This window comes from Saccostrea cucullata, unplaced genomic scaffold (assembly GCF_032062105.1).
Source record: "Saccostrea cucullata isolate Sc308-1 unplaced genomic scaffold, CSIRO_AGI_Scuc_v1 ctg109, whole genome shotgun sequence".
Taxonomy (NCBI): domain Eukaryota; kingdom Metazoa; phylum Mollusca; class Bivalvia; order Ostreida; family Ostreidae; genus Saccostrea; species Saccostrea cuccullata.
The window spans coordinates 233,725-377,903 of NW_026931028.1; the positions used below are offsets into that span (position 1 = coordinate 233,725).

General features: G+C 33.0%; 7 protein-coding genes across 32 annotated transcripts in view; 3 read left to right on the plus strand and 4 right to left on the minus strand.

Annotated features, from left to right (window-relative positions):
• Window positions 1-6,343, minus strand: part of LOC134231087 (lymphocyte cytosolic protein 2-like) — a 44,632-nt gene extending 38,289 nt beyond the window's left edge. For 19 of the 23 annotated variants that reach the window (XM_062712991.1, XM_062712995.1, XM_062713006.1 and 16 more), the window contains exons 1-2: window positions 6,175-6,342; window positions 2,445-2,507 (exon numbers count right to left, since the gene is read on the minus strand). In XM_062712991.1, the coding sequence (XP_062568975.1) occupies window positions 2,445-2,507; window positions 6,175-6,252 (141 nt within the window). In that variant the 5' untranslated portion in view covers window positions 6,253-6,342. Of the gene's footprint in view, window positions 1-2,444; window positions 2,508-6,174 lie in introns of all 23 variants that reach the window. The other 4 variants (XM_062712992.1, XM_062713009.1, XM_062712990.1 and 1 more) reach the window with 2 other exon arrangements.
• Window positions 6,344-6,575: 232 nt separating this feature from the next.
• LOC134231090 (protein MAK16 homolog) lies at window positions 6,576-13,190 on the plus strand. 2 transcript variants are annotated; one of them, XM_062713013.1, is made up of 10 exons: window positions 6,576-6,683; window positions 7,005-7,051; window positions 7,643-7,752; window positions 8,086-8,218; window positions 8,316-8,399; window positions 8,641-8,695; window positions 8,871-8,945; window positions 9,317-9,439; window positions 10,442-10,507; window positions 12,486-13,190. In XM_062713013.1, the coding sequence occupies exons 1-10, from the start codon at window positions 6,669-6,671 to the stop codon at window positions 12,678-12,680; spliced, it is 903 nt and encodes a 300-aa protein (XP_062568997.1). In that variant the 5' UTR covers window positions 6,576-6,668; the 3' UTR covers window positions 12,681-13,190. The 2 variants fall into 2 exon arrangements, with proteins under 2 accessions (XP_062568997.1, XP_062568998.1); XM_062713014.1 differs by having other exon boundaries at window positions 10,445-10,507.
• A 4,125-nt stretch (window positions 13,191-17,315) lies between these two features.
• Window positions 17,316-25,144, plus strand: LOC134231075 (ventral anterior homeobox 1-like). Its single transcript, XM_062712975.1, has 3 exons — window positions 17,316-17,445; window positions 23,445-23,632; window positions 24,947-25,144. The coding sequence occupies exons 1-3, from the start codon at window positions 17,316-17,318 to the stop codon at window positions 25,142-25,144; spliced, it is 516 nt and encodes a 171-aa protein (XP_062568959.1).
• Window positions 25,145-37,317: 12,173 nt separating this feature from the next.
• Window positions 37,318-43,317, minus strand: LOC134231079 (uncharacterized). Its single transcript, XM_062712980.1, has 7 exons — window positions 43,205-43,317; window positions 42,979-43,117; window positions 40,089-40,167; window positions 39,615-39,794; window positions 38,610-38,695; window positions 37,645-37,723; window positions 37,318-37,535 (listed from the first exon to the last, which is right to left on the minus strand). The coding sequence occupies exons 1-7, from the start codon at window positions 43,315-43,317 to the stop codon at window positions 37,318-37,320; spliced, it is 894 nt and encodes a 297-aa protein (XP_062568964.1).
• An 8,194-nt stretch (window positions 43,318-51,511) lies between these two features.
• Window positions 51,512-60,870, minus strand: LOC134231076 (uncharacterized). The gene is made up of 14 exons (XM_062712977.1): window positions 60,767-60,870; window positions 60,436-60,561; window positions 59,018-59,123; window positions 58,570-58,660; window positions 57,880-58,025; window positions 57,258-57,396; window positions 56,610-56,795; window positions 56,180-56,380; window positions 55,446-55,535; window positions 54,971-55,078; window positions 54,186-54,302; window positions 53,752-53,865; window positions 52,497-52,595; window positions 51,512-52,109 (listed from the first exon to the last, which is right to left on the minus strand). The coding sequence occupies exons 1-14, from the start codon at window positions 60,777-60,779 to the stop codon at window positions 51,897-51,899; spliced, it is 1,749 nt and encodes a 582-aa protein (XP_062568961.1). The 5' UTR covers window positions 60,780-60,870; the 3' UTR covers window positions 51,512-51,896.
• A 13,242-nt stretch (window positions 60,871-74,112) lies between these two features.
• LOC134231091 (sodium/hydrogen exchanger 2-like) lies at window positions 74,113-103,739 on the plus strand. 3 transcript variants are annotated; one of them, XM_062713015.1, is made up of 24 exons: window positions 74,113-74,242; window positions 78,542-78,777; window positions 79,060-79,105; window positions 79,424-79,468; window positions 80,171-80,242; window positions 80,956-81,037; window positions 81,649-81,676; window positions 82,268-82,380; window positions 82,512-82,587; window positions 82,813-82,895; window positions 83,368-83,479; window positions 85,303-85,384; window positions 85,601-85,696; window positions 86,045-86,163; window positions 88,717-88,799; window positions 89,349-89,477; window positions 91,008-91,100; window positions 91,278-91,343; window positions 91,599-91,708; window positions 93,944-94,006; window positions 96,568-96,653; window positions 97,077-97,127; window positions 99,846-99,955; window positions 100,329-103,739. In XM_062713015.1, the coding sequence occupies exons 2-24, from the start codon at window positions 78,552-78,554 to the stop codon at window positions 100,809-100,811; spliced, it is 2,454 nt and encodes an 817-aa protein (XP_062568999.1). In that variant the 5' UTR covers window positions 74,113-74,242; window positions 78,542-78,551; the 3' UTR covers window positions 100,812-103,739. The 3 variants fall into 3 exon arrangements, with proteins under 3 accessions (XP_062568999.1, XP_062569000.1, XP_062569001.1); XM_062713016.1 differs by having other exon boundaries at window positions 97,077-97,121; XM_062713017.1 differs by lacking the exon at window positions 97,077-97,127.
• A 7,621-nt stretch (window positions 103,740-111,360) lies between these two features.
• Window positions 111,361-122,690, minus strand: LOC134231080 (uncharacterized). Its single transcript, XM_062712981.1, has 6 exons — window positions 122,602-122,690; window positions 116,229-117,550; window positions 115,584-115,649; window positions 115,268-115,381; window positions 112,321-112,439; window positions 111,361-112,226 (listed from the first exon to the last, which is right to left on the minus strand). Exons 1-6 carry the CDS (start codon window positions 122,688-122,690, stop codon window positions 112,026-112,028), a joined length of 1,911 nt encoding a protein of 636 aa, XP_062568965.1. The 3' UTR covers window positions 111,361-112,025.
• Window positions 122,691-144,179: the final 21,489 nt, after the last annotated feature.

Below are 144,179 nucleotides of genomic sequence, written 5' to 3' on the forward strand. Positions count from 1 at the left end.
CTTACTGAATTTTAATTTTATCTGAATGAACTCATGTCATTCTTTTGTGGGGGTAGCTGTATGTATAAGACTGTATAACTTCCTTCTCTAAAGATAACATTCCCCTCTTCTTTCATAGTAGGGAAATTTAAGTAATAGTAAATTACACTTGGTAAATTTCACTTCTGCATACTTCATTCTTTTCAATTTGAATACAATTAACATACCATTTTTGTTTGTTTTCTACCCCACTTTAGAATACGTAAGTTTGTGGAAGTTGTGGAATTTTGATATTTTGATGTCTTGGGTTATTTTCATAGTATTGGCAGATTTATGTTACTTTAATCTATATTAATCATGATTACAAGAAATGAACATAAAAATGAAAATATAAAGAACCCAGTTATCAAATTTGTCTCATTTAATGCTTCCTCTAACATGTTTAATGTTAAAACCCCAAACGAATGTAAACTTTATAGATTTTTAATAAATTCTAAATTTCTATTTTGCTTTTGAAAAAAGAACATAAGCTAGTAGTTTGACTTCAAATTTTTCTAAAATTAAGAAGTTGTATAAAGAAACACTTTACATAATGCTTAGCCTTAGTATCTGGAAAATGAACATTTAGCTTGAAGTTACTTATGACTTAAAATAGGAAAAATAATACCCTAAAAATTGGGGGGGGGGATCATCTCAGAAAGGAGGCAAGTAATGTACTGTATGAGACACTGTGACATTTCCTCATCTTTAACCCCACATGACTTTATAATGGTGTTACCTCATTCTGCTTCCTTTATGATATGTTATATACCTCATAGCAAACTCCTGAATAGCATGGCTTGTTATAACTTGATTCATAAATGTATGATGGTGCAGTGAATTTTAATTCTTTGAACATGACTTTATATGTCATTGTGTTCTTCACTTTTTTCTCTTTCAATATTTACAGTTACAGTGTAAAGTTTAGACAGTAAACTAATATTTTTTTACTACATTTAGATTTGAAAAAAAAAAAAACTAGATGTTTGTATTCTAGATTTATATCTCTGCCTCCCCCTGAATGCAATTCATTTGAGACATACCAATGATACCATGCATATTGAAAAAAAAAATTTCTTCAGTTATCAGCTGATATTATGTAATTGATGTATTCCATACAGTTGTCCTTTTTCTGTGTACATAGACATTATAAAAAAGGTTGTCTGACTCCCACACTATTCAGCAAAGGTTTTGGTACACTTTTATTATTTAGTAGTAGGAGTTGAGGTACCACTAAGGGTTGAGAACCTATTGAAGGTATTCTCTAATGAGAAGTCAATGTTGAAGTAGAGTATTACACACTTCTCAATAAAGAATACTATGGAAGGATTACAGATGGACATATGGACAGAAACCTTCATCATCAAATACCCTCTTCAACTTTTCAAGTGGGGGATATAACCAGAAGTCTCTGTCGAGACTGTAGCTCTACTGGTTTGTACTTATCAAAAACCATTGCTCTATTTTATGTATCTTTGTGTAGTCTACTTGTGTGCCAACTTATTTTGAAATCAAACTAAAACTGTAGAAGGAGTAGCGTTCTAAAAGAATTTCACAGAAAATTCTATTTTTAGTAACCACGGTAACACAGTTCATCGAAATCAAAAACCGATGCACTATTCTATGTATCTTAGTGTAGTCTACTTGTGTGCCAAGATAAATTGAAATCAGACCAAAACTGTAGAATAAGTAGCGTTTTAAAGGAATTTCACAGAAAATTCTATTTTAAGTAACCATGGCAACACTGTTCATCGAAATCAAAAACCGATGCACTATTCTATGTATCTTAGTGTAGTCTACATGTGTGCCATGTTATATTGAAATCAGACCAAAACTGTAGAAAGAGTAGCATTTTTCAGGAATTTCACAGAAAATTCTATTTTTAGTAACCATGGCAACACCGTTCATCGAAATCAAAAACCGATGCACTATTCTTTGTATCTTAGTGTAGTCTACTTGTGTGCCAAGTTATATTGAAATCAGACCAAAACTGTAGAAGGAGTAGCGTTTTTAAGGAATTTCACAGAAAATTCTATTTTTAGTCACCATGGCAACACCGTTCATAGAAATTAAAAACCGATGCACTATTCTATGTATCTTAGTGTAGTCTACTTGTGTGCCAAGTAATACTGAAATCAGACTAAAATTGTAGGAGGAGTAGCGTTTTGAAAAATTGTTTACAGACAGACGGACAGACAGACAGACAGACAGACAGACGGACGGACGCCGGACGCATTACTATCGCATAAGCTCTTCTGGTCTCTGACCAGTAGAGCTAAAAATTGTATATTTTCCTGATCAACAAAAAATATCTATTAATATTGTCTAAAAGTATCATAATTTAATATTTATAATTTACAAAAATGAATTGTAATTTTGACAATGTAAATACCTGGATGAACATCAGAAATATAATTAGAACTTACTGCAAATCTTCCACCATCAATGCCATGTTCTCGAAACTGGGAGACAAAATTCCCAAACTTATTCTGAAACATCACAGAAAAAAAATGTTAAAAATTGATTTCCTTATCATATGTCAAGAAGATACATGTATTAAAAGAACAACTCTGGAATAATATTCAGAAAATTTGAGCATCCTAAAATAAAATACTGTTAAACAGAATAAATTTTTGTTGAACTCATAGCTATAATGCTCTTAATGATTTAACATATAGGTTAACTTTCCTCTATCTTTTAAGATATAATTTTTTGGCTTCTTTATTCAGAATACTGATCTCAATATTTTTAAATACCTTCTTTTCCTACCTTGCATATCGTCCAATTAAGATATTTTTAATAACTGAAAATTAACTAAAATATACATACAGTTACTGAGCCACATTGAAAATAATTTAACATCTAATGATGTTTGTTCATACTGTAGTTCTTTCAAATTACTGAATTGTCTAAATCTCCCAACCAATCCCTCTCATGATAAGAGTTGAAAATGCATCAGTCTGCCTCATTTAACTATTTTAATATTGTGTTCAGCGAAATAAGTATATATGCTATTTTTTTTATCCTCCAATTTCAGCAGTCTACTGTCTAAATCTTCATGTTTTGACATTGATTAATTCCTTTCTACTAGAATTTACAGTTTTATAATACCCTACTAGGGCTCACAACATTATGTGTCCATGCAGGGGATAACTCCGAACTTCTTCGCTTTGTGTGAAATGCCCATGTGGTGCAGTGGTTAGAGCGTCTGCTCTAGAGTTGCGAAGTAAGGAATTGATCGTAACATCATGAAAAAGATTCCTGCTCAATGGTCATGATGCCGAGTATTGGAAAAAATTGCACTAGCTGCTCTCCACTCGCAAGTGGTGGCATCTCCATACAAGTGAAAATTCTCAAGAGGGACATTAAACAATATACAATAAATCAATCAGTGAACTTTTAAGTAAAATGAGAATTCTATTTACAGTGAATCAAACCATGTTATAGTGTGCAGTGTGTATGAACCATTAATTTATCCAAAGGGGTGGGGAATGTACCATAATTATCAGGGTAAAAATGATACTGCCTTGATCATGCATGTTGATAACATTTATGAACTTCCACAGTTTCTGTTATAATCCAAGTACAGTAAAACTCGTTTAGTACGAACACGGATATTGCGAATACACGGATGTAGCGAAGTCATTTTGGATCCCCAACCATATGAATTAAATGAATTTCATATACGGTTATAACGAACGATATAGCGAAGTAATTTCATAGGTCCCAGCGACTTCGTTATAACCGAGTTTTGCTGTACAGTTGAACTTCGGAATCTCGAACTCCAATATCTCGAATACCATGGATGTGTCAAAGTGATGTGGAAGCCCCATTACCACATTTCCTGTAAGTATTTTACCGTTGATATCTCGAATCATCGGATATCTCAAAGTTTTTTCTCAGTCCCATCAGGTTCGAGATAACGAAGTTTGACTGTATTGTTAAAACTCACTAAATTGTTTCAGGCAGAATCAAACTCCTCCGAAAGATTTTGTTTGAGACTATTACAGCATTAGCTAAGCTTTAATAGGACATACATGTACATTTTAAAACATATCTACTGTTTTCACCATCTTTTTTGTTGTTTTATTTCATTTCAGCAATTAAAACATCTCTTTATATTTTGAAGTGTAAATGCTTTTGAGTACTTTAACCTCTTCTTCATTTTCACTATACAGTATGCATCATTAAATGCATATTACAGATCAACTCAGTGTTCGAAATTCAGAATTATTTTCTGTGGGTCCAAAGGACCCACTGGTAAAAGGTCTACACAAGTCCTTCCAAGGCAACATAGGCCCAAAAATAATACAATCTACCATAAAATATTTTGGGAAAAAAACTTTAATTGACAATCTTGGTAAGTTTATCGATTCCTTACCAATAAAAAAAGATCATGTTATTTAACTAAAAAATTTGTTAATATTACTGTAAACATACTTTATGTTTCCTGTAACATTCGCCCCAAAACAGGGTCTGTCTGTGTGTGTGTTTTTTTTTTTTTTTTTGCCTTATGTACGATCTCACATATTGAAGCATTATAAAGTTTCCATTTGAAACATTAATTTTCACTTTCCCTAAATACCTAAATCAAGAGGACCAAACATCCCAGGACTGAAGTAACCAGGTGGGATATTTACAGTAGGCACCTAACATGGCTGTACATGCGATAGTAGTCTCGTTTAGGTTACAGACTACTAATTTTACCCCTATTCCATTGACCACTCAAGTAGTTCCAGTTTAAAAATAGAGGTTTTTTCTTAAAAATTCTTTGGGGTGTTTATGGAGTAGAAAGCGGTTATTTTTGGGCATAAATGGAAAGGAGAGGGTCTGAAAAAAATTATAAAAATGATAATAATGGGAAATTTTGCTTTTAAGTGCGTAGTAGGAAGGGTGTAAAGAGGCCCATATTTACCCTTTCCTCGAAGAGAAAGTGAAAAAAGCAGGGTAGGGGTTATTTGCGATGCCATAAAAGGACTTGCAGACTATGAATGTTCCTGAGAACTTGGTAAAATTTTGGACTTGAAATGGTCTTACTCTGTGCCAAGTTTCAGGTAAGTTGAGCCAGTGTAATTTTTTAAAATATTTTTTATGTTATAAAGGAATGTATAGCAAAATAATTGGTAGTCTGTGTCCTTTACCCCCGACTCTCGCTCTCGAGACTTGGGCCGAGCGAGAGTCTGGTCTGATTCCTACTTAATTTTTGTAATTTCAAATCGAGGCTTACCGAGAAATCGGTATGGATTTTCATTGGCTGACACATTCTCTTCGAATCTAAGATCTGTATTCTTTAAAAAGTCAGAGGCTGCGCCTTTACTTTTACCTGGTTTTATAATAAAATACCTCTGTCTGCTTTACAAGGAACAAAAAACGCACATATATTTGTTTAAAGAGTAAATTCTCATATGTATTTTCATTGGAATCGCCATCTTGTTAGCCGGTTTAGCGACCTCTACTGGTTACAAAAATTAAATAGGAATCAGACCAGACTCTCGCTCGGCCCAAGTCTCGAGAGCGAGAGTCTGGGGTAAACGAGACTAATGCGATAGAAAACGAAGCTAAATAAATTGGGGGAGGAAATGCTTCATGATATTAAAATGATCATTCCTCTTCATATTTTAAAAGTGAAGGTTGACAAGTAGGATGACATATTCATATTTCAACTAACGCTACAATTAGCATTCTTTATAAGAATTGCATCAGCTGATTGAAACCGGCACAGATATAGTAGCAATTTGAATGTGTCGGTCGGGTTATAGGAAAGAAACATGTTTTTTTTAGGCCTTCTTTCTTGGCAAATCATTATCGGCCCAAAATCATTTCAAGGACCCATTTAGTCATACTATACATGAGTCCTTCCGTTTGTACGTCGGCGCAGGACCGACGGACCGACGCTAATTTCGAACACTGGATCAACTTGACAATTTATATTTAAATGAACTGTATAGATCTATGAGCTACACCTCTCAGCCAGTCTTTCATCTGTATTAATATCTGTGAAATTATAAATCTAACTTTGAATGAAAAGTACTGACTCTTTAGGGTTTAGGGTTCCTTTGATAATCTTAAAATAGTACGTGATTCAGCTTATTCATGTAGTAGCATGATGCTTTTGCTCTGGGACTTGCAGACGATTCTTCGTGTATAACTTCTTACCTCCATAAGCCATGTGCACACATCATTGACAGTCCATCTCGCAAGCTGGCTATAATCAGGTAGCGGAGTTTTAGACATTATTTCAGTTCTGCGTCTATTCAAACAAGAAGAAAGTTTGTTGGTTAAGAACTTCCTTGTTGATTCTTTTCTTGTATATGATTACCCGGATACCCTCGGATTTATTCAGTGAAAAATGATTATTGATGGAAAATCATCAAGGTACTCCGAACATTCATTTTAGCGATTTGTAATTTATTTAGAAAACCGAAAAGAATTGAATTCTCTTCTGCAAGAAAAATAATAAATTTAAGAATTTAAGCTTTAAAATTAAAATATTCTAAATAGGTTTTTAAAAGAAAATTGTATGATTTTGATCGTCAAGATATGATATAGCATTCACTTTTCGGGATTGTTTAATTTTAACTTATACGATTCACTTCCGGTTTTCTTTCACGTGTAGAGGAAATTCAGAAATAGAAAACTAAATCAAAAATATGCAACACGATGATGTGAGTACTCGTTCAACGATTCATCGATATAAAGTTTAATTATTTCGTTTTGAAAACATCCTACATTTTTAGTTGATTTTCATTTATCACATACATATAGTTTGAAAAGGTTTTGGTAAGATCAAGATGTATAAACATGCACTGTTTATTACTTTTTAGTTCGAATTTTCTCAAAATTCGTATCAAATACTAAATTCGTACCAAATATCAGCCGAAATGCGTAAATTACATTGCACTTAATATTCATACTAATTTTTTGCATTAAAAAAAACACCATTTTACTTCAATAATTTACTGAATTTTGTATATTTTGCATTGCAGGTCATTTGGAGTATTATCAATAGTACATTCTGTTCTTTTAAAGTGAGGTTTGTACCTTTTTCACTTGAAATAATTTCATTAAATTTAATATTGAAGTTCAATTTTCAAACTTACACATATTTGATATTCAATATAGGCCCTATAAATTCAAATTTTGTTTGAGGTGTTTAAGGAACAAATTAAAGTTCTGAATACAACAAGAACTATATGGACTGTCTTGCTAGAAACTTTTATCTATGTTTACCTCAGTTTACTTGTTATTTTGTTTTTTTAAATCTCTTGAGTGAATCAGGTATTAAAGTTTTTCTCCATTTGCATAAGTATTAAGTATGATTAACAGAGTTCTTGAAAACTTTCATCACCAAGCAGGATGATAGGTCCTTCTTGAAGAAAATTTTTGCAGGACTCCCAAAATAAACAGCAGTTGATGAACTGCATCAAATGAATTATTCAATGACAATTTAATTTATTGTTTTAATTATCATTAATATAACCTTAATGAAGACATCAAGAACTGAAAACTTTAAGAAATCTGTTATTAAAAATTTTCTCAAGAATTAAGATGCAGGTTACTTCCAATCTAATATTTACTGTAGATAATTTTTCATAAAATTGTTGTTTTTGTTTATTAATTTTAGAACAAAATCCCAGAAATTCTGTAGGAATGAGTACAACTTAACAGGATTATGTAACAGAGCATCATGTCCACTCGCTAACAGTCAATATGCCACTGTCAGAGAAGAAAAGGGTAAAGTATTTTATGTATTGGAATATTATTCACTAAATTATTTAAACTTGATGCAGAAGTTGAGCAATTAAGATTCAGAATGCTGAGTAAAATTGATTTAAAAAGAATTTTACTCTCAATACATAAAATTAACCATAAAATTAACAAAACGTAAAATTTTCAAATGAATGAAATAAAATGTTTGTAGGCCAGGTTTACCCTTGAAGTTGTTTCCTCAGTCTCATATGATATAGAATTTTTTATGTGTAGATAAAGTTTAAGTGAACTTTTTATAGAATTAAAGAAAAGATTTGCATTGGTAGATTTAAATGAAGTGTCATTACTTTATTTTAGGTGTGTGTTACCTCTATATGAAGACAGTTGAACGAGCTGCATTTCCCAACAGAATGTGGGAAAAAGTGAAGTTGTCTAGAAATTATGAGAAAGCTCTGAAACAGATAGATGAACAGCTTATCTACTGGCCAAAGTAAGACAGGATTTCTGAGAATTTTCTTGTAGTAATAAAAAAATTATTGTTGCTTTGATTAAGCTCAAAATCATTACATGTATTTTTATCAATCAAGATTCATCAAGCACAAATGCAAACAGAGATTCACAAAAATAACACAGTATCTAATCCGAATCAGGAGACTGGTGCTCAAAAGAAGGTAATTATAAGTTTTTATTGAATGGTGAAGAATTAAAATATTTAGCATTATAAGATGCTGTATGACACACCACAATATGTAAATGTCTGTGATCTAACTGATCTCTCAACTGCACATTGATTAAAATACATAAGTAATATTCCTTTTTTTATCAAAGAAAAATTTAGAAACATCATGAACATGTGGACAAACCTGTGTGCTTCTCTTTCATCCAATTTTCCTTTTAATTTTTTTTTTTAAGGAAAAAGTTGGTTCCTCTAAGCAGAAAAATTGAAAAACGAGAAAGACGAAAAGAGGTATTTCTTTGTCCTGTGTGATTTTTATGTTAGATTATTATCATAAGAGGGGAAGATCTATTTTAAAAAGGGAACAGAGGCTTTAAGTGGTCTTACAGATAACTTAATTTGTAAATGAATTGAGTGAAACTTCAATTGTAAGTTTTTTTTCTGAATGACTTAATTTTACCTGTAGGAAAAAGCCCTGATAGCAGCTAAAATAGACACAGCTATAGAGAAAGAGTTACTGGAAAGACTCAAGTCAGGAACGGTAAGTCTGTTGTGCACTGGTTGTGTTCATACTTAAAGAATTACCTTCCTTTAAGACATTACTTTATTATTGTTCCAAAGAAAATGTCACTTTATGTTGTTGATAAAGATCTATTTGGAGAAATATTTATTCTGTGTTTTATGAAAATTTATTAAGAGCTTCATAGAAAGTAAAATATGGAAACTACCATTTAATTAATGCTTGACACAATGTAATGATTAAGAAAAAATGTAATCTTGTGGGTGATTGAATGAACATTAGAGTACTGGTATTTTAAATTGAAGAGAACTGATCTTATATCTTCAGTAATTCTTAAATGCTATTTTAAAAGTTTCTTTGGATGAGTAAACTGATGTTTTGTTCTCAAACAGTACGGAGAGATCTATAATTTCCCTTCCCATGCATTTGACAAAGTGATGGATGAGGAGGTTGAAGAAGAATCGGAGTCCGAGAAGGAAGGAGAAGAGGAGGAAGAGGAAGAAGAAGAGGATGAGGTCTGTCTTCACTCTCTGATCTAGTTCTCTGCCTTTTACTGTGAATGAGTATTTTGTCTATCTTCACATTCTGATTTAATTCTCTGCCTGTGACTCAGCATGATTACTTCAAAAAGTAATCGATTAATAATTGATTGATCCAAAGTCAAGTTTTACTTTGAGTATTTCTGTCTTTGTTTTCTGTAATTCTCTGCCTTTTATTTCTTCTGTACTGAAAACTTCTCAAATTCTACCAGGTCTCTGGTTTTACACTGCTTGTTTTACACAAAAATCTTAATATAACCCTTTGAACTGATTCAGGGATTCTTATTCAATTTGCATCCTGTACAAGAAGTATTTGGTTCTGCTTTCATCCATATATGAAATGCATCTTAATTACTGTAAACAGTAAAACTTGGTTATTAAGGGTTTACTTATAATGAAATCTTTCTGATAAGAAACTTTTTATGGATCCCAAATAGGACCATTCAATACGTTTCAGATATATTAAAGAATCTCATTTACAAGGCAGGAAATGTTGACATCCAATTGAGATCCTTATAACTAAGTTTTACTGTACATAGGAGCTGGTCTATGGTCAAGGAAAATTGTGAAATGAAGTGAAATTTTATTTTTGTTCCATGAATATGTTTGATATGTACAGGGTTATTTTCGCCCCGTGTTATCTTTGCACTTTCACGCTTGCAGACAATTTTGTCCTGCTTTAAATTAACCCAGTCATAGTTTTGTTTAAGAAATTAACCGTATTCTTTAAATCTGCCCTGCTTTGAATTAACTCAAATGAGGGCCGGCTGAAAGGGGTGAAAATAAAATGGAGTCGAAATTTTTCTGTAAACATTATTGCTTTTTAAATGTATTTAAAAAGTAAGGATATTGATAATATAGTCTTTTTCTACATACATATGTACTTTAGAAGCAGTATCTGTATAGCAGTATAATGTTGAGATGATGTAAAGCAGCAGGATTAGTAGCAACTGATGATTTCTTTATTATCTTTATCAGGAGGAAGCAGAAGTAGAGTATGTAGCGGAGGAGGACTTTGAGGAAAGCGATTTATCGGATTTAGAGGTACGATTTATATAGCATTCAAATCTGTCATCATCTGATAATAGAATTAGATTTATAGCATTAAAATCCATCTCATCTGAGTTCCAAAGGAATGCTGTAAACCAACTTTTTCATGTGCACGAAATTTTCGCAAGGTTCACATGAGCCTCGTCATCGCAAATATTTCTTTCCTTGAAACAGTCCTTAATGTCTCTGTGTCAATTTGAACAACCTTCAATGTATAGGAAGCTGACATTCTTTTTAACAAGTTATAATTGTATTCCTGCAAAAAGATCTTTACTAAAGAATTAAATCATAACAATATCTCTTCCTTTGAAATTGTATAAACTTGCTAAAAGATGAAATTAAACACTGAAAGTATTAATTATGGATGACAGATATACGTATAGGGATGTGCGATTTTATCGATATACCGGTATATCGCGATTTTTTGTTGCGTGATATGTATCGTGATACGAGACCTAAATACCGGTCTTTTGGTACATATTATAAAATCCAGAAATTATTCATTTATTGTCCCCCGCTTTCGCGAAAGCGAGGGGATATTAAATCTCATTCGTCTGTCCGTCAGTCCGTCAGTCTGTCCGTCACAAAAACTTTAACCTTGCCCATAACTTTTGATTTAGTGGCGCTTTGACTTTCATATTTCACATGTGTATTCCTTTTGATAAGACCTTTCTTTGGGTACCATCAAATTTGACCTTTTGACCTTGACCTTGGGAGTTTGACCCACTTTTACACAAAAATTCCAAACTTTTACTTTGGCCATAACTTTTGAATGGTAGATACTAGGGCTTTCATATTTAACATATATATTCTTTGTGATAAAACCTTTCATTGGATACCAACAACTTTGACCTTTTGACCTTGACCTTGAAGATTTCCATACTTATGAAAAAAACTATCCTTGACCATTACTTTTGAACGGTAAGCTTTCATACTTCACATATGTAATCCTTGTGAAAAGACATTTCATTGGATACCAAGAACTTTGACCCTTTGACCTTGACCTTGGAGTTTGACCTACTTTTCAAAAACTTTGACATTGGTCACAACTTTGGATTGATTGATTGATTGATTGTATACTGTTTAACGTCTCTCTCCAGAATATTTCACTGATATGGAGACGTCACCATTGGCGGTGAAGGGCTGCAAATTTAGGCCTATGCTCGGCACTTATGGTCTTTGAGCACAACTTTGGAACAGTAGATACTAGGACTTTGATATTTAACATATGTATTCTTTGTGGCAAGAGCTGTTATTGGATATCAACAACCTTGACCTTTTGACCTTGATCTTGGAGATTTTTTGTACTTATGAAAAACCTTTAACCTTGACCATAACTTTTGAATGGTAAGGGCTAGGGCTTTCATTCTTCACATATGTAATCCTTGTGAGAAGACATTTCATTGGATACCAAGAACTTTAACCCTTTAACCTTGACCTTTGAGTTTTCTGATGATTTCTAAATGAATGACATATGATAGGGTGTTCATATTACACAATATATCATAATAAAAATGACATCTCACCCACAATGACACCGAAAGCGCCAAGCGGGGGACCACAATTCCTTGAATTTGCTTGTTTGTTCAATCTTTCAAATAACAATTACAGAAAGTGTAAAAAAATGTTGTAAAAAGTGAAAAGAACGGCATCTTACCGTCCAAACATAATTGATTTTATATACATATAGATTTCAAGAAAGTAAAATTTTGTTTTTCTAGCATATTCTTTAGAAAAATAGTGACTTTTGATATAAAATCATTGTAAAAACTGCTTTTAAAAATATCATGATATTATCGTGATATTGTGGGGAAAAATCGTGATATATCGCGATGCGAAATTTTTGGCGATACCCATCCCTATATACGTACATGTACATTTTGTTTTGTTTGGAACCAAAAGTAGATTTTCATAAAGCTTACAAATAGTCAACAACAACCAAATGCACAGTTGCTGATAATTTTTGTTTCAGGACATGGATAGACTTCATGGTGAGGATAGTGATGAAGAAAGTGAAAGTGGTTCAGAAAGTAGCTCAGAGGAGGAGGAAGTGAAAAAAGGAAAGGGAAAGAAACTGAAGGCCAAGAGGAAGAGACCCAGAGTGGAAATAGAATATGAACAGGAAGTGGATCAACCATCAACCTCCAAAATCAAAACAAAGACTTGATAAAAGAAAGATGAGGAACAAGGATTTTTTTTTTTTAAATAACTTTACTTTCTTTCTGCTCCATGGAACGATGGGAATTATTCATTCAGCTATCTGTGTGTGAAACTCCAAATCTTATAAACAGAGTATAATTTATCTTCATTCTATGATTTCCCATGAAATATATGGAATTTTTTAAAAAGTGAAAAAATCTCATTACTTTCTTCTCTGTATATTTTTTTCCTTGGAAAACCTTTTCAGTGTTTTTTTTTTTTATTTGTTTAGCAGATTTCTAAATCATTTATGAAAATGATGGGATCAGAGTGTGAAAATCTTTTCATAACCCGTATCAATTTTTAAGAAGAAAACTCATACATGACATAAGAAAGCTAAAGCAAAGTTTGTGTATTTCAGCTACCTATACAACAGTTTCCTCATGTTTTGGAACTGACTTTAATGAAATGTGTCTACTTGTTCTTTGTTATTACAAGGATTCATTTTAAATATTGAAATTAAAATTGTAGAATATAACATGATTTTTGTCATTTCGTGAAGAAAATTTGAATACAAGAGTTTGAAAACATATAGCAGATTGTGTCCAGATTTTCATGCTATAGGCTACAAAGAGAGAGTTATGCATTTGAATGCAATGCAGAACCTCTCTAAATTCAATGAATGCAATTTTGTCAATAGAAAATGCTTTCACTTTAAATTAATGGCATTATTTTCCTCCATTATAGAACAGTTGCTTCTGGCCCTGATACAGAGAGAACAAAACACGCTCTTTGTGTTGAATACCTCCAGATGAGCAGGGGCCAAGACGTGCAGTTATTATTTATGTGCTAAAAATCGAGAGTAGTTAATAAAGTTAGTGTACCTAAACTCAATTGTATTTGCCTAGTATTCAGTGAATGTCGTGTTAATTTGCTATTTAGGGAATGCCATATGCATCGGATAAGAGTGCGACCCTATTACACTTTCCGCAAACTCAGAAAATTGGTGGTTCACTCATCACTACTAACTTAGCCAATTTGTACCGCATTGATATTAAATGACATCTGATTGGATCCCAAACAAAAAGAAGATGAGCTCTCGAATTTCCCCCCGCTGGGTTTCTGGAGAGAGGGGTTGGCGAGGGGGAACAGATATAAAATGTGAGGACGCTCATCGCATCTGTCGGCTCGCGGCCATTTCCTGTGTAGGATCAACTGTGCGATTGTAAAACAGCGCGGGTGGCCGACCAAAGTGACAGAGACAATTTCGCAAAAAGAGAAATCAAAATATGTTTTTATTGACAAATCTATTCCTAATTAGATTTTTCCCCATGCACTCAACTTATATTTTTACTCCCTCTGTGCCCAGGCGCCTTAATAGACGAACAAGTCTCCCAGAGAAATAAATCGTTTGTTTGCTAAAGATTTTTGGATATGATAACCTATAGACATGGGATTACCACGTTGAAAAGAAAAATTAATTGCTCATATGCAGAACCTATTGATATGTCATTTTAAAAAGTTAGATACTGAAACTTGATACTTATTCTTTGTCGCCCTGAAAACAGCGATTGATCTGACTATCGCGAAATATTCTATGTATGTGTGTCCTATTTCCCTGGAGTTTTACATGGATTATAATGTAAAAACACAGTTAATTCCCTAAAACCAAAAAAAAAAATGCTTCGTAATGTTAATTTACAGTCACAGAGGTAATGCAACCTCCACTACAATTCATTCTATTTTATGAAGAAAAAAATATCTGAATTTAATGAATGATGTTTAATATACACTGTACGCTCAACGGGTCATAGCCTTCATTTACACTGTACAATTCTCTTACTTTTAATAAATTGCCAAAGGGTACTAACGGTCTTCAAAGGACACTTACGATCAAAATATCAAACAGTCATTTGTCATATTGTAATTTTTGAATTTACCGGCTGGTAGTAAATACAAAATTTACAATATGACAACTATTATAATTCTTGTACATATTATTATCCGGTAAATTCAAAAATTACAATATGACGCATTTTCAAAATAGGGACTAACTCTTAATTTTCATTGAAAAAAAATCAAATTTTCGACTTTACATGCAACAATTTACTGCAAAAACGGAAATAAGAATGTTAAATTTCACAGAACTTATTTAAAAACGTTTGTTATCGCAGAAAAATGGAGAAGTATATAATGGCAGTAGATCGAATCTATGAAATAATATTCCAAGTCGGAAAATGCTCTCTCTCTCTCTCTCTCTCTCTCAAAGAATTGTGTTCTTATCAACCAGCAAAAAGTATTTGTTTGCTTGCACGTTTTACCCACTTTGAGCCTTTCTTCTGTCGGTGTGTAGGGGTTTAGCAATAAACCACTTCAGCAGCCACAAATCGCGTCTCAACGACACACAGCCAGTTCAAGTGTGCTCAGGAGGTACTCATATACTAAAAGGCGAACAAACAGAACCATAACGGTCTTCAACAAATTTAATATTGTCTCGACGAAAAAATATTACATTTTTAGTCTTAAGATTGAATTTTTTGGATAAAAATTTATTGAATCAAAACTTCCTGATCTATAAACTTTGATTTTTCTTCTTTTTGGTGACAAAACAAAAAAGATGTATTATTAATTACATGTATATGATAAATAAAACAACGATTTTTATAGCTGATGTAATAAAATAACTCATTACATCAGTGCATGGAAGGTACAATAAATAAATTGCTTTTCTTTTTCAAATTAATTAATTATCTATTTTCATCCATGTGGACGTCAACATTGCACACCTGTCAAACTATTGTGACTGAACTTTCTTATTCCCCCTCCCCCCTTTAACACCTCAAACAATAGTCCTCGCCTAATCTACTTGACCTGTCACATGCAGGGGGCTTAATCTTTAATACCCGACCCCTCCCACAAAATCTCACCTTCCCTTTATTAAAAAAAGGAGAGAAAAAGCACGATTTTTTTCTCTCTCATTAGTAGTACACGAGCAGCTGAAATACTTAAGTACAATTAGAAGAAAGGTTAGGTGAAAAAATAAGATAGAGAAGATAGATGTTTTTAAAAGTCGTGGACGAAGTCAAAATATTATTAATAAAGGAAGTATTGTGGAAAATAATAAATGAGTTGGTAGGTATTGAATTAAGATTTTCAAAAACTAAGTAAAAATAAAGTACTTTGTTGCATAAAATATACATTTATGTAATTAGTAAAAATTGACTAAGTATTCGTAAAATAAAATCATTTTCTGCATTGAGAAAGAAAGCTGAAATATGCAGGAAAGATGTTTCCCTTTCCCCCTCAAGTCAAAATACTTTCTCTCCAATAAATATTTTCTAATTTTTTTTATTTTGAATCAGTCGTCAACTTCTCTTTTTTGGGTAGCAATATACCTTATCATCTGCAAATGCCAATGGGTTTATATCTCTCAGTTGATTCGATACGCAAGAACATGTTCTACATATGAACAAAATCTAAAACGAAGCGAGCTATTGATGCACAAGTTGATGAAACAAAGATATCAATACTTACGTCTCCTTTGAGATTATCATTTTGCAGATCATTTTTGCAAGTTTTATGGTCGATAAAATGACCTTCTCAGCAAATACAAACCATCGTTAAGTCAAGCGTTTTTTTTTTAAATTTTAATTGTTAACCTAAAGTCATTATCTATAACTGACTTTTCTACGGATTCCCCCTTTTCCGATCATGACAAGGAACCCAGGGCGGATGTGATAGGTCGGGAGAGGATGCTCACTCCTCCATGGAACCTGATCCTTTGGAGGTCGATATTTGCCATTCTTCCCATTTGCATTGTTTAAAAGGACTTTCAACTTGAATAATGTTAGTTATTTCTCTACTAAATACAATGCTATGACCAACTGCAATAGGTTTTTCCCATATGCCCTCCCCTATTATTAATTTTCATTTAAGTAATTTGTTTTCTAGCGAATACTAATTATCAAAAATAAACGTAAACTCTTATATGTACAGTATTATATGAATGTATGTTTTGTGCTTTAAGTAGTTATGAATTACAAAGCTGGCAAACATTTTGAATTTAGCTTAATTTAAGTAGTACTTGAAAATTGTATGCATACATCGGTGTTTTTATAACATGCAATTCAAAATAATATCATATATACAAAATATTAAGTACAGTGTACTTATTTTTCTTAAACATGACTTTATACCAGCTTTCATATTGGAATGAAAAAGAGTAAATTTAGAGAATAAAATTCTGCAGTGCGCTTTAATATAGTTAGACAAGAAAATTTTAATTTAAGAGTAATAAACACGAATGTATACTCCGCTTGTTTCGTTTAATCTTAATAAATTTTCTCTTTTACAGAAATAGTTGATCTAATATTAGAATAAAATATCTAAATAGAGATTATTGAGTACTTCACACAACTCGCGTGCTCGACAACTGAGAAAAAAAGGGGGCGTGTCGGAGCTAAACGACTTGTCATGTGATTTAAATGAAAAGAATCTGGGAGTTTCATCGTTATAAACTTTAAACACATTAAGTTTATAATATCAATGTTCAACAACTTCTGAAAGATTTCCATTGCAAAATATTGTTTTTTAAAAATGCTTTGTACATCACTAAATTGATATTTGTGTGACTGTTATATTCTACCCAGTAAAGCATTTAGTTATGGAGTGCAGCAGAGTACCAAATCTGAACTCATACAATTACATAAGAGAAGGAAGCCGCATAGAAGCAAATACAACTGGCAACAGTCCTTCAAAATATCCAGAATACTGTCAAACAATCAAAGTCCAAGGTAAGCAAAACAAGGCTTTATTTTATTTATTTATTCTATCATTATTCATTTTAATTTTATTTATTTATTTATTATTTTTTTATTATTATTATCATTACTTTTTATTTATTTATTTATTTATTTTTTTTTTTTTTTGGCATGTCTAAGTGTCAGAAAAAAGTCTAATTAAGATGACATACTGATATGTCAAATATTTGATCTGCAGTCATATGAATTATTATTTCGATGAAATCATTTTGTAAATAAATAAATGAATTTTCAGCTTGTAAGATAAAATGAATGTTAGAGTGATTGTAGAAAATAGATGGATTTTTCTTCCTTTTAACTTTTATACCTTAAGAAAAATAATACAAAAATGAATATTTGTTTCTTTTGAATTTCTGATAACAATGAGATTTTTTTTTCAAAATTATTTTAGATGCTAAATTATTTTGAGTTTTTCAGTAATGATATAACACCGATGATACAATGATTTTTTTTTTAAATCTCTTATTTTAATGTGTTGAAAATGTTCTTTATTACCCTCGAATAAATTTAATTTAAAATATCCCTGAATATAATAGAGCATCTAAAATTTTGACACTGAAATAAAACAAATATTTGTTGGATAAGATCATATTTTGAACTACTTTAATACACGATGAACTAACTGGAGTATATTTTCCTGTTTAAAAAAGTTATTTAATATCTCTTTTCAGGAAACATTAGCACGTAAGGGAAAAATATTCATTCTGGTCAGTAATAATTAATCATAAAACACATATATCTAGAAAAATGATCGATTCTTGAAGAGCGATATAGACCTTATTACTTTTTTATGAGAAAATTAGATCTGTAGGAAGCGTATTGACATATTTTGGTTTCTTTTTTTAAAATTAACTACTGCTCTAAAAGAGTTTCAACTCCACCGTTTTTATCCCGCTGGGCTATATTTCTTGGGATTTAATGTTATTGTGTTCACTACTTTTCTCAAAATGTCATTTCTTTTGGAGGTGGAACCCCTAGCGGCTGGATAGCTTGTTAAATGAACCCGTTCTATTCGTTTTCACTTAAATTGAAAACCAATTAAATTGGTGTGAGAAAATATTTACACTTATTTTTTTTAAGTAAATGACTGTTACATGGTTTCCACTAAATTATAGAAAAGTCGGTGGAATTTAATTGCACGTAGTTGTAAAATCCGAATGTTATCATTTAAATCCTGCTAGCTTTTAATAAATATAAGCTAAATTTTTTGCTTTGTGAATAATTTAAATTCGATTTCATAAAGTTAGGTACATTGTATTTTATAAATTTTACTTCCATGGTACTTAGAATTATATACGAAAATTGAGGGTCTAGTGTTGTTTTGCTCCAGGACAATTCGACGAGCGTCGAAAAACACATTTCATGGAATAGAAATGCTAATGCATACTGAAATTCTATACCAATTAAAGAGGACATTTTCACACGAAACCAGGGTTGATGAACAGTATATCTTTTTATTTTCGCAGATACCCAACTGTTCAGGTATGACACAAATTAAACCCGTTAATCATATTTCAAGGAGAGAAAGAAGACAGTTTATTAAATAAATTTTTAGCTTAAAAATATTGACAAAAATAAACAATTGCATCTACAGGTACTTTATTTTTAGAATTTTTGTTTCATTTCTACATTTAAAAAAATCTTTGTACTATTACAAATGCATTCATCAAATGAATAATTAATGCCTTTTTTAATCCATCTTTGGAGAGAGAGAGAGAGAGAGAGAGAGAGAGAGGAATGTAAGAACTTAAACACAGTATGTATACAGGAACCTATATACCGACATATTTAGTATACAGGTCCCTGACTTATACACTAGTTTTTCTATTTGAAACGATATATTTTACTCTTTAAAGAAAATGAAAGATTTTTTGCAGAAAATCGTCAACCATCTCAAGGAGAGGTCTTGAAATCCAAGCAGAAAAAAATAGTTTTAGAAAAAAAAAACACTTTAATACCCAGTATTATATATATACGTACGTGTCCGACGTGAAACAAACATTATTCACATCAGTAAAAAGTACGTATTCCTATAGTAATATTTATAAACACGTATTTTATGTCAATCTTTTCACATTATCTATGACTTTTCTAATGAATTCAAAAAAATACACAAAGTTGCTGTTTTATTTTGTTTTAAAATCTCCAAGAAATACTGTCTTTTCAGAAAAATCACTTATTTAAGTATTCTAAAAGGCCCAGTATCTTCCAATGGGTACCAATAATTAATTCTGGGAGGGAAAAATAATGTATACCAATAAACTTTTTTTTTTGCGGTGAATCTAAGATGTTTACAATAAGTAATATTTATGTTAATACATGTAATTAATTATATTAATTATATATCAATGCTCTGAAAATCATACATTGTAAAGTATTCAAAAATACAATGAATAATTAATAATTCTTATCCATGAAGTGATTAAAAACGTTTAAACATTAATTCATTACATGTATATTTCCTCAACAAGAATCATAATTTCCCTCTTACGCAGTAAGCCGTATGTAGACAACGAGTCAAGAAATGGGGAAAAAACATAAATGAAAAAAAGAAAAGAAAAAAAGAAGAAGTTAAATTTAAGGAAAGAAGCGACGTATTAATATCTTGAAAATAAAATAAAGCCAGGGCACATACATAAAATGAAATAATTTTACATGTATAATATAACTGAATAGTGTTTGATCCTAAACTGCCACATTGGAAAAATAATTCATATATTTTAAGAGTCTTAATTATTTGCTTTTCGCCAAGGCTTTTTAGTTAAAGTCAATGATTAAAACAGAAATGGAAATCACAGAAATATTAAAGAAGCTTATCAAATACTTAGATAAGTTTAATAAGGATAAATTAATCATTAAAACATAAATTTTACACGTAAACCAACTTGTACATAAATCACATCGAATGGTATTTTTAACCCCTTTAACAATAGTTATGTCTACATCGATATCATATTCGCACCAAATATTACTCATTCCCTTTGAATCTTTTAAATAGTCTTCTTGAAAAGGCCAGGGAAGTCCAATTTTTGATTCCTCGACACCAGAACATCGGCTGGGATCTGTGATTATGGACATTTCAAATCAGGGGCTTTTAAACCTGCACGTTATGCTGAAGAAAATGCAGCTAAAACAATCCGTCTTTTCCTTAAACTTCAATATGCCAATAAAGGAATTGACGCGGTTACTATAAGTAATATTCTTAATCACAAAAGGGCCCAGTCTTGTATTCCACCATATTTCAAGTTAAAGACTACACTTTGTATTTCCTACAAATATAGATCAACCATTGCTTCCAAACTTTTCAATTACAAAAAAACTTTACATAACCTGCATATCGAATATCTGAAACATAATACTCCATCGTGTTCATGTTCTTCTTCGCCTTATAACTATAGTCCTGCTGGACACGTTATTACATGTGCCGTTAATATAGTTATTAATGAGGACCTTAGAATCACCTTTTTTAAAAGGTCCTAAATATAAGGAACCCAGATCCTTAAACTGGCGCCAGAATTTCATAAATATTATGGATTCTGTCGAAGATTACGCCAAACGATGGGCCAGATATGAAAAAGAAGAAGTTGACACTTTGTCAGAATGGATTAAATGTATCAGATCCATACTTCTGCATTCAATAACCCACAAGTGAAAAAAGAATTAGATTACATGATCAGTACGTACTGGTCCCTGCTGACAAAGAAGGTAACAAAATTGTCTTCGTTTGTAAGGCTCATTATAAAAAATGTATTTTAGAAGAACTTGGATTTAATTCTACAAGTGGTAATCCAACTTATACCCATAGTTCCCTTTCTAAGGAAGAAATTCTCCAAAATCATTGATTGACAATATCTATGTGGTTTTTGGACACCAGGTCTTCCAACAATCTATTGGAATCCCATGGGTACCAATTGCGCCCCGTTATTAGCAGACCTATTTCTGTATTCATATGAAGTAGAATTTGTGCTAAATCTTGTGCATGAAAAGAAATAAAACACTTACTGTGGCCTTTAAATCGATATTTAGATATATCGCCCACGTATTGTCAATTAACAATGGTGATTTCCATTCCTATGTCGATACGATATATCCTATTGAGTTTGAGATAAAAGATACTACAGAGTCGGACACATCTGTTTCATACTTGGATATTTTACTTGAAAATGAATGGTAATCTAACAATCAAGCTCTATGATAAACCTGAAGACTTTAACTTTTCTATCGTCAACTTCCCTTACTTATGCAGCAATATACCTTCACTTGAATACGGAATTTTTTTTATATCTCAGTTGATTCGATACGCAAGAGCATGCTTTACGTATGAACAATTTCTAAAACGAGGTAAAGTACTGACAAACAATTTGATTAGTAAGAAGCTCAGCAGCCTCGTTTAAAGTCATCGTTTCGTAAGTTCTGTATGGTCGATGTAATGACCATGTCAGCAAATACAATTTATCATTGAGTGAAATGCTGACTGACGTTTTTCATACCAATTGTTAGTCCATTATTTATACACGGAATTGACGACGAATTTTCCGTTATTTCCCGATTATGACGAGGAGCATACGGTGGGTGTGACCGGTGGGCAAGGGATGCTCACTCCTATGTAGCACATGATCACAACTCTGATGTTGTAGAGGTCCGTGTTTGCTATGCTCCTGTTTTGTATTGTTTTATGGACGTCTGAGCTCGATTACTGTTCATTATCTCCATATATTTCATACAAGTCCATGCATAAGTACATTCAAAGAATACAATTCAGGAACAGAGCAAACATGGATCTGAAAACATCAGAGATGGGATCAGGTGTCAAGCAGGAATGAGCATCCCGATGTGTGCTCTAAATTTGCAGAGAGAGAGAGAGAGAGAGAGAGAGGATTCCCTATCTTGATAGGGTAAGGGGTGATAAGACGCATGCATACTAAGCTGAAAGAAATAAATTTTATATAAATAATATGGATCAAATTATGTTTGAAAATGTTTGAAAAATGATCACTCAGAACCTTCAAATAGCGATTGTAAAATTATAGGATTCACATCTTACAGTATTTTGACAATGAAATGTTCTTATAATAGAGTTTCCAACAGACGAAGGAATAAATATTGATAAATAAATTTTCCAATTATCTTCAAATTTTAACTTGTCTTGAGTCAAATCTGCAAAGTAATTATATGATAATTCCAGAACAAAAGAAGAATCAATTTTTCAATCAGAAACGTTTAGCCGTAGTACCACCCATTACGTGCAAAGTATTAACAGAAATAATAAGTGCATAGTTAGGAGAATCAATATATAATTAGATTTTAGAGTTCATGTTTCAGAGACACAATTTCCTAATATAATGCGGCTTTCCATCTCTCGTGAAGGAAATAAACGTCCGTGAATAAAACTTTGAGAACCTAATACGCTTGAAAGAGATACAAACGCTTTTTGAATGAAAACTATTAATTGTTCGTTGTAGATATCATCTTTGATAACTGTAGTTGATGGAATGCAATTTCCTTGGGTGGTATTTGAACTTAGAAGTTTAGAAAAGGAGAGAGGGAAACCGGTGCAGTTCATTTCTGATGATATTTGTTATGAAAAGCGAATCTAATTGGCAGTGATTTGTTGAATAATTGGAGTCAAATAGATTTCAGCGTCGATTTCATATCCTGCAGGAAAATTTGAAAGGTGTTATATACTTAAAATATTAATTATAAAATTCTGTAAACTGAAGCACAACTCCAACATAGCAAGTTTAAATAAATATAAGCTTATCAGTGGTCTCATCTTATGGAACAACAACTGATATTTATAGAAATAATGACAAAAAATATCATTGTCTAAACGTTCAAGAATTTTTAAACAGAACAAATTAGTGAAAAGCACGCCTTTCTCTTGTGATTCATGATAATGTTTAATTGATAATTTTAAATAGTAAGAGATATCAATATAAAAACTGAATGTTAACTTTTTTCTTTTTTAACAGATTCTCATGGTGGCGTGAAAGAACTAGTTTTCCCCAAGGCCTTGGATTTGGATCGTCCAAAGCGGGCCAGAACAACTTTTTCCCCTGAGCAACTGTTTCAGCTAGAGAAAGAATTTCAGAGAAACCAATACTTGGTTGGAAAGGAAAGAACACAACTTGCCAAACAGCTCAAGTTGTCAGAGACTCAGGTATACTTCAAATTTATCATTTTATCATTTGAGAAAATGAGAACAAATATTAAGGACAAAAATTGACACAAATTTGTTATTATGTGGTGATATAAATTTGCCTGTAGAAACAAACACATATATTTTTGCTGCTGTGCATAAATTTATTTACGAATCTTGTAGATTTTAAATTGTTATATTTCTGAACAAATATTTCACATGTATCTCTTTTGTATTTATATCTCAATGTACTACATGTATTTTAATTGCATGACATATAGTTATATTTAAGGAGAGGAACTCGTAAGTTGAAAGAACTTGTTTCCAATCCTTTTGTTTATACAATAAGATATGTTCAAAACAAGGATGGTGTTTACACAGGTTTCAGAGGACAGAAAGGAAATTTTATAAAGTATAGTATGTTAAATCAAAAATTGTTCTAAATGGATAAAATAAAAAAAATTAAATCAACATCAATTTTAAGATTTGATATTCTACTATTTAAAGAAAATATAAGGAAAAAAAGACTTAGTTTAAAAAAATCTCTGTCAAAACCGTTTTGTAAATATATTACATGTGTTTTTAAACATAATTTTGTAAATTTTATGTGTATTAAAGCTCATGAACTATTTCGAATGCTATTAAATTATCATGTTATCATGTTGTAAATTTTAAATTTTGCATTTACCTCCCCCTAGTAAATTCAAAATTTACAACATGATAAAAAAAAAAAAAAAAAAAAGAAATTCAAAAATATGAAGAAAAAAACATTCCACGCCACATATGTCAATAATTTGATCATTGTCCTCATATCATATTTATGTCATTAGAATAAGGGCAACAAATAATTTAGAGTTTATGCCATTCAGATTTTTAGTCATATTCGATTAAAAAAGAATAGAAATATTAGAGAGGAAATTCGGACTGTGATAAGTTTATGGACCAAAATTCAATTCAGTCCCTTTTTTGAATAAGGCAACGTTGTTCCGTTCCTTTAATATTTCATTATTTGAAGATTTTTGCTGTTTATAATATTTTGTGAGTAAAAAAAACTGGCCATACACTTGTGAAAAATTGAGGTATTTTCCAAGAAATACTCAGGGGCAACTAGTATGAAAAGTAGGGTATTGACCTAGCTATTTGAAAATGAAATTTAACACAAGAATCATAGATGTACGTGTACAATGTGCAGTAGGTAGTTTTCGTTCTTATCAGTTGAATTTGTTATCATCTGAGTAAAGGTATACCTTAATTATATTACTTTTACTGAATTTGAACATGTTTCAATCATATTAAACAAATGTAAATTGAATAAGTATGTAATTTTACTTTCAGGTAAAAGTATGGTTTCAGAACAGGCGGACCAAGTATAAAAGGGACAGATCACGTGACAGTGAAACAGCTGATTCAAAATCTGAAAGTTTAGCAGCATGCAATATTTTAAGACTGTTACAAAATCAAGTTCCGAGGCCTAATTGCACGAGTTACCTTCCACCATATCCCTACTCATTTTCTGGATATAGTGCCTCGTGAAAGTCAATTCATTTGACTTGTCACTGAGATCTATTAAATATATTTGACATTTCACTCAATTTAAGTACTCTGAGATTCAAATCAGATTCAAGATACTAATGTCATTTGAGACATATTTTATATCAAATAAAATCTGCAACATTTGGAAAAGACTTGAAAATGCATGAAAATACTTAGATAAGTTATTTTTAAAAAATATTAGAATAAAATAATTTTGGTACGAACATGTGATGTAGAGTTAGTAAATATTTGTATGAAAGACATTGTGGCATGTGAGGGTAGTTTGATATAAACTTTGAATGTACAAGGGTTGTTCAGAAAGACTACTGTTATATCTTTTCTATTTAACTTCATATGAATTATGATAGAAGTATTTTTAAAGTAAATTCAAAATGATTAATATTATATTAAAATTTTAAAATTATCGTGATTTATTTCAAACCTATACATAATTAAAGCTGCAAAAATCGGATCGCAGAGCAGTTAGTACCGGTAAAGGTCTTGTAAAGTAGGCTTTCCCCCTTAAAATCCCCCCCCCCTCCCGGAAAACTGGCTCTAGAGTAGACTGAATTTCCCCCCGAAAAACTGGCTCTAGAGTAGGATTTCCCCTACACTAGAGTCAATTTTACGGGGGAAATCCTACTGTGTTATAGTTATAGAGTGCGATTTCCCCCAGAGTCAAATTTCCCAAAATGAAATATAATCCTCTACTTAATTTTTTAAGGAGGAATAGTTGGCACATTGCTACAAGTGTCCCTTGTTCAAAATGGTGACCGAATGTATTGCACATACGTATACGAAAAATGAACATGAAAGTTTTAAATCCGATAATTCTTTGCTACTGTCAATCCATTTTTCTAAAATAAAATAAATTGATGAAACTGAAGAGGACTTTTTCCCCTGCGTAATTCCATCTGTCTGTCTTTCCTGTCCTTCTGTCTGTGTGTCCCAACGCAAAATGGTTTTCCGCACTTTTTTTTTCTAAATGCTTGAAGACATTGAGCTGATTTTCGGTGTTGGAGTATATCTTGATGAGTTCAAGTTTGCATTTCGTTTCGCTTCACTTTTTAAAGGAATTACAACCTTTTCAATTTTTAACGGTTTTCTCAACGATTGAAGATATTGAGCTAATTTTGATAGGTGAATTTCAAGTTTGCATATTGTTCCACTTCAATTAATTTTTACAGAATAATGGCATTTTCAATTTTTAACTAGATTTCACATGCCGGTAGGGGACAAGTATTGCTCATGCAATACTCTCAGAATGCTTGTTATACATGTATTGTACTATGTAACTACAACATGTCAAATATGAAAATCCATAAGGATAAATAAAACAAACAAACATTTTCCATTCAAATTTCAATGCCTCTCACAATTTAGAAGTGATAATGTATTTCTTAATGTTTGGCCAAACAAATATGAAATAATTTGCGAAAAGTTCAAATATTCATTACATCAACTTTTCATTTCAACACGTTTCTTAAAAATTTAATAAAATATATGAATATGAATACTGGTAATTTTCATTTTAAAGACAGAAAAAATGTAGAGTTCAAGGTATTATGAATGTTCATGGATTTTCATGAGAACTAAAATAATTGACAAAAATGATTGACAGAACACTCATTACTCTCATAATACAACTTTCGCATACAGATGCAATTGTTGAACAAGCCCCTAGTATAACTAATATTTCATAACATGCTTTCACCAACTATCTGAAAAAATAAATCATAAAATAAACACTGCATCATCATTGACAGCATTGTTTTTCTAACTGATTACTTATGTTCCATCATAATTTAAATTAAACAGTTATATTGATCATACTGTGCTTTAAATAATCTCGTTTTTCACAACACAACTTTGTTCGACCGAATTTTCTCCAACATCAAACTTTAAACAAGTTGTTAGAAACTTCGTGATCTTCGTAAAAAACGTTTTATATTTTTATTAACAACTAAAAAATTATATCGCTTGTCTGTACTGTACCGTATTATTCCTGGATCGAAACGCTATACATTTTAATTTTGGTGCAGTTAAAATGTCAAAATTTTCCCTTACTCGTTCGTAAATGATAGAGCACAGACTGCATGGTTGTAAAGTATCTGTGACATAATCCACATTCGTAATTTGTAGTCTTAATTCTCCTATGCGTCTTCACAGCTCAGAATATTCAGTCTGAGGGCGAGAGATTGTTATTATCATGTCATATGTCCTCCGTTAATGGGGGCCACCATACTTGCTATGCATACGAAACTAACATACAATACATGTACAATTGATGACGTAAAAAATTCGAATTCTTCATTGATAAAACTTACATTGATATAAAAAATTGTATTTTCAGTGAAAAATTATTCAGATAGTGTTTGTTATTTTTTTAAAACAGAAATCTTGGAAATTCGAAACTAACGTATTTCTGAGCTCTATCGATTTTTGAATAGGCGCAAACTTGAAAACGCGCGAGACGTTGGAAGTGGAAATTTGTAGAGTGGGAGGATCGGTATTTGTGATCTATAATTTGCATAGCCACTGATCTTTGTCAACTTTTAAAGAAATAACAGAATATGAAGAAGGAAGAATATATTCAGAGGATCAATCTACTTCATAACTGGTGAGTGACAAAAAATGGAGGCAATCACTGAGTCAGATAGAGTGGGATGATCGGTATTTGTGATCTATAATTTGCATAGTCACTGATCTTTGTCAACTTTTAAAGAAATAACAGAATATGAAGAAGGAAGAATATATTCAGAGGATCAATCTACTTCATAACTGGTGAGTGACAAAAAATGGAGGCAATCACTGAGTCAGAAATCTGTATGTAAATGTTACTGTCTATATTTGTAAAATAAATTATGTCTTTTTTTAATGAAAGTTTTGTAAAACTTTGCTTTGAGTTGGGATCCAACCATATAACATACATTAATTATAGCCTGAGACTCAAAACATTCATAGGCATGATTGATCTACAAAATGGCTGTCCAAGAAAATAGGCGTATTAATTCCACTCAGAATGTTTTAATTTGGAAGTGCCTCTGATGCAAAATTACGAAACTAAATGCAAGAAAATACAAAAAAGTCTTAAGTTTTACAATCATTGGTATTTTCAGAAAATCTTTCTTCTTAATCTTGAAGGAAAAAGAGAAGCAGTTCACAAATGTTGATGAGCAGAAGACAAGAAACTCCGGCTGCAAAAAAAAAAAAAAAAAAAAATCTGAGCTCTTGAAAAAGAAAGAAAGAAAGAAATGAAAATATGAATGATATTCAATCAAAGGATCCAAATGATGGAATTCTGGAAATTCCACCTGGAGAGACAATAAGGATTTTTGGATTTTTGAATTGGCCATCTCTGCTCGAACTGCTTGAAAGCCCTTAAAGCTGTTGCCCTGGTGCTGAGCAAACTTTTCTCCTGGACTGGAATTAAAGACTGTTCAATTTCTGGCATTAAAACACACTTTGAAACATGCTGAGGAATAACCCCCTTCTCCTCTTGACCAAGTAAGGTTAAACATTCTGCAAAGAGTTGCGTTTGAATTGAAATTTTTCATACTTTTATCATTTACTATGGTTTAACATGTCAGAATTGTCTATTCTAAGTTTTTTAACAAAGATTTTGTTGCCATGGTTGGAAAACAAACAAAAATTCTGTGAAATCTTTTAAGATGCTGTATTATAAAACATGTACTGTTACTGTTTGTAGCATGACTTCATGCATTTTCATGAATAAACATGAATAATAATATTACATTTTTTTGTTTACAAATAAGCAAGAATATTCATGAATGCTAATGGTTCATGAATTTTATTCATTCATGAACATTCCTGAAAAAATTCATCAAATTATTCATGAACAGTTCATGAAGATCCAATGAACTTATTATTGGACATTCTTGAAATGATGCATCTTCATGAATATGACTCTTCATGAATATTCATGAATATTCATCATTTTTCTTTCATGAATAAAAACTCATGATTTGAAAATGTCCAATAATAAGTTCATAGGATCTTCATGAACATTTCATGAATAAAATTCATGAAAAATTGAAGGAAATTCATGAATTATTCATAACAGTACGACATTTAACTCTGGACATGACATAGTCCAGCATTTTTACTACCATTTCTAATAAGGATATCCAAAATATTTTTATATCACTTGGTGGGATTTCTTAGCAGTATTCCTGGGTCTCATGTTGAACTCACAAACATCTCCACTTCGAAAGATATGAAGTCCTAAAACTCAGAATCCCATGGGAGAATGGTGGGATTTTCAGTCCCACCAACTATCCCACTATTCTCCCATGGGAGAAAAAATGTCAGATGGGATATTTTCTCCTGTAGGATTTTTTCTCCCACATATTTGTTCAAATGGGATAAATCCCATGGATATTGACAATGAATTATCTTCACCAATACATTTTATAGAAGGAATGTATTCTATATATTATGATGAGGTATGTGTCATTGTCATAATTTATGGGATATATTCCATGTTTCACAATGTATGGGAGATATTGTTTGATTGTCAATATCCGTGGGATTTATCCCATTTGAAAAAAATTGTGGGAGAAAAACGAGACCAATCTATAATTTCTTAATGTTTTAGAACGTTTATTATTGTTATCATTTACAACCAAAATAATTCCAAAAATTTTTAACTAATCCAGACATCCATTTTTCTTTCTTTCACATTTTTAGAATATTTTTACATTTCTTTCGAAAACTATATATTTTGGTTGAAATTCCATGATTTTAAATATATATGCTAAGAACATTCTTACAACATAAGTAAAAAAAAAACACTCTTTACTTTTTAAAAATCAGTTTGTCATTTATCTTCTTTTTTCAAAAAGATATTGCGATTGTGGTTTATATTAACTCTATAACAAGGGGGAAATCTTACTCTGAGAAAGAAAGAGGGGGGAATTTGGCTCTAGTGTGAGATTTCCCCTCGGGGGAATCCTACTCTAGAGTACAATTCCTGGGAGGAAAGCTGGCTTTGGGGGAAATCATACTCTACAACAGTAATTCACAAGCAATGCACTAAATAATCATGATAACGTCTGTAGTCATACCGGTATTCTCTGTTAAATGAAGCAAAAACGGAAAAAAAATTCTTACACTTATAAATTAAAAACTGTTATATTGATTCATATTGACTCTATAACAAGGGGAAAATCCTACTCTGAGAAAGAAAGAGGGGGGAATTTGGCTCTAGTGTGAGATTTCCCCTCGGGGGAATCCTACTCTAGAGTACAATTCCTGGGAGGAAAGCTGGCTTTGGGGGAAATCATACTCTACAACAGTAATTCACAAGCAACGCACTAAATAATCATGATAACGTCTGTAGTCATACCGGTATTCTCTGTTAAATGAAGCAAAAACGAAAAAAAAATTCTTACACTTATAAATTAAAAACTGTTATATTGATTCATATTGACTCTATAACAAGGGGAAAATCCTACTCTGAGAAAGAAAGAGGGGGGAATTTGGCTCTAGTGTGAGATTTCCCCTCGGGGGAATCCTACTCTAGAGTACAATTCCTGGGAGGAAAGCTGGCTATGGGGGAAATCATACTCTACAACAGTAATTCACAAGCAACGCACTAAATATTCATGATAACGTCTGTAGTCATACCGGTATTCTCTGTTAAATGAAGCAAAAACGAAAAAAAAATTCTTACACTTATAAATTGAAAACTGTTATATTGATTCATATTCCAAATTATGGCTTAATATTTTCAAGATTTTGCTTCGTTTAAAAGAAATCGATTTGAGAAGAAAGATATAGTCCTCATTGAAAACGACAAAAATTATGTTGAACGTCACGGAGCAGAAGATAACCATGCAATTTTGTGATATACTCTGAATAAACTCTAAAATTAAATGTTACAGGAATTTAAAAAATATGTCACAAGCAAGTCCTGCATGTATATATAAATGGTACAGGCGGTATTTGAGCGACAGAGACTCTGTATCGGATGAGGAATCTGTGGAGAAACGGTTTATCTAGCAAAATCTTCGTCATGGAAAGACATAGGCGCTTCAGAGTTGCTGATCTTGTGAAAGCACAGTAAAATGGTGAAACATATGGAGATAACGAAGAGTATTCAAGAGCAAAAATCCATAAAACAATACAAAAAAGGAGCAGAGCAAACTTAGGAAAAGAAATTAAAACATTGACCAATTAAAATACACAACGAGAACAATTGTTAGAAAAATAAATGTCAAGTGCTAGAAAAGGGTTTTTTTAATAAGTGGTTATTCGACTACTAGTACATGTATACTGTGTAAAATGTATAGGGATAGAAATTTTAAGAAAATTTTGACGCTATGTTTTTGATGTTACATTTACGTTAAGGTGAAACACCTTTTCTTTTTTTGAATTCTAAACACTGGTGTTCATCAACAACGATAGCATTAGATTCAAATGGAAAATAATTTAAAGCATGAAGCGTTGCTTACTTTTTCAGAAATGAATGATATTTCTAATCATGATTTAAAGAAAATTTGATATTGTAAATAGAAAGATCAATTATTTTTATCTCACAATAAAATTAGAAATATGATGTATATATGAAAACAATATTTATCCTCATACCTCTCTAATTCTTATAAGAAAACATGCTAAAATCAGAATATGAAATTGTTTGCTGTGCTTGTAAAATAGTACGTATCCATCAACAAGAGTTATCCTGCCATTAATCGCCCTTTAAAATATTTTTAGTGAAACAAAATATTTATTAAATGTTTATAAACAATTCTGCATCTAAAATTATAAATGTTTTAGGTAAACTATTATAAATAATTAATGACAATATTGGCAATAGAAACTAGAAATCAACATCTATACAATAGAATAGGTTCGATTGAGTCGACTATTAAATGGTCCTTATAAATGAAATCTGTAAAATCTGACACGATAATTCCTTAAAATTCATGGAAAAGTGTCATCAGAAAGTTATCTCTCTTATCACAGGATATTACACCTTAAGTATGCTCCATTGTTACAGAGCATATTGATTTTAAAATATAGTAAATTGATTTCTATGAAATCGAAAGGAATGAAACTTCACATATCAACAATAAAAATATTTTTACACATGATATTGGGCTTATTTTAAAATTTAAAGTAGTAAAACGAAGATTGACATCGTCCAAGAACTTTTCGAACAACCTTCGTAAAATCTGTTGAAAAGGATAGCAGTCAAGTTGATATGAGAGAGAAAAAAAAATCTATCAAATCATTGACACCTACTAGTATACCCTAAGGTTATTTGACCAAGGTATCCGATTGAAACTGACTTCATTAAGTTTTACCATATTAAACACATTAATTTGTCAAATTCATTAAAAAACTTGTTTCGCTTATAGTCATAAAAATATATATAGACACTATAAAATGCAGTGACTAAAATACTGTATCAGTTTTTGTATACCTGTATATTGTAAATGTTGAAAGTCTGCAAATTATTTGTATAATTCTCTCTGTATTATATATTATCCTTTTGATTTTAATACCTGAAAAATACCTGAGATATATCTTATAATTATAGGCACAATGTAAAACTCAGCAAATAAATCATTCAAACATGAATTGATGAAGTAAAATACTAGTAAATGGATGTGAATATGAATTATTTTTGATTAGTGTCTTTTGTGACATATTTCATTTTATCAAATAAAATCTGAATAAAATAAAATATGTCACAGAGACACCATTAAACAGTGTTGAAATACTTATTAAAAAAAAATACGAACATAATGAAACTGCACCTTTCAGTCACTGAATGGTCACTGAAATGTCTGGAAAGTCACTGGATGGTCACTGAAATGTATGAAAATGTTACAGGATGGCAGAGTTTCTTCCTGTGAATCAAACTTATATGCAAGATAATGCAAAAAACCTACTAGTAGCAAATTCTGAAATTATATCATATTAGATCTAAGTTTAGATCTAGACTAGAAGAAGTATCAAAGGGTGCTCAATTTTATATTGCAAAATAGTATAAATATTTTTGTACCATGTACATTGTATGATATAATTTACTTCTATTAAAAAAATGATTGAATTGAAAACATAAAAAAGGATCTAAAGTTCGATACAAATAGACAAAATGCACGAAAAATATCATCTCAGTTTAATAATTTCTATTTAAAAATACTCTAAATGAAACATATAGAGATAACGAACAGTGTTCAAGATCAAAAGTCCATAAAACAATACAAAACAGGAGCAGAACAAATACGGACCTCCAAAACATCAGAGGTGGGATCAGGTTCAATAGAAGAGTGAGCACCCGCCGTGTGGTCCTTGTCATGATCGGGAAATAACGGAAAAACCCGTCGTCAATACAGTGTATAAATAATGGACTAACAATTAGTATGAAAAACGTCAGTCAGCATATGACTCAATGATAAATTGTATTTGCTAACAAGATCATATAGTATCGACCATAGAACTTGCAATGTATGAAATGATGACTTTCAACGAGACTGCTTATATTCTTGTTTCATCAACTTTTTTGTCAAAAATTTACCTCGTTTTAGAAATTACTGTAGATTGGCAAATAATCACGATGGTTTTAATTTCGCTATGTTCGCGATTTATCATTTTTCCGTTTAGTTTCTTAAACCACTTAAAAGCTTATAGGAAATTTTGAATTAATTTCTTGCAGCGTGAAATTAAAACCATCGCAATTGGTACTTTTTGAGATATCGTGAAATTTTAACACCGTGGAATTAAAAACGATTTACAGTATTCATACGCAGAGCATGCTCTTGCATATCGCCTCAACTGAGATACATAAACTCCGTAAGCAGGCGATGAAGGTAAAATGATGCATGAGTAAGGGAAGTTGACAATAGAAAAGTTAATGTAATCACATTTATCATAGAGCTTGATTGTTAGATTACCATTAATTTCTTTTTCAAGTAAAATATCTAAGTATGAAACAGATGTGTCAGACTCACCAGAATATATCATATCGACATAGGAATGAAAATTACAATTGTTATAATAATAATAACAATTATGATAATAATAATAAAGCCTTTATTTATCCAGGATGACATACTTTAGCAACAATGCTAGTTTTCAATATGGTCCTGAAATATAACATACATACACACAGGTATTAGTAAAACATAGTTTAAAAGAAATAGAGTACATATAAGATTTTTAAAAAATGAATTATAAGATAAAAAAAAAATACTAAACAAGATTAAGATGCATGGTGATATTCTCTAAGATAGTTTCTCTTAAAACAAACAACACTTGTTGAATTCCTTATGTTTTCACACAATGTATTCCATGCATTGCTACCTGAAACAATGAAAGATCTCTTATAATACTCAGTTTTTGCCCTGGGTACATACAATAACTTTGAATTGGAATTTCTTGTTTGTCTTTGGCTAACGTCTGATACATAATTAAAAACGTTCAAATAATCAGGCATCAATCCACGTAATACTTTATAAACTAAAATGGTTTTTCTAAAGATAAAGTAATCTGATAGAGGCATCCAACTGAGTTTTGTAAATATGACAGAAGATGGCGTTTGAAAATTTCTGATGTTCAAATTGACTCCAGCAGCACGTTTTTGTAAAATTAATAGCTTTTTCACATTTTCAACATTTTTTGGATTACTCCATATAGTACAACAGTATGTAAAATGAGGGAAAATCATGGTATTAAAAATCTTCAACAATGCATCATTTGACATAAAATATCTTATTCTTCTTAAAATACCAATTCTCTTAGAGATCTTGCATACAAGTGCTTCAATGTGACTTTTCCAGGACAAAGTTTCATCAATAATAATACCAAGTGATTTTGACTCTTGAACACATTCTATGACATGGTTATTTACGACTAAATTTAGTTTTCGACATTTTGATAATCTTTGTGACGTTTCAACAAGCATACATTGAGTTTTAGACAAATTTATACTTAATTTTTTTTTTGCTCAATCCAACATATACATGTACTCCGTTGCAGATCTTCACACATCTTTGACTCTATGTTTTCTACTGACTTATCAGTTACATCTTGTGAGGTATCATATCTGCATACATATTTACATAAGAGTGTTTCAGTGCTTGTGGATAGTCATTTATGTAATGTTATGTTAATCGAAAATACGTCGTCGATATATCTAAATGTCGAGTTGAAGGCCACGGCAAATGTTTTCTTCTTTTCACGCATAAGATTTTGCACAAATTCTGCTTCATATGAATACAAAAAAAGGTCTGCTAATAAAAGGGCGTAATATGGTACCCACTGGAATTCCAATAGAAGACGAGGTCTCCAAAACAACATAGATATTGTCAATCAGAAACTCGAGCATCTTTTTGATGTCGACTTCAGAGAACTTGTGTGTACAATCAGAATGTTTTTAAAACAAAATAATTTTGCAAATGGGAAATAACAGAAAATCTGTGGATAACTCAATGAGTAAATAATGGCCTAACAATTAGAATGAAAGAAATCAGACAGTATTTAACGTAATGATAAATTGTATTTGCTGACAAGGTCATTGTATCGACCATACACAGGACTTGCGAAATGATGACTTTAAACGATATTTCAGATATTCTTGTTTCAGCAATTTGGCTGTCAAATTTACCTCGTTTTAGATATTGTTCATACGTAGAGCATGCTCTTGCGTACTAAGTCAACTAAGAGATATAAATCCTGTATGCAGGTGAGAAGGTATATGGCTGCATTAGTAAGGGAAGTGGACGATTGAAAATTTAAAATCACCACGTTAAGGTAGGTTGCGGGTTTAAAAATTTGCGCCTTGTCGTAAAACAAGAGGCTAAGTTGATAATGATTCTTAACAGTTTTAAATAGTCATTCTTAATAAAAACAATATAAAAGCAATACTTCGAAGTTTTCCGTACCTTAGATTAATTGAAATATATTAATCAAAACAATAGCAAAATTCTAAGATAAGATCTCATAATCACACTTTACCACTGTTTAAATTGTTTCCGATCCTGCATCGCTCTGCTGGAGCTTTAGTGAAATAAGTATCATGACATATTATTTCAAAGATTTCCTACCTGGGAAACCTAAGGGGAGACTACAGATTAAACATTTCTGTTTAAAGTTGTACAATATTGTGATGAGGAAGAAAAATATGGTATTCTAAATCTCATTCACTTAATTATATATAAGACATATAAGCAAATATACTTTGAATACTTCATCTAGCCAGAAACCGGAGAAGAATCCGACCTTGATACTGTAGATTGGTAAATAATCATGATGGTTTTAATTTCGCTAAGCCAATGTTCGCGATTTATCATTTTTCCGCGAAATTAAACCCATCGTAAATGTTATTATCAGTTTTTAAACGTTTAAATGCTTATACGAAAATTTAAATTAATTTCTTGCAACGTGAAATTAAAAAACCATCGCAATTGGTACTTTTTGAGATATCGTGAAATTTTAACACCGTGGTATTAAAACAACTTACAGTATTACAGAACATGCTTTTACTTTCAGTCTTCTCTGCCCATGAACAACTGTTTTCCTTTGCTGCTTTTTTCAATTAAAATGGAAACGGAATGGTAAAATTCATTTACTTTGTCATTAGTCCTTTGCAAAATTAATTTGCTTATAACATTCTGATTGTACTCTGATGTCGATATTTATAAAAAATGCTTGAGTTTCTGATTGACAGGATACTAGTATATGTAGTCTTCGGAGACCACGTTTTCCAACAAACTATTGGATTTTCATGGGCACTAGTTGTGCTCCTTTCAAAGCCGACCTTAGTTTATGATTGACATTATATTTGTTTTTGTTTTTTTTGCGATCTCGTCTTCCGACAATTTGTCAGATTTCCATGTATACCGTGCAATCACGCTCCGTTGTTAAAAGATCCATATGAAACAGAATTTATTCACAAATTTCGAGAACATTTAGATACCGGGTATATTGATGACGTCTTATCATTCAAATTTTACTTCCAGCCATATGTCGACTTGATATATCCCAGTGAACTGGAAGTGAGGATACCACAGTCTGACACATTTGTTTCATATTTGATATTTTATTCCCGTGTAATTTTCATTATTCCTAGTAGACAATTATTCAATTGGCCGCATTGTAAATAGGCGTCTTCATTACGTACAAGGAAATGCTGATAATGTCTAGTAATCTGCTTCACACAGAACAGTCAACTTTGTGTCTTTATATTCATCGTCCCATCCGTTTTTCTGGATTCTGATGTCCCACTGATTGAGCAAGGCATTGTCAGGTTGTCCTGGAATCCACGGTGCAAATCCAATTCTAAAACCCGGCGACCAGTAAAAGGCTCGGTAAGGCCAGGGTGCGTACTGAGCATATCCCGATATCCAATAGCTACCACCTAAAACAAAGAAATAGAAAACAAAATGAACCCAGACAAAGTTCCCAATCTGTTGAAATTCTTTTAATTGATTACTGAATTTTTTTAATACAGCTCAAAAAATTCCTACTGATATGCGGCTGTAAGGTGTACCATTCTTTCGAGGTTTCAATGCGGGAAAGATACATTCCTCTGTTTGTACAAAGAGCCTGAAAGAAGCAGAAAAATGGTCTTTAATTACCCCAAACTGTCGCTCCAATCCCGGATTTACAAGTGGCCACTGATAAATTTACTTGTTTAACGGGAGGCCCATGGACCACAATGCTCACCCGAGTAACTATCATAATGGCCTATCTGTACTTCATCAGCAGGTTCTTTCTTTGATCATAAATTATGGGTCCATTCTACATCAAATGGGTTAAGGTTTGAACAAATTTCAATCTTACTACCTCAGGATGCCTCTACATTAAAAATACTAGTATAGTTATGCTGTTGCATTTGCCGTTCTTGAGAAGACTTTTATCTAATATATAACATGTATATTCCTGTTAGTTTGTAATTGTGTAACGTCAATCCACTGTTGTGGCCTTGCACTCTCCCCAAGGATCATCATTTTAACAAAAATCTACACTTCCCGAGGATGTTTTCTATGTAAAAATTTGATCCAATGTTGTGCATCCCTTCTCCAAGGGTCCTGATTTGAACAATCTTGAATCTACAGTACTAGTATGTGATTGAGCTTTCACCTATGTTTCATGTTAACTGGTATAGAGGTTCTTGAGATAAAGATTTTTAAAAGATGCCACCAAATTTTCAAGAATTCAAAATTATCTCCCCTTGAAAGAGAACGAGGGACTGTCTGTGAACAGAATTAAATACATTTTACCCAAAGATGATTTTTGGCAAGTTTGGTTGAAGCAGAAGTTCCAGTAAAAGTAACAGAAAAGTGAAACATTATATACAGGCAATTAATTATGACAGATAACAGACAGATAAGAAAGACAGATGAAAAAAGTTTTGAGATTTTGACTCAGGTCAGCTGAAAACTATACACATACCCTAGAGAGAGAGAGAGAGAGAGAGAGAGATCCTCACGTTTGCATTTGTGCGCGTTGCTTTGACAGTTGTAAAGAAATAACACCAAGTCCCTATCCGCCTGTTTCCATGGACAATACAAATATCTGAAATTAAAACTGGGCAATACAAATATCTGTAATTAAAACTGCACATACTGAATGGACATTTACGCCCTAATTACTTTGTTTCTAATGTTTTAAGAAATGTCATATGATATGATACAGAGAGGTCAGAAAATTAATCCAATTTCCAAATTTCTTCAGTTTTATTCTGATTTTCTTCATTTTCATTTTCAACGTTTGTATCAGAAAACACAGAGCATTAGCTCGCTTTTTACCCACTTCATACATATCATGTACTACTATTAGATGTATCTTTCGTATACAAACAATTACATTTGTACATGCAAGCAAGTGCTTTCTCTTTGCCAAAGTGAAAAGTAACGAAATCCATCGAAAATGAGAAAAAATAATTTCCAACTATCATGATTTTTTTTTCAAATAAGTGGCCAATTTCGGCCGTTACCATAGATGTCCGTAAGAATCTGACAGCTAGTTGCCCTACAAAAATCATTTTGTAAATAATCAGTAGTTTTTCTTAGATACGTGCTTTCTCTTTCATTTTTAAGGTACAGTGGGGCCTTTTGCCATGTTCTAAATTTTGTATTTACTCCCATCCAGTAAATTCAAAATTTACAACATGGCACTTGGTTTTTACAAGCCGCCTCTCCCCAAAAAATATTTTAAGATTCAATTTTACAAAAATTCAAAATGGAGCATATGTGCTAGCTACTAGTATTTCATAGACAGATAGTTTTAACATATTCGTTCATCTCCTAATTTTATTTATACCTACACTCGATAAATAATCTTGTTAATATTGATTAAAAACATCAATATGGTGCATATTAAAGATATTTCCACATATAGTTAAGTAATTTCTCACAGCGATAAGAAAAATCGTAAATCTAATATATAACCACCTGTAATTAATTGATAACACAGATATTATGTCCAGTTTTACCTATGCACTGAAAGATTACTTCTGACCATTTTCCATTATCCTGGCATGTGGTATAGGATTCCCAGAACCCTATATATCCCACGGAACACGTATAGTTGTGGGTGTGTCCAATAGGGAAGGGGCCCTCGGGAGGGGTTCCCTCGGAGTTTAATACAACAGGAGGAGAGTTACACTTCTTGTCTATAATTCATGAATTTGAGATGTTAGGAGATCTATATGTTTAGTACACATTTTAAAAATTCCAAATGTTTCAAAATTATTTTCAGGATTATACTGGTAAAGACTTCACAGATGAAAAATTTTAATTGTCATTGACTTCGTCTAGTATACTTCTATATATATTATCAAAAATAAATTTTCCAAAAATAAAATTAATCAATCTAATGCAATATTTTCTGGCAAAAGTCCTCTATTTAAAAAAAAATGTTATACATCCAATTTTAGTCGTTTTAGCAGTATTATCAATATACCTACCAAATATTGGTACACAGATCCCACCTAGGCACATAGACATGTTTTCGCAGGAGTGGTGAAAACAACCATCATTTACGATCTATAAAGAGAAGACTGGGTTTATAAAATACGATCTTTGGTGACATACGCCAGTAGAAAACTATAGGAGAGGGAGAAATCTTTACGTCGTTATTGAAAAAGAATGCTTGGAAGTCGTCTGAGGAATCAAGACTTCATCAGTGTCTGTGTATGGAAAAGACTTTGTGCCAGAAACTGGTCATTCTTTTAAACACTTTGAACATTATATTCACCCCGAATTTTTTGTAAAAAGCTCCGCTGACAGGTAACAATATTATTGCTATTAGGTCATTCCAGACAGAACTGCATATATCCAATATCACGTGCCTGAAATTCCCCTCTTCATACTTTTATTATTCATTAAATTTTTATTATGTATCTCTCTCTCCGAATGCAGGGATTTAATATATGGTGCTCGATTCCTTTCAATTTTTACGCGCCCGGATCGATAGATCCGAGGCGTATATTGTTTTTGTCCTGTCTGCCTGTTTGTACGGAAGCCCATTTAGGACCTATCAAAAAATATTTTTGAATTCGTTATAACGAATTTTAGAATTCGTTATTACGAATTTAATTTGTTATAACAGATTCATTGAATTCGTTTTAACGAATTTAATTTGTTATAACAGATTCATTGAATTCGTTATAACGAATTTAATCTGTTATTACAAATCTATTGAATTCATTATAACGAATTTAATCTGTTATTACAGATTTGTTGAATTCGTTATAACGAATTTTATCTGTTATTACAGATTTCTTGAATTCGTTATAACCAAATTCTTGAATTGGTTATAACGAATTCAACAAATCTGTATTAACAGATTAAATTCGTTAAAACGAATTCAAGAAATCCGTAATAACAAATTAAATTCGTTATAACGAATTCAATGAATCTGTAATAACAAATTAAATTCGTTATAATGAATTCAATGAATCTGTTATAACAAATTAAATTCGTTATAATGAATTCAATGAATCTGTTATAACAAATTAAATTCGTTATAACAAATTCTAAAAATCTGTTATAACAAATTAAATTCGTTATAACGAATTCTAAAATTCGTTATAACGAATTCAAAAATATTTTTTGATAGGTCCTAAATGGGCTTCCGTATGTTTGTCTGTTTGTCTGCAAATTTTAACCTTCGCCATAACTTTTGAACCATGAAAGATAGACTGAGACTTAATATTTGGTATGCATACTTCACTAATGAAGCTCTTTCAAGTGACACCAAGGTTAATGACTTTGTGACCTTGATTGTGACCTACGAGGGGTGATCAAAAAGTTCGCAAACTATCTCTATATCTACGAAACCACAATTCAGATTAGGATGAAATTCGGTATACACATAGCCATACGCAAGGTCTATAAATAGCATATGCTGAATAAAGTTTCTCTCCTTGTTTGTGACGTCACAATGTGAAAATGACGTCACTATTTAGGTCACTTGTGACGAAAAATGGTTGTCTCAGTCGAACTCGTTCACTAAACGACTGTACAATTTATTGTAATATCTTAGAAATCCCTCTAAAGTATCATATAATAATTTGTACACAGTTTATTGAGATAAATGAGTTCCTATAAATTCAATTAATGATTGGATTAATCGTTTTAGTGAAGGAAGGCTGATGGTTAAAAATGATACAAGTTTGTCATCTTGCCCAGTGAAAGCAAGTTTGAAAAGATATGTATTAATTTTTTTAATTAAGCAATTTACTATCAAAGACCTCCAATTAGCACTTTGAAAAATAGTTGAATATTTGAACAATGATATAAGTATTAAATACCTAAGATATCGTTTACTTTAGATTTTAAACATATTAGATATGATAAAAGGATGCACCCATTCTCTATCCACCTTGAATAAAGGTCTCTCCTGAGACAGAAGATTTGTGTTTTAATGGTCGCCATGCTTATTTTTGGAAAGGATGTTATTATCCACCCATTCTGTTGCCGAGATATGACCATTTCTGACAAATTAACTGTTCTTGTCATAAAAATTAACTCACATGGAAAGAAATATAAAACTCGGAAAAATCTTTTAACTATTGTGACAGAACGCTACGGAAGGAGTCACGTGATTCGCGCATGCCCAGAACGGTGGTTGATGTGCATTAAAATCGGGGAGGATTAATTTAAAATATAATCAACATCAAAACCAAATATTATTTCTTGTATGGAAGTTATTCAATTAGTTTGCGAACTTTTTGATCACCCCTCGTACATGCTAAAAATAGCTTTTTTCTGCAAACTTTAACTTCGCCATAATTTTTGAACCATAAAAGATAGAGACTTCATATTTGTTATGCATACTTCACTAATTAAGTTCTTTTGAAAGACACCAAGGTCAATGACCTCATGACCTTGAATGTGACTTTTATGCTAAAAATAGCATTTTTGAACCTTCACCATTACTTTTGAACCATGAAAGATAGAGACTTCATATTTGGTATGCGATATTTTGGTATTTGATATTTGGTATACTACACTAATCAAGTTCTTTCAGAAAACACCAAGGTCAATGACCTTGTGACCTTGACTGTAATCTTTATGCTAAAAATAGCTTTTTTCGAACTTTGTTGCCGCCGGGCGCATAGTGTTTCACAAACACATCTTGTTTTTTTCAAAAATCATAAATTTTTACCTAATTATAAAATAAAAATAAGGCAAATTAAAGTTCAATATGCATTGTACTTCATTTAAAAATAACATGTAATGCATTTTCCAAAATATGCATGTAGTTAATTTATGGTTGACAACCCACTTCCTAACTCTTGGAACCTACAATTTTTTTAAATCAGATTGTAAAGCATTTAAATGAAAGGTTACCGCGAGAAAGTCCTCCTTCGGTATATGAGAGGTGTCGTCAGATGCCATCAACAGACCGGGTTCCTCTACAGCGGATCTTACATTTAATCGGCACGTCTGTTGATCTCGGTTCAAATCCACAGAGCGACACATCGAAAACCTGGAACACAAATCTAAACACGTCCAAAGGTCGGAGGTTGACAAAACTTTAAATGCATGGCCCGTCCCGATCGTTGATTTTGAATACCTGTCAAATTCGTGCTTTATAGGGAGTTCATTTTGACATCCACCATTGCAAAGGTGCAAGAGTTCCAGTGTGTATAAAACAAAGAGCATGCTCTCTTTGTTAGGTACTCTCATTCTCTAATCTGTTTTGTTGACTAATAGAAAAACATAGGTAATCAGAGATTACAGAGCTCACCTCAACGAATGTTGTCTTTAAGTAAGGCAAAGTCACACAATTAACCAACAAAAAGTATACATTCCATAAATGAAAATATTTTTAAAAGCAATTTTGATCTGATACTTTGAAATAGACCTACATAAAAAATTTAAACTACTTCTTCTTCATGAAAATGTAATGAAAATCCAGCATCTGAAGCAAATTTGAGAGTTTTCATCTCTTGATGCAGCATTTGTGAAAGTTTGGTTTATACAATATTATATAAGCCTTATAGTTTTTGGTAATAGACCTGCAACCATAACTTTTACCTTGTCTATTATCTGAAAAATGTATGTCCAATTCAGCATCCGAAGCAAGTCCATTAGTGTGCATACTTAGATGTATCATCCATGCAAGTTTGCTCATTATAGGGCTCATAGTTTATTGGAAATGAAACATGCATTAAAACTAACATTTTCACTCATCCACAAAAAGTAGGTCAGATTCAGCTTCCGAAGCAAGCCTGGAAGTATGCATCCTTAGATGTATCATCTATGCAAGACTGGTCATTAAAGAACTCATAGTTCCTTGGAAATGAAACCTGCACCAAAAACTTTTAACTATTCACTCAACCGGAAAATGTAGGTCAGATTCAGCATCCGAAGCAAGCCTGGTAGTGTGCATCCTTAGACGTATCATCCATGCAAGTTTGGTCAACATAGGGCTTAAAGTTACTTGCAAATGAAACCTGCACCAAAAACATTAACCTGTTCGCTCAACTGGAAAATGTACGTCAGATTCAGCATCCGAAGCAAGCCCGGTAGTATGCATCCTTAGATGTATCATCCATGCAAGTTTGGTCAACATAGGGCTTATAGTTACTTGGAAATGAAACCTGCACCAAAAACTTTAACCTGTTCACTCAACTGGAAAATGTAGGTCATATTCAGCATCCGAAGCAAGCCCGGTAGTATGCATCCTTAGATGTATCATCCATGCAAGTTTGGTCAACATAGGGCTTATAGTTACTTGGAAATGAAACCTGCACCAAAAACTTTAACCTGTTCACTCAACCGGAAAATGTAGGTCAGATTCAGCATCCGAAGCAAGCCCGGTAGTATGCATCCTTAGATGTATCATCCATGCAAGTTTGGTCAACATAGGGCTTATAGTTACTTGGAAATGAAACCTACACCAAAAACTTTAACCTGTTCACTCAACCAGAAAATGTAGGTCAGATTCAGCATCCGAAGCAAGCCCGGTAGTATGCATCCTTAGATGTATCATCCATGCAAGTTTGGTCAACATAGGGCTTATAGTTTCTTGGAAATGAAACCTGCACCAAAAACTTTAACCTGTTCACTCAACCGGAAATTGTAGGTCAGATTCAGCATCCGAAGCAATCCCGGTAGTATGCATCCTTAGATGTATCATCCATGCAAGTTTGGTCAACATAGGGCTTATAGTTACTTGGAAATGAAACCTGCACCAAAAACTTTAACCTGTTCACTCAACCGGAAAATGTAGGTCAGATTCAGCATCCGAAGCAAGCCCGGTAGTATGCATCCTTAGATGTATCATCCATGCAAGTTTGGTCAACATAGGGCTTATAGTTACTTGGAAATGAAACCTACACCAAAAACTTTAACCTGTTCACTCAACCGGAAAATGTAGGTCAGATTCAGCATCCGAAGCAAGCCCGGTAGTATGCATCCTTAGATGTATCATCCATGCAAGTTTGGTCAACATAGGGCGTATAGTTACTTGGAAATGAAACCTGCACCAAAAACTTTAACCTGTTCACTCAACCAGAAAATGTAGGTCAGATTCAGCATCTGAAGCAATCCCGGTAGTATGCATCCTTAGATGTATCATCCATGCAAGTTTGGTCAACATAGGCCTGATAGTTACTTGGAAATGAAACCCACACCAAAAACTGCACCAAAAATGTTAACCTGCTCCAAAAACATTAACCTGGTAATTCCTTTGCTGAAATTGCAGCATCTGAAACTTTGTCTGGTACAATAAAACACACTAAAACCATTTTCCATGCATGTCTAATCAGTATAGGACACAGAAGTAATTAAAAAGAAAACTGCTCCAAAAAACTTAACCTTAACCTGGGACGCCGACGCCGACGCCGACGCCGACACCGACACCGACGCCGACGCCGAGGGTATCACATAAGCTCCCCCCAACTTCGTTGAGGTGAGCTAATTATGAAAACTGTATATTCTTATGCTGTTCTTAAACAATGGATAATGAGTATTGAAATGAGCTCGGTAACGCCTGACGCGGTCCATCTACCGTGCACTTGGTACTTTAAACAAAAAAGCTTGACATAAATTATTCAATATTCAATCAAATATCTTTTCAGCCATTTATATCCGAAACCATATTTTCGCCGTCCACTGGGATACATGTATATAACGCTATGACAGAACTTCCTATAAATATATTTTTAAAAAGTTGAATATTAGGCCGCGGACTAAAGTTCTAATTAACCAAAAGACAAACAACATTAAGTGTCCGTTGAGTTATAACTGTTTTATTTTATGTGGGCTGTGTTGATTTTATGATGAACTGTTTTCTATAACAAGGGAAATTTTTCACGCAGAGGAGTTGGGCGTGTATAAGCAGATTTAAAGTCTCTCAGTGTGACGTATTTTGCTGAAATTATACATCATACCAATTTGTTTTATTTCCAATTTGTATGCTATGTTTTTCATGTTCCGAACACAGGCACTTGTTTCTGAAATTAATTTTTAACCCATAGTAATAATATTCCAAAACAAGTGCCTGTGGTTCCGAAGTATTGTTTATTAATTTTGGTTTTTAGCCTGTATTGTGTTGAAAAGAACGGGCGAGATACTATTGATCAGCAAATTTTCCCGACCCTTATTTTCGCGAGATAGATATTTACTTTTAATATAAGTCAAAATGTTCACGAATTGTTATTACTATTCCATATACAGTCTTTTAGAATAGTAATTTATTCGAGAATGACATTTTCGCGAGCACACTATCTAATTTATGCGAGAATGACATTTTCGCGAGCACACTGTCTCGCGTATTTACGCGAAAATAAAGTCTTCTGGAACCGGTTCACTAGAATTAAGGAAACCGAAAGGCATTTCAACATGTATAAATATACAATTCAAACATTATTACACAACATAATTTTATTTTTTTTAATAATCAATTTTATGAATAACCAGGCTACATTCTATACAGTTTCGATGATCAAAAACAAAAACAATGTAAACGTGTCCAATGACCAAAGACAATACAAATATGCAAAGGTTGAAGGCCAAAATCACGCCCATTCTCTGAGAAGAAAAACTCTTGGAGGGTCATTAGACGACAATGTTTTCCCTCTTAGAGTGGACAGTTTGAAGTCTATTACCTACTTGAAACATCGTCTCCTTTGTTTTCAAAATGTACTCTCATGGAACTGTTTCTCTTTCATTGAATAAAGTAAGTATCGTCTATGTTTTAGACTGTGTAAGATAAAGGTTAATAATCAAAAGAACTTTACAATTATTCAAATAACTGAATAAAGAATATTTAACCACAAGGCATGAGATTTGAACATAATTTTCTTACTTTATGCAATATCAATGTTTTAAGTTATGATACGCGATTTTACAATGGTATGTATTTAAATTTGAATATAATTATTTATTAATATAGTTTACCTTCAATTCATCTCCTGCATACGGGGTTTATATCTCTCACTTGATTCGATACACAAGAGCATGCTCTACGTATGAACAATTTTTAAAACGGGGTAAGTTATTGACAAACAAGTTGCTGACAGAAGAATATCAGCAGTCTCGTTTTAAGTCATCATTTAGTAAGTTCTATGGTCGATACAATAGCACACTGCACATTTCTCAAAATATATGATCATGTATTCTCTCTCGCAATGTAAATAAAACATATGCAAGAATATCATCCAGTTCATGTATAATAAATTAACCTATTAATTATTACACCCCCTGCAAACAGAGTTCGGGGGGTTACAGGAATCACCTTGTCTGTCTGTGCAAACGTGCGGTTCATATCTTTCTTGCGGAGAAGCATTAGAATCTTCTACCTCACATATAGATTACTCATGACCTAACGGTTTGTCATTACCTTGACTCAAGGTCATTTGGACAAGTTGAAGGTCACTGAAAGAAAAAGTTCAAAATCCGTGTCTGGTCCATATCTTTCTTATGCAAAAACGAATCTACAACTTCACACAAAAGTTTTCTTAAGACCCGAGGGTGTGGCATGACCTTTACCCAAGTTCGAGGTCACTAAAAGAAAAAGTTATAATCCTGTCCATATCTTTCTTATGAATAAACTTGGTGAGATCCCATTTTACACAAAGATTGCTTATGATCTAAGGGTGTGTCAGAACGTGATCCAAGGTGAGTTGTGCAAGTTCAAGGTCACTGAATAGAAAAGATCATACTTCGTGTTCTGTCCATATTGTTAATATTGATATTGAATTAGGCTTTTCCTAAGTTTCATTCATTGAAATTTTTTAATGATCAATTACAAGTAAAAAAAAAAAGAGGACCATGGGCCACATCGCTCACCTAAGAAGCTTTGACTATGCTTTTCTTAACCAAATTTCCCCCTTGCAATACATATTGTGACCCCATCGTACCCAGTGGGTCATAATTTGGACAATTTAGAATACTCCATGATGCTTCCACATAAGTTTCAGATTTTCTGGCCAAGAAGTTCTTGAGAAGATTTTTAAAGTTTTTTTCCCCTATACATTTCTATGTAAAACTTTGATTCCCTATTGTGGCTCCGCCTAACCTCCGTGGGTCATGATTTGAACAATTTAGAATCTACACTACCCCAGGATGCTCCCACATTAGTATCAGCTTTTCTGGCCCAGTGGCTCTTAAGAAGAAGACTTTTAAAGATTTTTCCTGTATATTTCTATGTAAAACTTTGATTCCCTATTGTGGCTCCGCCCAACCCCCGGGGGTCATGATTTGAACAATTTAGAATCTACACTACCCCAGAATACTTCCACATAAGTTTCAGCTTTTTTGGCCCAGTGGTTCTTGAGAAGATTTTTTAATGACCCCACCCAATTTTTGTCTTTTCTTGGTTATATCCCCTTGTGAGAGGACCTGGTCCTTCATTTTAACAACTTAAATTCCCCTTCACCCTAGGTTGCTTTTTACCAAGTTTGGTTAAAATTGGCCCAGTGGTTCTTGAGAAGACGATGAAAAAGTGAAAAGTTAACGACAACGACAGAAAACAAACAAATTTTGATCAGAAAAGCTCACTTGAGCCTTCGGCTCTCAGGTGAGCTAAAAAGGTGTATAATTGTCCTCCCAAAAACCACAGGGAAGGAAAAAAGAATATAAGGCACCAGGCAGTGTTTCAAGGGGGCAAAAAAAATCTGATCAACATTTTGCACAAAAATTTAAATTTCAAAAAAGTGTTTTAATAAATATCATTCTTAAAAAGATTAGGGTCATAATTTGTAGAATATTTATGATCACGTACAAAATCCAAATACATTTTAAAATTTGATTTCGCTTACATGTGATAGCAACCTCACAAAGTCAGGGGTCTTTTGTCAACCCATTGCCAATTCCCCTCACAAATTTAATTGAATATCTTCCAGGCGGACTGAAGCAATGACTTTTCAGAAAACTACAAAACTTGTTTTTCCTTTCTCTCAACCAATCAAATTAAGCCTTTTGGTGACAAACAAATGCACAACACTTGCATTTAAGGTAGGATTCTTCTCATATTTTTTGTATTCAAAAATTAATGAAATTTTCAGAGAATCAAAAAAAATAACATCACTATGTGATAGTATCAGATTAGTTTTGACCGTTTCATATTAGAGTCAAGGTCAGGTCAAGGTCATTACCTTTTCCCTGGACATTAAGAATAAAAAATTACTGCATCCAATCATGCGATACCTTCTTTTTCAAAAATTAAATGTTTTTCTTTTTGCATAAAAAGATATTTATACCATAGAGGGTCTATAAGATGATATTACTAAATTGACATGAATATAAATTTAACACAAGAGGCCCAGGGGCCACAGTGCTCACCTGAGCACACCAGCTAGGAAAAAGCAAATATCAGTTCAGAACTGAAAGTTTGCTGAGGGGGGGGGGGGGCTTAAATTTTAACCCCCTAGGGGGTCATGATTTGAACAAACTTGAATCTACACTATATGAGAATGATTCCACATAAATATCACTAATCATGGCTTTGAAGTACTTGAAAAGTTTAGATTTTAAAAGATTTCCCTATATATTCCTATGAAAAAATTTGATCGACCATTTTGGCCCCACCCTACCACCGGGGGGTCATGATTTGAACAAACTTGAATCTACACTACCTGAGGATAATTCCACATTAGTTTCATCTTTCCTGGCCCAGTGGTTCTTGAGAAGAAGATTTTTAAAGAATTTTCCTATATATTTCTATGTAAAACTTTGGTCGGCCATTTTGGCAATGCTCTACCCCCAGGGGTCATGATTTGAACAAACTTGAATCTACACTACCTGAGGTTGCTTTCATATAAATATGATGAATTATGGCTTTGCTATTCTTGTCAGAAGATTTTTAAAGAATTTTCCTGTATATTTCTAGGTAAAACTTTCGTCGGCCATTTTGGCCCAGCCCTACCCCCGGGGTCATGATTTGAACAAATATGAATCTACACTACCTTAGGATGCTTCCATGAAAATATGATCAATTATGGCTTTGCTATTCTTGAGAAGAAGATTTTTAAAGAATTTACCTATATATTTCTATGTAAAACTTTGGTCGGCCATTTTGGCCCAGCCCTACCCCCGGGGGTCATGATTTGAACAAACTTGAATCTACACTACCTGAGGATGCTTCCATATAAATATGATGAGTTATGGCTTTGTCATTCTTGAGGAGAAGATTTTTAAAGAATTTTCCTATATATTTCTATGTAAAACTTTGGTTGGCCATTTTGGCCCCACCCTACCCCTAGGAGTCATGATTTGATGGAATCTGCACTACATGAGGATGCTTCCATATAGATATGATCAATTATAGCTTTGTCATTCTTGAGAAGAAGATTTTTAAAGAATTTTCCTATATATTTCTATGTAAAACTTTGGTCGGCCATTTCGGCCCTGCCCAACCCCCAGGGGTCATGATTTGAACAAACTTGAATCTACACTACCTGAGGATGTTTCCCCATTAGTCTATCTTTCCTGGCACAGTGGTTCTTGAGAAGAAGATTTTTAAATCATGCCAACAAATTTTCATTAATTCCCAATTATCTCCCTTTGAATGAGGGCGTGGTCCTTCATTTGAACAAACTTGAATCCCCTTCATCCAAGGATGCTTTGTGGCAAGTTTGGTTGAAATTGGCCCAGCGGTTGTTGAGAAGAAGTTTTGATGGTTTGATAAGAGAGTAAAAACACTTTCTACAGATTTTTACTCATAACTGTACTTAGATTGGAAGATTTTAAAAGCTAATATTTTAGTTTGTTTGGAAAATCATACATGTATTTATTTGTTATATTTTAAAAAATTCTTCAAGTCTTTGAATGTGTTAAATTTAAAACTAAATACATTGTTCTATTATAATTTTGAGAATCAGAAAAGAAAATATTTTCATACGCCACCATTCCGCCAAAAATATAGTCCCTGCTAGATTTCAAACTCAGTTTACCATATCTATTTAAAGTCGTGCAATTGTGATGAGAAAAGAAAAATACTGTATAGGGGGAAATTAACTCGCGGTGTTAATATTCGCTATATTCACGGTTTTGATGAAACCGTGAATTCAAGAAACAGTGAATAAGTTTTCAATAGGTATAGATAAGGGAGGAAACTTTTATAATATACCAATGCCGCGAATTCAAGAAACCGCGACAGTGTCAGAGAAGAGAAAACCGTGAAAATTACAACCCGTGAAATTAATCCCCTATACAGTATGATCTTTTAAATCTCTTATATCTAAATACATAAGAGATAAATGCAAATATACATTGAAAAATTTGATTATTTCATCAAGTCAGAAACAAGAGAAAAATCCCACCTTATGTGTTGCAAACCCAATTAAGATCTAATGAAATTTGTCAGGGATCCAAAGGCAGTGATTTGACAGGGGACCCCTGGTGTTTTGAGGACAGATCATAGTCAATGGGATACATGTACTAATATGTTAAAAGTTTAATATGGTGTCATAACTTTATATAAAAATACATGTATATATTTTACAAAACAAAAAATTTATATAACTGCAGTTGTGAATTTTGAACTTTATCATAGAATGGTCCTCTTAAGCTATGATGCAGCTAGGGTTCAAGTTTTACATAAGCTTGCAGTTTTTCTCAGTAACAAAGATTCAATTTGTAAGCTTACTAATGGTAACTTTTTTACAGATTAAAAGGAATTTTGGAATATCAATGTTTTTTAGTCACATGTAAAAATTTATTAGGAAGACAAACACATCTCTAGTGAGCACTGAGGCCTAATTTTATTTCATTTTATTGCACTTTCCCAAGTATTCTCCTCCTGTAAGTAAATAAACTTAAACTATCACTAATTTTGCTTCTTTGACACTGTCCCTGGTTTTATTAAGGGACGTTTTTGATCCTCTAAAGCTTTTATCAGTAGACTTCATTTCCAGTTGAACTTGTACTTGCTGTAAAACTTCATTAGTCCGTTTTGTAAGCATCATAATCACATGTTCACTACCTCCTAGGGATAACAGTGCACGGGACAGTTTTATCAGCCGGTGATCCTGTTTAAAATGAGGAGATATTAAAAACACAAATATTAATTATTATAATGCAGCATTAGAAAACAATCTATGATCTAAGTGTACCAGTTTATAAAAAAAAAGGGGGGATTTGCTTATATTTACTTGCTATGCTTCATAAGGATAAAAATGAAATTAAATTTTGGATAAACTGAATAGCTGTATCTATATTTTCTTATATTCTAAGAAGAATTTTGATTTAAGATGTAACACCTGAACACAGCCCTTTTCAAAATGCTTTACTTCTCTAGATTTATATTTTGTGATGATTTTTTTTTTTGGGGGGGGGGGGATGACTGTTTTTAAAAAATCATTTAATTGCTTACATAAGATGCATTACACTAAGGGTTAATAATACATGTAACTTGCCTTCATCTGTAGCCTGATCATGTCTTTAATACTGGAATCATGCTGTTCCCAGCTCTCACCATTTAATGCCAGACATCTCTTAGCATCAACTTCCAAAGCCTGGGTACATATAAAATATCAAGATTTCAAAATTCCATCTTTTGTGCAGAACATACCATTTGTAGGAAATAACTCATCTAAAGATAAAGGCGAAAAAATCTCATAAATGTATTAGAATTTAGCATAATTATCAATAATCTTTAAACCAAAATTTTGAAAATTGATCAAGATGACTGGAATATGGGCTCAAAATACAAGTACCTATGGTACAAAAATTAACACTTGTTCATGGAGGAAATATTTACCAATGATCTTTACTTGAAAGCTGATTTTAAATATATATACAGATTAGAGGCATTAAGGCCAAAGCCAAAATAATGTTTCCTTGCAAGCTCAACATCAAAACCCAAAGATTTTGAAGTTAGATTTGGGAAAATTTTCACTTCCATGGAAGCCAAATTAAGACTTTAAACATGTCTTGTCCCTCTGTTTTATTATCACTGGCAGTTCCAGTGAGGTGTACCATTTTGCTCCAAGTCACAACCTATTTTGATAGCTGTGCTCAAGGTAAACATGTATACTGGGAAATTTTTGCCCCTGTTTTATTTTCGCCCCCTTTGCCCTTGTCACAAGTGGGCGAATTTAAAACGAAGCGAATTCAAAGGACACTGTATAATTTCTTAAACAGAACCGTGACTGGGTGAATTCAAAATGGGCAAAACTGTTCACAACTGTTGAAGGGCAAAAATAACTTGGGACAAAATAACCCTGTATACAGTAGTACTTGATTGTGTTTTTTTTTCTGAAATAGTCTCTTGCAAAAACAACCAATCAAGGATAAGGAGAAACTATTAATCATAAAGCTTGCAGTTAGAAGGCATGTGCCATTTACCTTGAGCAGATTGTGACATAATGCAAAACGATTCACTTCAATGGAATTGATAATATTTATATTTTAGCAATCAAAATGCTACACTGACTTGATTTATAGATAAATCTTCTATTGAAGTTACTGTCAGAGAGTAGCATAAAAAGGAAAATGGAAGCTTGCATACTTTTGCACAAAAATTTAAGACTGAGATTTTAGCAAAGCGGCATTCCACAAAAGGTACTACATGTACAATAAACTGTGCACCAAATTCTTCTACTTTATAGTATCATATGTGATACTAGTACAAAGTTAATAAAAATTAACTTGATAAGACCATCAATATACCTCATCCAATGAGCTGAGCAGTTCTGGGATAGAACCACAGATTTTGTATTTATCACAGAGATGGAGGGTCTCAAAGGTCAGCTGTCTAACGTACAACTGGGCACTGGTTATCGCCTGTGTAAAAAAATAAAAAACACATTAATTACAGCACAGTATTATAAAAAAATTATTATCAAATTCTCATACAAGGTAACTGAAAGCTAAAGGTGATTGAAAATGAAATACAGTTGAACTTCAATATTTTGAACATTAATATCTCAAATACTATGGATATGTCTAAGTAATAAAGAATTCTCAACCACTTATTCTTTAAGCATTTTACCCCTGATATCTCAAATCCTCAGATATCTCAGAGATTTTTCTCAGCTCAACTAAGATTGAGATATAGAGGTTCGACTGTATTTTTGACTTTCTTGTGTATAATATTTACTTACATTAAGGTCTACTGTCTGTTGTATGACTTGAAGTGTTTCTGCGGGTGCTGATTTTTCCAACTCTTGCTTTAATTTCCGGAATGTATATTGATTTTCTAAGTAAAAGTCACACTTACTCTAAATAAAAGAGAAACAATTAAAGCTTGTCTCGTAGTTGTACTACAAAAATATAGGCTTTCAATTAAAATTTAAATAAAACACTTTGTGGAAATAATATGAGTTCAAATAGATCAAAAGTTTGTTAATACAATGTCACAAACTGATAGTACATGTATTTTACATATTTATAGAAAGACAAAAAGCAACCTAATAGTGTAATATCATTATAGCTAGGTCAAATACGAGTATTTATTGTAGTTGAGCTATTGTAATGGGTTTAATGCAATTTCAAACAACTGCCAGTGCAGAGAAAGGGTGTTCACCTTCCAGATGAGTTTTCAGTATATTTGTGAGCATTGTGATAATGATATACAAAAGAGTTCAAATAAAACCAAAAGAAGGCACCTGATCCCACCTCTGATGTTTTAGAGGTCTAAGTTTGCTCTGCTCCAGATTTTTCTTGTTTGAATGGACTTGAGATTGAATACTGTTCATTAATTATCTCCATATGTCATGATTTATGCTATCTTTCATTGATTCAGTATTTGTACAAAGGGATCAAATTTAGACATAAACTTCTATATGGCTTTTACTAGATTGCTAAAATAAGCCTAAGTTAACTCACCACTTAAAAAATCCTGCAACACAGTAAATAAATGTATAAAAGAAAATACACTTATCCTTACCTTTAGACAATTCCTAAACAGCATAGCTTGTGTATTTGTAGAGGGCTTTAACTGTTTTGTCCTCTGAATATTTGCATTATACTGTGACAAGAAATCAGCAATGTCCTCCTGTAATTAATATAAGAGGGAAATATAGCAAAAAATGATACTTCATAGAGAAAAGTTACAAGATGGTTAAATCTAATGAAATAATAAACAATAACGAAATGTAAAATGTAATATTACTTTAGGACTGGAGCACTGGGTTTTGTCCTTTCCACACTTTTTTAAAAACACTTGACTTGAAGCAAAATTGGTTTGAAATGAAAGGAAAATTAGCAGTTTTCTTTTTTTCTAAAACCTAATGTATTTGAAACACAACAATTATGGTAAAAGTGTTTGAATTCTTTGTTTTCAGTCAATTTATAAATTTTTTATATCAATGATAAGAATAAAAACATATATACACTTGAAAAACTAAAAAGCCAGCAATAACCTGTGCCTTGGCGAGAACTTTAATGTTGCTTTTTCCAGAGTCTGACCCTCTCCTGGAATTATCCTCCAGGGACTCAATCACTGACTGGTACTAAAAAATGGACATAAATACTCAAATTGTATTTTTACATCTTATAAAATCATTTACTGAGTACATACCAACTGAATAAAGTATATGTATATCTTACTTGAACATAACTTGAAAGAGGAATAGTAAACTATAATCAATATGATCGAAATTAAAAAAAAAATGACAGAGATTACTTATCAGCTATAGAGACATAAAAAATAAATGGCAGCAATGCCTTCAGTGGTGAAGCAGGATGACGTGTTTATGACAATGAAAATGAATTTGATTATGAAGATGACAATGCTGATCAATGTGCTAAATTAACGAGAAAATACTGTGAAATACTGTTTTCCTGGGTTTTTTTTCCATTGCTTTCATGGAATGAAAATGCATGCCCATGAATTTACATCCTTCATAAAAATGTGACCAAGTAATTCCATACACAGGTACATGTATTCATCTTAGATGAGTAACTAACAGACTTTTGTAAACTTATTTTTTATTTTGTCTGTGAGATTCTAACATTTCCTTTTTATAAAAATATGTAGCTATAGAATCATGTTTGACTATTATCCCCCCCCCCACCACCATCTATACTTATTCTTTGGTGCAAGAAGATTTGATTTTGATTTGATTTAGTGGATTTAACAGTAATTTTGATTTACTTGTGTCAGCTGCCTGTCTGTCTTCTGTTCTAACTTGACACATTTACTGTGGAGGGTTTCCAGCCTGACCAGGTTATCTGCCCCTTCTTGTGCTTCATCCTCCGTAACATTGTTCTCTAGAATTTGTTTGGTGGAAATTTTCTCCTGGCAGAGTTTACAAACTCTTAAGTACAAAGCTATGTCAGGTTCCTTCTCAGGACACTACAAGGGAAAAAAATAATAATATATATAGTTGAATTGATGTACAAAATATTTTTTTTTATAATTGAACAATTTGTTTAACTTCTCAAGACTGAAAAAAAAATCAAATATTTGAGAAGCACAGGTAATAGCATAAAATACAATACCTATTAATAGGTCAAAAATGAGTTTATTAGCTAGATTTGAAATATATCTCAATAGTTTTAAAATTGACAGTTTTTAAACTTACTCCAATAATTCGAATGATGGCTAGTTGTGGGTCAGCCTCTTTGTTTTCGTTGGGAATAAACAGCAGGAGGTCTTTGGTAGAGCAAGCCTTACAAACGGCTCTACCACACACTCTGCAGTTCTGCTTCTTCCTCGTCAGACCAAACTTAGCAGCACACACCTGGCAAGACTCTGCTAAATTCTCTTGCTGTCAAAAGAAGTTTGGAGGTTATTTGTAGCTTTATTAAAACAACAATAAAATTTAATTTTGATTGTCATGTGTCATTTGATTGGATAAAAAATTAGTAAATATCGAATAATCTGTGTTGCCTAGGTCACAAAATTTCAAATTAAATATGATGATGGCATAATAAGTCAAATCATACAAAATTCTATGAAATCACTAATTTTCATGGAGGTTTAATTTTCGTTGTTTTCGTGGTAGGTAGAGACCCACAAATTTATGTCCACAACGAAATGCAATTTTTCACATATATTACTACTGAACAATTCTTTAACCATGAAATCAAATCCCCATGAACCAAAATATTTTCCTTAAACCACAAAAATTTGATCCCTAGAAAACATATGATTTTACATTAAATAATGAGGTGCCTAAATGTGGATTTGGACTTAAATGTCAAAGTAAACAGATATGATTGCTCCTTACTAGCCAGGTAGAAGACTTCTGCCAGTTTGGCATGGTGACCAAGGTTTTCAGGTCATGGATGGTTTTTTTAATTTCTGATCCTCCTATTGCTGATTTAAAGCCTTCTGTCAGTCGTTTGCACTCTGCTTTTAAGTCAAGTCTGAATGTTAAGAACCTTATCATTATTCAATGCACTGGAAAGGATACATTTACTCATACCTGTTTTACAACTAATGCAAAAAATAAGTAAATGCTTAAATATGTTGGCAATCATACTGTATGCACGGTTATTTTCGTCCCGTTTTATTTTTGCTCTTTCATGCTTGCAAATAACTTTGCCCCATCTGAAATTCGCCCAGTCACACTTTTGTTTAAGAAATTATGTTGTATTCTTTGAATTCACCCTGTGTTAAATTCGCCCATCTGAGGTAAGGACAAAAGGGGCGAAAACAAAACGGAGACAAAAATTTCCCTGTATACAGTTTATGGTTAGAACAAGTGAATATCTATTGTATATAGATATATATAGAAACTTTATTTGGTATACATAGAAGATGTTCAACTATTTTGAAATTTTCCACATTTTCTAAAAAAAAAGAAAAAAAAAGAAAGAAAAGTTGGGATTTGTTATCAACAAACATACCTCTGCCTCCAGCACTTTGTGACTTTGCCGTTCTCTATCACGGAGGCTGTCAGCACCCCTTGTTGACGCAATCTGTAGAAATATTCCGTCAGTCTCCTACTCTGTCCTTCCTGTACCTGGCCCTCCTCAAAACATGCCTGACACACCTGTCATAAAACAGTCTAGATATCACATACAGTGTAGAGGCTTATGGGACACATAGCTCATCTCTGTTATGAATACATGTAATACTAATGTGCATGAATAAACCACCAGCTTAGTCTATGATTACAACAATTTTAATTGAGGTCATAAATTAATATAAAAACTTCCAACTTGTTATCTTGTGCATATTTAATCAAGAATTTGAACTTCTATAATGGCTCTACCCTAACCCTTAAACAGTTTGAAATATAACTTGATGGGTAATGCTGCATTAAAACTTATAGACTTATTGTAGCCTTGCTGTTTATGAGGAGAAAATGATAGAAGAATTTCACTATAATGTACAATGTTGATCTCCTTATCATGCCTACAGCTGAGAAAGTGGGACTGGGTGAGTGGACTGGGGGTAAGGTTTCGAATTAATCAGAAAGTCACTTTGTGGAGACAATTCCCATTATGACCAAGTTGTTTATGCAAGAGACATTGAACAAATATTTCAACATATGACAATTTGGTAAATCAATTAATATTATTTTCTTTCTGCACCTTGTATGCTTTTCCTTCAGGATCAGGATTGGCAAGAAGATTTAATTTTCTTTGGAATTGAAGGCAAGGACTGCAGAATATCTTTCCACATCTGTGTCAGACAAAATATTCATAACTTATTTTAAAATTAGTTTCAAACAGTATTGGTATAAATTAGGCTTACAAATACACAAAAATAAATTAACATATAATTTTGCCTTAAAAAAGATTGTAGTGTTCAAATTAGAGTTCTAAAGAAGGAAAATACAATTAAGATGTAAAGCATCTTCAACAGCAGTTTTGATCACTTTGAAGAATGTGATTCAATAACATTCTTTAGTTGTGCCATATAGTGTAATTTTGTGCAGTAAATTAGATATTTTGCAAATTATTCAGGAAGATTCACTTTAAATGTACTTGATTATGACATAATTAAATGAAATCTCAATCAAAAGCAAAAAAAGGACACCTTCTACAATGATGCGGGCGATCCAGGAGAGAGAATTTCCTTTTACACTGTCGATTACAGCAGCTGGGACATATCTCTGTGGGAATCCAGTGAGACTTTGTGATTTCTGGAAATGACAGTAAATAATTTCACTTTATTACCTAATCAAGTGAATTTTGTTGTTTTATTATAGATTTAATATTTTCATTTATTCTGTATGTGTTTTCAGTTTTTCTTATCTTTTCAAACCGATTTACTGACTGACGATCTATTGACCGGTCAATAGACTGCGATCTATTGCCCGGTCAATAGACTGCACGTTCTACTGACCGGTAACGTATTTCGGAAAAAAACCGATCCAGGTTTCAAATTTAGTCATTTGTAACACTGCACAGACATGGTAAACAATCATCTTATTCGATCTTTCGACATTGGTTTTAAAAATTGTGTGATTTCAATGGTCGGATATTTTATTTAATGATCTCGAGTTACTTTTAATTAATACAATTTGGGACATGGAGACCGGTCCTTCGGGTGAGACCTATCAACTGAGGTCCCGTGTCGCAGTAGGTGCACTGCTGGCACGAAAAAGGTCCCTCTCCACCGGCAAGTGGTGGCGTCTCCATCTGAGACGTGAAAAATTTTTGAGAGGAATGTAAACAATAGTCTATACAATCAATCTTTAATTAATATTAAAGATGCACCATATCTAGGCATAGATTTACTATATGGTACGGGAACCTTCTGTACTGAATATACAATTGTGAAGACTTAATATGGAAAATAAAATTAGGTAATAAAACAATTATTTAATGCCTGAACAGTCAATAGACCAGAAAAGCTGGCCTTGGGCAATAGAACACACTGAGCTGTTCCCTGCACCTCGGGAAAAATATTCTGGTCTATTGACTGCTCAGGCATTAAATAATTGTATATTATTACACACAAAAATGACAGGAACAAAGTCATTTGTAAAATTGTGATACATCACATGTACACACATGCCAGTTATTTAAATCATGATAAAAGTTAAAGAAGACCTTTATAATATGCTAAAAATTAGTTGTATACTAGTGCAGCTGCTGGGATGATTCGGATGGGTAGATATCATACGATGCCATTATAAATGGGTGTGTCACTATAAACAATATGGAATTATCATACCAATAATTTGGGCTTGTTCTGATACCTGTTTATTTGATCGAAGTACACCTTGTGTTTTAGTGAGGCTTGGATAAATATGATTACTTCACATTGTGCTGAATTATAAGTTATCAATGGTCATATTCTTCTGTTATTTCACTAAAGATGTAACAGTTTTTGTCAAAATTAGCTGTTGTATATATAGCTTCCAGGCCCCAAATCTTTTAAAATGTAGCTAAATGTAGTTACTGCGTAATCACTGTTACACTTAGATTATTTACCAGAAGGGTCAGTACCTGTAATTTGAGTGTCTAAGTTCAATCTGGCATCGGTAGCAGCCTCCACCTGGTGTTCCCACGCAGATCTCCCGTGACTGTTGTAATACCAGGGGGATGAGTAGCCATTTAGTGGTGTTCCGGGATCTGCAAACGAGAAGCATCCATAAAAAAAATCATTTAAATCGTTATGATCATGATGATAAAGTATGCATGTATGTAGTTTTATAGATCTATAACAATATTTTAGAAATCGACAATATGTTTCTGATGTGATGGAGTAAATAAATGCAAATTTTTACTTTAAAAAATTAATTAACATTTACTTAATGAAAAATATCCAAATATTTACCTTTCAAACTCATGTTTTTAATCTCGTGATACTAGGAAGTAAATAAAAGCACACTAATTATTGAACCTATATCGCACACTAGGATAAACCCGGAAGATTGCGTATTCATAAAATGACAAATTTTATTATTCTTTATTCATCAGTTTACGGACCTACTGTATAAAAAAAAGCAAATTCAAAGAATTGTGGTCCCCCACTTTCGGTTTCTTTGTTGGTGAGATGTCATTTGTTATTATGACATATTTTGTCATAGCTGCAGATCTGTAGCGTTATGGTTTTATATATTTGTTTTTGACCAAAGACAAATATATAAAACCATAACGCTACAGATCTGCAGCTAATTTTGTCAAATATGAACGCAATCATACAATGTATGTCATTTAGAAAATCTCTTCTCATTCAAAAGTTATGGTAATTCAAGGTAATATTTAACATTTTTAAAAGTAGGTCAAACTTCAAGGTCAAGGTTGATGCATAAAAAAATCATAGTATTTTTAGAAAAGTCTTATCACAGGTAATCTACACGTGTAATATGAAAGTCCTATATTTTCTTCTTGAAAAGATATGAGCAAGATTAAAGTTTTTGAAAAGTAGGTCAAACTTCAAGGACAAGGTCACAAGGTCAAAAATCATAGTGCATTCAGAAAGATCTCTAATATGAAAGTCCTATTTCTTCTCATTTAAAAGTTATGGCCAATTTAAAGTCATGTTTATTTTTTTTAAAGTAGGTCAAGGTTGCTGCGTCAAAAAATCATAGTGTATTTAAAAAGGCCTTATTACAGGTAATATACATGTATAATATGAAAGTCCTATCTCTTCTTGTTCAAAAGATATGACCAAGGTTAATGTTTTTGAAATGTAGGTCAAACTTCAAGGTCAAGGCCAGGAGGTCAAAAATCATAGCGTATAAAGGAAGGTCTTCTCACAGGAAGTAAACATCTCTAAAAAGTTATGGCCAAGGTTAAAGTTTTGTTTTTTCATAAGTACAGAAATCTCTAGGGTCAAGGTCAGTAAGTCAAAGTTGTTGGTATCCATTGAAAGGTCTTGCCACAAAAAATACATAGATCAAATATAAAAGTCCTAGTATATACCGTTCAAAAGTTATGGCCAAAGTAAAAATTTGGAATTTTTGTGTAAAAGTGGGTCAAACTCCAAAGGTTGTCATAGCCAAGGGGTGGCAATGGGGATAAGCTCCCAATGTCTATAAAATGCTCCTTATGACATGCGCCTCAAATAGCCTCTGACAACCAAAGTCCAGCTCCTAGCCTGCTCGTGTGACTTTTATCAAGTCCGGCAGAACTGGTACTACTGATAGGAGAAGGGGTGAAGGCGAGTTACCTGGCGTCTGAAAACCAGTGCTTTGGGTAGATGGGGCTCATCAGTCTGGGAGGATAGCTCATCTAAGAGAAGGAAAACTCTGATTCCAAACCTCCGCTGTCTTGCGGCCATACCCTACCACGGGAAAGGCTAGGGGAAGGAAACACTGACATAAAACCAAATGGGCAGACTGTGCTCAATACCCAGGGAAGGAAAGCAGTCTAGGAAGGAAACTCCAAAATCAAACCACCTTTCCTCGAGGCTACTGCCTATGCAACCCTCCCTATAAAAACAGCAAGTCACAGAAGCATCAACGACAAGCCAAAACCAATTTAACATAACCTGGGCCAGATTGGACCTACTTCAAGGGGAACTATGATGCTGTGCAATGAAAGCAGAAAGGAAACCGCAGAGCTGACTCCCTTTCTGGCACCCAGGAAAACCATCAGATTTGCCACTTGGAACATCAGAACAATGTATGAAGCAGGAAGAACAGCACAGGTGGCAAAGGAGATGAAGCACTACAACATCTGTCTCCTAGGACTTAGTGAGATAAGGTGGCTACAGACGGGAAAGCTGAGGCTAACCACCGCAGAAACACTGTTGTATTCAGGACACACCGAGGAGGGAGCCCACCACACCGAAGGTGTAGGTCTGACGCAATCCTTAGAGGTTCAACGTGCTCTCATCGGATGGGAACCTGTCAACTCCCGCATAATAACAGTCAAGTTTAACACCAAGGAAAGTAAGATCAAGTGCAACATCATACAATGTTATGCCCCCACAAATGATGCGGATGAGGAAAAGAAAGATGCCTTTAACCAACAACTACAGGCAGTCTTGGATAAAACAGGCAAGAAAGACATGACGGTACTCATGGGCGACTTCAATGCCAAATTGGAGGTGACAACACAAGCTACAATGAAGTCATGGGTACACAAGGACTGGGCTACATGAATGAGAACGGTGAGAGATTTGCAGACCTATGCTCACTTAACCAGATGGTAATAGGAGGAAGCATCTTCCCTCATAAAAGAATTCACAAGGCCACATGGAGATCCCCTGACCATGTTACAGAGAACCAGATCGAACCATATCTGCATTAACAAGAAATTTAGAAGAGCATGGAAAGATTTCAGGGTGATGAGAGAAGCAGACATTTCATCAGACCACCATCTGCTGATGACGGCATTAAGACTGCGCCTCAAGAAGTTCAACAACACGACAAACAAGAGGACAAGATACAACGTGAGTGCCCTCAAAACAAAGGAAGTGAAGAAAACATTCCATCTCAGCTTGTCAAATAGATTCCAGCTACTACAGGACCAGCTAGAAAACAATGATACCAATATCGAGATCCAATGGCAGTACATCAAGGAAATGTGGCAAGGCACATGCGAGGAAGTCCTCGGCAGAAGAAAGAATCAGCACAAGGAGTGGATCTCTGGTGATACCATGAGGAAAGTGGAAGAGAGGAAGGAAAAGAAAGCAGTGCTGAATACAAGCAGGACAAGATCAGCTAAGACAAAAGCTCAAGAGGACTACACAGATAAAGAAGTTAAGAAAAGCATCAGGAAAGATAAAAGGGATTACATCGACAACCTGGCCAAACAAGCTGAAGAAGCTGCGGGACAAGGAAATTTGAAAGAACTGTATATGATCACAAAGAAGCTCTCCAACAAGTTCCAGCAAACAGACAAGCCAGTGAAGGACAAGAACGGGAAAACTCTCATAACAACAGACGAACAATTGAAGAGGTGGGTAGAACACTTCAGAGAGCTATTAAATAGATCAGCACCAGAAACACCTCCAGACATACAACCAGCCAAGATAGACCTCCCGATCAACTGCGATAAGCCAACAATGACAGAGATTAGAAGAGCAATTAATAAACTTAAGAATGGAAAAGCAACAGGGCCTGATGAGATACCAGCAGAAACCATTAACATCTTATGCAACCTCTTCAACAAGAACTGGGAAGAAGAGAACATCCCGGAAGAGTGGAAAGAAGGTATCCTTATTAAGCTGCCAAAGAAAGGTGATCTGAGAGATTGCAGTAATTACAGGGGGATCATGCTACTGTCAGTGCCTGGCAAGGTCCTCAACAGAATACTTCTCAAGAGAATGAAAGAAGCAGTGGACCCAAAGCTCCGTGACCAACAGGCTGGTTTTAGAGCCAACAGATCATGTGCTGACCAGATAGCCAGTCTGCGCATCATTATAGAACAATCACTGGAGTGGAAGTCCCCCCTCTATGTCAACTTCATCAACTATGAGAAAGCATTCGACAGCGTGGACCGAGAGACATTGTGGAAGATACTGAGGCACTATGGAGTATCAGAGAAGCTAGTCTCCCTGATTCGAAACACCTACCAAGGCAGGGTTGCGCATGCTGGCCAGATGTCTGATAGTTTCGAGGTCAAGACAGGAGTTCGACAAGGATGCTTGCTGTCACCATTTCTTTTTCTCTTGGTCATTGATTGGATCATGAGGACTACCACATCAGCCAGGAACATTGGTATACAGTGGACACTCCTGATGCAACTCGACGATCTTGATTTTGCAGATGACCTGGCTCTCCTTTCACACAACAAAAGCCAGATGTAGGATAAAACAGCCCGCCTTGCAACAACATCCGCATGAACAGGCCTCAAAATCAACTTGAAGAAAACAGAATTGATGAAGATAAACACACCTGTCCAAGCACCAGTCACAGTTGGTGGTAAGCCCATCAAAGAAGTTGAGTCCTTCATCTACCTGGGGAGTGTGGTGGATATAGAGAGTGGCACAGATCGCGACATCAAGTCAAGAATTGGCAAGGCAAGAACTGCATTTACCATGTTAAAGAACATCTGGGCTTCAAAGAACATCCGTATTACCACTAAACTGCGGATCCTCAACTCAGATGTAAAGTCCGTCCTATTGTATGGTGCAGAGACGTGAAGGATGACTAAAGCTACCCTGCAGAAGATCCAGACATTTTATAACACCTGTCTCAGGCGCATATTCAACATCCGATGGCCTGAAAGGATCTTCAATGAAGAACTATGGAAAAGAGCAGGACAGGAACCAATGGACATACAAATAAGACAGAGGAAGTGGGGCTGGATTGGACACACATTAAGGAAGTCACCATCCAGCACCACACGCCAGGCCCTGACTTGGAACCCACAGGGCAAAAGAAAAAGAGGACGTCCTAGAAACTCCTGGAGGCGTGACTCAGAGTCGGAGCTAAAGACACAGGATATGACCTGGCATGATGCAGTTAGAGCAGCTCAGAATCGTGTTCGTTGGAGGACTGTTGTTGATGGCCTATGTTCCTCACTGAACGACAGGCCTAAGTAAGTAAGTAAGGGTCAATCTCAAAGGTCAAGATCAAAAGGTCAAATTTTGTGGTACCCAAAGAAAGGTCTTAACACAAGGAATACACATGTGAAATATAAAGTCATAGCTCCACCAAATCAAAAGTTATGGGCAAGGTTAAATTTTCATGACGGACGGACAGCTAGACAGATTGACGGACGGACAGACGAATGAGATTTAATGTCCCCTTGCTTTCGCGAAATGGGGGACAATAATTGTGAAAATTCGTAACCAATTGTTCTTGTGTTAAACCATGGATGGGTAATTGGATTCGGGTTTGTGTAGATGCATGTTCCATCGTCGCAAACCACGGCCAAAAAATTATATACGCTTGTTTCAAACAGTACGCTAGTTTTTTTTACTATATGATAACCTGTTAACCCCCCGTTTAGTGGTCAATCGCCTATTGAGTCTGTCTTTACCTACCAAATGGGAGAGAAAAATCGCACCGGTGAATTGTTCACAACACGTCTCCATTAAAATTCGCGCCAAACTTTACTCTGTCCCTTTGAAACTTTTAAATAATAAATAGGCTACTTGAAAAAGTCAAGGAAAGCCTTTTTTTTAATTCCTCGACACCAGAATCGAGGACCTCTTATTTCTCTTTCTGCAGTCCTGGTCACAATCCCCATACTTTTACATACATAGGAGAGATTGTACATTCTGTGACTATCCCTTTCTCTACCCTTTGCCAGCTAGGATGTGATGTAGTCATCGACAGTGAGCCAGATCTGCATTCCTCCAAAGTAGCTCTTGACATTCCCCTGTACCTTCTCTGGTACACATGTATATGGTACCGCTCCATCGCCGACTCAGTCAGCTTGTGGGGTACAGATCCATACATGATGGCTAGGTCTTTAGAACCACACTGCTGCAAAATTTTTCTTGTTGTCTTTGGCCTCCTTGATGAGTTGAGTGATCTACGCATCCGGAGTACCCAGGAATGCCTGCCTTCTGAATAGATGGATCTATGTATCTGTTCTCCACCATGTATCCTGATATTTTTGCTTTGCACCTCCACATTTAGCAAAGATATTGTTCTAAACTTGTTGGTTGTCCTCGAGCTCTTCTCTTTCGGTACAAAACATTCTCCGCCTCTTTCCAGCTTACTAGTATCGTCCCTTTCCTCCAAATTACTCGAAAAAGTTGTCATAATCTTCTCAGCAACTTTGGATACCTCTTATACACTATGTATGGTATCCCATTTTGGTCCGGGGGCAGAATCTGATCTTGCTTTCTTGACCACTTCTTTCAATTCCTTCCATCTGAACCTCTTGTGGATCCACTATCACCTCATAGGGCACTGACTCAGTGGTTCTTCTCTCCGTGGGTCAGAGTGTGTCTCATTTAAATACTCCTTTACTTCTTCCTTTGAACAATGAAGATTCCCTGTTCTTTCTTCGCCTAGAAGATCCTTTGTAAACTTAAATGAGTTCTTCACAGACCTTGTTCTGCTCTCCTCCCTTCTTTTCTTCTTTCTCTGCCTCGATTGCTTCGCTCTCCGTAGCCTTGATAGCTGTGACCAGATGCCATCCGTCAACTGTGCTATTCCTGCTTTTCCAGTCCTTCGCTCTTCTAAACTGTTCGTTCAGCTCGTTTAGTTCTTGCCGACATTTTCTAATCCTTCGCTCCCCCCTATTTAGGGTCTGCTCTTTAGTCTCATTTCCTGACTTTCCTTCCACTGTCCCAAACTGCTCTTTCACAGTGTTATACACCACGTGCTAAGTACCTCTATCCTCCTCTCTACATTCCCTTGCATTGTTGACTCATGGATCATGCTTACATCTTGATCGGAGCCACTCCCAACCGCTTCACCATCTCCTCTCGGCCACGATTTCCTTGGCCTCTTCTCCTTGCCGTTTCTTTGTGTCTGCCGGCCCTGACTATTTTGAAGACCAAGTTCCTCCATCAGGTTGCCGCTGCTGTCCTGGGACGAGTCAGACACGGAGAGGTTCCTGGCTCTGTGGGTTGTGTCCTGGCCAGGATCATCCTCCGTCTCACCAGTTAATTCTGTGCGCTGTGTCTGGGTTGCAACACTACCACATCGGCTTCTTGTTTGGTGTATCTTTAGTCCTCAAAGGTCAGATTTTACCACATGTACATCTGACTTCAGCCTTTCCTCCATCTAATGTCAGTTGCACCGGTACATCCTTCTAACAATCCGTGGATTGTTCAATCTATTCGAGCCTCTCATCCTCCACACCTCTCGGGAGGCTCTGGAGTGTTGATCGTTTTGTTCCTACTTAGCTAATTTCGGTGTCGCACGGGTGTCCTCTCACAGGGACTGTACAAAGGGAAGCTCCCACTTGGTACCCGTATCCAGATTATTCCTGGCAGTCATCTGTCTCACCAGTGTCATCGGTCTTCCCCAGTCTCCATCCAGTCTTTCCTAGCAGTCACTGGTTTCCCAGATTAGTATTATTCACTTACAGAAGATGGTTCTCTACTAACTGGTAGTTTGGCACTCTTAAGCATGATTGTAACTGTCTGTAACTTCCACCTCTGGTGCTCGCCTGTCGGTTCCGATCGTCATCAGATGGTCTTCATCCGTCACCGGATGTTTCGACCCTAAACCATGACATCCTCCAGTTGGTGTGTCAGCACAGGTGGCTGACAATCAACAACATAAAAAATTAAGACTTTCCGACTTTGTATACAACAATTTCCCACGATACTCGTATATTAAATTCCGAGCTTTTTGCTATCATTGACAGTTGCTTTTTCAATAAAAATTAAAAAAGGAACTCATTAATATATACTAGCCTTGTCATTGGTCATTTACACAATTATTTTGTTCATTCTGATTGTACACACAAGTACTCTGAAGTTTCCATCAGAAGGATGTTTTAGTTTCTGACTGACATTATCTGTTTGGTTTTTGAAGAACAGGTCTTCCAACAATCGATTGGAATTCCCAATTGGGTACCAATTGCGCCCCGTTATTAGCAGACCTATTTCTGTATTCATATGAAGCAGAATTTGTTCAAACTCATACGTGATAAGAAGAAAACACTTGCTGTGACCTTCAAGCTCGAAATTTAGAAATATCGACGGTGTATTCTCTAAGTTCATTCTCTACGCATGAAAATTTCTAAAAAGAGTTTTTGATAAACAAGCTGATGAAACAACAATATCAGCAGTCTTGTTTAAAGTCATCATTTTGTAAGATCTATGGTCGATACAATGACCTTGTCTGCAAATACACTCTATCATAAAGTCAAATGCTGACTGATGTTTTTCATACAAATTGTTAGACCATTGTTTACACAATGGATTGCCACCGGATTTTTTCCCGTTATTTCCCGATCATGACAATTAAGGAGCACACGGCGGGTGTGATTAGTCGGCAGGAGATGCCCACTCCTTCATGACACCTGATCCCAACTATAATGTTTTACAGGTCCGTGTTTGATCTGTTCCAAAGTTTGTATTGTTTAATGGACCATTGAGTTTGAATACTGTTCGTTATCTCCATATATATATCACGATGTCCAAGTTTCTAGCTGGAGACCTGAAGGTCAGTCATCTCTGCCATAAGAAGTCGCGTATCAACACGATGCACCTTACATTGGAACAGCTTTCAACTACTGAGCGCATGAACGTGTACTCACTTTTTGCAGTGAAGCCCATCAGCTAAAGTGTATTTTCTAAAGTATTTTTTGTTAAAAGAGAAAAAATGTTTAATTTATATACATGTATTTTAAATGCTAATCACTCGATATGGCTAGTTGTTACGCTTTATGCTACATGTACTTTGGGAAGCGGCCCAACATCTCAGCGACAGGTCCAGTATCTCAATCAGCGGTCAAACATCGATTTCTTTTATGGCTGCTCTTTAAAACATTAGAAGTTTTCTATACATTTGTATAGGATCAATTTTGAAAGGTATATCGGTATCTTTTGCAATTAGCAGCATCTAGTTTCACCACTTCCAATATTTCGCCTTCATATCTCATGAAAACGGCGCTTGTTTTTTCTGTCTTCCGATTTTTTTTCTTATAAATTCACGATATTTCAACGAATTATTACAATAATCTGTATGCATGGCCAATATCAGTAAAGATGTCTTCATGCGCACCATCGCATGTTGTCTATCCAGATATGGCCATATGTTCCAATTCACTTTCAATTTACCCTTTATGGAGGAAAGCTTTTACACTTCACGATCGCCGGAATTCGTTGATCGACTGATTGTTGAGTCAATTGATCATTGAAGTCTTTTATAACAACATGTTGACCAAGAAAATAATTGAGTTCAATACATTTGATACTTTAATGTTTACAATGAACTTTGCATGACCAAAAATCCATTAATTACGAATTCATATTTTTTTCCAGACGTAATTGTAAAACATTTTGCTTTGGAATAGGATTTATGATTAGTATTAATAATGATTTCATAGTTTTCATTGGAAAAGGCTTCCGGTATTAAAAGTACTAGTACTTTCTTTTCTTCAAACTGATGTACATATGTAGCCCTACATGTACATGTACACGAGATGATGGGTATCTACTGTTATATCCTGTTGACGGAAATTACTCAATGTAGCATAACAGGCTTCTTTAATTGATAGAATTCAAGCTTCTTCAGTTATACATGACAGTCGCTATCGTGTTCAACATCGGAAAATGTGGCTCAAACACCACAATTATGTCATTTTCCTAATTAATTACCGATTTCTGTTTCATTTCAATTCTGAATTAAATAAAGGTCTTTGATTAGAATGTGAGCGATTTCAAGTAAGTTATACGAGGGGGTAAAATCGTATATAAGTTGGACTTCTTCCTGGTAGGGGGGAAGCTTACTCTAAGGCAAGACTTCCAAAGGAAGTCTCACGATGTAAGAGTTTTCCCACTTACGAAAAGTCATTTTAATGGCTTATATCTGACTCTTAGAAACATTTCTATCATTTTTTTGGTGGGGGGATAAATTGCCGACACATACCATACAGTTGTTCTGCCTAAATCAAATGGTGACGTCTGAGCGTTTTTTAAATTATACCTGCCGAGGAATTTCTGTGCCACCCCCACCCCTGCAGTGAAATTGCTTTGTTAACCAAGAGCAATCATTTTACAAAGAGGAAAATATCTTGTTATATTTTAGAGATTTGGAAGATAAGATGCTAAATTTCAGGAACCATTTACTCATGGCTAAGTGTTTCTAACTGTAAAGTGTTACAACCCCTACTATGCTCGTCAGGGAATACTGGTGTTCGGTCTTTTGTATCGTTTACGAAATTCATGAGGTTGTTCACTCTTCGTTATCTCCATCTTTCTAATAAGAGAAGTGCCCTTGTCCGCCTATATTGTTAATAATGATAAGACCATGCAAGGTCACATTTAGTGAAGATGTAATATTCCGTTTCACTTTCATTAATGTTATGATGCGGCGATAGCTCGGGGCCACACAAGAGAATACATGGACTGGTCATTAAGAAGAGTTCAGTTTTCATTGATAAAAATAATCGATTAATTCCAATTTCATGCATTGCATATTTGTGAAACGATATTCTTTATCTAAATTTGTTTTTTATTTCTGTTGAAATATTTCCGGTCATGAATTCTAAATTCAAGCTCGAGCACTCCGATAATTTTCGATGTAGCAATTATATCTAAAGGTATTGCAAAAGTAATAGTCCCCTAACCGTATTTTGAATTATTGAAAAAGGTGAAGTCAACAAAGTGATCGATCTCAAAAAAATTAACTAACAAGACAAATATGTGAAAAGGCATAAAACAAGGACCTCTGGAAATTCCAAAGGTGGGATCATGTGCCTAGCAGAAGTAAGCATCCCCTGTTGACCGGTCATTATACCCTCCTTGAGCCCTATATTTTGATATGGTTCATATGGAACATTCTGTATTGTCAAATTCAGTATAAAACTAAAGGCATAACAAATTTATATGAAACAAGTCAACCAAAATACGATCCAACCATATATATTATATTTGCTAACAAGATCATTATAACGACGATAGGATTTACAGAATCCCGACTTTTAACGAGGTTGTTCAAATCCCTTTAACATCAACATATCTGTCAATATCTTGCCGATGTTAAAAAAATGATCATTCATACTATGTTGAAGTATTGCATAACTACTAGTACAGTGTAAACAAATACTAGTCCCAGTATTTGTTTACACTGAAATGGAAAAAGACAACGAGGTGACCGATCTCTAAAAATGTAAAATATATATTTAAACAAATTGATACAAATCTGTAAAGAAAGCATAAAACAAGGATCTTTGGAAATTCCAGAGGTGCATGGGATCAGGTGCAGAGGAGATGTTAGCTTGCCTGTTGACAGGTCACGCTCTCCGTAAGCCCTATGTATTGATAAGGTGTATGGAACATTCCATAGTCAATTCAGGATAAAACCAAAGGCCTAAAAATTGCAGGCAAGTGGCATCACACGAAACTTTTTTTTCTGTTGAAAATGTTCACCAAAAGTCTGGTGCCACCCTCCTTCAGTATTAATGTATAGGAAAAATTTGGTACTGAAAGAAGTATAAGTTTATGGGTTTCTTTTGGCTCCCTCCCCCTTCATTTGAAAAATGCTACTACACTGAATTGGCATGAAAAGGGTCAGCCAAAAACGATCCAACAATAGACTGTGTTTGCTAACTTGGTCATTATAACGACATAAGAATAATTAACGGAGTGTAGACTTTGAACGAGGTTGTTGAATTCCTTTAACATCAACTTATCTGTCAGTAGCCTGCCTATGTTTAACATTTGATCGTCCTCGAAGCATGCACTCTAGTATCGAATAAGTTGGGAGATAAGTAAGCTGGCGATGGAAAAGTCTGGATTCTCGTTTGTCATACAATTTAGTTGTTAGTTGGCCCGTATCGTGAGAGAGAGTAACTTCAGTTTGTTACTGAATCAATATATTACACCGCCAGCATTCTTTCAATATCATCTTCTCGTAATTGTCTTTAGAGCATGTTTGTGTATAATCAGAGTGTATAATCAGAGTGTATAATCAGAGTGATTTTAAACAAAGTAATTTGGTTGATGTACAATTACAGTCACTTTGTCATAATTGTCTATAATTTAAGAATAACTTTTTTTAAAAAATATGGTTATGTTTGAATGTATATGAAGATAAAAAGCAGTCAATTTTTCGGTTAAACAATGCAGATCAGGGGCAAGACAAATACTTTGGTTGAAGGTTAAAATCTCAAAGGTTATGCAGTTTTGGTTAATGTGAGTCTGGATGGAGGTAAAGTTTTTCATGTGCGATGAAGAGATTCCTCAATTGGATTTACCTCTAACAGATCTAGATGTATATCCTTACTGTGATTCTTTGTGTTTGATTGATCGTTTACGATACATGCAGCAGTTATTGAACATCAATGTTTATACACTTAAGGAACAACCTTTTCACCGGTTGAACAAACAAACATACAGTTTAGGTACCAGTAAATAGTGATGCTTGCGATTCGGCGTAGAAAGCTACAGGTGTTCTTGTTATGTTCTTTGATAATTATAGATGCTTCATCAGCATTCAGAGTATTTTTCTTGGTTTACAAAGCTAAGATCATGTGAATATTAGGTTCAGGTCACAATGTGTAGAGAAAGTGATTTTGATATTTAGTGTGGGTAGTCGGAGAAATGGTAATCAATATTTTGATAGGCACCATCGCTTGACAAATTGCAACAATAATTGTATCTTGCATCTTAACTATAAAAAAAAATTCAGAGGGAAGGACAAGACAAACATATAAGACCTCTGGATGAATTAGATGTGGTCTGTAATGTGCATTTTCACTGCGGATGGTCTTATAGAAAATATCAATACTGGTAAGTAGCCAGACGACGGTCTGTTGTAGAACCTTACTGTCGGTGTAATTCAACTGTTCAATATCCATTTGATATCAATTATGTCAAGTGTGTAATCAGAGCCATCATATCGATATGTCTGGTGTATTCAATGTTGTTTGTAACAAAATCCAACAGTGTTTTGCATTTAATTTGTATACTGTAATCGATACAATTGTTTAATAAAATTATCATTTATTCACGAAAATTAAGCAACGCACTGAAGAAGAATGTGGGAAAGGGGGAAACTCGCATCACATATGACTTAATCTAAATTTTTTGGTGAATTCTATTAAGATAAAACATCATTCATCATGAGCATCTTCAATACTTGGGTACAGGTTTCCCAGACTAGCTGTGTAGAGGTATCATCCCCTGGTGCCCTTTGTATTCAAGATGCACTAGTTATATATTAGAATACTGCCATTATTACAAGATTTTTTTTTATTTATCTTATATTTATTATTTTTTATTTCATTGTTTTTTTAATCATACTATGGTTTTTCTATACTTTTGATCCAGTGTGAGACTGTACTGTGAATATGTAACAAATCGTACATTTTCATGATGATACATCTTGGGGTATTGCACTTCTCAATGTCGAACTTAATCACTAGTCATATTACATTATACATCTATAATATGCAATTGTAATCAGTGTAATCATATTGTAATAATTTGTTCATGCCCGCCGAGGGCCCTTGATTGTTGAATAAACTCAGAATATTTACTATTACTCTGTGGTGCTGAATAGTGCAGTCATTATTAGAATGAATGTATAATGCCTCATAGTATGTAGGCTAACCGAACGTCAAATGTTAAAACTTTTTCCGAGTAATATGCACGGGCTCGAAGTTCGGAAAATTAAATCTGGTAATGACAGACCGATGCCGGTTGGATTGCACGAAAGAAGACCATGATTATGATGATATTGTAACTGCCGGGTCTGCCCAGGAAATCGTAAATGTGGTTAGTTATTAAAGCTTTTTATTTTTTATTTTTGCTATGGACTCGTTTATTCTATCACCTAATCTTAGTAAATTTCGCGAGTCTTTGACCAGTTAGCGCATACGCAAGTGCATATGACAGTTGTATGATACAGATTACTGGTCTATGATAAGAAGGGACGTTTTACATGATACTTTCTACAGCGTATTTATTTAATGTTAGTTTTTAATTTGTGAAATGAATCAAAACAACATTAGATAAAGCATATAGTCTGGATTGTGAGATTTCTCATGTTAACCAATTCTCGAAACTGATGTACCACTCATCTACTTATAAGTCGTGTAATATAGAAAGTAGACATAACTTACTTCCTCCTGTAGATACACAAGGACATTAAAATTATGAACGATATTTTATGATGCAAATATAATAGTCAAGATTAAGAGAAATGATCTATCTTAATGGTATTATTATTCAGAGCTCATTTAAACAGTTGAACAGGTTTGTGCTCAACTGCTCATTTTAACAGTTGAACGGGTTTGTGCACAAAATGAGATAACGTGACTAAATGTATAACATCATCTGCAACTCATAGAATGGGGTATCTTCTTAACAAAAGTGATGTAAGTGGGGAAAAACCCTTGTGTTACTGACAAAGAAGAAATTTGCAAGTATATGCTTTCTTCTCCTTAAATTGCAAAACTCAAATTCAGTGAGTGTATTTTTTCGGGATTTGATAAATTTTTGTTGGTACTGTCAATATTCTTAAAAGCTTGAAGACTTGAAGAATATCAATGTAATAAATAGCAGGATGGAAGACATGCAGGGTTAAAAAATGTAAATGCTTGATGATTTTGGGAAACTGATATAAATTAAAAGCTTCATGTATATGCTTTGTTTGCCAGGAAATCATGATTAATGAACAATTTGTATCAACCTCGCACGGACACAAATAATTCTTTTTTTCCTAATAATTAATTTTTTAAACATTATCTATTGACATTTGTGGTAAATAGATAAAGAAAATGAATAGATTTGAACATGTAAAGAGTGTACTCTTCTGAAAAAAGGGAAAAACAAAGATTATACATGCATGCACGTGTATGTGTTTATCGATCAGAAAATAACACATCTTATGTGTACCTTTGATTAAAAAAGTTTCTTTGAATACACCTAACATTTCATGTTTTCATTGACTCAGAGGTGGGACAAATGAGTTATTTAAAGGTTTTAACTTAAAAGGCAAAGTTTACAAGGTAAAGTATCCTGTTTTACTTCTAAATCCTTTCTATAAACATGAGTAAATAGGTCATTTGTTACAGTATTTTGTTGATGAATGATTTCATTAGTTTACCTTGAATAATGTACATTACAACTATGCTGAACATGTTAAAGGTCAGTTGAGTGGATGAAAAAGCACCATTCATTGGAAAAGTAACTCAATTCTAGTCAGAAAATGATACCAACTACTGTATTAAGATCTCAGGAAAGTATAGTCTTAATTAATACAAATTGAATTCAATGGAACACTCTATATTTTGGAAAAAAGTTATTAACTTTACATGCACTGAAGTAAATTTTAATATGATCGAGTTATGAATTCAATTACATCTACCGAATATATTAATTTCAATAACTGGACGACTACTGTAGATTCCTACTTATACGCGTGGAATTAATTATCTCGTAATTTTGCGAGAAGCACAACTCGCGAATTAAAAATACTCGCTTTTATTTTTATGGTTCTGAAATATATGTAAATTCTCTTGATCAACCGCCCTTTCGCGAATTATTATTCTCGCAATTTGACGTTGAAGAGCCAATTCGTGATAATGAGTACTAGGCTCAGTGAAAAATAAGGAATCTACAGTATAAGCTCTTACATTGCTAGAAATTCAGAAATACCTGTATCCTGTACAGCTTATACATGTGTGTATTTGAAAGTTGATTACTGTGTATATAACTAACAGATATTAATTGAGATAAGAAATATTACCATCATTTGTCAATTTATTAAGATTGAAGATATTTTTTATATTGTAAGATGAGAAGTCATTATTCATGTTATTTATGTGTATATCTGTATGATCTCCAATTAAGTTATTTAGAGGAGGTTTCTCAGTGGCTTAGGAATTATTAATCATCATATTTCCTACATCTTGAGAGAGGATTTATATTCATAGGGTAAATGAACTTAATTTAATTATATATACAGCAAATATTTTGTATCATGTGATTTAGGAAACGAATTTGCTGGTTACAATGTACTTAGGTTTCCCATAGCTTATTTCAGGAAGCAGTAATATTTTCCTCTTGCAGTAAATAATTTCATTCTTCCTACTTGACAGCTGAAAATTATATGGACAGGTGTAATTGGTTTATATTTCACTTTGATCATCACTACCTATTATAACTATGCTTCGAGCTGAAGTTGAAGATTTTCTCACAATTCTATTTCATTTTGTTCATTATACCCCCTGCAAACGAAGTTTAGGGGGGTTATTATTAGTTACATAGTCTTTTACTGACTGGGTATGGGATGATACCTGGTTAGTGAATTTCATACCTGGCGAGGCGGAGCCGAGTCAGGTATGAAATTTACTAACCAGGTATCATCCCATACCCTGTCACTAAAAGACTATGTAACGAATTTACCCCACCGATGAAACATTTATGTTTTATCTGTACTTTATTAATGGTTTTCTCTGCTAAATGCTTCATCACGCTTATACTGTGCCTATTATGACGTCATGTTTGTGTTTGTGACGTAATACATCGACCGGGTATAGATTTACAACTGACTGGGTATAAGTAATCCACCGCCTTCACGTGACAGACTTCAACCAATCGTAAGCCAGGATTTCACGGAAAAATCGACAGAGGTGGGGTAAATTGGAATCACCATGTCCGTCTGTCTAGCTGTCCGTCCGTCCGTCTGTCTGTAGACGAGATTTTGTCCTGACCATTGCTCAGAAACTATTGGAAGGATTTGTCTGAAAATTTGTACACATATTATTCACCATATGAAGGTGTGCACCTGATATTTTCATCTTGATTGGATGATTATTTTGAATTTTACAGGTGTTTTTTCATTTTTATTTTGTGGTTTTGTGCAGACCGTTTCTCAGAAACTATTGAAGGATTTATCTGAAAATTTGTACACTTATTATTCACCATATGAAGGTGTGCACCTGGAATTTTCAACTGTATTTGTTCATTTTTCTGCATTTCACAGGTTTTATTTTTTACTTTAATTGACTTGTTCATTTTGGGCTCATGTATAAGGTTTGAGATATAGAATCTAGAATATCTGTACAAAAATGTGAACTACAGCTTAAAACTACTCATTAAAACTTAAAAAAAAAGAAACATCATCAAGTGTTAAAAACAGTTTTTACATTACACAGAAGATAATGTAAATTCATTTGTCTCTTTGGAATAATGACTGGACATGCATCCAGTTAAAGATAAATTAATGAGTTTGGTGTGGGAAGTTGTTAAGGCATCTCTTTTATCTATAATCTCCTGGGAATTTGGCACAAGAATTAAAGATCTCTCTTCTCTTATTCTCTTAATTGTAATTTATTGTCTGTCAAAGCACTTCATTACTGGATGACCAGCTCTTTGTTTTCAAAATGAATTTGATATAAAGAATATCAAGATTAGTTTGATTTTGTATAGTATGATTTTTTTTTTCAACAATCACTTTGCAGAGTGTCATGACACATAATTGCAATATATCTTTTTAATGCAGAAAAAATGTTACAATGGAATTACAATATATTGGTATTGATGTTTCAATTGGTTGTACCTTTGTTTCATTCATTAAGAAACATAATGAGCAATTATATCTCACTGCAAATTTTTGTAAGTATATAAATTGTGAACACTAGATCCATAAAGTATTTGTGAATTGGCACCTTCTCTTAAAAAACCCAGTTGGACAGTTCTAGTACATGTATAATAAATACTTTATGAATATGACTACAAGTATGCATACATGAATAAAAAATACAAGTGCATATTATATATTATATGTACTGTATTATAAGCTGTGGTAATATCACCCAGCAGGACAAAAATTTTGAAACATAGGAGGGGTTTATTAATCACAAGCTGATGTTGAAACTGTAGTTATAAAAAGCTTGACACCTTTTCTGTTTAACTCCTATGTACCGAGAAGCCTCAATAACCGTCTAGCTAAAAGTGGTGATGCTACACCAGGCAAATTCTCAGTTTCCTCATTATGATCTAGTGCATAAAAAATCTAATGTTGTTCATGAATAAAACATAAACTTGATTTGATTTTCTTTATTTCAGAAAAGCAGAGATGAGGGTCATCTGTGTGTTTTTACTGCTAGGAATCTGCAGTGTTCAAGCAAGTGTTTCCTCGATAGACTCTGTCCCTTCTGTCAATGGCACCTCCAATCATACATCAAATGAAACAGAGAAAGAACATGCTGAGGGGGTGGTACTGGTCGAAATCAAGTACGAAGCGATTAAGGAGCCATTCTTCTTAACTTTGGTGGTCTTGATTGCTGGGCTAAGTAAAATTGGTAAGAAAATCATTTAGGGTCACATATAAGAGTTCATTTCTAAGGGTTCATTTAAAATTTTTTATCATAAAACACCTATTATGGCTTCCTCTTACATGTACGTGTATACATGTATATGTATTATTTTTATTTAATACAAATTTGGTCATACAGGAAACAAATATATAAAGCGATTTGATATGCATTAATTGAGTTGTATAGATAATACATGTGTACATACATGTACATATCATTGCTGCATTTTTAAAATAAATTTTTAACGGGTTTGTTTTTTCAATGCAGGATTTCACCATGCAGATGTCATATCTTCCAAGGTCCCTGAATCTTGGTAAGTATATCTCCCACTACAGGCGTATAAAAAGATTGATTTTTGTGTCTTACACAAGTTCTCTCCCTTCTTCATAATGAGTCATTTGCATGATAACTCAAGCTTAATTGGCAGGATACCCACCCACCCTTTACTTTCTCTGTCATCCCTGGTGTAAATAATTTTCTTACAGCCTTATAAGTCTGTATATCTTGAATATTTTTTATTTCCTTTTTGAGTAGCACTGTATTTAGAAAAATAGACACAGCTATTGAACTTGTAACAAAACCTTTGCTGTATTTTATATTATTGTGTAAGAAACTGTTTTATTTGTTTCAGTCTTCTCATCATATTAGGTGTCATATTTGGATCCATTTTATTCCTGTAAGTATATAGGACTGAATAATAACCCTGATAAATGTGTCTTAAATGTGTAGGATATTTTCTTGTTCCCATCCAATTCAAGATAATAAGGGTTGATTGCATGTTATAAAGCAATGGCTGTCACTGTTGGAGACAGAAAATTGTTTGTATTTTTGACATATAACAGTAATTAGGGCAGCTAATACTGGGATGCTGAGCTAATCATTATGAAGGAAAATCATAGATCTGAGAAAAACACATTTGTTTCTTAATTAATTGAATGCATGGCTTATCAAACCTAGCTGTGACAGAAGTTTATTAATAAACATTTAGTTCATCTAAAGTCAGCAATGTCTTTTTGATTCAATACTGGACCATACGGAGAAAGAAATTGTAGATTTAAGGTCTTTTTTTCTGAATAGGATTAATTTTTGCCATGTTCTCTAGCTGTCATAAAATTTCCTCAGAAATTTATCAATTAACTTCAAGCACATTTAAGCAATAAATAACAGTAATCCAAGAAAACTTTGTAATTTTCTACCAGTTGATTAAACAAAAATGTACATTTCACTGAATTATACCCCACTGGAAAAAAAATGTTTTCAGTAGTTTAATATTATGGTTTGTCTTGAACCATATTAGTCTCCTCAGAAGTCCATATGTATGGATTCAACAAGATTGGGGAAAATATACAGATATTTTTAAAATATTTTTTTATTTCAGAGGAATAGGAGCCAATGATAGTTTACCAGACTTCTTTACACCAGAGATATTCTTCCACTACCTTCTACCACCGTAAGTCTGTGTTACTGTATGTATACACTAAAGTCAACTTTAACTATGTTATATAAATACATACATGTATTCATGTTAATTAACCAAAAAAAAAAATTGTAGAATTTCACAATTCTCAGTCTTGAATAGATTATTTAAAGTTTTACTTAATTTTATGTTTATTAGTGGTGTGGATTTATTCAACCCTGAAAACAAACATAGTACATCGTAGTCAAATAAAGCTGTGTGCAAATTGAATGTTCTTCAAATGACACTTTTCATACAAATCAAGAATTCTACCATAATACTTAGGAAGCTTTCAATTTTTAGTTCACCTAAGTTGCAACCTAAAATAAGATTTTGACTTAGCTGTGTACATGCAGCTGTTAGCCTCTCCATTTTTCAACCCATGAACTTCAAATATTTTTTTACTTCTCAAGAGCCATTTGGCCAGCTTCAACCAATGATGGTTAAAGCATTCTTGGGTTAAATAGATCAGATTTATCCAAAGTAAGGGCACTATCCCCTACAAAAAAAGATGATCTAGAAAACTAAGGTAAAAATGTAGCGGGGTCTTGAAAAATCTTCAGAACCACTGTGCAAGAAAAATAAATCCTGTGTGAAAATTTTCATTAAAAATCTTCTCCAGAACAGCAGGTCCATTATTATTGTTAGCACTAAAATGCAAGCATCCTCAGATAAAACAGATTCAACGTTTTCATTTTCCCTTTCAGAATTATATTGGAGGCCTCCTTCAGCCTTTATGACAAAACATTTGCAGACAATCTAGGGAGTGTTCTCATACTTGCTGTCGTTGTAAGTTACAATATATTTGGGACCAAAACGCATCTTTTTTTTTCCAAATCAATTTTGATTACTGAGTATTACAAAAACTTGTTATATATGTTTTACATTCAAGTCAAAGAAAAAGTATGATTATTATTTGAAGGGATCTACAGTTTTATTCTTTTTGTAATAAACCTAACATTAATAAATATTCTACAAGCCACTATAAATTTGATGGTCAAAATCCCTTGCATTATATTTGTGATCATTCTGGAAATGAAGTTAATGAAGTTTTCTTTGTACTTTTTAATTTCTTTAATGATAATGATTCTTGTACTTGCCATCTAGCATTTTAAATCTTTAATCTTGTCAGTTTATGTAACTTGAAGTGGGGAGGCCGGTTGTGGGAAGGTGGGGGGGGGCTGATGAACCAAAATTAGGTCATTCAGTGTGACAATATTTTTGAATTTGTATTGTTTACATTTAGTCAGATAATATCAAGACCACATTTTGCACAATATCAGAAAAAGAATCATGCGTGTAATTAATGGCTTTTAAGTTATTTATGATCAGCCTTTTTCCAGAAAGACATATCATGTGCTTCTTAGGTGCACATTAAATTTCTGTTTCCATTATTTCAGGGCACAACAATATCATGCTTCTTTATAGGTATGTATATTCATATATCTATAAGGCCATATAAAATTGAAATCTTGGTTCTCAGGCCCGCGCGCATCCGTTTTGAGGTAGCCGCATTGCCGATTTTATTGTATTTTTGATAAAATAAAAAGTTGGTGTTGCGGAGACCAATCCGGGAAAAAAAAATTCCGACCTCATTTGTTTTGTAGTTTAGTATTCAAATATCATTTCCGGTAGTCATTTTCAGTGAGATTTTTTTGTTGAAAATATCGAGGACATTTGATGTTTATACGCTGTTAAGCAATGGATAAAGCAGAAATGACCAGAAATAGTATATCTGTGATTAAAAAAATTATCTTTATGTTAAAGAAAATTGGGAAATTAAAATTTAAAAAAATACCTCCCTCATCTACTTTACTGCCAATAAAATGAAAAATGAAATGCCACCCTCCCGCATCTGTTTTGGAGAAAATTGGCCTGAGAACCAGGGAATTAAATTTAGATAGCCTAAAATGTTGTTGCCTCATTATATGTTGCATTCATGGATATTTAATTGTCATTAAATTTTGTAAGGTTTATAATTTTTGTTAAAATGTTTGATGCTCTCTTTGCGGTATACAGGCCTGACTCTGTACGGTCTGATGATGGCTGGGGCTATGGGAGCTATATCAGAGATCCCCTTGATCCAGATACTGGTCTTCTCCTCCCTTATAGTAGCTGTGGACCCAGTGGCAGTCAGTATTATCGGATCCTGTCATTCATTTTTGCCATTTTTATCAATGATATTGTTTATAACTGAGTAATTATCTTCATGTACATGTATATTGACACTGTTATTAGACATACATGCATTTGATGATTGTAGGTCTTAGCAGTCTTTACAGAGGTGGGTATTAATCCCACCCTGTATTTCCTTGTGTTTGGGGAATCTCTGCTGAATGGTAGGTTTTATTGTCTGACCAATTTTAAGTTGTTAAATTTTTTTATGGCATCACATATCTTAAAAGTTCTCTTTTTATCCTTTAATACCAGTAAAGCAATTTTATATTCTATTCATCTTTGTGTCTCAAACATTGGTAAATTGGTAAAATGTGTCATTTTAACATCCAGAGGTCATGTTAAAGAAAAGAACAATATACCATGACAATGTTGTGTTTGTTTTTCAGATGGTGTGACCGTTGTGTTGTATAATGTGATGCAGACATACAACAGGTTACAAGAAGGAGGGGGGACAATTGATGCTGCCCAGGTAGAGTTATCTACTCCTTACACTCAAGTTTTCCTTTGAACCAAATTAAATGCCCCTAGTAATAATTATGTTCTTAGATTGAAAAAAATTTTTTTAATTTTTAAAGAATAATTTGTCTCTTAATTGCAAAATAATATTCACTTTTACCGGTACATCACAGCATTTTTGATTGAGTAACTGTAAGATGATCGTGAACCTTGGAATAATATTTTTCTTCGAGCAACCTGTTAGTCCATTTATGCACCATTGGCAAGTCATATATAGATGAATTGTCTTGAACCATTGATATGCACATCTTTGATACGAAATTTGTAAATTTGATGTTTACCCAATACCCAGTAATTCTATGTAACCTATTACCCAGGAATGCATGATTTTTTTTATAATCAGAGGGCAGCTTAATGTGTTAGTTATAGTTTTCCCCTTTCCATACCTGCTTAATTACATGTATGTCCATGATAACATGTTTCAGATTGTGCTGGGGATTGTGAAGTTTGTAATTGTTTGTGCTGGAGGCCTTATTATAGGGATTGTAGTGGGATGCCTATCAGCCGTACTAACCAAGTTCACCAACACAGTCAAAGGTAGTATCACGATTCCTTCTCACCAGGCTTATTTCAAATCTTTAACTTGTGCATGTCTAACCAACATGCTTACACTCCCCTATTTTATGTTTTTGACCCCCTTAAATCTGCTTTACAATTTTCATTCCAAATCTGCAAATATCTCGATAATCACCATTTTCAGTTTGGTAACTATGGAAACAGAACAGTACAGTCATTTGAGTGACAGTAACTTTCAGTCATGTAATTTTCAAACATTTATAGGACAAATGAGTATAACTACCCAAATTGACATTAAAGACACTACGGTTACCTGAGGAGGGGGAGTGGTCCAAGTAACAGTGGTGTTATTTTTTATACCCAAGATGTCAAAAATCTACATACACGTAGCATTACACAGGAAGTCTGTGTCTGGTATCAGGGTCAACATCTGTCTAAATTTGAGTGAAACTACTTGAAATAATTGAAATATTTCAATATAAAATTTATTTATAAATACTTTCAGCGATATCTAATGAAGAAAAAATATAAAGAAATATCGTTTTTATATTTAAAAAAATGACAAATTAAAGAAAAGAACACAGAGTAAAACTACAAAGTAAACATATCTTTTTTAAATTAAACTTGTGTAAATATCAAAATTTAAAAATAATAATATAATAGAATATTCCATTCATAGGTAGGCCTATCCGTCGTGTGAACATATACAATGTACCGTACCACGATAGGAATATTGCCTACGTTCTGATCAACAATAGTGTCGAAAATATTCACCATTTCCGGGTGTTCGTACGTGTGATTAAAATTTTTTATTGTTTGCGAGGTATTTTTTTCATTACTTTTAAGAATTGATCTTTGGCTGTATATATATATATATATATTCATTTTTAATTTCGAATATTGGGTATTGACAGATATTAGGAAATTCGAACTAAAATTTACAATCTCGAAACTCGACAGCTGTTTCTGACATTTCAGAACTTTACAACGGAACATGGTATAGATTGTATTCAAATATAAGTAGGTAAAACATCGGATAAAGGATTTTTTAAAAATATCTTTTCCTATTTTTCATATTCCAATTTTAATTGGCAAATAGCGTTTCTGTGCACAGACTAGTCTAAATTCTACAGAGCAGGTATCTTGGACGACATATCGCTTAAAATACAATATAGCCGTTGAGATTAAAAGCAAATATTTTATGAAATCATGTTTTATCTGTCTACTCATTATCTCAATTGTTTTTAAAATAAAATTTTACCAAGATTCTTTTTTAACCTCCTTGTATACAAGGCGGCTACATGAAAGTGTTTCTAAATCGTCAAAGGTCAGACTATCAGGTAGATGTGGCCTGTCAATCAAATCAGAAGCTATTGTTTTTTTAATGATTGACAGGCGGTAAATTATTGATCTTGAATCAGGTAGATTTTGGGGGCGTTAACATAAAATTGGGTGTTTAAAGACTTTTTTTTTGCTCTTCTTCTTCTTGTACATAATTATCTAAAGTATCATGATGTCTGCATTGAGTATTACTGGTATATTGCTCCAAAAATTGACCTCAAAAGGCTGCATCTAATTCACCATTTTTCAGATGTTTGATTAAGTTTGAATTGATTTAATAAAACAGATAAATTATGATGCATCTACAAGTCTTACTAAGACCAAACTTGCATGGATGCTGCATCTACAGAACAATCATTTGATTTGACAATTGATTTACATAATTATATACCAGGTATAGAAAAAAGTTATTGAAGCAAATTTTGACCTGTTTTCAAGTTTGAAATAAATTTTTATTCATTTGTTTGCTTAAAATATTTAAATAATATCTTCTTTTTTTGCAGTGGTTGAACCTATAGCAATATTTGGAATGGCATACTTAGCTTTTCTCCTTGCAGAGCTTTTTGAATTTTCAGGTATTATTTGGTAGGTATTTTCCTCATTTCAGATGAAAAAAGCATTTTATTTCTCCATTGTCACATATTTAATAATTAATATATGAAGTTTTTGGTTGAAAAATATCTGCAGAACTTCATAGCAGTAGTTTAAGAGTTAATTTTTACTTAACATTAATCAGTCCCCCTACGATAAGCTGATTTGGTGTTTTGAACTGACAAGATTTTAACAATTTTTTTTTTGCAGCATTATTGGGTGTGGACTGGTGCAAGTTGCCTACGCCTTTCATAATATAACTCCGAAATCCAAAGTGGCAATTAAATACTTCTCAAAAGTACTGAGGTACCTAAATAAATTGCAATCAAAGAAGGAAAAATTTTATCTACTGAAATGTAGAAAAATAAGCCCCATAATAATTTATTTATATAACAGTATCAAAAACTCTCAGAGTTTGTGTTGTGTAAAACAAACAGGATAAGTGTAAATTATTTTTACATTGCTCCTGTACATCTCCAAGGTCAAATACTGCACTTGTAAATAAAAAATATTTTGTAATAAGAAATATTTTAGCACAGTAATTAACCTGTATTTTCCTGTTTTTCATCACCACATTATAGACCAGATTGCATTAGCGTATAGTACAGTGTTTTGTTTATACACGGAGTGATTACCTTACACCTTGTATTTCAGCAACACCTCAGAGATCATCATCTTCCTGTTCCTAGGTCTGGCTTTGGTCACAGATCATGACTGGAGGACAGGCTTTGTTCTGTGGACATTGGTGCTGTGTATTGGGTTCAGATTCTTAGGTAAGTAGGTCACATATCATGACGGACAGACAGCTAGGCTTTGTTCTGTGGACATTGGTGCTGTGTAGGCTTTAGGTCACAGATCATGACTGGACACTAGGCTTTGTTCTGTGGACATTGGTGCTGTGTATTGGGTTCAGATTCTAGGTCACAGATCATGACTAAGCTAGGCTTTGTTCTGTGGACATTGGTGCTGTGTATTGGGTTCAGATTCCTAAGTAGGTCACAGATCATGACTGACAGACAGCTAGGCTTTGTTCTGTGGACATTGGTGCTGTGTATTGGGTTCAGATTCCTAGGTAAGTAGGTCACAGATCATGACTGACAGACAGCTAGGCTTTGTTCTGTGGACATTGGTGCTGTGTATTGGGTTCAGATTCCTAGGTAAGTAGGTCACATATCATGACGGACAGACAGCTAGGCTTTGTTCTGTAGACCTTGGTGTTGTGTATTGGGTTCAGATTCATAGGTAAGGTGGGAGAAAATGAGTAAGGTGTGGTATTTTATTACTTTCGTGTACACAGTAAGTTTGTGACATAATATTAAGTCATTCATGGGATGAAATGGAAATCTCTATTGTGCAAGTAGAAGCTAAGTTCCATTATGGATTTCTATTCCACACTTGAATGATCTGTATTTAGTCACATATTAGCTGTGTAACAAAAGTTTCATACTGAATATCTTGACAAGATCTTGTTTTGATGTCAGTAATTAAAAAATATACAAGTTAAAATGTCATTGAGTATTTTGTACATGTATTCTTTGTATTACATAATTGCAGTCAAAGATGCATAAAACAGATTACAATAAACATCATTTGTTTACAATAGAAACACACGAAATAGAATCTTGTTCTCAATATTTAAATCAACCCCTCATCCGAGATTGTAGATTAGAAAATTTCAGGGTGTCATGTGATCTCTTAAGCCAATCCAAATTTTACAAATTGATTGAAGTGGGATATATTATACGCCCGTCTTAAGACGGGACGTATTATGTTATAGGCTTCATGTCCGTCTGTCTGTCTGTTAGCTTTTTTGTTTCTGGCTCATATCTTTAATACTATTAGGCATAGGATTATCAAACTTTGTCATCTGATGCGTCTTGGGTAGAAGGTGTGTCACGCACAAAAAGTAGGTCGTTCTGACCTTTAATTAAGAAGTTATAGCCAAATATAGAAAAATCCTTTCCGGCCCATAACTAGAAAACTATAAGACTTACAATCATCAAACTTGGCTAGTTTATGCATCTTAGGCAGAAGGTATGTCGCGACCTATTTCAAGGTCACTGTGACCTTTAATTTAAGTGAAATTAAAAAAAAATGTGTTCTTATTACTATTCATTTTCACATCCCAAATAATGTAAGAGTATTGCACTGTCCTTATTAAAAAAAGTGTTAAATAAAGAAAATACTTATTTTTTTTAAGCATATTCTTTAGACAGCAGTCTATAACAAATAATATCTATGTTAGAGAAATCCTACCTCTCCCATAAGTATTATTATCAAGCACTGGTCAAGAAGAATTTTGATAACAGAAAATTGCATGTCAAATTAGAGTGAAATTAATGAGTTTAGTGTGAGGAGCTAACTGGTAGCTAGAGCATCGGTGTTATCTATATCCCTTGAGTATTGGGCAAATGGGATAGCCTGTTGGATTAAAAATAGCTCTTGTTGGCTAGCCTAAGTTTTAAAATGAATTTGATGAAAAGTAATTAAAACTAATTCAATTGATATTGCATAATAGACTAATCTGATATTATATAATATTATTAATTTAAAAACCAATTTTATGAGGTGGGGTGGAATAAACATGTCCATATGAATTACATATTAAAACCTGTCGGACATTAAATCTCAACCAAAAGAAAATCTTTGAGTATTTTATATGTTTTAAAAAAAATTTTATGGTAGATAGTGCAGACCCATTCATCTATTGGTAGTAATGAGTAGACAAGCATTCAGTTAAAGATTAATTAATGAGTTCAGTGTAGGAAGGCTATCTGATCAAGCAGTCTTATCTGTATCCTTTGGGGATGAGACAGAAGAACTGCTGGTCAGTTTATAGCATATGTCATTTGATGGCCAGGCCTTTTCTTTTCAAAATTAATTTGGTATAGATTAAGATGTGAAGACTCATTTGATATTGTTTAGTATGATGGGCATTAGACAAGGTCTAACACAACCAGCATAGAAATCTATCAGTGATGTAATATTTATTATAATTAATGCCTACATCACAGGGATGGATAAATATTTTAAGGAATGGAAAAATCATGGAAATCTTAGAATCAAGGTTGTGATTTTCTTGCACGCTAAACTGTTCAAGAAAATTTGTTATTTTTTGACGAGCGTATCATGCTGTGGCGCGGCACTTTATTTTTTTAATATTCTTTTTTTAAAGAATTTTTTTTAAGCAGGATAAATACATGTATATTTGAAAAATCATGATGGAGGAGAGATATTGGCATGTAATTTCTCATTTTAGTATAAATATAATTTTATAGTATTATGTTTGATTATTTAAAATTATACAATGATCATAATGTTTACAGTTGTGTACACACTTACCTTCCTAATCAACAAGTTGGATACATACAGAGTCCGCAAGATTGGATTCGATGAAATGTTTATAATGGTAAAGCAAAGATTTACTTCTCAATTTTCATTTTCTAATCATTTGTAGTGTATGTAATTCATTTTAGCTCACCAGAGCCTAAATAAAAGATGTCTGTGTGGGCCATAGAATTTATAAACTATGTCAAGTGATGCATATAAATGAAAATATATACAGATGAATTTGGATATATCGAACACTGATACATGTATCTCAAATAAAAAAGGATTTTTCCCTGACAGTTAATTATTCCTTATATTTAATATGTACATGCTCTTGGTTCCTCCAATCCATGTGCCCGATTCTGTCTCTATTTGTCCCACTCCAAAGGTGATTTTTTTTTAAACCGCCCCTATCGATGAACCAGTACATTTACAGTACTGTATGTAGAAATAAAGTACATTAACAATTTGTAATTTTATCTCGTACAAAGACATAGGAAATGTAAATATATGTGTGTATCTTGTCAGAGCTATGCTATATTTATAAATATATATAGATATACTTTCTTTTGATTTTGTGTCAGAACATTACAATATATAGATAAGTGTATTTTCTGTTCCTGATTAGAGCTATGGAGGACTGCGTGGTGCTGTCTGCTTCTCTCTGGTGGCACTGCTGGATAAGAATGAGTTTAAGGAGAAGGACATGTTTGTCACCACCACCCTCTTCATTATCCTCTTCACCGTCTTCTTCCAGGTAACACAAACAACTTCTGTTGGCAAACCCTAACTTTTGGTTTACGAAGGGAACAAATTTTTTAGCTAACCGAAATAAATAAAGACTTGATGAAAGTTTTCATCTGTGCAATCTGTGACAGTTTCATTGTAATATGCACAGTGTTTTGGTATTTTGAAACTATATACAAATGTTATATAAGAAGATTATTTTCGTAGTTTTCATTGGCTGAAAGTAAGTCATGTGATATTCCTCCTTTTGTGATGTCAATGCGAAAGCACGTCTGTAGAAAATAATATCGCACAACATGCTGTTCTGTTGCACTAAAGTTACGTAGTACGTGACGTCATAATATAAGAAGCGTGAATTTAACCATTGTGACGTAATGACAGCCAAATCCGTTCAGTTAGGACCGTGTCAGTGCATTCAGTTTGAGTGATTATAGAATATAACTATTATGGACTTCAGTGAATGGTTGATATGTGGTTATAAGGACTCATGGCAATATTGATATTGACTTCAGACACAGAAAATGATAGCGACCTCGCAGGCTCGGTCGCTATCACTTTCTGTGTATTTGGTCAATATCAATTGCCATGAGTCCTTATAACCACATATCGACCTACACTGAAGTCCATAATTGTATATTATTTCTGTTTTTGAGGTCAATATGATGATTTAGCCACCTGAGGAGTGCAATATTCACCGAGCCCAAAGGGCGAGTTGAACAATGTACTTCGAAGTGGCTAAATCATCGTATTGACTGAAAAAACCCAGCAATAATTGTTTTATTATATGATTCAATGATTAAATGATACAACTCATTACTTGTTTGCTTTAATTTTGTTGAAGTCCCAACGTACTATAAAGCGAGAAGCAGATCGAGTTACAGTGTAAATTAACTTCACCAGTTGTATTTATTTGAAATGTTTTCTATTTTAAGTCACATGAAAGAAAAAAATAATGTCAGGCTCTTCTACTTGAAATATTTTGAAAGGATTGAGGGTTATTATAGGGAGAACTGACAGCTAAAAAGTAAAAATTAATGTTTGATTAAAAAAGTATCGGAGGGAGGGTCCCAGCACCCACACTTACAACCCCCACCACAAATTATATATATTCGCCTAATATTATGTTTACATTAGTAAAAATCGGTAGCAGATGTAATAGCGTTCCATAAGTATTTGTATCAATTTGGAATTTCCCGATCTATTTTTAGATCAATGTAGAGAAAATAAATCCTTATATTCACCTGGATTATCACGTGCAGGTGAATATAACGTAGTATTTTTTCTACGTTGTTGGATCTCAGCCAATCAGAATGATAGGAATTATTCAATCATATAATAAACTGTATTATCTATGATTTTCTTTCGAGAAATAAAGGGAAACTTTCAAACAATTTTAAATTTTAAGTGTCTTGGATGGTTGGGGTTTAAATTAATTTGGATGAAAAATTGATGTTAAGTGGCTTTTTGTAACTTAAAAGCAATTTCAAAGGTTTTAGATTGTAAATTCTTTACAGGCAAATATGATTTGTTTATTTTTCAGGGTGCCACAATAAAACCAATTGTGAATGCTATGCGAGTAAGACTAGCGCCCAAAGATAACAGTACAACAATGTATCTTGTTCTTCATGATAAAGTAAGTACATCTAAGTAATGAAGTATTGTTTTTGAGAGATAAAGTCTCATACATGCAACTGCAAAAGCACCTGCAAAAGAAATTGAGTAGCAATGTTAAGTACATGTACAGTTAAGATTTAGTATCTCAAGCACCAATATCTTGTATACCATAAAATTGTGTTTTTTTCTTCCTTAGATTAATGATCACCTAATGGCTGGTGTTGAAGAAATATTGGGTTATCTGGGAAAGTTTACACTACGAGTAAGTGAATAAAAGTTTGGCACTGTACTCTAATGCACTGTACAATCATACTTTATAAAAATTATCAGAGAATGTATGTATAATTTCACCTTATGTGCAAATCTTGTTACAGTTACATGCAGTAATAATTATATAGTTTTTTTTTGTAAATTTGTTGAAACAGAGATGCTTAATTTACAATATGAAGTATATTAATACAAATTATTGTAATGGAGGAAAGAAAATAAGTTTTAAACTAGTTTTTTTTATTTATAGGAAAAATTTCATTACATTGATGACAAATATATCAGGAAGCTGCTGCTGAAAACACCCAGCATAGAGGATGGAGCAGATATTATAGGCAATTATGAGAAGCTAGTGATGAGGTTAGTACAGTGATGACACAGGCATTGGGACTTAAGTTTTGTGTCAGATTAGAAAGGGTGTCAATTTACACAGTGTAAATAAGATGGAAATTATGTAGTTAAATTGGATGTTTTTATTTCGGAGCGGGGGTGTACTGTTTTTCCCTTGTGTGTGTGTGTTTGTCTGTGTGTCTGTCTGTAACAAATTTTCGTCGCAGTTTTCTCAGCAACTGCTGACCAAGATGCTTGAAATTTTAGTACATTCTTTGCTAAGGCATGCCATATGGTGGGATTTATTTTTAGCTCACCTGAACCGAAGGCTCAAGTGAGCTTTTCTGATCACATTTTGTCCGTCATCCGTCCGTCTGTCCGTCTGTCTGTCCGTCCTTCTGTAAACTTTTCACATTTTCGACTTCTTCTCAAGAACCACTGGGCCAATTTTGACTAAACTTGGTACAAAGCATCCTTGGGTGAAGGGGAATTTAAATTGTTAAAATGAAGGGCCAAGTCCCCTCACAAGGGGAGATAATCAAGAAAAGACAAAAATAGGGTGGGGTTATTAAAAAATCTTCTTCTCAAGAACCATTGGGCCAATAAGGCTGAAACTTATGTGGAGGCACCCTGGGATAGTGTAGATTCTAAATTGTTCAAATCATGACCCCCGGGGGTTGGGCGGGGCCACAATGGGAAATCCAAGTTTTACATATAAATATATAGGAAAAATCTTTAAAAATCTTCTTCTCAAGAACCACTGGGCCAGAAAAGCTGAAACTGATGTGGAAGCACCCTGGGGTACTAAAGATTCTAAATTGTTCAAATCATGACCCCTGGGGGTAGGGCGGGGCCATAATGGGGAATCCAAGTTTTACATAGAAATATATAGGAAAAATCTTTGAAAATCTTCTTCTCAAGAACCACTGGGCCAGAAAAGCTGAAACTCATGTGGAAGCATTGTGGGGTAGTGTAGATTCTAAATTGTTCAAATCATGACCCCCGGGGGTTGGGCGGGGCCACAATGGTGAATCAATGTTTTACATAGAAATGTATAGGAAAAATCTTTGAAAATCTTCTTCTCAAGAACAACTGGGCCAGAAAAGCTGAAACTGATGTGGAAGCACCCTGGGGTAGTGTAGATTCTAAATTGTTCAAATCATGACCCCCGAGGTTAGGGCGGGGCCACAATGGGGAATATAAGTTTTACATAGAAATATATAGGAAAAATCTTTGAAAATCTTCTTTTCAAGAACCACTGGGCCAGAAAAGCTGAAACTCTTGTGGAAGCATTGTGGGGTAGTGTAGATTCTAAATTGTTCAAATCATGACCCCCAGGGGTGGGCGGGGCCATAATGGTGAATCAAAGTTTTACATAGAAATATATAGGAAAAATCTTTGAAAATCTTCTTCTCAAGAACCACTGGGCCTGGAAAGCTGAAACTCATGTGGAAGCATTGTGGGGTAGTGTAGATTCTAAATTGTTCAAATCATGACCCCCAGGGGTTGGGCGGGGCCACAATGGTGAATCAAAATTTTACATAGAAATATATAGGAAAAATCTTTGAAAATCTTCTTCTCAAGAACCACTGGGCCAGAAAAGCTGAAACTGATGTGGAAGCACCCTGGGGTAGTGTAGATTCTAAATTGTTCAAATCATGACCCCCAGGGGTAGGGCGGGGCCACAATATATTGTATTACAAGGGGGAAATCTGGTAAAGAACAATATGACAAAAGATTCTCAGGTGAGCGATGTGGCCCATGGGCCTCTTGTTGTTCAAATCTGATGTCAGTTTCCTGTTTATCCGTATGTCTGCCCATAACTGAACATGTGTTTATTAATCTGATAGTGTAAATTCACATCAGAGCGAGGATATTACTAGTGAGGATTGGCTCACAGACTTCTTGTTTGTTTGTTTGTTTGTTTTTTTTTTTTTGGGGGGGGGGGGGTGTTTCAAACATTTTATTTCCTATGGGGAAAATTTTCAGCAAGTTTCATTGTAATTTCTCTTTGCATCTTGGGAAATTTGAAGGTTGTACATACAGTTAAACCTGTTTAATCAATGTTGTGGATTCCACAATCTTGTCTAAAATGATCTAAACTTTCAGACTCCTTCAGTAAATCATTAAAATGTTTTCTAATGTAGAATGTAGTGTAATCTATTTAATTTCTTTGGAACCAATGATGTCTGAATTAGACAAATACTGCTACTTAACTATTTTTTGCCATATATTAAGAATGAAGTATGAAATTATTGTTTTCAGAGAACATTACAAGAATTTACATTTGTGTGGCGCTGCTAATCTGCCCAAAGTTCCCAGTGATCTGTAAGTATTAGTCTTCTTATGTTTCTAAATCCTCTGTGTCTTTAATAGATTAAAGATTTAATTTCTCTCAGCTCTCTTATCTTTAAAGTTCTAAAACATATCAAAACTGGTGACAAGATATCTCAACTTACTGGATATCAATAAAAATGAAATTATTTTCTTTTGTTTTTCTCTATGTAGACATTTTATAAGGTGAGGACAAGCAACTCTGAACAATGATTTCTCATTTCAGAAACAGAAATAGTTCTGTACTTAAATTTGAAGCCTCTATCATGCTTTTCTTCATGAAAATTTATAATTTTAGTTCTATAATATTTTAAGGTTTGAACAATGCTAAGCACATTTGTAGTGTAGACAGAAACGCATAGGCATTCTTCAATTTACTTTGAAATTTTGAGTGTTGCATAGAGATATAGATAATGTTTTTTTTAAAAGTTAGCTAGCATTTAAATGTAATAAGACATTGAAGTCGACAATGTAAGAACATGGGATTCTGTGTCATTTTTGGTCAAATTTCATAATTTGAGGTGCCAGTGCAATTGTATCTAACATGATGTGAATACAGTTCTTAGCTGTGCATATGAACTTTAAAAAAAAAATTGGATGACTTTTTTAGCTCACCTGAGCCGAAGGCTCAAGTGAGCTTTTCTGATCACATTTTGTCCGGCGTCTGTCTGTCCGTCTAGCTGTCTGTCTGTCTGTAAACTTTTCACATTTTCGACTTCTTCTCAAGAACCGCTGGGCCAATTTCAACCAAACTTGCCACTAAGTATCCTTGGGTGAAGGGGATTCAAGTTTGTTCAAATGAAGGGCCACGCCCTCATTCAAGGGTAGATAATTGGGAATTAATGAAAATTTAGTGGCATATTTTAAAAATCTTCTTCTCAAGAACCACTGTGCCAGGAAAGATGAAACTTATGGGGAAGCATGTTCAGGTAGTTTAGATTCAAGTTTGTTCAAATCATGACCCTCGGGGGTAGGGCGGGGCCAAAATGGCCGACCAAAGTTTTACATAGAAATATATAGGAAAATTCTTTAAAAATCTTCTTCTCAAGAATGACAAAGCCATAATTCATCATATTTATATGGAAGCATGCTCAGGTAGTGTAGATTCAAGTTTGTTCAAATCATGACCCCCGGGGGTAGGGCGGGGCCAAAATGGCCGACCAAAGTTTTACATAGAAATATATAGGAAAATTCTTTAAAAATCTTCTTCTCAAGAATGACAAAGCCATAATTCATCATATTTATATGGAAGCATGCTCAGGTAGTGTAGGTTCAAATTTGTTCAAATCATGACCCCCGGGGGTAGGGCGGGGCCAAAATGGCCGACCAAAGTTTTACATAGAAATATATAGGAAAATTCTTTAAAAGTCTTCTTCTCAAGAATGACAAAGCCATAATTCATCATATTTATATGGAAGCATGTTCAGGTAGTGTAGATTGAAGTTTGTTCAAATCATGACCCCCGGGGGTAGAGCGGGGCCAAAATGGCCGACCAAGGTTTTACATAGAAATATATAGGAAAATTCTTTAAAAATCTTCTTCTCAATAATGACAAAGCCATAATTCATCATATTTATATGGAAGCATGCTCAAGTAGTGTAGATTCAAATTTGTTCAAATCATGACCCCCAGGGGTAGGGCGGGGCCAAAATGGCCGACCAAAGTTTTTAAAGATATATATAGGAAAATTCTTTAAAAATCATTTTCTAAAAAATAGCAAATCCATGATTTATTTAAACTTTACAATAAAAAACCATTTTCTACTTTTTCATACCCTTAGTGCTCAGGTGAGCGATGTGGCCCATGGGCCTCTTGTTATCTTGTGACACTAAAATGGGTAATCTGTATGATTTCTTCTAAATGCTTGTCTTCAAAATAACTTTTAAGATCAAAGGTAGGGAAGCTAGTTTAATGATTTTAATTGTCTGTTTCTTTGCCTGTCTTCATCCTTGCTCAGACTTGTAAATGTGAATGATATGAGAACTTTCTGCAAATGGTAACACGACAAAAGGATGGGTTGTCACATGAAAACCAAGTTCATTGCATGCAAAAAGGTCATGCAAGGTCACAGGGATTACTTATATCACTAAGATTTAGATTTTAATTAAAAGAGGTCGAACTCATGTCAGGCACAATAGAAGCATACATTTATGACCTTTGAAATTATCAAAATCACAAGAGATAAAAAATTAGAAGAAATTAGATTCTCCAATATCTTTGTTGTAAGATAAATTGCTAGAAGCTCAAATGTCATATCATGATTATGAAACTAATCAAGTTCCATTTAGGCCCACAAGGATTGCAATATAGAGTTCATGTTGTCATACCAGGTATAATTTTCATTTAATATCAAGGGTCAAAAAACTGCAGAAATAGTGAATTTCAGGTGATGGTTTCTGGTTGACTATAATTTTATACTAACAGCTAGTGTATGATTAGCATTAAATGCATGTAGATATTGCATATTTTATTTGATTTGCATGATTCTCTGAATTTTCATTAAAGCTTTATGATCATGTGAACATTGAATTGTAAAATCTTTCATTTAAATTTAGGAGGAATGTGGACAGCTCAGCTGTATTACTAGAACTAGAAGCAGGGGAGGAGGCAGAAAAAGAAGAGCAAGAGGTGAAAGTCAAAGGTAAGTTTCTGAATATAATATTTACCATAACTCAGTCATAAATCGTACATTTTAGATTTTGTAGATTTCGTCATTCTCTAAATTGCTTATACATGTACATGTAATGTATGTGCTCAAAGTTGGGCAGCTTTCATGTGAATGGTGTATTTAATTCAAAAATAAGTTTCATGTTTTGCTAATAATTAAGAGATGATGATTTAGGGGTACTTAGGTTTCAGTGTTTAATTTTAACATATATTTCTATTTTAAAAGAAAGCAAAACTTAAATCTACAATATAAACATAAAGTTCAGTAGATTTGAATAATATATAATGCATGCTTTGCCAGCCTTACTCTAAAGAATGTTTTTAATTAAAGCTTTCCCAAATGTATGCTAAGAAACTTTATTCATTTCAAGGGTTTAGATATGTTTTATGTTTTTAGAAGCAGAAATGAGACCAGGACATATAAATGGTCCAAGTACTAATGGTAATGGTATTAAAATTTGCATACTGATATATTTTTTATATAATTACCATAATCCAATAAAACAGCCATGTGAAGGCTTAAATCTAACTCCTTTGTCTTCCAACAGAGCACTTACCGAGAAACTAGGTTAAAATTTAGAAAGAAATATTTTCAGAATGATATCTAGGATTGATCAGAACTTTCCTGGAAGGAATAGGGAGTTACTTTTAACAGAATACTGCCTATTTGAATTTATTGAACATAAAATATCAAGAGCAAGAAGAGATGACAGTTATGTAAAAGCTCTCTGGGGTAGTGTAAATTCTTCTTAATTAATAGATGAAATCCCGTGCAAGCAAGGGGAATTGAATTTACAGTTGCCACTACTGACAGAAAATCCTACAGGCTTATTGAGGGAAGAAGCACTTATAGTTCAAAATCCCACAAGAAGTAGATATACCGCATAAGTGGAAATTTTAGCGAGACGCAAATTTAGCGATTTATCCTTAAAAAGTGGTATTTTATGTTTAGCGAGATGAAATTTTAGTGATTTAAGAATTCTCACTAAAGTAGCTATAAGAAATAAAACGCAATTAATTTTTAGCGAGATTCAATTTTAAACCCTTGCTAATAATGCCAAAAAAATAAAATTTCTGCAATTTCAGTAAAAATTGAAAAAATAGCAATTTCAGTAATTGACATTTTGTATGAAACCTGATATAAGTAATGGATGTACATGTACTTCAGATGTGCTAATTTCATTTCCGTGAAGGATAAAAACAGCGATTGTGCACATTTTACTGATAAATTGATTTGGGGGGGGGGGGGGTGTAAAATTCACAAGCAATGATGCAGTTTTGTCTTGCTTTATAAATGTGTTTGTTCTTTATTGATTTGTAAAAAGGTATTTTACATTTTTGAACATATCAATAATGAACATATATATATGTACATTTTTATAATCGAAGACCCAAGTACATGTGTGAAAGAAAAAATTAGCCCTTGAATAGGCCAAGTATTTGATACGAAAGACTGTATTCATGCAGAAAAAAATGAAATTTTTTGATTAAAGCACACAACTTTACAGCTTTAATTGTATTTGAACAATACCTTATTCATTAATTTTCTCTTTTCATGTAAGCAAATTACGAAGTACAAATTGTACTTCGGGTTCCTTGCCACGATGCTCTCAGTAAGAAAAATACAAATACCCATAAATTTATTAGGAAAACCTACTACATATGTTATAGTCTATAGATATATAAATATATTCACAACTTATAAATAGTGTTATCAATGATTTACCATTATTTCAATGACCATTTACACAAAAGCTTGTTTTATGATCATGCAACTACAGTATAATCGCCCTGTTTTTCTTTTTAAAATCGGGCTCGATGCTATATGATATTCTAAAAGCTTCCATCAATATTAAGATCGGCAAATGACAGAAATAATTTGCACATTTCCCTTTTTAATCGGTTGTCACATTTATATCATTTAAATCAAGTTTTGATATAATAATAAATAAGCGATTGTTTAATTGTCAGTTTCAGTAACTGTTGCCATTAGCATAGATCCGCCAACCGGAAATGCCACCTTATATAATACTCACATCTTAACTATTTCATGGCTGTTAATAGAAAATTAATGTAGACTTTTAATTTAATCTACAATACTTACTACGCAAGTGAAATAAAAATCACTTTAGAAATCTTTAGAAAAAATTTTCTCTGGTGAAAGTAGTAGTTTTTGGGTGATGCAGTGTTGGAGGGGGTGATTGGTTGTTTAAAGAAGAATTAATAGACCTCAGTTTGGAAATACAAGCTATATAGGTTTCAGACACACATACTTGGTGATCAGTTTGTGTAATGTTTAAAACATACATGTAACAGACTACACTATGAGTTGTCTATTTTTGCATCTTTAAAGGAAGGGATGCAATGGCCCACAAGAACGGGAATAATTTACAGTGTATTTGTCATTAAAAACTACAGAGAGAAAAGTTGTAATTGTTTTAAATACTATTTTTAGGTTCACGTTTATTGAAATGAGAAATTTCTACAAAGCACAGTTCCGTCTTCCTAATGAGCATGTCATGTTCTCTTGTAACCCAATTTCATATTCTTTCTAAATCTGAAATGCTTCATGTTATTCATTTGTAATGATGGAATGCTTCTCTTAAATAATCAAGCATAATTATTAAAAGAGTTTTGTCTTTCAGATTTATAAAAAAAAGTATTCCTGTTACATACACATGGGTGGAGATATGTTTATGTTTGAGAAGTTGTTTTATTCATACGTTTTAAAAATATATTAATGGGAAGGCCGAAAGTAATGGAAATTATATTCTACAGTAAAACATGTTTAAATTTGAATTCATGCATAGAAGAAATAATATTTTTACTGCCCATTTATTATACAAAGAATGGATAATGAACAAGATGTAGAATTACTGATATGATGCATTATTTCATCAATCTCAGCTGATTTGCAATAATTGTGTTCAAGTAATATATACATGTACCTTTTATCCTGTTTTCATGAAGCATGTATGTATTGAAGGTAAATTCATGAGTTAAAAAAATGATAAATTATTTGCAGGTATAAAAGAACTTTCAAAATTATGAATACGTTTGATTAGTTTTGGTATTATGTGTGTTACAGAGCCAATGATTTGGACATTTAAAGCTGTTTTTGAAATGTTGACTATGCATCTGATGAGTTTTGGTTTTTGTGTTACAGAGCCCAGGAAGTCCCAGAGAAAGCCGATTTCTATTGAGATAGGGGGAGAACCTACAGCCAAAGACTTCAGGAACTTGTTGGATCAGAGTATGAGATCCCCAACTCTGGTGGTAAGTCAAGCTCTTTGTAGACAATTTAACTCGACTCGATCTGCAGGGAATTAAGTCTTAGATGCTTTAAAGCACCTATCCAAGCTAATGTTAAAGATGAATGTTTGAATTATTCTGTAATCATGATTTAAGTAATTGAACATTCAGCACAGAAAACCAGGAAACTACCCACCCCCTTCAAAAAAAAAGAGAATTTGAGATGAATCATTGAATGGGGGATCATATATTTTACATGAGCAAATTTCTCAAAAAAAGAAAAAAAAAAAATGGAAAAATTCTCTCAAACATGTTTAAAGTATGTAAAAGAAATCTATGTGATAAATATAATACACAAGTACTGTTAGACTAAAAATATTGCTTTAATTCTGCACAGATTCCGAAGAAAAGATTTGATGATTTTGTCAGTGACACTGCCAAAGTTGATTTCCAAAACTTACGAAAAAGACGAAAGAACAATGCTCGCCTACAGCGCATGAAATCCATCAGGAAAATGCCAGAAAGAGCTCTGTCCTGGGCAGAAGAGGACACGGCTCTGTGTAGAAATAGGTCAAATAATCGTGTCAAAGGGCGCACCAATAAGGCCATGACAGTAGACTACTCCCCATTGGAGGGAAATAAAGATTTCAATTCTTCGTTGATCAATCAGACAATTCCTGAAGATGATGTGTTTGGGTCAGAAGAGCATGGGGCGGAGGTTAGCCCCCTGATAACCGATGACATGGACTCAAAGGGGGCCAAAGACGGGGGGTCAAAGAAGAAAGTGCAGCATGAAGCCCTCCATCGGCAGGACGCCATAGAAAACATCCCCTTAGAGAATGTTAAGGAGGTGAAGAGAACCAAATCCTTAGATGTCTAATCTAAGACTGTATAGTTTAAACTTGTCTTTTGATATTTTTTAAATTATTTTTTCTTGGAAGGGTTTGCTGAATTATAGGTAGGGGTTATTTTTTTGCAATCCATTATTTTTAACACTTCATTATATTTATCTTTCTAATTTGCATATATAGTGCTTTACTGTTAACATGAATTTATTTTTTTGATAATTTTTTGATGCAAGGGAGAGAAAAGTTTGTTTTTATAGAATTCATTGTGTTCTAATTTATAAGTAAAGGAACGGTGGTTTTCATATGCCTCTGTATGTTTTGTGTTTATCAAAGAGGTCCGTGATCATTTTTTTGGACCCACTATGTGTCATAGTGATAGAATAGTCTGTGATTGACCTGATTATTTTTAATATTTATAGATATATTTCGCCATTGTTTTTAGGTACTGTGAAATGTTTAATCTGTTTCCTTCACATTTACTTTGATTAACAGATTCTTTAATTAACAGATTAATTGTAGAGACTTTTGTCATTTGAGACACTGTTTTGAAAAGGAAACATGGTAACAATTATAAATAAGAGACAATTTAACCCCTTTCATGGCATATACCCATTTCTATGCATCTGAATTGAAAAACAAGTATAGTGAGAACAAACATTCAAAACTTCGTTAATACTGCAAATATCAGAATAATTCTTGCAATGTTAGAAAGAGAAAATTATTACGATAAATAATATACAGAATTTTTTTTATTGGTTTTACCATTTTTTTTGCTAGCTCGAGTTAAACTTTGTGCACTATTCAAGCGATTTTGCCATTATCAAAATCAATGCGGTGATAACATGTAAATGTTAAATTACTAAATTCTAGTGATTATCTCCCAACACCCCAAACTCCCCCCAAAACAACTTAAAATTGGTTTTTAAAGCATGTACAACATGCTCATAATTTTTGGCACAATAATAAAATATTTTTAAATATATCTAACTAAGCAAAAAAAAAAAAAACAAACAAACAACCCCCCCAAAAAACGGAATGAATCTCTATCTTGAATAAATAGAAATTCCAGCATCATGCTGGTGGTGTTGTTCATTGCCATGGCAACTGAAATGATATTTTTTTCATCATTTTCAGAAACTACGCAATATCTGCTTTCAGATAATATAAACATTGGTATATACAAAAATAAAAGAAATACCCGAAAAAATGCAAAAGTGCATTGAAATTTTAATAACAATTTGTCTAAAAATGCTCAAAATCTTTGTCATGGAAGGGGTTAAAGAATCTTATGAAATGTTGAATGTAATATACAAGTACTTTTGTAGATAAAATAAGCAAATAATGTATAAATTCTGCACTAGATACTTAAACTGAGTCCTCAAGAAATCACATATCCCAGCTGTTAAATGTGGCTTATTTTTATTATGTGTGTTTGTACATGTATGTATATGCATATGTTAGCAGAATGTTCTTCCACTCTCAACTCTCTTTGGCATCACACATTGCTTTTTTATCATGGTAACAAGTTTTCATTCAAATAGGGTGCAATCCTTCATTTATATTTTTATATTTTCCATGAATATATCACAGTTGGTACATCAAATATTAATTACCACACTATTTGTGTAAGAGATCCTGTATACTATTAGCTGGTTATATTAATACTCACTCTTTGATATGTAACACATTACTTATGTTTTTCATATATACCAAAAATTCATTGACTTTTCCTTCAATATCAAGTGTTTTACTATGTGTATCTGATGTAGGTATTTTTCTGAATTCAATATGCATAGTCTTACGCAGTTATTCTAGATTTGTTTGTTTTATCTTTAAAGTGTAGAAATTTGATGGTGTTCTAGATTGCAAGGTATTGGGAATTGCAGCATATTTAAACTGTGTGTCAACAAGTTATACAAAAAAAAATTCTTTCTTGGTAGATTTGTGTAAGTATCCATGTCTTAAAAGAAGGTATCATTTTCAAATTAACAAGTAATGTTGGACAAGTAGAGCCTTTACAAATTGTTTTACATTTAAGGATTTTAGTGAATGTACTCTTAATACAGTAAAACTTGGTTATAACGAAGTCATTGGGACCTGTGAAATTACTTTACTATATCCATAATTCATTATATCTGTATAAAGAATTCGTTAAATTTATGTAGCTGGGGATCCACGATTACTTTGCTGTATATGTGAATTTGCAATATCCGTGTTCCTAGTAAACGAGTTTTACTATAATACTATTCTGTACTGTTCATATTGTATATATACGAACATGTTTATGTACACTATTATCATATCATTGACATTCTAATTATAGAATATCTATAACGAGTATAAAATGATTTTCTGTGATCACTCAATATGTACGCATAAAATGATTTTCTGTGAACATGCAATATTTACGCATAAAATGATTTTCTGAGATCATGCAATATTAACAAAGAGAATAATTTTTGTAGGCCATATGCAGAATTTTTATATTTTTGTAGACAAAGATTATTTCCTGGTCATGATTTCTCTTATTGAGTCAGTTGAATTTTTTTTTTATCTATGAAGATCATTCATATTACATGTATATAATGCTTATTTTGAAGGCCTGTATCAAAAATTGTAAATATATAATACAGTCATTTAATTGTTTAGATATTTAAAAAATATATATATTCAGACTCTAAAAATCACAAAAATAAAATAAAAATAACCAGTGAATTTCATGGAGGACTTATGCCCTGTTCACAAGAGTGCACTTAAAGTTTTTACCTAGTAGTAAACTAATGCAAAACTAAAAGTACTTTCAGCAGTGAGCCAGTGAATGCACAAAATTGTACCCCACCCCCTTTGAGTAAGGGCAAGTCCAAATTTTTGCGAAAAATACTAAACTTCTCACTCTCAATATATGATAAAAACTTAAGAGTGGTACAATTGAATTTTGTAATAAAGATGTTAAATTATCACTGAATTTTATTCTGTAAAATAGAAGTAGTTGTGGATGAGAACTGGGTATCCTAATTATGTAATAAGTGGCAGTGTCCAAGTAAACACTCTTGGAAACCCCAAATGTGTCATATCAAAAGTAAAAAGAGAAGGTTGTGTAATAAGTCTTTTAAAGTATCATTTAATTTTATTCAGATATAGGTAACCCTCACTATAACAGAAAGAATGGCCTCCATGTCTCCCTGAGATATTACAATACAATGGGGTATTGTGAGCATTAAACCCACAAACTGATAATCCCCACTCCCTTCTGTATACGAGTATAAGTGTAATTGCATAGCCCATTTTTTTTTCTATATATGGGCTAGCCAAAATATTTGAGTGTCCATTTGAAGTTAAAAATATAAGGTGCACAATGGTTGTTTGTGAAACGTATGTCCCCGTATGACAACTTATAGCGAAGGTTAAACTTACTCAAATGCAATTCAAATTTATTGGTACGCAAAGGTCTTCTCACAATACACTTGTGAAATAAAAGCCCTAGCATCACCTGTTCAAAAGTTATGATCAAGGTTAAGAAGTAGGTAAAACGTCAACGTCTCTAAAGGAAGGTTTTGTCAAAGGATTACGTATGTGAAGTACATGACTTGTATGAAAGTTCTAGCACTAAACTTTGAAAAGTTATAGCCAACTTAAGTTTTTTGAAAATGGTCAAAGTCAAAGGGTCAAAGTTGTTATTTTAGGAAAGGTCTTGTCACAGTTGGATAACATATGTGAAGCCTGAAAGCCTTAGCCCTAACTGTTCAAAAGTTTTACAAAGGTTAAAGTTTTTTAAAAGTGCGGTAAACTTCAAGGTCAAAAGGACAAAGTTGTTGGAATAAGGATTACATACGTCAAGTATGAAAGTTTTTGCCCCAACTGTTTAAAAATTATGGCCAAGGGTGGATCAGACTCCAAGGTCAAATTTGATGGTTCCCAAAGAAAGGTCTTGTCACAAGGAATACACATGTGAAATATGAAAGCTACAATCTCAACCAATCAAAAGTTTTGGCCAATGTTAAATATTTTGAGGACAAACAGCTTAAGAGACAATCAGAAAAACAGACAGACGGACAAGGCAAAAATTATATACCTACAAATCTTCGATAACGGGGGCATAAAATTATTCTGTTAAATTCTCATCGGATTATATTTTGTGATTCAGGAAGAGTTGCGGGTAAGAGCTTGTTTCCTGCGATTCTATTTAAAAGTACTGCCAGGGTCCATGTTTTGCTATGAGAAAGCCCAATATTGAAAGGAAAAGTAGGAGATGGTCCATACCATTATTTAATCCAGTTTCTTTGAAAGTCAACAAATTAAAACGGTGCTATGGAATTGAATGTGATCTGTGTCAGATTATGGATGCTACACATCACAGGTTTTTAACCCACCAAGTGGTTAGATAATTCTATGATGAGAAAAATTTTAAAATAATCTCTAGATCTGAAATATTCATATGAAGGAATTGATACCGTACTTAAACCCCTGTCACACCGGGGCTGCGTTCTCACTGCGACCTCAAAAAATGCAAAACGCCAAGGTGATCGCAGTAGAGTCTCCTACAGCGCCGTGACAATGTAGTAGGCCTACCGGGCTTCCCTCTCTTACCTTGCTGTTTTGTTTATGAAAACTATACGCATGCGTTTATAGCATGGAATCACAGGCACCTGACGTTACTTATTTTTCTTTTAATAAAAAAAGTATACACATACCGAATAATAAACTTTATTATTCGGTATGTGTATATTTTTTTTATTAAAAGAAAAATAAGTAACGTCAGGTGCCTGTGGTTGCGATGTATATATTTATGTACCATAAATAATTATTAATTTTAATGAAATAATCAGAATTATTTACTTATGAAATTTGTAATTTTCTGAAAGTGTATACATTTATGAGTATGAAAAAAATTCCAAATCCTATAGGAAAATTTTAACAAGTCTGTTTTTGAAGAGATGCGTCATATTGTCACTTTAAATTTTGTAGAAAACTTTTAAGTGTGTTTATTATTTTTTTTACGTTCATAATAAAATTAAAGAAAATTTGACAACACATCTGAACCGATAGAATTGAGAAAAAAAGGAGTTTAATCATAAAAGTATTAATAATTTAGTACTAAATTATTTAAATAGAACATTTTTAATTATTAAGAATTTTTCTTGGCATGATAAGAAGTCTTTTCATCCTGTAACTTGAATCTTTAAACAAAAATGTTTTACATTTCTTCTGAATATATATATCAATGAGTATAGAACGCATTGTGAACGTATTGTGAACGCAGCGAGGGCAGTGAGAACGCCGTGAACACGAGGTGAAAACTGTTAACGCGCCGTGAAAACTGCGGAAGCGCAGTCAATCGCCGAGAGATCTCCGTGGGAACGCAGTAGAACGCCGTGAGATCGCCGTAGAATCGCGACCGTCGCCGTAGGAACGCCATGACATCTTCACATTGTGAAAATTTTACAGAAATTTGTGCAATTTTCCTGCGATTCCACTGCGATTTTAAAAATTTAACAACGCCGTAATGACTCGGTGTGAACGCAAGTCGGTGTGACGGGCCTTTACTTTTAAAATGTATTTAATTGAAAAAAGGTCTAATCTAGCACTCCTCATATGTGACGGAAGCTGTTGTGTCTTTTATTTTGAACTCACTGGGTTATATCGAGATGACACATGAATAAATTAATTTATCTTTTCTTAAAAATATAACCGTAAAATAGTACACTTCGTTAATGAAATATATGGAGAAAACAAACCGTATCCAAGCTCTAAAGGCCATTCAAACAATACAAATTAGGAGTAGAGCAAACACGGACCTCTAAAACATAAGAGTTTGGATCGGGTGGTATGGATGAGAGAGCATCCCCTGCGACTGGTCACAACAACCGTGTATAAATTGTCATAATTAGGAATTAACGGCAAAATCCGTCGACAATTCGGTGTGTAAGTTATGAACATTGGGAAAGAAAACCGTCAGTCAGCATTTGACTTGATAGATTGTATTTGCTGACAGTGTCATTTAATCGACCTTAGAGCTTACGGAAATTATGACTTTATGGTATTCTTGTTCATGATCAGTACGTACTGGTCCCTGCTGACAAAAATAAGTGACATCATTTTCGTTTGTAAGGCTCATTATAATTTGTATTTTAGAAGAACTTGAACTTAATTCTACAAGTGGTTATCCAACTTATACATGTACTCATAGTTACCTTTCTAAGGAAGAAATTCCAAATTATACGTCAGTTTTGAATATTTTTAATATCCCAAATAACCAAAGTCCATTTGAATTATCGTATCTATATTGCATTCCGAAACTTTAAAAAAAATCCTTACGAAGATACATAGCGGGTTCCAGTAAATGTTCAACCAAACCCCTGTCTTTACTCCTCAATATGCTGATTGACGTTTTTCATGCTAATTGGTAGTCCATTATTTACACACTGAACTGACGACGGATTTTTCCGTTATTTCCCGATCATGACAAGGAGCACACGGTGGCCCACCTCTGATGTTGTGGAGGTCCTTGTTTGCTCTTCTCTTATCTTATATTGTTTATTGGACTTCTGATCTTGAATAGTGTTCGTTATTTCCATATATTCCAGCAACTTGTTTGTCAATAAATTGCCGGGTTTTAGAAATGTTTTTACGTAGAACATGCTCTTGCATATCAAATCTACTGAGGGACTCTTATGCAGGTGATTTGGGTATATATATATATATATATATATATATATATATATATATATATATATATATATATATATATATATATATACATATATATATATATACATTGCTCTGACAGAAGATGTCTTCTTTGTAAGCACAGCACTGACACAGACAGTTTTAGCAGCCCTGTTACAGGCCGCAGCTACAAAATACTAGGGAATTTGTCCTGTCAGATGACAACTGCATTTATCTCATCAGTTGCAAAGTTTGCTCCAAACAGTATATTGGTGAAACAGGAGATCTCCGCAGGAGAGTTAATAACCACCGCTCGACCATTAGGACCAAAAAACTCAATGAATGGGGAACATTTCAACCTTGAGGGTCACAAATGGGAGGACATGACAGTAGTGGTGATTGACCATTGGACAGATGCTCAGAGAAAAAGCAAAGAGAAGTTCTGGATGCACAGATTGAAGTCATTCCGCCCTAATGGCATTAACAAACTGAATGACTTCACCAGAATGAACGTAAACTAGACCCAATTCCTGATGATTGATTATTCTCTCAATTTAGTGTTAACTCTACTGTTAATTTGCGTCACAAACTCTCGGACAACCCACAAAAATATCTATTGTTTAAGCTTTTGTTAAAAAAAATTTTTTCCCGGTAATAAATCCTTAAATTTATAATGGATCATAATTCATATGTTTAAATATCCCTGCTATATTATTTTTCTTTGATTATTCTTTATTAAGTAAAGTTATGCCATTTTGAGAGAATGAAACACTGTGCGATTTACTGATTATCGTAATTGATTAGCATAATTAATGCGTTCAATTATCACAAAACTATTTATTGTTTACGCTTTTGTTAATTTTTTTTCCCGGTAATAAATCCTTAAATATTTCAAAATTTATAATGGATCATAATTCATATGTTTAAATATCTCTGCTATATTTTTTTTTCTTTGATTATTCTTTATTAAGTAAAGTTACGCCATTTTGGATAATAACAATATATCGTTCAATTATGTAAATATATATAGACCGGACGCATTTACATATATATCTTTATATGTTCTTAATATTTCCAATTCAACATGTAATTATATAAATATCTATATAGTTTAGTAGTAGTGCTAGTTCTTTGTGTTTCTCTTTTTCCTTTGTTTTTATGACTTTTTAACTTTTTTCTTTGTCCTGAGGAAGGGACAGGGCGTCCCGAAAATTTGACAATTTTTATTGTTCGTGTTGTTGGTCATTTTAGTGCTTATATATATATATATATATATATATATATATATATATATATATATATATATATATATATATATATATATATATATATAGAAGTATTGCATTGAAAACCACAGCATTGGTCTCCAAGAACTAGTGCAATTACATGTATCACCAGCTTATTAGAAGAACTGGCCCCAACAGGCAACATAGATATTGTTAATGAAGAACTCCAGCATCTTTTTGATATCAGCTTTAAGTACCTTTGTGGAATCAGAAAGATCTTTTAACTAATGCAATAGGTTAAAATAACGAGCATTGCTCGATTCCCCTAAAAAACCTTTAATAATATGTGAAGAAGGTATAAAACACAGATTTCTGGAAATTCCAGAGGTGAGACCAGGTTCCTAGGAGGAGTAAGCATCCCCTGTTGATTGGGCACATCCTATGAGAGCCCTATTAATTGATCACGAACACGGCACAGTTGAATGCCACAGCAAGTGTTGTTTTCTTCTGTTCACGTATAAAATTTTGACAAATTCTGTCTCATAAGAATACAGAAATAGGTCTGCTAATATGGTGTCCCAGATGGTACCCCCGGGAATTCCAATAGGTTGTTGGAAGACCTGGTCTCCAAAACCACATAGATATTGTCAATCAGAAACTCAAGCGTCTTTTTAATATCAACTTCAGAGTACTTGTGTGTACAATCAACATTTTTTAAACAAAATAATTTTGCAAATTACCAATGACAAGGTTGGTAAATTACGAGATCCATTTTTATTGAAAAATAATAATTTATTATCCATGATACAATGAAGCGCATTGAAGTGGTAAAATTTTCCGTTTGGATGGAACGTTTTGAGTTATCTTTAGAACGTTGATTGTCATGTAATGACACACCCATTTCTTTAGAAAGGAAAAACTCGGAGAATTGATTCATTAGAATACTTGTAATGGTATTCCATAAATATAATAGCCAATCAAATTGACGGTCTACATAAACACCGAGTAAGCACGTGTTCGACCGATACGTTGTCTTACAATGAAGCGCATTGAAGTGGTAAAATTTTCCGTTTGGATGAAACGTTCTGAGTCATGTTTTGAACGTCAATTATAATATAATTTCACGCCCATTTCTGTAGAAACGTAAAAGAAATATTCGTCGTAATGTTTAAGGACACCAACTCTTCGTGACAAGCAACACGATTACACCGAAATGGAGATTTTTAAAGTCATAAGAGAGATAATTAGAGAGTTCTCTCGCTTCTGTGAGGAATTTGTATATAATTATGAATTTATCATGTTTATTGGAGTTACCATAACACATGTATCGGTCGAACTCGGTGTTTATGTAGACCGTCAATTTGGTTGGCTATTATATTTATGGAATACCTGTTCCACAGTTATTCTAATGAACCACTCGTCCGAGTTTTTTCCTTTCTAAAGAAATGGGGGGTGTCATCATATGACAATCAACTTCTGAAGATAGCTCAAAACGCTCCATCGAAACGGAAAATTTTACCACTTCATTGTATTGTAACGCCAACAAACATGATAAATTCATAATTATGTACAAATTCGTTGCAATTACGTGTTTTACAGAAGTGGGGGCACTCTAACTCCTTCTTATAACTTTAAAAATCTCCATTTCGGTGAAACTTATGTCGCTTGTCGCGAAGAGTGGGGAACGTTTTATAGACAAGAACGGGAAAATTTTACTACTTCAATGCGCTTCATTGTACTTGTATCAAATACACTGACCTTAACTTATCGTGGTGAATCATTGTATATACGTAAAGTTGAAAAGTCAAGTTTTTATATGCTATTTGAATTTGGTAAAATTTTCTGATTTTGAACAAATTTTCTAATAGACTTGGAATTTTAAGTATCCAGATCTGATTTACACTTACAATTTTCAAATTATGTTGTTGCACAGTGCTACTGAAGTATCTCATCCACTACTGTCAATATTTTAGTGAGGATATTGAGCAACGTATACTCGGATATTCTACAGTAGACATTTAGCAGATTTCTGATCGACAACATCTATGTCTTCCAACAAACAACAGGAATTCACACAGGTTCTCATTGGTTGCTTAATTAGCCTTTTTAATGAGGCAGAATAATTTTGTTTCCTTATGAATCAATTCAAGTGAGAGTCATTTGCTTTCAGCTTCAATTCGACAAATACGTTTGTAGAGGTTTATGTGTAATAAAACACACAGTTTTCTTCTTGAGGCCTCTTAGTATGGAACTCTGAAAGTTAACCGTTTGCTTTAGTGTCTTGTTTACACACCAATCTGTTGTAATGTCTTTTGAAGACCAACGTTTTTCGTTTAAATTGTTAGGTCTTTATTTTCAAACTTAGATTTCTACATATTTCTTCATTAACTAGAACGGTACAAGGGACCAAGTGGTCGTGACCGGTGACAGGGGATGCTTTCCCCACTATAGCACCTGATCCAACATCTGGTGTTTTCAGAGGTCTGCGTTTGCTCTGTTCTTTATTTATATTGTTTATTTGATCTTATGTGTATGATATTACTGTTTGTTATATTTAACATTTTATACCAGAAGCGTAATTTTTTCTGTTGTCTTCCAATTTTTTTTTATTTGTAAAAATATAATTTACTATGCGTGAATTTTAATATATCTGTGTTTTCCTCTCTGTATTGAAGAAATTAAACACAAGTTATATTCTTAAAGCTCCTTTATTGACAAAATCTCAAAATTCTATTGGTTAGAATAATGCATTTTTCAAAACATAGAAACTTAAGATTTTTCTGCAAAACTCTTGCACACTCAGTTTATTACAACCAGCAAAATAGTATTTGATTGTGTTCATGTATGTCGCTATCAAAGACCTGGATCTATTGATTTCAGTACCACTTTTAAATCTCATCCCTTAGGCCTGTCGTTCAAAAGTAGTTTTCCACAAAAAATAGATAAATTTGAAATATCTAAACCACCATGTATCGTCTTTATGTACTTACATTACACTGTTATATAAACAAACATAAAGTTAAGTTCTGTGACATTATACATGGTTTACGAGGTATATACATGTATGTTTAATTTCCACTATTTGTAACTAGGATATTCTTCCTTTAGAATCCAGCTTGTACAGTAAGTATAAATATTGCTTAACTCCTAAATTATATTAATAAATAAAAAACAATGTCCATAAAAAGTGAGAAAAAATTTAAAACAAAAGATGCTTTCACTGACACAAATGTTATAATAAAACTTTCTGAAAATCACTCCAAAATGCGAACGACTATCTTATTTGCAAAAGAGTTACTGTATTTTTAATTGTAATTAGTCTATAAAACCAATGATTTTTTTGGAAAATAAAATTTATAGTCCTTTAATGAAATCTTTCACACAACCAGAGTCACATTTGTTCAAGTAACCATAATTATAGGTATGTTCTGATTTTAAAAACCATAGAAATTTAGCGCCATTTTCAATACATTCTGTGTCCTTTCCACACATTTCTATGACGTCACCACGGAAACCAGCGTCACATGTTGATTGACTGAAGGATAAAGTTTGTCCCTAAAAATGAAAATAAATGAGATAATAATTAATAACAAGAAGTTTATTGGATTAAGTTTCTTTTTTCTTCAACATTTTCTAAAACTATACTTACGCATGTGTAACAGATTTCGTGTCTATTGCACAGATTGTTTGCATCTTCGTCTATTTTCAGACCAGCCATTTTGGCAACAGAACACTGGGAAGTCAGATAATTAACACCAGGACAATTATCTGTAAATATTACAACCAGCATTTAAATACCATATTTGGAAATGAATAATTTTTTATTAGATATATGTATGATATTAAGTATTAACAGCTTTTAATATTTAAAATCGTCTGCAGGAGAAGAAGGAAGTACTTGCTGTTAGCTTCACTTTGACATTTAAGGTATATCAATGATTTTTTAAACAATTAACACCGGCTATTTTCAACTATAGGTTATATAATATATTCATATATCAGAAAGTTCCTCTTTTATAATATCATCCCATTCGTCATAACCAGTCTTAACGTTTCCTACACGATTTCAGAGATAAGCATTGCGATAAAGTGAATGCAACAGTCATAATTTGAAAGATTACTAGTACTTTTGGTGTATAAATAATGATATTTCTATATTTTTGTACAATGAAAAGTTAACGTTCTTCTGAATTTTATTAATGTTGACAGAACATATCCCATGTTTACAATACAAATACAAATACAAAATACAAATACAAATTTTTAAGATAACAAACATTGATTGAATTTAAAAGAAAAACTACTAGCAATACAAATCAATTAACATGGTATAGGAACGGAACTGCATAATTCCAAAGGAATCAAATGCCTAGTAATTATCCCCTGTCTACCGGTCATGTCCGTCGTCAGCCATGTATTGATCAGATTAATGGAATACAGTATTCTTAGTAAAATTTACTATAAAATGAATGGCCTTGGAATTGGAATTGGAATAAAATATATGTCAAAATTCCATCAAATGATCGATTTTATTTCCAAAAGGTCAATAAAACGACCCTATAATATAAGAAAAGCAACACATAATATATCTGAATTCTGTTCATTACTTAAAAATATGTGGGTTGTTAAATCTTCAAAAACTTTTTGAAAGTATAAAATCACAAAAAAATCCTTAATATCGAAAATTACGACTTTTCTACCGTCTGCGATTTTTTTCTTGCTACATTCTTCGTGGCAAATCAAAATCTAAATATTTTTTATCGTTTATAACAGCTTCTACAATAAAAAAAATGAAAATGGGAATTTTAACATTTTGTGATTGTGGAACAAAATATTACTTGTTTAAAATCACTCTGACGCTACACACAAGTACTCAAGTTCTGGTGTTAGGTGACCTAAAAAGCACTGAAGTTCATTGACAGCATTTATATAGTCTTCAGAGAATACGTTTTCCAACAAACTGCTGCAACTCCATTGGCACTAATTGTGCTATGGTACTAGTCGACCTTTTTATATTTTTCTCTTATTAAAAGCAAAATTTATTTTTAAACTTCTACAAAAGAGATAAGGAAAACACTTGTTGTGACCTTAGATTAACACCATCGGGACTCTGTCAAAAATGCTTCATTTTAAAATGTTACCTGACAATATATATAGACTAAAAGGACCAGCTTACCTTTATACTATATTTAAAAAGAAAGATTGCTTTAGATTTCCCGACTTTCCAAATTAATGTTGAAAGATTAAGCTGTTACCTGCATAAGGGGTTTATGTCTCACAACTTATTTTATATTCAAGAGCATGCTCTGAGGAAAACCATTTTCTAAACCGAGACAAGCTACTGCAGATAAGTTGATGATACAAAGATTTCAACAATATAGTTTGTAAAGCATTTTGTAAATTCTATGGTCGTGACATGTTCATCGACCTTGTTATGAAATAAAAGCTATAACTGGGTCGCATTTTTGCTGAGATTTTTTCATAGTTTTGTAGCAATGATAAAGTCTTTGTTTTAAAGCTTAAAATTTGACTAAGGGGTGTTCTGTCTACCTGTTAAATACTTATGGCTCAAGGCGGTTGGGACCGGTCAAAAGAAGATTTGACTCCTAGGCACCTGACCTAATCCAGCTCTGGGGTTTCCGAGGGTCTAATTTTTGTGCTTTGTTCACATATTTGTGTTGTTTGTAGAACTTCTTGAGATCAAGCACAATATATCTGATTTACTTTTTCATACTATTTTCTGCGTTGCAAATTTCAGTAGTATATTGCCATTGCTTTTCTTTTTACAAAAATTAAAATCGTGTTTTTCTTTTTTGCATAGAATCCAATTAAAAAAAAATCTATGGTATTGTTTGGTCAGACCATTTAGATAATCTCCTAAATTACGTATTGAGAGGTGTTATTGCTTGTTTTGGTTTTTTATGTTCATAGGTTATTTTATTTTTACAATGGGGAATTAATGTATTAGTATTACGATGAAATCAATGCCCAAAAGCCTTAACTGTACTTGAAAATATTGATTATTTGGGGTCACTGTACAATTATGACGAATATGAAAACAGACAGACGTTCCTATTAAGTTTATTGTTTCGTTAATAGGATTGCAAATGGACTCGTTTGTCGTTAAGTTAAGAGAATGGCTGTTCGATTCACTTAAACATGTTAACTGTCCTACAGATAATATTAATTTTTAAATTAGTAATTCATGTTGCTCATTGTTGTTAAATGAAATCACTCTATTTTTTGATATATATATTTGACTCAGCGCGAGAGATAAGACTTACTCTTTATAGGGTATTACAGAATATTTCGAAGTTTGATGTAGTGCCTCTTCCTTTCCTATTCATATATTGTGCTTGATAGTGAACACATACTTCATAAGAATCTTTTTTTAATTTTAGTTTTCGAGTATTTTACAATATACTAAACGTAAAGCCTTCAATATACCGGTATGACATAATATTACAAAATGTCTCATCATGGAAAATAATCAACTGTAACTAAATAGAAATTCACAGAAAATTCCGATCTTCATGAAATGTCTGTTAAGAGCTTTTCGTTTTTTCATGGGATTGGTCTACATGTGGACTACTTACTTTCATTAGATGGTACATCAAAGGGACCCTGATTAAGATATCCTTCCGCCAGTTCTCGTCTTTCTTCTGGGCTCAGGTTGGACACAAGTTCTTCAATGGCTTTTTCATTTTCATCTGCAAAATATAGCCGTGGTTCAGGTGATTTTTTAATTCAAATTGATGTGCAGTGGATCATCCTTTATAAACATACCTTTGTTTTTTCTTATAAAAAATATTGTCATTCAAGTTGTAAAAATTGATAGTAAGATAAGATCTATGCTTGTGAATGAGTCCCAATTTTAGGTTTGAAAGTGCTTTTTGTGCAAAATTTACTCACTCTTTTTGAGTTGTTGTTTGTAAATGAGAGCTTTTGCTGCAAACTCTCTCAATGTTTTGTCTGCGTCTGAAATCAGGACGAACCTGCCTATGTAATTTATCTTTAACTTATTTTTCATCTCAATAATAAGTTGGAGGGGGGCATTTTAAATCAGTAAGTGAAACATTAAACAGGTTGGGACCACTCGCCCTAATGGCACATGTATATAATATAGCCTGTATGGAATATAATTTCTCAGATGGAATATAAAATGAAAATTTTTATTTCGGAAATAAATATTTTTAAAAGGAAAAGTTTTTTGGGCAAGTTTTACTATAAACCTATAGTTAAGTAACTTCTGAGGGACCATTCAATCAACGGGAATACAGAAAAACTTGTCAACCAAAAGTTATTCCTTTATAAGTATCTTGATGCGGATATTGAAAACCAAAAACAATTTTTCATTTTTTGCACTGAAAATTTATATTCCATCTGGGATGTTATATCCCAAACGGGCTGTTATATTTCATTTGCACGGGTGGTCCCAACTTGTTAACTATCTCTTACCCCTCTCTTTCTCAGTCCCACCCTCTCTGAATTATATCATATTAAAGGATAAAAAATAGGTATTAGCTATAAGAATGAGGAAACAACTTCAATCCTTACCATCTTCATCTCCTCCAACATTTTCATCCACCGGATTCTCGTACCACTGATCGTTATTTGCATCATCGTTTGCCACCATTCCTGCCAAATTTCCTTGTCTTTTATCAACAAAGGGAATATTTTCTGCTACAATCTCTTCTTCCCCTTCCATGTCTGGTTCCTCCATTTCTTCATCCTGAGGTGTTCTAACCGCTTGTAACTGCTCTTCTACTCTTATCGCGTTTTGAATGTCTAGATACTCCTTCTTCAAGTTCCCCTCCGTGCCCTGTAACTGACCAAGTGTTGCCTGTTTAAGGGCAGATGCCAGGAGATCATTTTCCTTATCTTCTAAAGCTTCTGCAACTTTAAGACGTGTCACTTCGTCTCGCAGTGCTGCAACAGTTCTTGTTAAATCGAGAACAGTTTGGGATAATTCAATCTCAGAATCGTAATCACGTTTTTCCACTCGTTTCTTCTTTTTCTCCTTCACATTGGCCATGTTTTCATAGTGTGTGAGTTCTTGAAACCGTTCGCCCTCTGTCGGTACACTCCTTTCGGCTTTGCTGTCTTTTGCTGGTACTGGCGAGGGCTTTTCAGAAGAAACTACAGCTTTCGACTGATCGTCTTTATCTTTACTCTCATCTCCAAAAACATTTTTCAGTTCTTCTGTGCTGACCGGGGTTCGCTCTTTTTCTGCTGATTTTTCATCACTGTTGTCTTTTTCTGAACTCTTTTCAAACATTTCTTTCAAATCTGACTGCGATACTTTCTGCTTATAACTTTTTGGTGAGTGTCCTAAACCAGTTTCGCGTGTTTTGTACTCAGAAGTGGGACGGTTCGTGTATATCTGTCGCTTGTGAGTTCTTTCTGGGACTTTCTTATTGAAATCTCCAAATATCTCCGCCAGCTCAGCTCGCGAGGGGACGGTTCGAGATCCTTTGAAATTTCTTTCATCTACTTCATCGGTAACAAATGGTCTAACATCCTTCAGTGTGCTCTTATATGCATCTTGAAGCATCTCTCTGTCTAAAACATTCTCTGAAATAGGCTGTTCGGGGTAGTACTTCTCTAAATTAAGGCCATAGTTGTCATTTAACACGTTTAAATAAGACTCTGGAATTCTGTCTTGATTATCTAGTAAATAGTTGCGTAGATAGCCTATGTCGGATGTCTGTCTTTTATGGCGACGTAGGACAGCTAAGGCGGCCGTAAGATCATCGGAACTCCTCGGTGAGCGTCTTTTGATGGAGAGAGATTCCGTTTGAGGCGATGTAAACATAAGTAAGATGGCGGCGAAACATATTGTCTCCATGGCACTTAATATTCTTACCTCAGTTGGAATGCTGAAAGTAAATAAAAAATTGATAATTTTTTTATCAAGTTTGTCTAATTGTATTAAAATTTTTAGAGCAACATTGTAAGGTATAAAATTTAAAACAGTAATTTTTATACTTTTAAGGATGTATATGGAATGTATGCTGAAATTGCGGGAACTTGTCATTTGAAGAAAATTATATTATATTAATACTCTTTGTAAAAGCGTGGGTTTAAAAACATGTCTCCCAAATTGGTTAATACCCGCATATATGCTTATTTATATGCTTATTTGTTAATATGGTGGCAAAACGTGAATGTAGTTGCACTAATATATATTGCTATGACCACTAGAAGATAAATAAAACTGTAAATACGTTTATTGACTAAAATGCCAGATGGTAGAGGTTATAATATACCGTTGACTTTTAAAACTCATGATGTAAGTAGACACGTGTTATTCCAATGTATGAAGACACGTGTTATTTCAATGTAAGAAGACACGTGTTATTTTAATGTAAGAAAGACCGAAACTATAGTTTAAAATAAAGCTTTTATTTTAAAAGGGGGATTCTAAATCATTAAAAAAAATCACTAGAGCGAATGAAAAAGGGAAAAATGCTAAAATAAAAAAATATTTATATCATGACAGATACTGCATGTATTTTAGTCAGGGCTGTTAAAACATTAAGGGTTATTTTTTCCACTATGAATTTATGCTTTATAGAATAGTTTTGTTTGTTTGTTTGTTTTTTCAATGTCCCTTTCGAACATGCATTTTTCACTCTTATTGAGACCCTTCCATTTGCCAGTGGATGGATGCGAATTTTAGACCTATATAGTCGGTACTCAGGGCCATTGAGCAGAGAGGGATCTTTTTGTGTCATCATCTAATGCGTCACGGAACTTTGGGTTATACGGTCTCATCCGAAAGGATGACTTTTTAACCTTACAGTTTGTTTTTTCAAACAGCCACATTTTCCGCCTCATAAATTTTGCATGAACTTTCAACAATTTAATTCAAGATTTAAAACACAACATTAAACAATTATCATCCTTAATAGAAAAAGATGTTGCTTAATGGTTTTATAATTCATGGATATTAATGGCTGCATTAAATGTCTGTTTTTAAATTTTGTATATAAATATATTTCAATATTTTTTTTTGGATTAAAGGATCCATTTTGTTTAAATTTCAATCAAATCTTTGTGGTAAGAAATAAGAATTTGAAGTTTTGACTAGTTAACATTGTGTGTTTAAGTGCAACATGAATATGCCACATTTTTTTGGATCTAGAAAATCACGATCTTCTAATTAAAATCACATTTTGTTTGCGTTTTTATCTTTAAGGTACCCATGATAAGCTGAATCAGAAAAGAGAAATAAGTTGAAAGAACACTAACTTTCTGACATCACAAGATGAATACATCCAAATGACACGCCACCAACTATATCAAAGACTTGTAGTTACAGGGAAATATAAATAGGAGCTTTTTTGCATATGCCCTTAAGAAATCTCCTAATCTTTATTGCTGTAATTACAAAATAAACACTCGCATCAGATTCTGCAATCAATAATGTAGCACTTTCACCGCTCTTTATTATGTCAATTTGATCCAGTAATTGTCGGATAATTAAAACAAAACACCGGAAACAAGAAATTGACGTTAATCTCATAATTTTTCTTATCTTGTATGAATAGACTGATTAAATGTCAAATGTTCAATACAGGTATTAAGAAAATCAAATCGGCATCGTGAAAGATCACTTTATTGTAGTAAAGAGAATAGTAATGTTGTACTTTTTAAAGGTTGTAGTTGATAACTTGGAAAATTCCCGGAATGATGTTTAGCAAAGACGGACAACTATTGCTTAAAGTGCATAGCGACACCGTATTTAAGATTATGGGTTTTCCAGAAACATTGTTCCGGAAGAAACTTGTCCCCTCAAACAATTATGCTTAAGATCGAAGCTAATTAAGTGTTAATAAATCAGTATACATTTATTTTTACTTTCTGCAACAAAATGAAGTAGAAAAAATATGAAATCATACACATTTATTTTAGAAATATGTGTATATGTTAAATAATAATTGTGGAAAAGAATTCTATTCTAAGACAGGCGTTTGAACCCACAATCGTGAGCTACCTAATGTCAATTTGTAAGATATTTATTGCAGTTTAGGATATTATTCTACTAATAAAACTTTTTTTGACCATATTTTATGGACAATAATTTTTGTCAATGGGATAGGATACAATTTAGTTATAATTATTGAGCTACCTAATGTCAATTTGTAAGATATTTATTGCAGTTTAGGATATTATTCTACTAATAAAACTTTTTTTGACCATATTTTATGGACAATAATTTTTGTCAATGGGATAGGATACAATTTAGTTCTGATCATTTAAGTGGTCCTCTTGAACGATTCACATAAAATTTTAAAACTCATATACATGTATCATAACCATTGTGTTAATCATCTTACTTACAAATAAACCAACAACAAAAACAATGGGAGGAAAATCGAATAAAACGTTATTAAATGGTAAAAATATAATTATTATTGCTGAAATATTCAGGAGTAGAAAGTTGACTGCCGATCCTTTATTATACAATGTAGTATTTACTCTATGAATACTCTATACAACATAATTATTACCTCTCCCTGTCCGTTCTATCGATATTGCAAAAGAACCACATCAACCTATATTACTTAGTACCTTATTAAAACACCTGTTGTTACTATGGATACCATGGTCACGTGATTTCTTACGAGTATACGAGTATTCCTGTAATTATATCTACATGCATGCAGTAAACTGTGTAATATTTCTATCATTTTTATAACATGAAGGAGTCTTACAAAAGAAGAATTATAATTATCATTAGAAAGACAATTACCTCCTTACGCGATTTCTTTTCTATATAAGAAGTAGGTGTACACAGTGTCTCAAATATATCCTGCTTAACGACTTTTAATAACAATTTTATATACATGTAATATTTAATTAGGTTCTTATAGAAATATGCTGAGGATGCTAATGCGCCTTATTACAGATTACTTTCCATGGCATAGATACCAATCTGCTGATTATTCACTGAATTATCTGGATATAAATTCGAGATTATCAAAATTATATCATTTGTTATTTTTCCCCTTCAATCTTCTTTACCTAAAAATAAAATACTTTATCAATATATATTAATACATTAGAATGATTAGAAGTAAAGAAGTAAAATTAAGTTATTTAATGTACTCAATATACCTCATTTATGATAAATGGGTTTTTTCATAAAAAGTTTTAAATGTTAAGATAATGGGCAGGGATCATCTTTAAAAATCCTTTTAAATGCTAAAATATAGTAAAGACCAACATGAACCCCTGAAAACAGAGGTAGGATTAAGAGCCATGGAAGGGTAAGCATCCAACACTGACCAGTCACATCCGGAGGCAATTCATTGTGAAAAATAATGGCCTTACAATTTGCCTTACAATTTTTAGGGAAAAAAATTGTAAGACTATATTCCATTTAACAAAAGATTATATTTGCAAACAATATTATTGTATCATAGAATTTGAAAATACAGACTTTAAAAGAGATTGTTGTTACATCTTATTTATCTACCGTCTCTTTCCAATTAGTTTTAGATAACATTTGTACCCAGAACACGGTTTCGCCAGAAGACAGAAATTCTATATGTATGTGATACTGCATATTGCTACAAAAAAAAAAGAGAGATCGTTGGCGATAGAAAAATTGCAGTCATCACGTGTACTTTAGTTTGACATTTATCTCTCTCTTTAATATAACATCCCAATATGAAAGGTGTGACATACTCTGTGGTATCATGTATTTTGAGTACTGTGGGATAAGGAATGAAACTGAATATTGTTAATTGATAAAACTTTCTAGACACATCTAAATTATGAATTGAAGGACACAGCAAGAATATTGTTCTTTTCATGTAGAAGTTTTAGAATAAATTTTGGTTCATATAAATAGAAAAACAAACAGGTCTCTTAATAACAAGTCAATTTTACTATTAGGAATTCCAACAGATCATTGGAATGCCTGCTCGAAATCTACACATATATAGATACCGTCAATGTGAAATTCTGTTCACTTTTAATTTTTGAACGAAATAATTGTAAGTGACCAATGACAAGGAATGCAAAATTAGGAATTCCATTTTTATTGAAAAAGATTTTACTAAAATTTCAAAAAGAAAAGAGTTAAAAGGTATTGCGTTTTGATGCTTTTGATTTTAGCTAACTTTTTAAAGATTTGAATGTTATTGGAATTCCTACGAGTGGTTTGTGTTTTTTAATATTAACATCCTTATCACTGTCATCGAATATTCTTAATTCTGAACAAAGCAATGCATGGGATACTTAAGTTAAAATCATATTTAACAAGAAGGTGAAGATACATATATACAAAATGTTTATTCTTGTGTTTATATATAACATAACAGTGGGGACAGATCACATTCACACTAAATAAATTCAAATTCTGTTGAATAAACGTGAAGAACCCTTTAAATCATTTCATATTTTTCATGAAAATGGATAGAAACGAAGACATAAGAAAGCTTCAGACCCCCTTTTGCCCTATAAATATCAATGTAAATGTATCACAAATTACATCACAAAATAAGTTTTATTTCAAATTAATATTACTGATTAAAGTAAAGACAATTATCAATACATTTTAGTGGTAAAACAAAATACAAACTACTGGCGACTATTTGGTTGTATTACAGACTTTAAACGTCAAAACATGTTAAAATTGCAGAACGGACCGGGTTCGATTCTAATTCAAACGCGTTTATAATTAAACATTCAAAAGGCTGAGGAAAATCAAAAGGACTTATAGATCTGTTCTCTAAAATTGCACTTCTGTTGTTGAAATTCAAAAGAATTTGTTTGCAAATAGCATTGTATTGATCGACTGAGGTAAGAGCCTGAATTGCCCGACCATTTGCATTTATATTGGCAAAAATTATTCAAGAGAAATCATCTATCTTATAACACCAAATGCACCGAAGGATGTGCTCCAATTTATCATTACGGAGAAATAGCTCCATGTTTTGCCTGTTTCCTGGTTATGTCCACAATATGACATATAAATTCCACGGAGCTTTCCAATGTTTTTCTCATTTCTGTTATTTATTTTCGACATTTTGTGAAGAAATACTTGGCGTGGAAGACAACGACTAGCGTTGTTTCTTCAACCGAGCTTTTTTCGTGATCTGCCAAAGATAAATGAGTATGGCTCACACTAATGTGTTTCTTTGAGCAAATGAAAATGTCATTCAGAAGGATTGAAAAGATATGGGGAGTTTTAACAGTCGGAAAACACAAAATATTAGCAATGATATTGTATGCAGTTAAGAAATACATATAGTATATGAAATATGATTTTGAACATAAATCATGGTCAAAAGACAAATTAAACAATACAAATAATTAGCAGTACTAGTACAAACAAACACCTCTAAAAACTCACGATGAGGATGTATGTTGTAAATGAAAAGAATAATTCAAAAATAGAATGTATTTCAAAATTTCTGGTGATGTTTCACAACTTTTGCACTGAAAGTACGAATTATTCATTCTTGTAGAACGTACGTGCGCATTCAATGTTGATTTCTCTTATTAGTTCCTTTATATCTTTAAACATTTATAAATTCTTAGTTTAAAACTAATTATTGTCACTTTTCCCCTGTCAGAAATAAATTGACTTTAAAAGTAAAATTCCTTATCAAAACCCGAGAAAATTCAGTTAAACAAAAGTACATAGTTTCTTATTTTGAAAAATTGGATTTTTATTTAAATATTTGCAACTTTTTTATAAATTTATCAGGAATCTATTCTACTTTTAGAGTTGGAAATTTGAAATTTGAAAAAGCATCTTTAAAATAAATCAATTGTTCATATACTAATTGCTTAGAATTTGTCAACAAAACATTTGTAGAAAATGACAAGTCTCGAAGCCTTTATACAACAGAATGTGTTACGAGTCTAAGGAGGAAATTCAATTTGTGATTTTTTTTTTCATTGAAACGCAATTTAATTGTTTGAAAAAAGAGAATTTTTTTACCAGACATAAAACTATGTCAAGGTAAAGGCTGTGCCCTTCAACAGAGGTCATTTGACGCCGTGACAAAAATACCCTCAATGATAAAACAAATCAAATAAACAATACCACAGACTTATTCCATTTTACTTGGTATGGTTTCCGTGATGAGATTAGACCGAGTGAAAGATTATATAAACTGATAAAATACATCAACACCATTAACCAATGCATCAAATGACAATGTTAATCCGATAAAGTTATTAATATTTCAACTCGTTGTTGTCTACAGGTTATTTTAAATATCATACAGTTATTACTTTTCCACAAATTAACAAGAAATATTCCTACTTTTTTTTATCTGTCTCAATAAAGTGCGATCTAGAAACCAAGATTTATTGCGGTTTCCGTTTATCTGTCTGTAGTTTAGAATACCAATTTAAAACCAGCATTATTGGAATTCATCATTATGTTCCCAATCTCGAAACTACGCACATTATCTCAAAATTGGAAAAAAAAATCATTTTCTTTGATAAACGATACCTTTCAAGGATGTGGTTTAATTTTTCACCAAGGATATTAGGTTTTGCGAGATCAAAGTTTATGACAAAATAATCAGAAATTGAATTTCAACTGATGCGAATGTGAGTTTTTGTTCGACTGAAATCTGCATATATATACCCTAGAGTATTTGTGGTTTCGGAGTTCTAACAGAACACAATATAACTTAGGTTAGAGTGAAGGTATTTTTAACCATTAATTTGCTTCATAGCAATGATTATAGTTTGGTATAACAATGTTTTACATTTTTAAAGAGAAGACAATGCCCTTGTTAGCAAATACAATCTATCGTTAAAATGTTGACTGATTTTTCATGCAGATTGTAAAGCCAACATTTTCATCCCGTACTGTTCACTTTTTTCCACCACAAGGAGCTTACAGTAAGTGTGAAGCGTGAACAGGGATTGCTTTATACTTCTCATGTTACCTGATTCCACCTCTGATATCTTAGAACTGTTTCAATACAATTTGAGCTTGATTACCGTTCGATATATCTATAGTCATTCAAAGTTATCAGAGCAAGAAAATCCCATTATTTAGAGTACAGATATCCATACAGGTAAACTTCGTTATCTCGACATCGACGGGACAGTCAGAAAATGTCGAGATATCCGAGGTGTCGAGATATCAGAGTTGAGACTCGATGTCCTTAATTTTACTGCATAGCAAAACCATAGACTTAAACTGAACAGACGTATAACTACAGGTACCTACATGTCTTCAATTAGACTGTAGCTCGTTTGTTTCAGCTATCCCTCTATATTTATTAGAAAATCTAAGAAGTTACATGTATTCACAAATGTCATTTATGAAATGCTTTCTTTTTATCGAAATATTCTCATTTTACTAAAAACCGTTTTCCATCCAGCATTCAGTCCGCGTGCCACTAGCTCTGTCAGAACAGGAAACGAAATGCGCTCTATAAACTCCAAACCGGAACGGTACAAAGTCGACTTCCGACATACGGAAAAAAATTAATGCGTATATTTTTTTAAAATTATTTCACTTCACTTCTTTTTTATTTCATAATCATTCATAATTAATATTCATTTCATTTTCAAACCAAAATTAAATTGGAATTGCGCATTTAACAAACTTCATGATGTTACATATGCATCCATATTACGACTGATGCAATAGTCGTGCGTGTCGTAGATTTGATTGATTCCTGTAAAATTCATTTTTACCCCAATTTATAAGTTAAATTGAATTCATTGTGTATATTGTTCCTTGTTATTTAGTTTTTTATAAAATGTTTAATTCGATATAAATAACGGCTCTATATTTACGCAGAATCGAAGATTTATCAATGATATTACCCAAGCTATACATTAAACAATTAACGTATTAGAGACGCCGAGGGGGCTTGGGTTTCCTCTACGAACGGGCAGTATGTAGTCAAAACATAGGTGTGAAAGGTGTGAATTTCTGACGACGTCGAGATACACGGAGTCGTCCGTGCGTGACGAGCGACCAGCTGACAAACAATTTGGTTAAGTAGAGTAGAAAATTGCCCCGATGTCGACATATACCAGGTAAATTTTGCTCTTGGGACTGTGAAATACGTCGAGATAAGCGGGGTAGTCGACATTACCGAGGTCGACATATCAGAGTTTTTGCAAATCATTTATATAGTAAATAATGCCTGGACCGCGGACGGACGTCGACATATCCCAGGTTGTCGACATATCCGATGTCGAGATACCGAAGTTTACCTGTATTTTCAATTAAACAACGAATCTTTAGCGAAAACTAAAGATAATTAAGCAAAAGTTCTTTTAAGTGGGGATATTGTAACATGTGTAAGGGGTTGGAAAAGAAAATTAAGACATTTCCAATAAATAGCAAAGATATGTAAAATTCACACAATCTGCATGGATGTACAAAAATATTTTTTCTGTCTGTATTTATTATACGATATATGTCTCTACAACGAAATATATGGAAACAACAAACAATATATTCAAGTCCAAAAATCCATTTAAAAATTGAAAATAGGAGCAGAGCAAACACGGACCTCCAAAACATCAAAACATTTGCGATAAAATGTTGGAATTAATGAATGAAAAAGGAATGGAGTTCGAAAAATAAACAAAATAGAACAGAAATGAATAAAATAAATCTAGCAATGAAGTGAGTCAAAAAATGTTTTGATGACAACTTAGAAACGAGGGAAGGCGTCATCAAAAACGTTCAATTTCCAATCTAAAGTGAAAGATTTTATCGGCAATGAATAAGATAATAAGATTGGTGGGTCGATGTAATTAACTTACATAGTATTATTACCATCGATTCTTCTTGAACGCCTTCGACAAAGAGCTAATGATTTTGAACCCGACTAACCCCAAAACGACTACTCGATAAAGGAATGACGTGAAAATCATGCAAATACACAAAGAACCATTTTTATTTTTTTTTTTTGAAAAATGAAGTATTTGCTTAAAAGCTTATATTGTATTTTAAGCACGACTTAAAAACAAGTGTTTTAAAGAGCGCTGCGAAGAGAGCCATATCGGGAACGAGGTGCTCAAAATATTTAAATGAATAATGACGTAAATATGAAGTTATATATATTTTTTATTGATGCCCCTTCAAATAGAAAAAAGATTTATTTTAGGGAGTAATTGCAAAATAGCATACCTGAATTATTTCTTCCGGCGCAAATATCTAACATGACTTGAGAGGATTATGAATTGCCTTATTTTGCACACCGTAAATATCAGTTTTGAGCAACATTCGGTCTTATTATCAATTTTGGCACAGATTATTGGCTTTAACAGTAGTATTGTTAAGGAAACAAGAGGAAAACTTAATGTCTTTAAATCGCCTTATGTGGGATGAAATATGAACTGCGAAAATAAACTATATTTATGGTGTTTTAGGTACAAAATAATGTTTCCTCTTCAAAAAACTCACAGAACAAGGCATTATAGAGACCATGATGACAAAATAACCAATTTTTTTTCCAGAGCAATCCTATAAACTTTAACTGAGACAGAAGAGCAGTACCATGCAATGCAGTATGTCATGATGGTGTTTAAGAAATTTTTCCTTAATTAAAAGGTATATAGTATAATATCATTTATATAACAGATACATCTCCAATCAAGAGAAATAAAATTGGAATATCAAAATTGAATAAATATGATTCAGAGGTAGCTTATCAAGCGCTTCAGAATACCATTAGACATGAAAAATTAATCCAACGATAATTAAAGGAATTTATTGCAAAACTAGGCACAATGACATTTAATTTACAGCATGTAAATAAGATACTTTACCATTCAACAGTGTTAAGCTCAAAATTTATTTTAAGAAGTTTAAGTGTCCTAATAACGATACAGTCTTAAACTACAAATGTAAAAGTAAAAAAAAAACTACATATGTTAATATTTACACATGTACATATCCTGTAATTATTTACGTTTATGAAGTAAGCATATGGCCTTTAGGTCTTCTCTCCATAATATGTATTACAAAGTGAGAACACCGAAAAAGCTTCACGTGAAAGTTTTATGTTTTATGAAAATAACGTACAATTATCAAGCTTTTAGGTCCATTAGAACAAAGAGTAGAGCAACAAGGACCTCTAAAAACATCAGAGGTGGGATCAGGTGCCATGGAGAAGAAAGGATCATCTGTGGATCGGTCTCACCGACCGTCTACTCCTTGTATAATATCAAAAATAATTGTGCATCATTTATCATCTCATCACAATGGAGTTGGAGGGGATATATTAATACAATCATAGGTTATGTCACGTGCAGATCGAAAATGTAATTTGCATCAGGATAGATGTCGAATGCTGATTTAGAGATATATATCCTCTTTGCGAGGGGAAATTCTGCGTTGCGGTGCCATTGTTTATTAATTTATATATTTATCTAATTATTATATCGGATAAAAATCACCTTTCTTATAGGCTTTGTCTTGACTTTATTTTATTACCGTCTTCCTTGGAAGACGGTATTGTATAGTTGAAGTTTTTTTACAGTCTTCGGACTATGCACTTCCTCTCTTTTGTGATTGGTAGAAATTGCATGATGAGAAAATTTTCAATTATTTCATTGGTTGAAATGCTGTTCAGGGCAAGGGAGATAACTTTCTTATGATCTAATTTTCGTACGAGTTAACAATTTTGCAAGATATTCAATCTTAAAAAAAATGACAAAACGAACAACAAAATCAGCAGTAATTAATTCTTAATAACATGATATTTTTTTTTATTGCAATAAATAAAAAGGTCTCTTTAATTTCATTATAAACTAGAAAACTGACCAGTCAGCAAGGGCCCCGCCATGGGGTAGAATTAATAGGGTGCAGCTTACGGAATGATTGAAAAATGTACGAAGAATAAGCAACAGCAACTGTATTCTTAAAATTTCAAGATAATTCCTGAATATTCAAAAACCTGAAAATAATATCCTTGTATTTCGGTAGGCAGTAAAGAACAACTTAACATTGAATGTATATTTAAACAATAATGAAGCTTGTGTTATATAAAATGCCAGCCTTCAATGAACGCAAATATCATGAAGGCTTGACCTTAACTTCAAACAAACAGCAGTTGCAGACAAAGGTTTTCATTAATCTTAAAGTGACAGATAAAGAAAAGTCTACTAAATTTTCTGCAGCAGGCTAGATAATTAATCCCAAGGGATTAATTGTACCTCTCTCATCATTTTCTTCAAAAGTTACACTAAGAACTTTTTCAGTATAATGATATATACAACTATCCTAAAAATTAATAATATTCTTGAATTAACATAAAGTGAAAAAAGTAAATCAAAAAATCTTCTTTAATCTATTTCTTGTTATTAGAATTCAATGGAATCATAACTATTAAACAAAAAAAATTATAAAAATTTATATTTAAATCCACATTTCAGAGTTTTCATAGCATTCCAAATTGACTTAACTTCAAAACAAACTTCATTTGCAGACAGAGGTGGTAATTCATCTCAATTTGACAGATAAAGATAATGCTCTGGATTTTCTTCAGGAGGAAAGCTAATTAATCCCAAGTGACTCATAGCAGCATTCAGTTTACAATGGGAACATCTTCAGCAGTTATCTCTCTTTGCCAATGCTTTCTTATATAAAGTTAAGGAATCTACCCCACCACCCCAGCTCCAAACCAGGGAACATAGAGAACCAAACTTAGCATCAAAATATGTATTTCTGCCTACGGAACTACCATACCAAATTTGTACTTGATTGGGCAACCATAAAAAAAGTTGTCCATTTATTCTTATGCATAGTTGAGGAATTTACCCCACCACCCCAGCTCCAAACCAGAGGACATAGAGAACCAAACTTAGCATCAAAATACGTATTTCTGCCTACTGAACTACCATACCAAATTTGAACTTGATTGGGCAAACGTAAAAAAAGTTATTAGAAAAAAACAGAATATTTGTGGACGGAAGAGTGACAGACGGACAGACAGACAGACAGACAGACGGACGGACAGAGTGATTACTATAGGGCACCCGCAAATCCTTGCGGGGCCCTAATTAAATTTGATTTTTATTGCTTGAAGGCTTTACAATTTGTAATTATTCTTTTCCCCGTTCTTGTTTGAAGAGGCAAATGAAATCAGCCGAGGTTTGCCGAAAGCTCTCGGTAAATCAAAGTTTACGGAGATGACCGAGCGACAACCGTGGTAGGGCTAATGCCAGTAAAAAGCTAATGCAGAAATACAAAATCAAGAAATTAAAAAAAAAATACGGCCTAATAGGTGTAGATCAGTTTACTGTTTAAGACTGTTGCTAAAGACGGTAAGCTTTTTTAAAAAGCTCTACTTGTCATCTTAAAACCAGTGGAATTTATAAAAACGATTATACATTGTACGAAACATAAAATAACGAATTTAATTTGTTATAACAGATTCATTGAATTCGTTATAGCGAATTTAATTTGTTATTACAGATTTATTGAATTCGTTACAACGAATTTAATCTGTTATTACAGATTTGTTGAATTCGTTATAACCAATTCAAGAATTTGGTTATAACGAATTAAACAAGTCTGTAATAACAGATTAAATTCGTTATAACGAATTCAACAAATCTGTAATAACAGATTAAATTCGTTATAACGAATTCAACAAGTCTGTAATAACAGATTAAATTCGTTATAATGAATTCAAAAAATCTGTAATAACAGATTAAATTCGTTATAAAGAATTCAATGAATCTGTTATGACAAATTAAATTCATTATAATGAATTCAATGAATCTGTTATAACAAATTAAATTCGTTATAATGAATTCTAAAAATCGTTATAACGAATTCAAAAATATTTTGATAGGTCCTAAATGGGCTTCCGTAGAAACATTATTAAGGATTTAATTATACATTTTTTTAGTTTTCATCATTAAAGAGTTGATTTGAATAACAATTCAATGTGGTTTGATGTTTGAGTTTTTAACGTGGTAAACTCATTGGACGTGATATCAAGGGATACAGATGTATTCAATTAGTGTATTGTTGTTCAGAGCTTATGAAACTAATCAATTTTATTTAATCATTTCAATCGGTGAAACACCGACTCGCAATGAGAAGATTTCAGTCAAAATAAATTTAATGAATTTTGACAGCTACGTGTTATTGATTTGATTTGAACATACTTTATTGTAATTCAAAATAACAAATGGGTTGGACACAAGTTCTGAAAACTTATAACGCTCTCTCCCAAAGTCATATTAAAGTTATGGCGTCGTTTTATCATGACTTACGATAAATTCCGCCATCTTGTTTTCGGTATGATACATGTTACTCTTCCTACAAAACAATGTCAAAGCAATACAGATCGTCAAGGTAGTCGATTATTATATTTCTGGCTTAATATATACGTATGTTTTAATTTTATAACGATGATTTACAGAAAATCTATATGATATGGCGCTCCTGTTCACGATCAAAGCAAATTTTTTTCTACAACCAAAAGAATTATAGCTGTACGGATTTAACATGATACAAAGCTCAGACACCGTATACATTTTATGAATTAGCTTTTCATATATATAATGTAAAATCAGAAAATTTCGTTGGGGATTAAATTTCGTTTATTTCGTTGTTTTAACAATCATTAACGAAATTAAATCCCACACGAAATTGAATATGGCTATTTATTGAATACGGCCACTTTCTAAACAACGAAATTTAATGCCCACAAAACAGTTTTTGTTAGCAAATCAATTAAATTTGATCCCCACGAAAATTTATGTTTCTACAGTAAATGAGACATGACGAATGGATTCACAATATTGTTTTCCATTTCTTAACTTGAAATCTTGCACAAAGAATGCATGACGAAGGACCTCTTTCACGAATCTGTTTTATTATAGACTCGTTTTAAAATATTGTAAAATGATAAATAACTCAAAAAAGGTTCACTTTACATAAAATGTAGAATTATTGCAAGATTTTGTAATAATGTCCAATAATGTGTTGCTTTAAAAAAAGCCGTTTATAGTGTAAAATGTAAGGGACAAAGTTGTACACCAAAGAGATCTGACGATTTTTAAGATGTACTCAGGAATATAATATTGATGTAATGCCTTTGAAAATCAATCAAGTAAATGTGTCTTAATCAAAGAATCACATGTTTGTTTACACAATGGTCAGAAATTCTTAACAGAGAAGGAGATATGTTGAAGACATGCTCACATTCTGGTTTTTAGCCCCGTGGGGATCCGGGTTAGAATAGGTCCTCAGTACCCCCTTGCTTGTCGTAAAAGGTGACTAAATGGGGCGGTCCTTCGGATGAGACCGTATAAACCGAGGCCCCGTGTCACAGCAGGTGTGGCACGATAAAATTCTGCTCAAAGGCCGTAAGTGCCGAGCATAGGCCTAGATTTGCAGCTCTTCACCGGAACGGTGACGTCTCCATATCAGTGAAATATTCTGGAGAGGGACGTTAAACAGTATACAATCAATCAATCAAGACTATTAGCCAGTCTTCCTTAATTTAGGATAAGGAATTATAAGTTTTCATTGAAATAACATTTGTGCGTTGGTTACTTAAACTGCACAAATTGTTGGTCTCCATCAATTGTTTGTCAAATCAAGATGGAAAATCATATTTGTGAGGTATTTTCCATGGACAAAGTGAATGCGATTTTTTTTTTTTTAAAGAATGAAATACGTGGAGATAACAAACAGTATTCAAACTCAAAAGTCAATTAAACATTACAAAATAGGAACGGAGCAAACACGGACCTCCAAAACATCAGAGGTGGGATTAGGTACTAAGGAGGAGTGAAAATCCCCTGCCAACCGTTCACACCCGCCGTGACCTCCTTGTCATGAGCAGGAAATAACGGAAAAATCCGTGAAAAACTCAGAGTGAAAATAATGGCCTAACAATCAGTATGAAAAAAGTCAGACAACATATGACTGGCCATAGTATCGACCATATAGAACTTACAAAATGTTGACTTTAGACGAGACTGCTGATATTCTTGCTTTATCAACTTGTTTGTTAATAACTTACCTCGTTTTAGAAATTGTTCTTACGTAGAACATGTTCGTGCGTATCGAATTAACTGAGAGATATAAATTCCGTTTGCAGGTGATATTGGTTTATTGCTGTATAAGTAAGGGAAAATGACTTCATACTGTAGATAACTGATTTTAAATCAAAATCAGAACACACATATAATCGTGAACTTATAATTTACAAACAAAATCAGTAAACGACTATTCTTAAGAAAGTACTTACTTTTGAGTTAGAAATCTTTACTTACGTTTATGTAACAACACGTAATTTTTTTTTTCATTTTTATTGAAATTTATTTCATAGTATATAGGTCTCGAGATTTAGTAAAAAGGATATAGGATTAATTTCACATTTATACACGCTAATTTATCAAAGTGAAATTTCGGGGAACAATTTTATATGATAAGCCATAAATCGAATTTAGTCGAAGACAAAAACATAGAGCACTATTTTATATTAAAGATAACTGCAAAGTTGTCCGAGTCGATACATTGATTTGTTACAGGATAAATATTTGTTGGAATATTATATGAACTTGATATGACAGGAGAACACCGGGGATTATTTTTAATGAATAAACAATTTTGACAAACGTATGATGACAGAATTAAGCTTGTAGTTTCTAGAGATAAGCACGTTGTCAAGAAAATATTGATCTTTTTTCTTCTTCATTTATTTTTATTACTAGTATCTTTTATTTTGTGTCAGTATACTAATTTCGCTTTTTGCGTTTCATGAAAATCATTGATAAGTTGTTATTTGGTACTTTATCAATTTAAATTTTTCAATATTTTCAGAAAACCTCATAATTTTTTTTCCTGTTTCTTATTTGTAATCAGGAATCATTTGGGGATCGTGTAAATCATCTTTGGTTTACCGCCACTGAAGTCGTTTATTCTTGAGAAAATAAAAATATCCTATTAGTCAACACATGCTGAGGCATTAGGGACTATTGAAACTATTTATATTAAAGATCTGAATATTCAGAGTACCATTTGTCTAATACCATATTACAAATTATCTAGTATAATAAAGCAAAACAAAAAAATTTAACTTAATACAAACTTTAGAGTAATATCATTACAGTGTATTTAATGAAAATGGAAAAAAAGGAATATAACAGTTCTCAATCTCAAAAAAATCTTCAAACAATACTAATCTGTGAACAAGCATAAAAATACACATCTGAATATTCAAATGGTGGGATCACGTGACTAAGCGGTGTAAAAATATTCATCCGCCGTAAGCCCTACTGTTGACGGAATATAACGGAATATCCCATAGTTACATCCCATATAAAACAAAGACCTAACAGTTGGCATAAAACACGTCTACTAACCAGAAGTCTCTGTCGAGACTGAAGCTCTAATGGTTTTACTTATAACAAAGGAAGAGAAAAGTACTTAAGGAGTTGGGAATTGAAACTTAACAACAGCAATAAATAGAATAATGATCCTTAATTAAGTCTCTTTCTGTTCTGAGTGTAGTCTACTTGCATGCCACATTATATTATAATCAGACTAAAACTGTATTTGGAGTAACATTTGAGAGTATTTAACAGAAATTTCTATTTTTAGTAACCATGGCAACACCGTTCATCGAAGTCAAAAACCAATACGCAGAATTGTGTATCATAGTGTAGTCTACTTGTGTGCCAAGTTATATTGAAATCAGACCCAAACTGTAGGAGATGTAGCTTTTTGAAAGAATTTCACAGCAATTTCTATTTTAAGTAACAACAGCAACACCTTTCATCGAAATCAAAAACTGTTAAACAGAATTATGTATCTTAGTGTAGTCTACTTGTGTGCCAAGTTATACTGAAATCAGAGCAAAACTGTAGGAAACGTAGCATTTTGAGAGTATTTAACAGAAATTTCTATTTTTAGTAACCAAGGCAACATCGTTTATCGAAGTCAAAAACCGATATGCAGAATTGTGTATCATAGTGTAGTCTATTTGTATGCCAAGTTATTTTGAAATCAGACCAGAACCGTAGGATTTCACAGAAATTTCTATTTTTAATAACAACGGCAACACCGTTCATCCAAATCAAAAACCGATAATGAGAATTATGTACCTTAGTTTAGTCTACTTGTGTGCCAAGTTATATTGAAATCAGACCAGAATTGTAGGAGGAGTAGCATTTTGAAAGAATTTCACAGAAATTTCTATTTTTAGTTACCATGGCCACACCGTTCATCCAAATCAAAAACCGATATACAGAATTATGTATCATAGTGTAGTCTACTTGTGTGCCACGTTATATTGAAATCAGACCAAAACTGTAGGAGGAGTACCATTTTGAAAGAATTTCAAAGAAATTTCTATTTTTAGTAACAACGCCAACAACACCATTCATCCAAATCAAAAACTGATACACAGAATTATGTATCTTAGTGTAGTCTACTTGTGTGCCAAGTTATATTAAAATCAGAGACCAAAACTGTAGGAGGAGTAGCATTTTGAAAAATTGTTTACAGACAGAGAGACAGACGGACGGACGCCGGACGCATTACTATCGCATAAGCTCTTCTGGTCTCTGACCAGTAGAGCTAAAAACGACCAAATGATGGGTTACACCGTATGTTGATGATAGCGGGATATAACTAAATAAGGAAAGTTGACAATAAAAAATCTTAAGTCATTGTTTGTCATACAGCTTCTAGTTGGCTTTTATAATCTTTGGTAAGTAAAACATCCACATATGGAACAGTTGTGCCAGACCCTGTGATGTCAAGTCCTAAGGAATACATTGATTCGACATATGAAAGGAAGTAACTTAACTAAGTGATGATATTTAAACATGAACATAATAGAAATAAATAAACGAAATTAGAGAAAGGTTTCAACTGGCACATAAAAGGCCCATGTCGGTGTCAGTCTTGAACAAAACTGTCAATGATTAGGATAATATTATCATTTAGAAATTAAAGAAAATCATGCAAAGTTTTATCTTTTCGTTGTAAAGGAATCACAAAATGTAGTATGACATTTGAATATTGAGTGAAGGATTAGATTTTATATTTTTTGATTTGTTTGTCTTCTACCTGGATAAAGATTTAAGGGCAAAAACACTAATATAATTGATAAATGTTGTATCATTCTCGGGATTATAAACCAGACTAAGCCACCAGATTCTTGCCAATTAGTGCCAAATGTCAAGTGGTTTAGACCTTGCAGTATGTCAAACATTAATTTCTGTCTATCTGTGGACATGAATTATAACCCAGAAAACATGTTTGTGTCAAAATTCCAGGAATGTTTGCTGATCATATTTAGTTGATTAGGTATAAATGTCGATTATTGGAAGAAAATCTATGAAATCTAAAATAAAAATACCATTATCACAAAGTTATAATTGAAAATAAGCTTAAAATTAAAATTTAAAAGAAACTTCAATTAGTTTGTTTAGATTTTAATAAAATGATGAGGAATTACTACTTTAACCATATGTCCCTGTTTCGTTCTTTAAATATCCCCCACGTGGCACATTGGTTAGGGTATTTGCTCTAGAATAGCGAAGAAATGAGGTAAATATTAAGTCGCGAGTTCGAATCCCACTGTGAAACATAGATATATGTCCACCACGAGAGACCGTATAAACTAAGGAACCGCTTCGCAGTAGGTGCTGTCATGAAAAAGGTCTTTCACTTTTCAAAGACTGTCAGTGTCGAATAAAGTTCTAAAGCAGTCATTAACCGTCAAATGGAGGGTTCGCGATATGATTAAAATAAATCCTCTATTAGGGATGTTTTAAAAGCAGCAAAAATATCCCTTTTATATTGCATGAGGCATCAACCCTTACTCAGTATATTGACCTTCACCTTCCCTTGATAGGGTTTTGATGAATCCCTTGCATTATCTAAATCAATGTCAAAGTAAAGGTTAAGGGTAGAAAAATAGGCAGTCAGACATGCAAACATCCATAATGATGACTCTTAATTACAAGCAAATGGATCAGCAATCTTCATGCAGCTATTGCAAAGTCTAAAGAAAGATGTTTAAATCATTACAAGAATACATTTGCCCGACATTTCTGCTTGGATCCCATCGATTTTTTTCTTTTCCGTTTCATGGAATATTTAGGATCCCGAACTGATGGCTTGTTTTCGTGAGACCATACAGCATAATTACTTAATATCGTGAACATACATGTGTTTTGTATGGAATCAAAGAAGCACAAGTCAGTGAACTGTCAGCTAGTCGATAAACACGAGATAATGGGGAAATATTTAGGTGATATCTAAACCAAGATATGTGAGCTTATCACGACATTCAGGACTCTTAAACTTCAATAAACAGCTCCTTGATTATCGGAAATATGAACTCCAAGACATGTTTTGACTGTTAACAAATAGTCAAATACCTCTTTGACGACAGTATAGTGTTATAAGAACGTGTATATACTTAGTAGGAACAAGATTATTTTGACTTGTTTGAAAAGTTCTTTTTATACTGAATGCCTTGAAATTGGTTTAGGGTATTCTTGCTTTTTTTCAGTTGTGATAATGTTAATTTTGCAATGATAAAATGCTCATATTTTGAGATAATCGCGTACCAAGTGTTCAAAGAAAATGATTAGTATATGACATAATTGTTTTTCTGTATCTGATTAAATAAAACATTAACCAAGGCATTTATATACATGTACATGTATATATTATAGACATTGGTCAAATCAACAACAACAATCCAACAAAATTTTAATCGGAATGGGGGCAAAAAGTAATTTGTCTTGCCATGCTAGACAAGTAATTTCTGTTGACGTGCAATAGAAGTGTGCAAACTTGAAATTGAAAAAGACATTATCCTGCATGAAAGATGATTATGCCAGCAAGAATTACTTCACAGTTTCTTTAGGAATATTAAAACATAATAATGGAAGTTAACAAATAACATCACAATACGAAGTAAAGAAAAATTTGAGCAGATTTTAAATGCAGAATTTCACATTTTCATATCACATAAATGCACAATGTATGTAAATTTTCTTAATTTTTGGTTAATTTTAATATTTTCTAAGAACATAATAATAGCACATATATTATGATATATTTTAACTTAATTTGCAAGGTTTCTCCCCAAAAGCATTAAATATCAAATCTATTTGGTATGTCTGCGATATTCCAATGGTTTTCTTGCGTCTCGTACTAGTATTTTATTTGCATGTCCACATATTCAGTTGACTATCAACAAAGATAGACTACTAGGAAACATACATGTACGTTTAAGTAAGTAGATACAGACCAACACGTTTATATGGTAATCTCACGTTCACTTACTCTTCTTGTATGTTGACTCGAATTGCATCTCTGCATGTGATTATGGGGTCACATCTCAACATCATATATTTAAAAGAAATATTTTGAAAAATCTTATCTTGTAAGTCAACAATTTGAAATGCATTGCGACATAAATAGCTTACATGATGACATAAACATCTTGCATGTTATTATAATTAGAAACTTTAAGGGAAAAGAATAGTTAAGGAATCGATCAAACATAACCATAATTGTGTCATAAGTGTACAAGATTTTCTGTCCTCTGCCTGAAAGTGATTGCAAATCGTATTCATCCTTCAAGTACACGGAAACAAAAAGACATCGGTTTAATGATTTATATTTATACCTTTTCCTACCATTTTATTAACTAGGGGAAAACCGCGTTTGGTGTCAAATAATGAATAGATACCACTCTCACCAGGAGAATAATGGCGGGAGGTATTAAGAAATTATCTGCCTCGGGGGACCACGGCAATCAGGAAAATAATTCCTTCTCCATGGCAAAAAGAGCTCTTCTTCTGGGTTCTATTGTTAATCAATAACAAAAGAGTGAGGACTATTGTCTTACATACAATAAATCTGGACAGGCAAGGGACCGCTTCCTTTTACTGATTATTTTGAGAACCATTTGATAAAGACATTGGATGTCGCCTGAAGATGGGAATTTACATAAAGGAACAATAGTTGATTAATGAACGTGTTCGAGTTCTAGTCATATTGTACGCTTATGTGCAGGTCTGTTTTCAAAAAAATAAAAAAAATAAATTGTAAAAGTACAAAATTCTATGATAAAAAGAAGTTGCTGAAGGACAATTTATTTCCAGTCAATATATGGGAATTCCCTTAAATTTCGCAACTTTTACATACTGAAAATCAAAAGAATTTGTCCTTTAAATTTTGCATGAATTCGATCAAGCATCAAAATATTAATATTTAATAAGTTTTGTACCGTATTTAATGGCAAAAAATGCTTAAAATAGTAAAACTGATTATCAAATATCTTCAAAGGACTCTGATCAGATAACTGTAACAAACATAACAACTATGGTAACAACAATTTTATCGATAGAGTATCACTGTATGTTTGGAACATTTTTCTTATCTTATGAATAAAAAGAGAATACTTATTGTATACGGAAATGAGCTATTGATTTTTTTTACGTCCCTAAAGATTTTTATTTCTGATGATGCATATCCCTTTTTGCACTAATGTTTATGTGATGGATAGATGATCCGTACCCCTAAAGATACTAATTTGTTAAGAATATGCCTTTGAAAAGTTAGATTGAAAGAAATAAAAATTTCATTTGATAATATACTCTCCCAACCCCCAAATAGGAAAAGAATAATTTATATGAAAACTTACACGAGTAACGTCTACAACGAAAAATGCACAACAGTCAATACTGTAACCGTCATTGCGTAACAAAAATGTTTTCGTCAGAACCAACGCAATGACGCACATCCTGGATAAAAAATCAAGTGAATTATTGACCTGTCGTTAATACCAGTTGTGTTTGTAATGCTTGGTTTCAAAAGGAAATTAGCATTGACCGGTTTAAATCTCCCTTTAAAAAATACCAAACAATGTAATGTATTTTTTAAAAAAGAGAAGTCGGTGCTCAAAGCATTTTTCATCATCTGAGTAAACATATTTATGCAATTAAAAAAAAATCAATGAAACAACTCAATTTATGACAAAGCAAATTAGACAGTGACTATAAAAAATTGTTAAGGATGTCATAAATCAGACTTACTCAACATATTTTTTTTAAATGTTTAAAAAATTTGTTAAAGAATCAAAAATGCATCAATTCTTCTTTCTTCAATCCAAAATCAGAAAGACCATACGAACGATATGGTTCCGATTCACAAAACCTGTATCAATATGGTGTTTGCCATGTTTATCTATGTTCTGGTAATCTATTCTTTACTTCCTTTTAAAATGTCAAAAGTTGTAAATTTGCATTTCATTTTAAATGCTACGTTACTTTTCTTTAAACACATTTAATTGTTAATAAGGATTAATCAACACCCTATACATATCCTTTTCTTGTATGATAGGTTAAGATACAGATATTAAATAACAATACTTCTACATGATAATCAATATGCTAAAAAAAGAAAAATAAAGATTCACAATCAAGTATTTTTATCAGTATTTTATAAGACACGAAAACCACCTAATTGTTACAAATATTATTTAATAATTAAGGTCAAGATCTATTAAATGACTTTAGACTAACTCTTTGATGCTAGATCCATTATGACGTCATATTCACATTTCAACTTTCTTTTTCCCGTACTTTACGTCTCTAATAGAATTATGTATAAAATAAAGTATTTTCATGGAATTCAATTTGAAATCAAATGAAAAGTAGTCCCGATTCCTGTATTAAATTTGACATTATTTTAAAGAAGAGGCCAAGAACATACAAATTACCATTTTCTGAAAGACTGTAGGCAATCTGGATACATTTTCCTTGACTGACATTGAAAAAACTCCCATATTTATGATTGGTTTTCTAAATTTTTCATTGAAAATGACAGTTTAAAATATGGTTTTTCATCTTCTTTACCTACAAATTATGCCCTGAAACACCTTATTTGACCAAGCTAAAGTTCTAAAGCATCATGAAAGGAATTTATTTCTTAAATTTGATAAATCTGTAGGCAACTTTCATTTACTAGATCTTGACCTTAAATAGAGTATTTACAGAATATCACAGTGTTCTTAATAAAGTCTCTTAGTAGAATTAATAAATTCATGTACATATGAACATACTTTATGGGATTTTTATAGAAAAAGTGATATTTTCCTCTAAACAGAGTGTCAAATTAAAAAAACAAACATCTATGACATTTAATTTTTTTTACCAATTAGTTTCTTTCAACAATATATGATGGACAGTTGATGAGGTAATGTTTAGTATCCTCAGTATTAAATCCACATTTTTGGCATTATTATAAAAATGATTTTTAATGTGCAATGAGATTGTTAGCATTGTTTCGCAACTGACAATGTAATACATTCTCTTTTCTATTACCAATCCAGTCGATGATAGTGATTTTTAGTTACAGTTTATGTATTAGATTCCAAAGCTTCATAGAAATTCATACTAATAGGGATACGTAACAGGATCCAGTAAATGTTTTAACAGTGGCCCTATCATTACATCTTATAGAAATATCACCTGTTCATAAATCTGCTACAACATATTTAAGAACCGTTCAAAATCAAAAATCACACGGAATCTCAAAATTCCAAAAACCTCTCATAAAGAAGAACTAATTTCGAAAGCATCAAATTTATTCTATGAAACCTTCCCTAACGATAAGAGTTTATAAAAGAATAAAAAAAACTACTTATTTAATTAAAATGGAACCCGTTAATTTTCATATATTGAGATTATTCAATTATATATAGAAAAGATGCTTTTTAAAAGTCATTCTTTTTCTATACACAAGTAGTCTGATGAGGGTTTTAAAAAGATGCTTAAAAAGTTCCTCATTGACGGTATCTATGTAGTCTTAGGAGAAAAGGTTTCTAAAATTTTGTTTATGTAACATGGGTACTGATTTTGCTCCTTTGTTGGCCGAGATGTTTTGTATTCTTATTATAAGTAGTATTTATTAAAAAAAAATGTCTAGATAAGAAGAAGGAACGCTGCTGTGGCCGTCAATTCTGTATTTGGAAATATGCAAGGATGAAGTATTATCAATAAACAAAAATTGCCATTCATATGTCCACACGATATGTCCCAACTAGCTTGAAGTAAATGGTACAACCAAATCTTCATGTTCATATTTGGATGTTTAACTGACTCTAAACGTTAATGACCAACAATTAACAAAACAGTACATTTCTTCGTGTTTTGTTTGCTTTTTATTTTTCTAAATTCAAGTCCCCCTGTTTAAGCTGCACTAATCGAATATTATCTGTCTATGGTACTGCTATGTGCATGAATGTTTCTATATTGACTATTAATTATACCGTGACAGGCTACTAACAAAAGTTATGTATAATTTTTTAAAAAGTCTTTCAACAATCTCATTTTGGTCATCATTTTGCAAATTCCACGGTTGATTGGATGACCTTGTTTGCAAAACAAGTTCATTGCTTTTACCAGTCCTTTGGGTGAGACCCAAATATAAACTCGTATAAACCAAGGTCCCGTATTGCAAAGGTGCTGACACGAAAAAAATCCTTCATCATTCACAGGCCATTAAGTGCTGTCTTAATTAGAATCCTTTGATGGCAAATATTGTCTTCTCAGTAAGAGTGAAAAATAAAATTCGAAGGGCGGTTAAACAAAACAAATAAGCATATAGTTGGCATCGATTATGGTTGACCTGTGTCATACCAATTGTTGGGTCATTGCTTTTAGATTAATTGTGACCCCATTCACCTGATCAATACAAAGGGACATGGCGGGAGTGAGCGGTCACTCCTCCTAAGGGTTACATTCAATCATTGGTCCTAAAGGAGTCAAAGATTTATTTTTTCTCTTCTCGGTTCTTATTGTTTATTTTTAAATTACAAAATTTAAGAAATTGAACACTGTTTGTTCGTGTTCCCGATCCAGTTGACCCTGGTCAAACAAGAGAAGAAATTAAAATATTTAAAGTCATTCAATGTACTTTAAAGGAAGTTTCCCCAGTTGTCTGTTTCTTAAACATTGTCCAATATAGGCCTTTATTTACACATCGAATTGTCGACAGATTTTTCTGTTATTTCCCGATCATGATAAGGAGGTCACAGTGAGTGTGACCAGACGACAGGGATGCTCACTTCTCCATGGCACTTGATCCCACCTCTGATGTTTTAGAGATCCGTGTTTGCTCTGCTACTGATTTGCATTGTTTTATGGATTTTGAGCTAGAATTCTGTTCGATATTTCCATATATTTCACGTTAAGATTTTTTTATATTTATAAACATCATTAATGTTCTTTTTTGAGATACCAGGTGGCATTTAAAGGTTATATATATATATGACAAGTTCAATGTCGCGTTTTTTTTATACGATGGAATACGAAATCATCGATGGTGCCATAATAACCAGACATCACAGAGCTTATTGTATAAATATTTGATAGGAAAATAAATGAAATTACTGAATGAGAATTAAGCATGCTTTGGGATCCATAAAGATCTGTAAGTTTCTTTTCTCGTTTCATTCTTGATCAATTATTTCAATGGAGGGCATGTTATCGCTTTCAATTCATTGCCTATTTCAGAACTGCAAAGGATTAGGAAATGGTTTAGAGACTTGAATACACTGAACTCATAGGAACCCTCAATAATTAATTAAAACGTTAGCTAAATATCTATCAAATAATTCTTTCGATCTTTATATTTCTGAGTACACACTGCATTAATAACCTTTCCTAAATGCTGATTCACAATGTACTCTTCAGCATCTGGTCGTATTTATTTACTTACATAGAAAGGAAACGGATTAAAACATATTTATACATATAAACATGATACTGTAATAACGCAAAGCTTTAAGAATTCATGACGAAAAAACATCATCAGCCCGCATTTTTTCTCGCACTGTCTCTGAAATACGACTAGCTTTTTATGCAAACAAATCGGGATATTATATTGGTGTGAAAAAAAAAAATCTAGGTTTAGAAAGGATAAATATGCATAGGGGTTGAACCCACTGACAAGAAACTGGATCACAGCTTTAAAGTTGACAAGAAATCCAGGAAACCAAAGACCAGAGAAATTGAATTCCACCTAAAGTCCGATGACACGAGTAACCTTGAGAAAATGAACGGCATTAACAGTCACCAACAGTTCATGTGAAATGTAGAGACTTGAATAAGAATCAAAAGTAGGTGATTATATTTACTGACGTCAAGAGGCAGGAAGAATGACGCAAGAAGAGCAGAGAGCAGAAGGTAACTATTGAGCAACGTCATCAGTAACATTTCATTCAACATAGAATATTAAAAACAACGTAGGATTATACAGAATGTACCCATGTCAGTCAAAGGAAGAATCGCAAATAAGTGGTCGCTCGCGTGACACAGTGGTTAGAAAGTGTGATATAGGAATAAGTAGGAGAAGTAAAGAGTTGATTCTTACGTTGCCAGTTGGAATCCCATACGGGTCGTGGAATTTCCTTCTTCGGAAAAGATCGTACCGGGTGTTTCATAATATCTGACATTTCCAAACCTGATTATTTTTCTTACCTATCATATTTC

Bases quoted from the DNA above. Each gene is read 5' to 3' on its own strand.
- LOC134231076 (XM_062712977.1), bottom strand. The intron at 57,397-57,879 runs GTATGTTTGTTG...CTTAACATTCAG, and splicing joins ACAAAGTGCTGGAGGCAGAG to ACTTGACTTAAAAGCAGAGT. The intron at 53,866-54,185 runs GTAAGTAAATAT...TTTTTTACACAG, and splicing joins AACAGACAGTAGACCTTAAT to GCGATAACCAGTGCCCAGTT.
- LOC134231090 (XM_062713013.1), top strand. The intron at 7,753-8,085 runs GTAAAGTATTTT...ACTTTATTTTAG, and splicing joins CACTGTCAGAGAAGAAAAGG to GTGTGTGTTACCTCTATATG. The intron at 8,696-8,870 runs GTATTTCTTTGT...TTTTACCTGTAG, and splicing joins AACGAGAAAGACGAAAAGAG to GAAAAAGCCCTGATAGCAGC.
- LOC134231091 (XM_062713015.1), top strand. From the start codon at position 78,552: ATGAGGGTCATCTGTGTGTTTTTACTGCTAGGAATCTGCAGTGTTCAA. The intron at 80,243-80,955 runs GTAAGTCTGTGT...TTTCCCTTTCAG, and splicing joins TTCCACTACCTTCTACCACC to AATTATATTGGAGGCCTCCT. The intron at 91,709-93,943 runs GTTAGTACAGTG...TATTGTTTTCAG, and splicing joins TATGAGAAGCTAGTGATGAG to AGAACATTACAAGAATTTAC.
- LOC134231079 (XM_062712980.1), bottom strand. From the start codon at position 43,317: ATGAGAGTACCTAACAAAGAGAGCATGCTCTTTGTTTTATACACACTG. The intron at 43,118-43,204 runs GTATTCAAAATC...TTTGTGTTCCAG, and splicing joins ATAAAGCACGAATTTGACAG to GTTTTCGATGTGTCGCTCTG. The intron at 38,696-39,614 runs GTAAAACTGGAC...TTTTAATTTCAG, and splicing joins AGTAATCTTTCAGTGCATAG to ATATTTGTATTGTCCATGGA.
- LOC134231075 (XM_062712975.1), top strand. From the start codon at position 17,316: ATGGAGTGCAGCAGAGTACCAAATCTGAACTCATACAATTACATAAGA. The intron at 17,446-23,444 runs GTAAGCAAAACA...CTTTTTTAACAG, and splicing joins TCAAACAATCAAAGTCCAAG to ATTCTCATGGTGGCGTGAAA. The intron at 23,633-24,946 runs GTATACTTCAAA...TTTTACTTTCAG, and splicing joins TCAAGTTGTCAGAGACTCAG to GTAAAAGTATGGTTTCAGAA.
- LOC134231080 (XM_062712981.1), bottom strand. From the start codon at position 122,690: ATGAGAAAAACATTGGAAAGCTCCGTGGAATTTATATGTCATATTGTG. The intron at 115,650-116,228 runs GTAAGGATTGAA...TCCTGATTTCAG, and splicing joins TGTTGGAGGAGATGAAGATG to ACGCAGACAAAACATTGAGA. The intron at 115,382-115,583 runs GTGAGTAAATTT...TATATTTTGCAG, and splicing joins CAAACAACAACTCAAAAAGA to ATGAAAATGAAAAAGCCATT.